At 45.4% G+C, this 144,179-nt stretch overlaps 1 protein-coding gene across 1 annotated transcript; it reads right to left on the bottom strand.

Moving 5' to 3' along the window:
* Nucleotides 1-69,657: 69,657 nt before the first annotated feature.
* NR2F6 (nuclear receptor subfamily 2 group F member 6) lies at nucleotides 69,658-137,110 on the bottom strand. The gene is made up of 5 exons (XM_073593133.1): nucleotides 137,003-137,110; nucleotides 136,004-136,322; nucleotides 97,469-97,563; nucleotides 72,204-72,731; nucleotides 69,658-72,007 (listed from the first exon to the last, which is right to left on the bottom strand). The coding sequence occupies exons 1-5, from the start codon at nucleotides 137,088-137,090 to the stop codon at nucleotides 71,721-71,723; spliced, it is 1,317 nt and encodes a 438-aa protein (XP_073449234.1). The 5' UTR covers nucleotides 137,091-137,110; the 3' UTR covers nucleotides 69,658-71,720.
* Between the last annotated feature and the right edge of the window lie 7,069 nt (nucleotides 137,111-144,179).

Raw genomic sequence — 144,179 nt, 5'->3', positions numbered from 1 at the left:
TATGGTGTTAAGTACCGTCTTAACATTATCTTGAGAGTTATCTCCCATAAATTGACGCTCTTAGTCGGAGTAAATGTGCTGCGCAGAGCATTTTGCCATTGTTCTTCGGTAAACATTGCACCCATGTCCCGTTCCCACGCTATGATATTATTGGTTTTGGTAAATACAGTTTTGTTATTCAAAAGGTTATAGAACAGCAAAATGCCCTTTATCATAGTGTGGGGGTTGTTGAGAAAAAGAAATACTCGCCATGGTATTTCAATGGAGGTTTTAGGCATTTTATGAAGGAGATGTACAACCTGGAGGTACCTATATTGGTCATTGTCGCCTAAACCATATTCTATTTGTAAAGCCTTGAATGTTTTGGGTGTTGTTGGGCCTGCCATGAGATCAGCTAGTGTACGTATTCTACTAGTCATCCAATGCGATATGTGTAAGTCTGGAATAACCAGTGTTAAACTAGATATGGTGATATGGATAGATTTGGTCACCTGGTTCAAGAAGTCTAAGGAGATGAGCATTTTCCAAGCTAGTAGTGTAGCTTCTATTGTAGGAGATACGTGTATTTGAATAATTGGCTGGATGTTGCTAGTCAATAGTTTGTCAGCTAGTTTTTTCCCAGGAACTTGTGCCTCCTCCAATTCCAACCATCTAGGGGCTTGGGTCTGGGAGAACCAAGTTTTAGCTTGTGAAAGGATTGCTGCGGTGTGGTAGTCTTTCAAAATTATATGTCCTATTCCTCCAGCATCTCTGGCTTTAGTTAGTTTCATAAAAGCACATCTAGCTTTTTTGCCCTGCCATAAAAACCTATTTATCAGAGACTGCGCTTTGGAAAAAAAAAGAGTATGGGACAGGGATTGGAAGCGTCCTAAATAGGTAGAGCAGCTGTGGGAGCACTATCATCTTGAACGCAGTCGACCTGACCATGTGAGTTCTACTTTGGCTATGTCCAGTAGTTTCTTGTGTAGTAAGTCCAGGAAGGGAGTGTAATTGGCTGCGACTAATGCCGCGTACACACGGTCGGACTTTCCGGCATACTTGGTCCGGCGGACCAGAGTGTGCCGGACAATCCGCCCGTGTGTGGGCGGCGGCGGACTTTTCCGGCGGACTTCTTCCCAAAAGCCCGCCGGACCTAGATTTTAAACATGTTTGAAATCTTTCCGTCGGACTCAGTTTCGGGCGGAAGGTCCGCTCGTGTGTGTGCTGGTCCGACGGAAAGCCCGCTCGTGTGTAGGCTGGTCCGACAGACCAAATACGACACGAGGGGATGGTATTGCATCTCGCGCTCGCTGCAATAGGAAAAACAAATCTTCCTATTGCGGCGAGCGCGGGGCATACCAGGCCCTTAGGTCTGGTATGGATTATAAAGGGGAACCCCGCTACGCCGAAAAAACGGCGTGGGGTCCCCCTAAAATCCATACCAGACCCCGATCCGAGCACGCAGCCTGGCCGGTCAGGAAAGGGGGTGGGGACGAGCGAGCGCCCCCCCCCCTCCTGAACCGTACCAGGCCGCATGCCCTCAACATGGGGGGTGGGTGCTTTGGGGGAGGGGGGCGCCCTGCGCCCCCCCCCCCAAAGCACCTTGTCCCCATGTTGATGAGGACAAGGGCCTCTTCCCGACAACCCTGGCCGTTGGTTGTCGGGGTCTGCGGGCGGGGGCTTATCGGAATCTGGGAGCCCCCTTTAATAAGGGGGCCCCCAGATCCCGGCCCCCCACCCTATGTAAATGAGTATGGGGTACATGGTACCCCTACCCATTTACCTAGGAAAAAAGTGTAAGTAATAAAACACACCACACAGGTTTTTAAAATATTTTATTAAACAGCTCCGGGGGGGGATCTTCCTCCGGCTTCGGGGGTCTTCTTCCGGCTTCGGGGGTCCCTCCGCTTCATCTTCTCCCGGCGTCCGGTTGGTTCTTCTCCGCTCTCCGGCCTCTTCTCCCGGTGTCGCAGGTCTTCGGCCGGCCCCTCCGCTCTCTTCATGTAGCTCTATTGCGAGCGGAGGTTCGGACTTCTGGGCTTCTGGGCTTCTTGGCTTCTCTTCTCTTCCCCCAGATGTTGACACGACGCTCTCTCCGGCTGGACTGGTCTCTGAGGGCTGCGTTGTGACTTATATAGGCGGAGACCCCGCCCCCATATGATGTCACAGTCCTTGGGCATGCTGGGACTGTGACGTTTTAGGGGGCGTGGTCGACCACGCCCCCTAAAACGTCACAGTCCCAGCATGCCCAAGGACTGTGACATCATATGGGGGCGGGGTCTCCGCCTATATAAGTCACAACGCAGCCCTCAGAGACCAGTCCAGCCGGAGAGAGCGTCGTGTCAACATCTGGGGGAAGAGAAGAGAAGCCAAGAAGCCCAGAAGCCCAGAAGTCCGGACCTCCGCTCGCAATAGAGCTACATGAAGAGAGCGGAGGGGCCGGCCGAAGACCTGCGACACCGGGAGAAGAGGCCGGAGAGCGGAGAAGAACCAACCGGACGCCGGGAGAAGATGAAGCGGAGGGACCCCCGAAGCCGGAAGAAGACCCCCGAAGCCGGAGGAAGATCCCCCCCCGGAGCTGTTTAATAAAATATTTTAAAAACCTGTGTGGTGTGTTTTATTACTTACACTTTTTTCCTAGGTAAATGGGTAGGGGTACCATGTACCCCATACTCATTTACATAGGGTGGGGGGCCGGGATCTGGGGGCCCCCTTATTAAAGGGGGCTCCCAGATTCCGATAAGCCCCCGCCCGCAGACCCCGACAACCAACGGCCAGGGTTGTCGGGAAGAGGCCCTTGTCCTCATCAACATGGGGACAAGGTGCTTTGGGGGGGGGGGCGCAGGGCGCCCCCCTCCCCCAAAGCACCCACCCCCCATGTTGAGGGCATGCGGCCTGGTACGGTTCAGGAGGGGGGGGGGCGCTCGCTCGTCCCCACCCCCTTTCCTGACCGGCCAGGCTGCGTGCTCGGATCGGGGTCTGGTATGGATTTTAGGGGGACCCCACGCCGTTTTTTCGGCGTAGCGGGGTTCCCCTTTATAATCCATACCAGACCTAAGGGCCTGGTATGCCCCGCGACGGGGCTCGCAAGGTGTCAATCTAGCCGATAAAAGCGGCAAGATTGACATCCTTTTCTAGTCCCGTCGCACCTGAGTCACGTTCAAAATGAACGGACTTGTCCGTGTGTGGGCAAGTCCGTTCATTCTGAAAGTCCGCCGGAACTCCGGCGAAAGTCCGTCGGAAAGACGGGCGGACTTAGCCCGCCGGAAAATCCCGGCGTGTGTGGGCAAGTCCGTTCGTTTTAAAGTCCGGCGCACCTGGCGGACAAAGTCCGTCGGAAAGTGTGCCGGACCAAGTAGGATAGAAAGTCCGCTCGTGTGTACGCGGCATTAGGTGCTTGTTGTACCCGTCAAAGTTATCCCAGATATTTTATCCCCTCATTCCTTCATGAGTATGGAAATTTTGAACTTAGTTTCATTTGTAGAGACAGGTCAACACCCATGCTCATGATATAAGATTTGCTCTTATTAACTTTATAATAAGATAACTTGTTAAACAATTCAAGAGCAGAGTGTACCGAAGCCAGGGAAGTTTCTACATTAGTGAGTATCATAATTATGTCGTCAGCAAATAAACTGATCTTATGTTTGTCGTTGGATACAGGGAAGCCTGTAAAATCAGGGTGTGAGCGGATATATATAGCCAAGGGTTCCATAAGTAGATTGAAAATTAAAGGGGACAGGGGGCATCCTTGTCTTGTGCCGTTTGTAATATTGAATGGTTTGAACAACACACCTGCTGTGAAAACCTGGGATTGCTGATTAAATGGGGCCTGAAAAGCCAAATCTCCTCAAGACCTGGGTAAGGTATTGCCAGTGGATGCGGTCAAAGGACTTCTCCGCGTCTAAGGCCAACAGCAGAGAAGGCCTTTTGTGCTTTTTTTAGCTAAATGTATAATATTTGTCAATCTGCGGGTGGCATTGAACGTCTGACGTCCCTTGGTGAATCCTGTTTGATCAGGGTGAATGAGGAGAGGGAGTATGTTTAGCAACCGGGAAACGATGATCTTGGCATAGACCTTCAGGTCAATATTAAGCAATGAAATGGGTCTAAAGTTTGGGGGTATGGTAGGCTCCTTCCCTGGCTTAGGCAAGGTCACAATGATTGCATTCAACATCTCTGGTGGGTAGGAGGTAGAGGCTGCAGCAGTGTTAAAAATGCGTTCCATATATGGGGTTAATAAGGGTTTAAAGGTTTTGTAGTAGTCCCCAGAAAAGCCGTCTGGACCAGGTGACTTGTTGCTCGGGAGAGAGTCAATAGCGTTATGTATTCTAAGGTGCTAAACGGTTGGTTCAGAGATTGTATTTGTTCTGGTGAAAGTGAAGGTATATTTAGCTGTTGTAAGAATAAATTAATTGCGTCTGTATTAGGTTGTGTAGTATCCTGATCATCTTTCAAGTTGTGCTATAGTAATGGCTGAAGGTGTCGGCTATATCCTGAGGGTTGTAAAGTTTCTTTTTAGTGAGGGGATGAATTATATAAGGAATCTTTGTTTTGTGTCTGAGTCCTTTTATTCTGTACGCTAGTGTCTTACCTGCCTTGTTGCCAGTGGCATAGTATGTCATTTTGAGTTTTTGTGAGGCTCTTTCAAAGTTTTCAAGTAATAATAGTCTTAAGTCATATCTCAATTGTGTAAGTTGTTGGGAGACTGTATGGGATGTCTTTTGTTTATTGTGAGTTTCTAATAGGGAAATTTTGTCTGTCAACTCTTTTATACGCTGCTGCCGCTGCCTCCTAGCACTTGATCCCAGTTGTATAAAGATACCACGGATATACGCTTTATGCGCATTCCACAGTATAAATTGATCCTGTACAGAGGGTTCATTAGTGCTGAATAATTCTGTCAAATGATTTTCAATGTTTTTTCTGAAACCTGATTTTTGGATTAGATACGAATTGGATCTCCACATATTATTCACATTACACGCCATATTATCCCTCAAGGAGAGGGTAATAGACGCGTGGTCCGACCACGTGATGGTGTTAATAGTTGCAGATGTCACGTGTGCTAAAGTATCTTGATCCACAAGAAATAAGTCAATTCATGAATAGAGGGGAAGAAAAAAAAGTGTAGTCCTGCTCTCCAGCATGTATACACCTCCAGGCGTCGTATAGATCTTGCGCATGGAGCGAAGGTAAAAGAGAAGGGCCTGAGCATTTAATACCAGAAGTGGAATCCATGGTGGGATCAGGTTCTGTATTCAAATCTCTGCACATAATTAACCTTCCCCTTTGGTGAGATTTAATCTTACATAGCAGTTTATGGAAGAAGCGTATTTGATGATAATTAGGTGCATAAACATTTACAATAGTGTATGTCGTTGAGTTGAGGTCGCATGCTAAGATTAGGTACCGGCCGTTGGGGTCTTTAATTGCGTCATGAAGTGTAAATGCCACTGTGTCTCTTATAGGTGTGAACACTCCTTTTGTTTTATTGTGGGCATTAGCGGAAAAGGAATACGGAAAAGTTCTGTGGGTGCAAGAGGGTAGGGCTGATGCTGAAAAATGTGTCTCTTGAACACAGACAATGTCAGATTTGTTAGAGAGGGCTTCCTTCCACATTGACCTTCTTTTTACTAGGGTGGTTGAGGCCTTTAGAATTAATTGAGAGGATTTTTATACCCATTTTTGAGGAAGTGTGATGCTAAAAGAATTTTGTGTTGAATGGCCCTTCTTGAGGCAATATTGTCCTTCTGTGGTGGTTTTTGGTACTGCATGTAAGAAGTATTACTTGGTGTGAAAGGCTGTTGTTCTGTGGAGAGAGAGAGCTTGTCTCTTCGCTGGTTGTAGGGTTCCGATTACTGCAGCTTGCAAGGATAAAAAAGGAAAACATAGAAGCAGAAAAAAACTGTTAAAGTAAAATACTCATTAAACTTGTTTAAGATCAGCATTCTCAGTTGCCAATCTCAAACCAAAACAGGGTAAAGGAAAACTGAGATACTTGTGTACAGCACTTTGCTGCTCAAAAGCTTATAGGCTCCTGTGTAGTCCTCCAGGGAATTGTAGGATATGATATACCCAACCTGGCTTAAGTATGTGATTTTGCATTTTTTTGAAGTGACCCTTTTCCACGCAGGTTCTACTGGTTGAGGTGACCTGCCAGTGGTCTGATCCCCTGACTGCTCAGGTAAAATTCCCCACTTTTCCAAAAGAGAAAGGCCTTTCTCCAGGGAATGCACCAAGTGGGTGCGTCCATCTTTTGTGATAGATAACTTAGTAGGGTAGCCCCATCTGTAAGTGATGTTGTGATTTCTCAACATTTTAGTAATGGTATTTAAGTTCATTCTTTTTTGTAGTGTGTACTGGGATAAATCTGCGTAAAACTGTAAGTGCTGGTATTGAGCAGGGATTTGATCCTTCTTGCGCATAATCAACATCAACTGTTCTTTGGCATGATAAAAGTGTAGGCGCAGGATTACGTCTCTGGGGATATGTTCTGACAAGTAAGATGGTTTGGGCAATCGGTGGATTCTGTCGATCGTGATCTCGAGGTCAGAGAGATCAGGAAGGAGAGCTTTAAACAATGAGGATGCATAGGAGCGTAAATCAGCTTGCAGAATTGTTTCAGGGATCCCTCTGATTTTCATATTGTTTCTCCTATTTCTGTCCTCAATGTCTACGATTTTAGCTTTAATCCAATCAGTATCCCCTTCTCTTTCCTCATGCAAATCTACTAGGTCATTGATAGTGGCAGCATATTCTCCCATGTTTTGCTCAATGTGCTCAACCCGTGATTCAATTGCCTGTATGTGAGTACTGAACTTGTGCATACAGTTCACCATATCAGATTGTAATGAGCTTCTTAATGATAAAAGCGTATCTTTCAGGACAGTGTCTACCACAGGCTGGTGCAGGGTAGGGAAAGACTCGATGGAGTCAGGGAGCTCATGTGTGTCATCCCCTTAATCAATGACAGGGCTGGCTTGGCCGGTAGATCCCTCTCCATCCATCCTAAATTTAGCCTTATATGTACACAATGATTCTGCGCTACCAAAAACAAAAAATGAGCAGCTAACACAACCAGCAAGTGTAAACAATGTCAAAAAACAAAATAAGTGTAGCGCTAACAAAAAAAGGTCAAATATAAAGTCTATAGACTGACAGTTCAAAATGCACGTGTCTAATGAAAAGACATCCTTGGAAAAAAGATGAAGAGTCCTCCGGAACAGATCTCATCAAGAGAGTAAACCATCTGGGGAGGAAGCCCACACACCACCACTAAAAGTGAAAAGGCTTACCGGACTTGGTGGACCCAACAAGGCATACGCCAGGTGGAGTCAGACAAGCTTGGGTGGTGCTGGACTACAGGTGGCCCGGAAGGGCAATGTTGGTGGAGTGGCTTCCACGTGGCTGTATTCCTCAAACGTTACCGGACCCGGAGGTGTAGGGTGAGGCACACATGGATCGTATCCCTCAAATCGGCGTTGGAACCAGCAATAACAGCAGCAAATGAAGGAAAAGAAGGAATGGCCAAATAGTGTAAATCCGTATAAATGGGAATTTATTAAAAGTAGTATACACTTACATGTAAAGGTATCTAAAAACAGTGCTGTGAAGAATTGGCGACAGTGGGGTCCTACCCGACGTTTTTCGTCTGCATAGACGTCATCTGGGGGGTTAGCCTTAGCAGGGCTGCCTGAGGGCGGGGAGGGAGAATACTGCTGTGGGCTTTCAGGGAAGATTCTGTGCTGGTGATGCTTGCCTGCTTTAGGCGGGTTGATATTGATTTTATCAGCCGGGGTGGATGATGACCCGGCACCATCTTGCCTACCGTCATGGTGCTTCATGGTGTAGAAGTCTGTCAGGCGTTGAGGCTTTCTCTGCTCCTTCCTCTTTCTGGACATTATACCTGGTATGGTCCTGTGTAAACTGCCTGCCTTGGAGGATGAAAATGGGACCCGGTGGGTTGTTTTGAGCCGCTGTGTCCCTGTTCTTCACCGGAGCTCCGAGCTTATGCTGCCATTCAGCTCGGTTGCAAGCCACGCCCCAATCCTAGGCTTTTTAACAGACAAGAAACAGGAAGTGGGCTGTAAAAGGTATTTACTGGGAGAAAAAAACGGGAAATTTATATCAAATACTTACCGTAATTTTCCTTTCCTGATAGGCTCCATGGCAGCATATGTGTGGGTTGACCCCGCCTCCATAACTACCCAATAGGACCCCTCTCCCATAAATTTCAGCTCTGGACTCCTAGCCGTGTTTCGTAACTAGCCTACTCCAAGCATTGGGAGGGACTCCTGCTACCATGGAGCCTATCAGGAAAGAAAAATTATGGTAAGTATTTGATATAAATTTTCTGTTTTCCTGACAGGCTCCATGGCAGCATACGTGTGGGAAATAACTTGCCAAACACACCCAGGTGGGAACAATGCTGAGCACAGAAAATACATTTATTTAACACCGTCAACTGACAGCACTTGCAAACCAAAATTAACAGATGACAAGGCGACTGGTTCAACACAATAGTGAGAAACAAAAGTATTAATAGATGACAAAGAAGCCGCTCTACATATAACTTCAGGCGCGACATGATGAGAAGCCGCCCAAGAGGTTGAGATACGAGTTGAGTGTGCAGTCACTGCCTCTGGAGGAGCCAAGCCCTTTGCTTTATAAGCCCTTTGAATGGTCTGTACTATCCAAGCAGAAATGGATCTAATTGAGGCCCATTTTCCTTTGTTTTTTCCATGTAGAACTGGGGTATTGAATTAAAATTTATGGAGGTCCAGTCACTTAAATTTTCTTCCAGCAGAGGTCCGAATCGCATGTTTGATTCCTAATGGCACCTTGAAGCATTGGGCAAATGCTGCACATTTTCATGACCGCCAAATTAGCTTGGTGTAGCGCAATTTAAAAAAAAGGGTTAGGGACTTCTTTTTCTGTGTTTCTGCATGTAAAACAGCCTACATGCAGAACACAAGTAGCAGTGATATAAACCTAGCCTCAGATCCTTCACATCAGAACAGTATTCTTAGCCCCCTTGCACATCACAGCCCCCCTCTACATCACAGCCCCCTTCACATCACCCCCTTTACAGCAGTGTCTTCGACCCACCTCACATGACTCCCCCATTAATACCACTACCCCATCACATTCCTGTTCTCTGCCCCCTTTATCAGCCCCCTCCTTCACATTACTGTCCTCAGCCCCCCTTCATATCACCCCCCTCACATCGCTGTCTTCACCCCCCCACTTTATATCACCCCCTTCCCCTTCCTGTCCTCACCCCCTTTACATTGCTACCTCATTCCCCCTTTATATTACCCCGCTCCTCCTTCACATTCCTTTCCTCAACTCCCCTCTACATTCCTGTCCTCACCCCCACTTTTAAATTTCTGTCCTCACGCCCCTTTTACATTCCTGTCCTCACCCCCTTTACAACTCCTGTCCTTATCCCCCCACCTTTAAAATCCCCTGCCCTTTCCTCCAGATTGATCCCTCTTCACATCATCCTCGGCTTCCCACACATCCTTCACAGTAGTGACAGCTCTCTTTGATGTCCTACCTACACAAGGCGGAAAGGACATCTATAGCTGACATCGGAGGCAGGTCAGCTCCACCTGGACGACAGGAGGGGGACATCGGCGGCAGGACAGTTCTGCATGGACCCGGGAGGCAGGAGGGGGACATCAGCGGCAGGACAGCTCTGCATGGACCCCAGGAGGCAGGAGGGAGACATCGGCGGCAGGACAGTTCTGCATGGACCCCGGGAGGCAGGAGGGGGACATCAGCGGCAGGACAGCTCTGCATGGACCCCGGGAGGCAGGAGGGAGACATCGGCGGCAGGACAGTTCTGCATGGACCCCAGGAGGCAGGAGGGAGACATCGGCGGCAGGACAGCTCTGCATGGACCCCGGGAGGCAGGAGGGGGGCATCAGCAGCAGGACAGCTCTGCATGGACCCCGGGAGGCAGGAGGAGGACATCGGCGGCAGGACAGCTCTGCATGGACCCCGGGAGGCAGGAAGGAGACACTGGCGGCAGGACAGTTCTGCATGGACCCGGGAGGCAGGAGGGGGACATCAGCAGCAGGACAGCTCTGCACGGACCCCGGGAGGCAGGAGGGAGACATCAGCGGCAGGACAGTTCTGCATGGACCCCGGGAGGCAGGAGGGGGACATCGGCGGCAGGATAGCTCTGCATGGACCCCGGGAGGCAGGAGGGAGACATCGGCGGCAGGACAGTTCTTTTTTTTTTTTTTTTTTTTCTCTTAAATATTCTTTATTAACATTTCTTATAATTTACAATTCATAAAATTTACATATCTTCCAACAGGCATGTGGAGATAACCTCCAATTCATATAGACAAAGTTCAATTAATCAATCCATGTCCAATTTTATCTACCCCTTCTGCCTAACCCCTCCCCCCCTCCCCCCTCCTCCCATCCCATCCAAGGTCCCACATTCTTTCATTTATTCCTTACAACCGATACTTATCAACCAGGGGTTCCACATCTTTTCATATTTCTTTATATTTCCTCTTCTAATATATAGGGCTCTCTCCTTCCAAATGATCTCATTTACTGTTTTTACCCATTCCTCCACCGTCGGGGGGGGCTACAGTTTGCCATCTTTGCATAATCAACTTCCGGGCTTGATACAGGCACCTCAAAACTGCTGTTTTTAGTGTTATCTCCTCCTGCCCCCATATTCTATCTCCAAGAATGCATAGTCCGGCCTGTTTCCAAGGGTATCCCCCACCTGCTACTAATGGCTTCTACTACCCCTGTCCAGTACCGAGCTAACTTGGGACATCTCCAGACCATATGTATCAGGTCTCCCTCCCCACCACATCTAGGGCATTTAGCATCTAATCTTAGTCCGCATCTAAATAGTTTTTTTGGTGTATAATATGCCCTATGTACCAGCATTAAGTGAGAAACTCTCTGCGCAGGGGATACTGAGACCAGCTGCCCGATCTCCAATATCTTCCTCCATTGTCCATCTGATAATTTCCCAACATCCACCTCCCATCCCTCCCTGCACCCAAGGTGTTCTGGCCTTACAATACTTTTACCGCACAGCTGTGCATATATTTCTGAAATAAATCCCTTTATTTTTCCAGGCTTAACCACTTTCTGAAGCAATGCAGCCTCGCTCCACACTAAAGGATGTATCCTAAACTGGGCAGCCAAAGCAGATCTCATTTGCAAGTATCTAAAGAAGGTTTGCTTTGGGATTCCGTTTTCAGTTTGAAGTTCCCCAAAAGATTTTAATACGTTCCCTTTGTATAGCTGGGATAGTCTGTTTATGCCCCATCTCTCCCACTCTTTAAACTCCCCCATGGCCACCACCTCCTGTAAGTTCCTATTGTGCCACAGGGGGGCATATTCTGTAAACCCAACATAGCCCATTAAGTTCTTTACTGCCTTCCAGACCTTTGTTAACATCCTAATTGTGGGGCCGCTCTCAGGAAAAGAGTCAGCCTCCAATGCCTCCACCACTGTCTTGTGTGGCGCCTCCAGGGTCAACAACCCTCCATCTACGCTTCTGCCGCTTATATGCTGCAGCTGTGCCGCGAGAAAATAACATCTTGGATGCGGGAGTGCCATTCCCCCTTCCTTGATTGGCAGCTGTAGACTCTGGAGGCTGATCCTAGCCTTACCCCTCTTCCACACCAACTCCCTAAATAGAGTATCAATTTTCTTAAACCATTTTTTATTCACCCACACCTGTGTGTTATGTAACAGATACAGTAACTGGGGCAGCCAGACCATCTTAATTAAGTTACCTCTCCCTGCCACTGATAGGGGTAGCCGGTTCCAGATATCTATTTTGCGCTTAAATTTAACCAGTAATGGAGCTAGGTTATCTTCTATATACTGCTTGGGATCCTTTGTCATGTCTATACCCAAGTATCGTATTGTTGCAACCACTTTCAACTGGGAAATTCCCGATGACACAGAAATATTAGGGATATCTATGGGTAGAAGTGCCGATTTCTTCCAGTTCACCACTAATCCTGACAAGTTACCGAACCTTTCCATTATATCCATTACCTGCCTAAGGGAGTCCTCAGTGTCTCCAAGAAACAGCAGGACATCGTCGGCATACAGGGCAATCTTCTCCTCTCCTGTTCTTCTTATAAACCCCCTCACCCTAGGACAAGACCTGATGTAGATTGCTAGTGGCTCCATAGCAAGAGCAAAGAGGAGAGGGGATAGAGGGCACCCCTGCCTCGTCCCTCTTTCTAAACAGATTTTTTGTGAATATTCATTGTTAACCTTAATCTTCGCACTCGGACCATTATACAGAATTTTTACCCATTTTATAAAAACGGGGCCTAGTCCGAATTCTTCCAGAACCCACCAGAGATAATTCCACTCCAGGCTGTCAAAGGCCTTAGTTATGTCTAGGGACGCCACGGCTCTTGACCCCATATTCTCTGTCGGGGTCTGGAGATTCATATATGCCCTCCTTATATTCATGCTAGTAGTCCTGTGAGGGATGAATCCCGTTTGGTCCGGGTGTATTAGTTTACAAATGATTTTGTTAAGTCTAGACGCCAGTACACTTGCCAGAATCTTGGCGTCCGTACACAACAGAGATATTGGCCTATATGCCGACGGCTCTAACGGGTCCCTCCCTTCTTTGTGGAGCAGGATAATGGTGGTTTCGGTCATAGAGTCGGGCAACCTCCCCGCCTTTAATGCCCAATTCAGAGTTTTAAGTAATTCTGGTAACAGGATTTTCCCGTATTGCTTATAGATCTCAACCGGGAGACCGTCTGGCCCCGGAGATTTATGATTTGCCATTCCATTCACCGCTTGCCCTAGTTCAGCTAAAGTTATTGGCGCGTCCAATCTCTCTTTATCCTCCTCTGTGACACTGGGGATTGGCATATTACTGAAGAATTTATCCATATCCTCCTCTCCTCCCATCCCTTGTGACCTGTACAGGTTTTCGTAATACTTCCCAAATGTGTCTGTGATCTCTGAACTATGAGAAGAGATCTCACCATTTAGGGTCCTAATTACAGGAATTGTCGAAGAGGAGGAATTGGTTTTTACTAGGTAGGCTAACATGCGTCCCACACTTTCTCCTTCCACAAAGACTCGTTGTCTCTGAAAAAGTAACTTATTCTCCCCCCTCCTTAATACTGCTATTCTGTAAGACTCTTGTTTGTCCTCCCACTGTTTCTGCCTCTCTGGGGATGGATCCTCCAGGAATTGTTTCTCTGCCATCTCCAAATCCCTCCTAATCCCTTCCTCCCATTCTCTTGATTTCTTCTTGATACCTGCCACCCCCTGGATCAGTATACCCCTGAGGAATGCCTTCAGGGTATCCCATTGTATACCCCCTGTGGTTGAACCTGCATTAAATCTTACAAATTCTTCTAGCTTTATTATTATCCTCTCCGGTTCTCCCATTAACTCCAACCAATATGGACTCAATTTCCAGGATCCCTGGGACTCCCTACCCCCTATATTCACTGAGACCACCATCAGGGAATGATCCGAGACCCCTCTCGGGAAGTATGCTACATCTTTTATTAACGGCAGCACTTCTGTATTCCCGAGGGTCAGATCTATCCTGGAAAGGGTGGAGTGGGAGGCCGAGAAGCAGGAGTATTGTCTTATTCCAGGATTCCGAAGCCTCCACACATCTATCAATCCTGCCTCTACCAAAAACTGGCCTAAACGGCCCTCTACTAGATTGTGTGTTTGAGCTCTTGGTGGGAATCTATCCAGTGCTATGTTCGTCACCTCGTTAAAGTCACCTACGACTATTACCGGGGTGTCCATTTTGTCTACCATAAATTCCATTAGCTTGTACAACACTTCGAGTTTAAAAGGTGGGGGGATGTAGATGTTAGCTAAGACATACATTCTATTTTCTATTAAACAATGCAGAAAAATATAGCGGCCCATATCGTCTATACTGGTCTGCCGACAGGAAAACACCACACCTCTTTTCACCAATATGCTCACCCCTCTGGAATACGAGGAGTAAGCCGAGTGAAATTGGGCCTGAAACCTCCTATTTTGCAGGTATTTTGCCGTGTCCTTTATAAAGTGGGTTTCCTGCAAGCAGACCAGGTCCACCCCCCTCATTTCCAACAGCGAGAAGATGGCCGATCTCTTGTTTGGGTTCCCCATCCCCCGTACATTCCAGGAGCCTATCTTAAAAACCTTAGACTGCATCAAAAGGGCGAGGAGCGGGAAACAGTTCTTATAGACCCCGTGGTACACATATCAGAAAAAAAAAAAAAAAACAGGGAGGATCCCAGCTTTAGACTTAGTACAATATATTGTGCAAAAATCCTCTGCATCCTCTGTGACTCCATACCCTTAAGGCTAATAACAAAGAAACCCACTGCTATTGCCGTGAAGTGCATTATATGAGAAAGAAAAAAAAAAAAAAAAAACACCCCATGCTTGTACTCTGTGCTTTAATGCCCGTATGACTTAACCTACTATTCTTACTATTACTATTATTCTGGTGACTGTTCCATGTGTTCCCCCTTATCTTCCATTTTCCTTTTTTATTTACCACACTTGATTTCAATCCTGGATCCCCTTCCCCTATCCCCTTAACTTCCCCCCAACTACTAAATGTGTTCTATTTTCACTCTGTCTTGGTTTTACAAACCCCCATTCACCCTGCCTCCCATCCGTCCCACCCCCCCCAAACCACCCACCCCAACCATCTCCCACCCCCGCCCTTCCCCCACCTTACCAGGTTCGCCCTAGGGGCTTTAATCGTGACCACCTCATCCATTCCCAGTGCCATACCCATTCCTACCATATTCCCCCCACCCACTGCTAATAATGTACTCATGTACCAAATTTTAAGTGTAATACCATCCCCTTCTCTCATTCCTACTTAACATACATATTCCTACTACCACCCTTTGCCAAGCCCATAGTTCTTCCCATCGTCCCAAATCTTCATATCAGGTATCTTAGCTCACTTGGCTCCTCTCCTTGAATTTCAGTCTCTGTTTGTTTCCTTCAAACCAGCGTGTTGCTCCTGTCGGGGAATCAAAAAAGAGAACCTCCTCAGCTGCCTCTACCCGTAGCCTAGCTGGGTACAATAGAGCGTATTTCACTTCGAATTTTTGTAAGATGCGTTTGATCTCCACAAACCCCTCCCTGCGTCTCTGCAACTCCGGTGAGAAGTCCGGAAAAAAAGAGATTTTAGCTCCTTTGTAAAAAATAGGCCCCTTTTCTCTGGCTTTACGCAGTAAAATTATTTTGTCATAGTGGTTCAGGAGCTTCATTAATAGAGACCTGGGGCGGCCTCCAGGAGGCGGGGCCCTGAAGGGGACTCGATGTGCCCGTTCAATCGCAAACTGTAGAGAAAATGTTTCTCTTCCAAATATTTCAATGAGCCAACCTTCCAAGAAGACAATAGAGTTATGCCCCTCGCACCCTTCTGGGAGCCCCACTACCCTTACATTGTCCCTTCTTAAACGGTTTTCCATGTCATCCATTTTTTCAGTAATTCTGCCCATTTGATCCTTCATAATTTTAACATCTTGCTGTAGTGGAAATACATCATCTTCCATTTGGCTCACCCTCCCCTCCAAAGCTGTTATCCTCTCCACTGCCTTTTGCAACTCTTGCTTTATTAATAATAGTTCCTCTTTAACCTCTTTAATTTGGCAGCTTAAACCCTCCAATGATGTTTTGCACATGTTAACCGCTTGTAGTAATTCCCGCAGGGTGGGTTCAGCATCTATAGTAGGAGCATTAGTAGGAGCATTAGTTGGTAATGGTATATAAGCATTTTCCCCCATCCCTGTGCTTTTGTTGTTATTCACATACTTAGGCCCCCCTCCCGCTGCGGTTGATGGAGCCTGTCCCTGGCTTTTCCTATCCCCAGATGCTTTAACTTGCATTGCTAACCCAGTTTTTGTGGGGGTCTGCTCAGGGGCATGCGCAAATTTCTCCAGCTTTGCTGCTGCTGCCGCTGCCTGATTTCCCTTTTCCCTTGCGGATCGCAGTGACTGCGTCCCCAGATTCTCCATGTTACCTGGTTCCTCCCCTCTTTTCCTTGACATTGCTGACTTTAAATGTCTAAATCACACAAAGAAAAATAGAGGGGTGCACAGCAAGCAGCAGGACCCAGAGTGGTCACAAATGGCAAAGTGTCACTAACAGCAGAGGCAAAATAAATGGCAATATGGCGTTTAACAGGCACTATTTGTGCTGTGCATTATTTCTTGATCCCGAGACTTTGAAACTTGTACCAAAGTCCTATTACAGCACAGCAAACAGCAGGTCCCAGAATAGTCACCAATGGCAAGTGTCGCTAGAAACAGAAGCGCTATAGTTGGCAGTGTGGCGTTTTAAACAGGCAATAATTATGCTGTATGCTATTACTTGATCCTGAAACTTTGAAGATTGTGCCACAGTTACCCGCACACCGTCTCTTAGTAACAGCAACAGCGAAGAGCGAACAGCGGGCTGTCAAGGCCTGTGCCCTATTTCAAAGTCCTGCTCACCTGCCTTCTCCAGACCGGATTTCAGCTGCACATCCGCTGGCTTCCACCCAGCCTCCGGGGGGTTCTTTAGGTGCCACCTGGCAGGGACCTCCGCACTGAAGCCGCCAGTCTTTCACCCTCCACTGCTTCTGAGCACTTTCAATTCCCGGGGCTCCGGTTGCACATGCGCAGTGGTGGCAGCAGCACCAGCGACGCTGCCACAGAGCGCTCTGGCTTTCAGCCTATAGGCGCCGATTCCTCCTCCGCCGGACCCCTCCTCCACACTCGCCCTCTACCGCTCAGATCACCGGGGACTGTCACACAGGGCGCAGAGCAGTCTAGTATTGCCGGGTACTTCAGCCGTGGCAATACGCTGAGGGGGAGCTCACAACACTGGCAGGACAGTTCTGCATGGACCCCAGGAGGCAGGAGGGGGACATTGGCGGCCAGACAGCTTCAGAAGGAGGGCGGGAGATGCACAACTTTTCCTGGTACCCAGCTTGTGATTGGTTGCTAGCTGATGTCATCCTCCTGCTGCCCATACAGAGCTGTCCTACCACAGATAACAACTCCATAAGGATGACAGCAGCAAGGGCAGCTGATCAGGCTTCTAAATGGCAGGACTGCGGCCGGGCCGGATGAAACTGTGACTGGGGCCGGATCCGGACCACGGTCCACCATTTAGTGATGTCTGATGTAGAAGAATGAAAAGAAAGTCCGTTTGTCTAAAAGATTCCGTAACTTCCAAATATTGACTCAAGGTATGTCCCACATCGAGGGGATGGACATCTTGACCCTCTGTTGTCCCAATGGTAGGCAACACAATTTCTTGATTTTCGTGAAAAATAGATGATACTTTAGATTTTGAGCCCAGCATGGGAATTAAGCTCTATCTGGAAAAAAGGTCAGGTAAGGCTCTTTTGAACCTAAGTTTCTGATTTCAGACACTCTTTTGGCTGAAGTTACTGCCACCAGAAAGACGGTCTTGAGTGTAAGGTCTTTGACTGATAGAGGTTTTTCAGGATCTGTTCTAAGCGTGGAAAGAAAATCTAGAACAAGAGGAAGATCCCACTTAGGAAACCTCGGTTTTCTTTGAGGTCTAAGTCTGATAGCACCCTTGAAGAACTGACTAACCAGGGAGTGATTAGCCAATGATTGGAGATTGGAAACGATTCTAGATTGGAAACGATTGTCTTATGCTTGTTCGACCCACTGCCGTCTGGCGTGTGTGTCCACGCTTTGGGGTAAGAGTATCCATTCCCTCTGTTGTTTTTTAATGCACATCTCTGATTGCTGTGTGGGGAGGTCGTTTCCCATATTTGTCATCATCAGAATAAATATCTTCTACTGCCTTCTCCAACAGACTATATATATCTCTATATAGAGGAGTTCATGGATGGGTTTTTGTTTATTACAGACTCATTGTCATCGTGATTAGCTTATGTTTACATGAATTCATTTATCATCATTTAAGCACTTGTCACTTTCAGTGTATTTTTGCACATTTGTATCTTTTTTTCACCACTTATGATTCACCAGTTGAATGCTTACCCCTAAGGTGACCCTGGAAGTGTTTGTATTCCTTAGACATAAATCTTAGCCTGGGAGTGCTGTTGAAGACCCAGGTGTGGCCTGAGGAGACCGTTTTGATGGTCCAGAAATCCCAAATTAAGGCCGCCCAAACATGCCGGAAGTGGAGAAGGAGCCCCCACCTGACATGTTTGAGCGGGCCCATTTTCAAAAGGACTTAGTGGAATTTTGGTTACCAGAGGAAGCCCCTTTTTTGGGCTTTTTTAAAAGAGGACTGCCTGGATTTCTAAGATCTTGTAAATTCATGACCAGTCCTGTAGCTGTGTGCTTCCCTTGCACGGTCGGTATTCTGTGCTCTCTGAAAGGTGCGTTTCTGGTTCTGTAGACGCCTATCCTGAGGGAGGAACCCTGACTTACCACCCGTGGCCCGGGTTATGGCGCTATCAAGCTTGTTGCCAAAGAGAGACGTGCCCTCAAAGGGAATACGGCACCAAGCCTGCTTAGATGCTGGATCCACCAACCAGGGATGGAGCCACAAGGCCCAACGAGCGGTGACCGCTGACAATATCACCCGGGCCACTAGGAGAACAACATCAATAGAGGCGGAGGCCAACTTGATTTCCTGAATAGGGGAGCTCTTGGCTACCTCTTTAGAGATACCTCTAAGAGACTCGTCCACATTGTCTTACCATGCTTCCAATGCTTTAGAGACTGTTGCTAAGACCAGAACAGGTTTGCAAACTGTGCCTGCTGTCAAACAAATCTTAGGTTGGAATCAATCCATCTCTCCAAAGGGTCTTTAAATGAGACTGTATCTTCCAAAGGAACATACCTCACAAGTCTCATTAATGCTGCATTCACCAAGGGAGCTGACTCAAGGTGTTTAACCTCTTCTTCCTTGAAAGGATATAGTTTAGAAATTTTAGATTGCATAGAATCTTTTCTATCCATCTTGCCCCATTCTTCAGAAATTATGGCTCCTACTTCAGTGAGAAAAGGAAAATACTTACTGAGCTGTTTGAAAAATTTTCTCTGTTAAGGAGGAGAAATTACTGGGTATTCCCAATTCAGAGCTTCTTTAACAGCTTTCACCAGAGAGGGAACCAAGGTGTATTCAAAGCCCATCCCAGGATCATCTGCTTCCCACCTGCTATCTGAAGGGGGAGCTGACTGGTGACTAGGTTGGGAAGACTCCCACGTCTCATGGACTTGTCCCTCTCCTGACAGGGGAATCAGTGGATCTAGAGGGGAATCACGAGGCTTTCCAGCGTCTTTCTCCTGTAGCGACTCTTTCACGACCCTCTTAATTAATGTTTCCAAGTGTTGGTCTGCACCTTCCCTCTTGTTAGCTGCTTTAGAGAAACAGCGGTCACAGAGAGACTTGCTGGCAGGGACCTGCATCCCCAACATGATCGCTCCGGCCCCTTACTGTGAGAAGGGGGGGGGGTGAGGAGAGCCTCTTCTGTGGTCTTTGGACTTAGAGGAGGATCCATGATGTCTAGAACCAGAGGAGGAGTGCCAGTGGTGTGATTTAGAAGACCCGCTCCTTCTCCAGGAACCGTGCCGTTGATCAGACCTAGAAGGGCTGAAAAGAGGAAAGAGAGAAAGAAGGATAGAGAAGATAGAGAAACATAGGGGTTGATTTACTAAAGGCAAATCCATTTTGCACTGAAATTGCACTTGGAGGTGCAGTCACTGTAGATCTGAGGGGGAGATCTGAAATGAGGGGAAGCTCTGCTGATTTTATCATCCAATCATGTACAAGCAAAAATGCTGTTTTTTATTTTTCTTGCATGTCCCCCTCAGATCTACAGCGACTGCACTTCTAAGTGCAAAGTGGATTTGCCTTTTGTAAATAAACCCCATAGAGTCACAATAATGCCCTATACTCCCCTCTCCTCATCCCCCCAGCAGGCAGAACATAGGAAAACCAAACAATGTCCCATATTCTTACCTGCTGCGAGAGGGCTGGCCACCAGGAGGCAGTGAAGAATCCATACTTCAGGCTATACACTGCAGGTGAAAATCACAGTCAGATACCAGCAAGGGAAAAAGCATAACCCTTCAGCACTAGTACTTACCTGGGGAAGACTCTGCAGATGCTCAGGGAAGTCGCCGCATAAGCCCACGATCATTCCCGAGGCTCTGCAGGCTTCCCCAGGATTTAAATGTGGTGCCGCATGACGTCACGGCGGCGTCAGGCCTGAGAGACTTGCGCGCATGCACAAACCAAGTCCCGCTTTCGTTGCGGGACTGCGCACGCGCAGAGCGACGGCGGAACCCGAAAGAAGAGATAGAGCGGAGGCTGGAACGCACAGGGAACCAGCTGCCATGTATAGGACAACAGAAGCAGGAAGTACATGAAATAAAAACAGAATAACATGTACAAACACTGCTGCCATGAAGGCGATACTTTCTTACCACCACCTACGATTGATTCGGCCGAGGATACCACATAGACTCACACACCGAACTTCAAGGCAGATAATGGCCACCTGCAAACTGCTAGGCAATCAGGTCTGTGCGCGCTTGTTTCAAATGGTAGACATGCATCCAGCTCTTCAGTGCTACTCTGCAAATACACTCCAACAGCCAAGGCTTATCGGAGGGACGTGACACCAAATCGTGCGGCCAATCTTGATCGTAGAAAAATCATCTTCAGGTAAGAGAACCAAACATATGGTCCTACGGAGGAGGACAAAAAAGGAACACGGCTAGGAGTCCAGAGATGAAATTTATGGGAGAGGGGTCCTATTGGGTAGTTATGGAGGCGGGGTCAACCCACACGTATGCTGCCATGGAGCCTGTCAGGAAAAATGTTTTACTATCCAAAGTTGAAACGACAAGGGCAGAAGATTTAATAGATCGAAAGTTGAAAAAATGACTGAAGGTCCGCTTTAAGCAGCTTTGTATACAGGAATGAGAAACACACCTCTAATCTGCTGTGCAGTTCTGATCAGTGACAATATAAATTGTTTATGTGCAGTTAATTATTGCTACTTACAGTAAATCTTTTAGAAGTAGCATGCCTAGAGTGGAACAGTTAGTGCACTCTACTCCAGGTACAGCCCTTGACAGAATTACCACAGTTCAGTCACCACAGGGTGGATCGATATCCTGCCTGATAGTGTCTGCATAGTTCCAGGGCAGACATCACTTGATAGAGCCTGTGGAACCAGTACATCAGACAGGAAAGTCTGTGCAGGTTAGTTATTTTCTTACTGACCACAAATGTAGACTAAGAAATGCCCATTGCATTGAAAGTTAAGGTGAAAAAATACCCCTTAAATTGATGTCAGCAAGTCAGCATTCTTTTTTCTAACCCCTAAATGAATTAGATCTCTTCCTGCCACTGACCACTATGTAAGAGGCCTTTTTTCTCTCTTTCACTTACTACAAACATAATTTACACTGGCAAGTGGTGGTAAGAAGAATTCCCCTTGTAATGGTGGTATGGGGAAGGAAGCATGCCCTTTACATCGGTGGGCAATAGGAAGAATGCAGAATTCTACATGTTGACCATGATTGTGAGGAAGACTCATAATAACAGCAGTGGTTTCCAAAGCAAGCAAAATCCTTTCTTGTATAAAAAGAGGTGTAGCGATTACCCCCGAAGGAGCGGCTGATTATTTGCTATATCTGTAATTCACGTTTACTACTCAACCCTCGCAGTCCATAGATTTAAAAGTCACAGTTCTTAATGCTTTTTCTTAATGCTTTATTCATCAACATAAACTGGGATGGGAGAAGGACTTCCTTTAAGATGCTCTTCGGTTACATTGTCATCTTTTAATAAATCATACAAGAAAATCTGAGTACAATTGCGGGTAGTCAAGAAATAATTTTCCAATGATCTCTTCAATCAGGGACGATGGAAGTAGATTTAATAGAGAATGCTTTGATAAAGAGTCACTCTGAATAACTTCTTCATCTGGATAACTTTAAAAGAACGATCCATATCTCTATGTGTGTGCTTGCAGCTTCACCGCTACCTCTTTACCACTACTTCCCACCGACATGGTACTTCCAGATTAAGCTAAAGGAGAGCAAAATCTGAATAACTCCTCCCGCATGACTGATTGGAATCCCAGGGCAATGCTGAACTCAAAGTCATAGGCCACCACTGCCCATCTCACTGACTTGTGCACCAACAGCCCTCAGTCTCTGGCAGTACCTTTCCCTTGGGCTTTCACTCACGTGATCGATAGTCCATGTGCCACTCATAAACGATCAATCGCCCAGTTTCCTTCCGCTTTGTTGCTATTTCTTCCGCAAGGATCCACAGCTTTCTCTATCTCTTTGTGGCCCGCTCCCCTCCCCGCAGGGGCGGCCTACAACATCCACGACTACACGCGGCAGGATGTCGTCTGTTCCTCCATGAGGACCGGATCTCCACCCTTTTCGCTAAGGTGAAGCGCCGTTGGCACCCCGGAGGGGAAAACCTCCAACTTCCCCTCCAGGAGCCAGGCTGGCTCTCACACTCCTCAGAGCAGGACTGGACTGGACCCCAAACCTCCCCGGACACCACGTGACCCCCTTTTTATATGAGAGTCCCGGGATTACCAAGCAAGTTAATGATTGGCCGAGACCAACACATAAACCACCTGTCACTCAAATATAGAAATCAAATGAAACAGGCCTGCTGCAATAGCATCAGCCTGTCTAAATTTACCTGCAACAGAAATTAACAAGAAAGGTCACCTGCTTAAAAGTAGGTGCCCGCTACATACACCCCCCACTTGAATCACAACTGTCCCCAGTTGTGGGGAATAAATTTCAAAGTGACTCCTTAGAATTTCAAAAGAAAGAGCATCTCATTACATCAATGGTAATGGGGAAAAAGGGAATAAACATTAAACAGGATTAACATCACCTGTCACAGTATACAATACAACATATAAAAGAAAAATATTCACATAGCCTGACTGTAGATCCCTACATTTAACACTTAATACAAGCGGAACCAAAGCACTGCTCCCGTGGGAGGAACACTCTGATTACCACAGGCTTTCTTCTGTGTAATGGACAGCTGTCACATCTCCAATATACCTAAAGGAAAACACCTAATAATTTCTAACTACTTACACAAACATTACCACGCAGAGGGGGTTATAAACCTCTACCAGGTAATTTGAACAAATATACATTTCTCTATGGCATTTATGTTCCCATTGAGATCATCGCTCCCTCAAAAGGAGTCCAGCAGTACTCCTGCAAAGCGCATCTCAATAGACATGCTTGGTAAATAAATCCGTCTGCCTCTTGGCAAAATAAACTTTCGGTATCACTCTTGAATAAGAGTCCTTAAAGAAGTACTTGTGCTACAAAGGGATTCAAGCAGGGACCGCACACGCTAGTGTCCTTAACTTTGTCCTTGTTAGGCACCATGAATGTGGGTCTCCTTCTTAACAGTTTACTTGGGGAAAACCCACCCTAACCCGTCTGCCATCCTGCAGTCAATCTGGGTAAGAGACATACACTTGTGAATATAATCCTTCTCACAAATAATATCTTGGGTCAGGCAACCTCTTTTGACTATCTCCCGATTCCTCTCACCGAGATTGAGTAACTGCGGGTATTTTGTCCAGCTTTTACCACCAATACTCTGTCCTTGTAGATCGCTCTTCAAAGCTTCCACTCTCGATGAATGTCTTTGAACCAAACCCAAACCTCACTGTCAGGTGTCCTTTTTGGCTTGGGAACATGAAGATAGTCCCACACAAGTTCACCCTCCCATGATTCCGGGGAACTTTCTACAATTTCCATAACTTGTTCCGAGACATATGGATAGTCAAAACCCCATTCTTGGGCCACCTTTCGCTGAACTTCTCTCTGAAATCTGGAGAGTCTAGGTAAATCCTTAGCCTTTCCTCGGCCAGGCAAGACACACGCGTCAGTAGCTCTACTGACCCATTTCTGAAATGTAGCTGGCCTGCTAGGAACAATGGTATTTGTCACATTAAATGGAGGTGCTGAAACTTTAACTGAACCGGACACTACTGTGGAAGCCTCCACTGAAGTTGAACTCTCAATAAAACATTCCTCCTCACTTGAATCAAATTCTTCCGGGGATGACCATTCAAATAGATAACTCATTTATCCGTATTTCTGCAAGATCTGTGGTGATCCCCAATCTACAACCCGATCTTCGCTCACCCTGTCTGGCTCACCCGAGGGATCCCCCTCCTGTGGTTTAGGCTCCTTCCGGACAGGCAAATCAAATGGCTCACTGCTAACTGGTTTCTCAGAGGTTCCCTCCGAAGACTGAACAACAACTTTAACAGTCCCCGGATCCCCAGCCAAGTCACAGGCTTTCTCACTAGATCCTACCTGATCTCCTGATGGCTCAGATTCAGCCGAATCAGACGGGAGCTCCTCTACTGCTTCTGCAGGTGACACACGACCCTCTCCGGCCTTCCGAATCACCCATTCCCGCGGCAGACAAAGTCCTGTTTTCTCTTTAACAAAATAACACTTGGCCTCCTGCTAGACGGGTCCCAATCTTGTTAACTGGATATCGCAATGTCAGCACTGAGCCCAGGCGACAACTCCAATTGTAGGCCTCCGACATCCAGGACATAGCATACAGAGTTCTCTACTTTGTCAATTACTCCCAACGCCAGTCCTCCTGTTAGCTCCAACCGAACACCGGTGTCAACCAGAACCCGGTCCTGCACATCAGACAGCAGCTGCATAGCAAACGTGTTCTCAACACCTTCCGCCAGCTTGCTCTGGCACGTGGCACGCTGAACACTGAAACTTTTTCCTCTGGGGCGTGGCTTCACCCCCCACTTGTTGGTTCAGTGCGCGAGCAACTGTAACTGTATATTTTCAAAGTCCTCCCCAGCGACCCCTGGTGGCAGATACTGTTATAATGTAGGCTATCTTGGCAACAATCACTGAAATGCAGGTTTTTGTTGCTATGGGAGATGGTCAGCGGCAAACGTGAAACAGATATCCTGGACGACGCCCCCACATGTAGCGCTTATCCCCGAAGGAGCGGCTGATTATTTGCTATATCTGTAATTCACGTTTACTACTCAATCCTCGCAGCCCATAGATTTAAAAGTCACAGTCCTTAATGCTTTTTCTTAATGCTTTATTCATCAACATAAACTGGGATGGGAGAAGGCCTTCCTTTGAGATGCTCTTCGGTTGCATTGTCATCTTTTAATAAATCATACAAGAAAATCTATGTACAATTGCGGGTAGTCAAGAAATCATTTTCCAATGATCTCTTCAATCAGGGACGATGGAAGTAGATTTAATAGAGAATGCTTTGATAAAGAGTCACTCTGAATAACTTCTTCATCTGGATAACTTTAAAAGAACATATCTCTATGTGTGTGTTTGCAGCTTCACCGCTACCTCTTTACCACTACTTCCCACCGACGTGGTACTTCCAGATTAAGCTAAAGGAGAGCAAAATCTGAATAACTCCTCCCGCATGACTGATTGGAATCCCGGGGCAATGCTGAACTCAAAGTCATTACTGCCCATCTCACTGACTTGTGCACCAACAACCCTCAGTCTCTGGCAGTGCCTTTACCTTGGGCTTTCACTCACGTGATCGATAGTCCATGTGCCACTCATAAACAATCTGGTTCTGGCCAGCTCAGTAGATTGTTTGAAAAAAGGCCTGGATTTTTCCTAACTGCACATAATATAACTGGATTATAATATTTTATAGGTAAAGTTGATCCAGGGAATATCCGATTGCCTTTTGGGGGATCAGGAAATATTTTTTTTTTCCCCGCTGGAGTAAACTGGATCATGCTTTATTAGGGTTTTTTTTTTGCCTTCCTCTGGATCAACTATGGGTATAGGATAGTGTATAAGGTGGTTTTCTATATGTGTGTTTGTGTGTGTGTTTTTTTTTCTTCTGTGTTGGTTGAACCGGATGGACTTTTTTTAACCAAAGTAGCTATGTAATGTAACACTCTTCCTTGAAATAACCCCCAATGTAAGGAGAAATTTAAATAATTCTTACTTTCGTTGGTCATTATCTTAGTGGCTAGCATGAGGAAGCATATCACTTACATTGGTGTTTGGTAAGAATAATACAAAATCCTTTTCAATATTCACTAGTGTGTAGAGGCATTCTTCCTACTTTCACCAGCATGCTTTTACCCACCACCAAAGTTAAAAGGAATTCTGCATTCCTCTTGGTAGTCATTGGGCAGAAGCAAGCCCCTTAGCACTGTGGTCTCCTAAATAAAGGCTGTCCTACTATATTGGTGGCAAGAATGAGTAAAGCTGGATACACACTATACAACTTTTGTTCGATTTCCTTTAGATTTACCTTAACAGACATCCCAACTTGCAAAAAACTCATTTCAGGGAGGTGGGCATGGCTTAAACCGTGCTACATATTGAGCATGGCTTAAATGGGGTGTGGTTTTATAGAAACTGAGATGACTTACATAGTGCAGAATGTAGTAATGTTAAATAGGCACTGTACAGTGCAAAGTGTATGGCGGTGGGTAGTATGTGCAGGAGAGGAGTGCGGCGTGTATGTAGGTGGGTATAATGTGCATGTGAGGAGTGTGGAGTGTACAGTGGTGAGTAGTATGTGCAGGATGGTGTCAGTAGGGCAGTGGATGGTGTCAGTAGTTCTTTATTTTTATTATTTTTTTACAATTGTATTTTTTCATTATTTTTTATAATTTATTTTTTGTTTTTCACAATAATTGGGGGTGGGGGTAGTGGACGCTGTCAGTAGAGCAGTGTGTCAGTAGTTTTTGGTTGTTATTATTTTCTCTATTATTTTTTACAAATTTGTTGTTTATTATTTTCTTTAAATATTTTTTTAAATATTTTTTTCACAGTGCTTCTGGGGAAGGGGTGGGGAGCAGGGGCGGACTGACCAGTCGGTCCATTCGGACGTGGACCGAGGGCCCGACCGCTGAAGGGGGCCCGTCAGCGCCACCTGCTGGAACCAGCTTGGGGTCCAGGGACAAAAAACTTGCGGCCGCGGGCCCCCCGCGACAATCTTTTGTGCTGCCTCGGAGGGTGAGGGGTGAGGGCGAGCGTCGCTGGGTCACAGAGCAGTGATTTCCTTTTTACCCAGCGTCCGCTGTCATCGAATGTCCCGCCTCCTGCACTGGCTCTTTTGATAGACATCACACAGGAAGCGGAACATCTGATGACAGCGGACGCTGGGTAAAAGGGAGATCCCCGCTCTGTGTTACCTGGTGGCTCTCCTCTCTAACCCCCATACACTGATCAGAGTAGACTGCATGGAGGGGACACTGTCTGTGAGGCTGCATGGAGGGGACACTGTCTGTGAGGCTGCATGGAGGGGACACTGTCTGTGAGGCTGCAAGGAGGGGACACTGTCTGTGAGGCTGCATGGAGGGGACACTGTCTGTGAGGCTGCATGGAGGGGACACTGTCTGTGAGGCTGCATGGAGGGGACACTGATCAGACTGCATGGAGGGGACACTGATCAGACTGCATGGAGGGGACACTGATCAGACTGCATGGAGGGGACACTGATCAGACTGCATGGAGGGGACACTGGTGAGGCTGCATGGAGGGGACACTGATCAGACTGCATGGAGGGGACACTGGTGAGGCTGCATGGAAGGGACACTGATCAGGCTGCATGGAGGTGACACTGGTGAGGCTGCATGGAGGGGACACTGGTGAGGCTGCATGGAGGGGACACTGGCAAGGCTGCATGGAGGGGACACTGATCAGGCTGCATGGAGGGGACACTGATCAGGCTGCATGGAGGGGACACTGATCAGGCTGCATGGAGGGGACACTGATCAGGCTGCATGGAGGGGACACTGATCAGGCTGCATGGAGGGGACACTGATCAGGCTGCATGGAGGGGACACTGACGAGGCTGCTTGGAGGGGACACTGACGAGGCTGCATGGAGGGGACACTGACGAGGCTGCATGGAGAGGACACTGGCAAGGCTGCATGGAGGGGACACTAGTGAGGCTGCACAGAGGGGCTACATGAAGGGGGACACTGGTGAGGCTGCCCTGAGATGACTCTGGGGAGGCTGCATTGAGGAGACACTGATCAGGCTGCATGGAGGGGACATTGGTGATGCTGCATGGAGGGGACTCTGGTGAGGCTGCCCTGAGGGGACACTGGTGAGGCTGCCCTGAGGGGACACTGGTGAGGCTGCCCTGAGGGGACACTGGTGAGGCTGCCCTGAGGGGACACTGGTGAGGCTGCATTGAGAGGACACTGACTAGGCTGCACGGAGGGGACACTGGTGAGGCTGCATTGAGGGGACACTGGCGAGGCTGCACAGAGGGGACACTGGCGAGGCTGCACAGAGGGGACACTGGCGAGGCTGCACAGAGGGGACACTGGCGAGGCTGCATTGAGGGGACACTGGTGAGGCTGCATTGAGGGGACACTGGTGAGGCTACACGGAGGGGACACTGGCGAGGCTGCACAGAGGGGACACTGGCGAGGCTGCACAGAGGGGACACTGGCGAGGCTGCACTGAGGGGACACTGGCGAGGCTGCATTGAGGGGACACTGGTGAGGCTGCATTGAGGGGACACTGGTGAGGCTACACGGAGGGGACACTGGCGAGGCTGCACGGAGGGGACACTGGTGAGGCTGCACAGAGGGGACACTGGTGAGGCTGCATGGAGGGGACACTGGTGAGGCTGCACAGAGGGGCCACTGGTGAGGCTGCACAGAGGGGCCACTGGTGAGACTGCACAGAGGGGCCACTGGTGAGGCTGCACAGAGGGGCCACTGGTGAGGCTACATGGAGGGGCCACTGGTGAGGCTGCATGGAGGAGGCACTGGTGAGGCTGCATGGAGGGGGCACTGGTGAGGCTGAACTGAGGGGACACTGGCGAGGCTGCATTGATGGACACTGATGAGGCTGCACTGATGGGCGCTATTTCTAACATAGACTCTCAAATGGACACAGAGTGGACACGCACACCACGTCATTAAGTGTTGCACCGCGCGCATCCGTGCACTGGGCCTGCTGCAAACCTCCTAGTTCTACTGTCCCGTATAGGGCAAAGGCGGCCGACTCCCTCCAAGTCTCTCCCTCGCCTCGGCAAACAGTGCCCGGTACGGTGGAACGAGGAGAGGACACATCAGCCAGCCACAGCAGGGCCAGGGCACCAGCCAACTGTAACCTACCCACCCACGGTGACGCACCCACACCAGGGAGCCAGCCAGCCACAGCAGGGTGCCAGCCACAGAGGACGCAGGAGCCAGCCAGCCACAGAGAACGCAGGAGCCAGCTACCGAGGACGATGGAGCCGGCCATCCACGGCAGGGTGCCAGCCACAGAGGAAGCGGGAGCCAGCCACAGAGGACGCAGGAGCCAGCCAGCCACAGAGGACGCGGGAACCAGCCACAGCTACAGTAGCCATAGTTAAGGTAAGAGGAGAGCTACTCGGTGCCAATTTTATTTCTACTTTGTGAGAGGTTGGGGCAGGGGTGAGAGTCATGGCACAAGGAGGGGGTCCAGTGAGGACCAGAGTAAATGAAGGTGTTCACTGTACACTCTGTTAGAAAGAGGCCCCCCTCCAGGTCCCATTATACTCCTTTGTAGTCTCTAATGGGTCCTGGAAGGGGATCTCTCTCTAACAGAGACTCTCTAATGGACACTGTTAGAGAGAGACCCCCCTTCAGGTCCCATTAGACTCTGTTGTAGACTCTAATGGGGCCTGGAGGGGACGTTTTCTAACAGACTGTCTAATGGACACTGTTAGAGAGAGACCTCCCTCCAGGTTCCATTTTAAAAAAGGCAGAAATTGTACTTTGTGCAAAATGTAGAGGCGGGATCAGGGGTGGGCCATGGGCGGGGTCAGGGGTGGGCCATGAGCTGGGCCTGACAGGGGGCCCTTGCTTTATTTGGTCCGGGGGCCCTGGGTGTTGTCAGTCCGCCCCTGGTGGGGAGTATGTGGCAGTGATGGTGTCAGTAGGGCAGTGAATGGTGTCAGTAGGTTGTTTTTTTGCATATTGTTTTTTTTTACAATTACATTTTTTTTTCTAATGCTTTTTGGGGGGAGGGGGTTTTCACAGGACACAGGAGTGATCTCGCTCACTGTGTCCAATTCAGAAAAGGCAGGGGCCGGTAAATGACCGGTCCATTCCTCCACTCTCCATCCTGACAGATCCCCACAGCTGGCGGGAGAGGAGGGAAGCCGGCTGTGGGGGACGAGGGGGGGCGGAGGAGGACAGGGATCTGGAGAAGAAGGGGGGGGAGGACACGGAGGGGGCTGGAGGAGGAGGATACAGGGAACGGCCGGGGATGATCGGTGCAGCAGGAGGGACAGCTGTGATCACCGATCTCCCTGTATAGCTTTTTAGCCGTCAGTCACGGGAGGGAGAGAAGGAGAAGCAGATGTCAGCTATACAGGGAGATCGGTGTTCACAGCTGTCCCCCCTGCTGTACATCCCCAACTGTGAACCTGTGAACAGCCCCGCAGCCAGGATATCGGGCAGCACTTGCGGGTGTCCGGGAGCCTTGCACCTCGCGGGAGACTTGAGATGTCTGCCTTCAACTATGTAATGCAAGGTCCTGCCTGATTACAAAATGAAAGTGTTTAGGTTTGACCTCATATTATATGGTTTTGGTAAATCTAAAGGAAAAAAATCTAAAGAGAGTTGTATAGTGTGTATCTAGCTTAATTCTTCTTTCCTGACACGGCATGACAGCATATACGTATGGGTAGGCTCCACCCCCGCCCTACTCCTGGACCGGTTATACTATATAAGTAAGTCTCCTCCCTGCAGGCAGCATTCTCTTTTTTTGCCTCACTTCTACAGCCGGTTATGCTGCTGTTGAAAGCAGTATTTTTCTTTTCCCTCACCCTGCCAGGTTCATTTGGCCAAGTCGCACAGGTTCAAGTCTCCCCTGTGACAAAGCTCCCCGCATTACAGGCTGTAAATCTTAAAAAGATGTAAAAAGACCTCCCCCTTCAGGATCCAGGATGAGGGGGGTGATGGCATCTATGGATTGCTCCTTCATCATGACTCCATGGATGGACATTCATTGGCCTTCCTGTTTGGCCATGAAGCATGCAGGTGGTAAGGCACCACATGGTGCACTAATCCATAATATTCAGTTACTGCTGCAAGTATGTTGTTAACCACTTGCCGACCAGCTGCTGCAGTTTTACTGTGGCAGAAAGGTACGGCTGGGCGAATCAACGTTATGCAACGTTGCTTCGCCCTGTGGCCACTAGGGGCGTGCACTTCTCCGTTGCTCGCGAGTGTCCGGCGATCACCACCGGGCTCCCGGGATCGCTGGTGACACACCGAGAACCGGAATCTGTGTGTGTAACCACACAGTTTCCAGTTCTCTGAGGAGAGAAGAGACTGATTGTCTGTTCATACAAAGTATGAACAGCGATCTGTCATCTCCCCTAGAAGGTCCCCTCCCCCCTTCAGTTAGAACACAGAGAGGGAACACAATTAACCCCTTGATCGCCCCCTAATGTTAACCCCTTCCCTGCCAGTGACATTTTTACAGTAATCAGTGCATTTTTATAGAACTGATCGCTGTATAAATGCCAATGGTCCCAAAAATGTGTTAAAAGTGTCCGATGTGTTCACCATAATGTCGCAGTCCCGATAAAAATCGCAGATCGCCGCCATTACTAGTAAAAAAAAAATTTATAATAAAAATGCCATAAAACTATCCCCTATTTTGCGCAAACCAATCAATATAAGCTTATTGCGATTTTTTTATCAAAAATATGTAGAAGAATACATATCGGCCTAAATTGAGGGAAAAAAATAGTTTTTTTATATATTTTTGGGGGATATTTATTATAGTAAAAAGTAAAAAATATTGCGTTTTTTTCAAAATTGTCGCTCTTTTTTTGTTTAAAGCGAAAAAAATAAAAACCACAGAGGTGATCAAATACCACCAAAAGAAAGCTCTATTTGTGGGAAAAAAAGGACGTCAATTTTGTTTGGGCGCAACGTCGCACGACCGCGCAATTGTCAGTTAAATCGACGCAGTGCCGAATCGCAAAAAGTGCTCTGGTCAGGAAGGGGGTAAAATCTTCCGGGACTGAAGGGGTTAACTTGCACCACTGAAAGCATGTCACACATGTGAGTTTTTCTGGCTTGTCCATAGTTTCAGTCTGTTCACTATTGCCTCACAGGTTGTGGTTTGTGTCTGCAATACTGCTAATCCTGTAAGCAGGTGTGCTGTGCTTGGCTGAAGCCTTCCTATTATCTCAGCAAGCCCTGGCCTTACAGGTTTGACTTATTGTCTGCAGGTATGCTGTTATCTTGCACCACTGAAAGCATATATATCACTCTGTTTACTAATGTTTCACAGGTTATGGTCTGTGTCTGCAGTATTGCTAACACAAACCTACCTGACACACTCTGACCTACCTGACATACACTGACCCACACTGACAAGACTTCAGGTGATGTGACCTCCTGCAACTCAGCCGTAGTGTGCGGCGCACCCATCACACAGTAGAGTAGACAGCAGGCACTCAAGGCAGCCAGAGCCATGATGATAGGACAGAAGAGGAGAGCCGCCCACCAGAGCGCCAAGTGGCGATCTTCTCACAGTGGCACAGCGGCCGCATTGTAACTCCCGCCTTCTGGAGCCTGCAACGCCTATGATGGACGTCACACATCCCGCGGTCCCGGCCTTGGACCAGTGGGACGTCCATCACAGGCACTACAGGCTCCAGAAGGCGGGACCTGCTATGTCACTCGGCCTCTCTCGGGATCAGATCGGTCCCCGCTCGGTGGTGGCGCTCGGGGCTAATAATAAAACCCAAGGCAGGGCTACGCACTTACGGCACTTCCGGTACGGAGTCAGGGAGCCTGGAATGCAGCTGGACCGCACGCTGCGAGACGGCTCTTCCTGGATACCGAACACACACATGGTGTAGCGTTGTTTGTAGCTTTTATTCTCGTATGGGAAGTACTTGTGTTTTATGGTTTTTTAAATAAAAGCATTTTTAATTAACATACTACACCATGGAAATAGGAGTATAGGCTAATTCGCCAGAAAGAGGGGGGAGAAGGGGGTTTTGCCCCCGGGACTTTTAAGGTGCTATTTAAATAAACAATATGATCAAAAATCAACAAATCTGTACAATCATATTATATAAAATCTATATTTTTATTGAATCATAGATTAAAATATCTATGCCCCAAAAAGATGAGACATCATCATAAAAAAGCTTGAACATAAATTATAAATCTACCAAAAAAAAAAAAATCACATTACAAGGTGCAACAGGATGAAACTACTTAATTGATTCCATGACAATCTGCCGCTCGACATGTTTCGCTCTAATACGAGCTTCTTCAGGAGTTTAAAGGCAATGATTGTAGTGGACTCTAAACAATAGGAGAATAACAATGATCAATACATATATCATCATGAAAAGTTTGTTAAACATGCTGGTTAGCAATGTACAGTATACATCTAATGATGTTTGATTCAAGTAATGAAATGAAGATTGTACAGAAAAATAATAACGCAAAATAAATATATATAGAGAAAAGAACCATACAAAAAAATATATACAAAAAGATTTTTTGGTTTACAAATCTTACCAGGCTGTAATACACCAACACTGCATAAGCAATTGAATTAACTGATAACCTGCTACCAATTTCCAACGGAGGGGCTCTCATACGTAAAGGCTTCCTTGTTTTGATGTGACCACAGGGGAATATAAAGTCTTAAAGTACTCCTTTAAATAATACAAAATAAACTAAAATTAGCCAAAAGAGAATGCAACCTGCATCCAATTTCGTTCCTATATTATGTGAAATATGATTACCTCAAATAGAACCAATTGGATACTGGCTTAAAACATAAAAGTTTCACAGCACATGCAAACCATAAAGACCAGGATGCATCGATAGTGTAGTGAGCTAATCACTGGTAAGGATTAAGGTTGATTGTGCAGAGGGAGCGATCCCTTTCCAGCAATACTATCTAGATAGAGATATAATTAAGAAAGCCATTAGAGATTTGTAAGTGCAGCTGACCGTCAAAAGTGACAGGACTGCAGATATGACACTTACTCAGCATATGACATCAATTCAGCATGTGGGCTTGAGAATACTCCATGCCCCCTCTATAGAGAAGCGCCGGTAGCAGAGCGGTGTGCGGTATGTAAACCGCCTTTATATACCCCCATCGCAGCGGCGTCTGATCTCACCACCGGGATGCGGACGCTCATTGAGGATGCCTGCGTCACGGCAGCGTGGGGGAACGCGGCGACGTCATTCTGACGTCAGCGGCGTTCGTAGTGCTCAATGCGCATGCTTACATTGATAAGAGCCTGTAGAGCGTATGGGCGCCGATGGCGCCATCTTAACTAAGGGAAAAAAAGAGGGCAAGCCGATCATTGTTCATCTTGAACCATCGTGCCTAGCTTCAGATGCTTTACTATGCAGACATTCTAAACAGACAATCTTTAGAGAGCTGTATTAAAGGCTCAGTATTAGCAGTTACTGCACATAAGCAACCCCATGTGACATAACCAGACTCAATTCTATAGGGCCACCACCTTAAGAGTGATTGGTTATTCACTTCCCAAGTGTGGGTGCCCCGGGCGTCCGTGTGGTCTAAATTGACAGGGATAGCCCAAAATAGAGAACACACCGAATTTAAGAATTAGAACATAAATGTACATGTGTGGTTGTATAATCAGCCTGTAAGATGAGTAGCAATAAATCAGTGGAAATTTACCGATATCAAAAACAGATAATCATGTTACAACAATTATATACAGTTAATGCATCCAAAAAATGCCAGCTAAATCTAAACACTGAAAATAATAAATATATTCAGCGACCTAAAGTAAAAGACAGGGAAAAAAAAAAAGAAAAAGAAAAAAGGGAAAAAGAGGCAGGACTAAAGCTAAGAATGCCCTAGTCCTTAGAGGAATGGTTTAAAACTAAATGCATCATTCATGCCTGGGTGTCTGAGGGCCGACAACTCATGTATCCAGCATGCTTCCTTTTGAAGGAGTAGCCTGTCATAATTTCCTCCTCTATCTCCAGGAGGAATATATTCTAAGGCAAAAAAGTGTAGACAGTTACTGTCAAAGTTATGCTGCAAGCCGACATGGCGGCTAATAGGGGTCTCCATTTTCTTTTTCTGTATTAGGGAGACATGATCCCTTATTCGACAGAAAAAGGGTCTCTTTGTCTTCCCAATATAGAACATTTTACATTCACATAACATAATATACACTATACCGATGGATTGACATGTTACTGCAAATTTTGTTTTGAATAGATGTCCATTGGGCAACAGTAAACTTCGAGTCGCCAGAATGTATCTACAGTAGTTACAATGGTGGCACGGTCTGCTGCCCTTGTCAGCTTCTCTAACTGTTCCGGTATGGCTTTCATAATGACTATGAACCAACGAATCCCTCAAAGAGTGGGATCGTCTAAATGTAATCTCCGGATACGGATTTAAATGTTTAGCCACCTTCTCATCCCCCATCAGCAGGTACCAATATTTTTTAAGGATCTCTCTTTGTTTATGTTGACTAGAGAAAGTAGTGATGAGTCTGACTCCAGGGTTAGCTTTAGATTTAGCTGGCATTTTTTGGATGCATTAACTGTATATAATTGTTGTAACATGATTATCTGTTTTTGATATCGGTAAATTTCCACTGATTTATTGCTACTCATCTTACAGGCTGATTATACAACCACACATGTACATTTATGTTCTAATTCTTAAATTCGGTGTGTTCTCTATTTTTGGCTATCCCTGTCAATTTAGACCACACGGACGCCCGGGGCACCTACACTTGGGAAGTGAATAACCAATCACTCTTAAGGTGGTGGCCCTATAGAATTGAGTCTGGTTATGTCACATGGGGTTGCTTATGTGAAGTAACTGCTAATACTGAGCCTTTAATACAGCTCTCTAAAGATTGTCTGTTTAGAACATCTGCATAGTAAAGCATCTGAAGCTAGGCACGATGGTTCAAGATGAACAATGATCGGCTTGCCCTCTTTTTTTCCCTTAGTTAAAATGGCGCCATCGGCGCCCATATGCTCTGCAGGCTCTTATCAATGTAAGCATGCGCATTGTGCACTACAAACGCCGCTGACGTCAGAATGACGTCGCCGCGTTCCCCCACGCTGCCGTGACGCAGGCATCCTCAATGAGCGTCTGCATCCCGGCGGTGAGATCAGACGCCGCTGCGATGGGGGTATATAAAGGCGGTTTACATACCGCACACCGCTCTGCTACCGGCGCTTCTCTATAGAGGGGGCATGGAGTATTCTCAAGCCCACATGCTGAATTGATGTCCTACAAGTAAGTGTCATATCTGCAGCCCTGTCACTTTTGACGGTCAGCTGCACTTACAAAGCTCTAATGGCTTTCTTAATTATATCTCTATCTAGATAGTATTGCTGGAAAGGGATCGCTCCCTCTGCACAATCAACCTTAATCCTTACCAGTGATTAGCTCACTACACTATCGATGCATCCTGGTCTTTATGGTTTGCATGTGCTGTGAAACTTTTATGTTTTAAGCCAGTATCCAATTGGTTCTATTTGAGGTAATCATATTTCACATAATATAGGAACGAAATTGGATGCAGGTTGCATTCTCTTTTGGCTAATTTTAGTTTATTTTGTATTATTTAAAGGAGTACTTTAAGACTTTATATTCCCCTGTGGTCACATCAAGACAAGGAAGCCCTTTACGTATGAGAGCCCCTCAGTTGGAAATTGGTAGCAGGTTATCAGCTAATTCAATTGCTTATGCAGTGTTGGTGTATTACAGCCTGGTAAGATTTGTAAACCAAAAAATCTTTTTGTATATATTTTTTTGTATGGTTCTTTTCTCTATATATATTTATTTTGCGTTATTATTTTTCTGTACAATCTTCATTTCATTACTTGAATCAAACATCATTAGATGTATACTGTACATTGCTAACCAGCATGTTTAACAAACTTTTCATGATGATATATGTATTGATCATTGTTATTCTCCTATTGTTTAGAGTCTACTACAATCATTGCCTTTAAACTCCTGAAGAAGCTCGTATTAGAGCGAAACATGTCGAGCGGCAGATTGTCATGGAATCAATTAAGTAGTTTCATCCTGTTGCACCTTGTAATGTGATTTTTTTTGGGTAGATTTATAATTTATGTTCAAGCTTTATTATGATGATGTCTCATCTTTTTGGGGCATAGATATTTTAATCTATGATTCAATACAAATATAGATTTTATATAATATGATTGTACAGATTTGTTGATTTTTGATCATATTGTTTATTTAAATAGCACCTTAAAAGTCCCGGGGGCAAAACCCCCTTCTCCCCCCTCTTTCTGGCGAATTAGCCTATACTCCTATTTACATTCAATCATGGGATGTGGTGCTTTCTGATGACTATCTCCGTCCTTTCCAGTTCATACTACACCATGGAGTGTTATCTCTTCATATGAGGACTCTGGAGATCCCCTTCCTGGATATGGTGGCAGAGACTGTGATGCACAGATAATTGATCTGAATGTCCTGGGCTAGTGGAATCAAGAGCCATTGCTATAGGGACTACAGGAAACCATCTATGAAGACTGCCTATGATATTCCATACTGCTTGTCACCCCTGTAGGGGTATAAGGAGCTGGTGAGTGGGGAGCCATAGGGGGAGCACAAGAGTCACCAGACTGTTTGGAACTTTTTTGAAACAAAACCATTTTTTTCCATATTTTTTTCTTTTTTTTTTTTTGTTATCACCAATTTTTTGGAGTATTGCAGACTTTTTCACCTTTTTTTATTGCACGCATTGCACATATGCTCAGCATTGTAGATCACCTCAGTTTACATGCTGGTGTCATGTTCTATTTATAATTGATGGTTTAACCTAGGGATGAACTTCGAGTTCGAGTCGAACTCATGTTCGACTCGAACATTGGCTGTTCGCAAGTTTGCCGAACAGCGAACAATTTGGGGTGTTCGCGGCAAATTCGAATGCCGCGGAACACCCTTTAAAAGTCTATGGGAGAAATCAAAAGTGCTAATTTTAAAGGCTAATATGCAAGTTATTGTCATAAAAAGTGTTTGGGGACCCAGGTCCTGCCCCAGGGGACATGGATCAATGCAAAAAAAAGTTTTAAAAACGGCCGTTTTTTCAGGAGCAGTGATTTTAATAATGCTTAAAGTCAAACAATAAAAGTGTAATATCCCTTTAAATTTCGTACCTGGGGGGTGTCTATAGTATGCCTGTAAAGGGGCGCATGTTTCCTGTGTTTAGAACAGTCTGATAGCAAAATGACATTTTGAAGGAAAAAACTCATTTAAAACTACCCGCGGCTATTGCATTGCCGACAATACACATAGAAGTTCATTGATAAAAATGGCATGGGAATTCCCCAAAGGGGAACCCCGAACCAAAATTTAAAAAAAAAAATGACGTGGGAGTCCCCCTAAATTCCATACCAGGCCCTTCAGGTCTGATATGGATATTAAGGGGAACCCCGGCCAAAATTTAAAAAAAAAAATGACGTGGGGTTCCCCCTAAATTCCATACCAGACCCTTCAGGTCTGGTATGGATTTTAAGGGGAACCCCGCGCCAAAAAAAAAAAAAAAAACGGCGTGGGGTCCCCCCAAAAATCCATACCAGACCCTTATCCGAGCACGCAACCTGGCAGGCCGCAGGAAAAGAGGGGGTGATGAGAGTGCGCCCCCCCCCTCCTGAACCGTACCAGGCCACATGCCCTCAACATTGGGAGGGTGCTTTGGGGTAGCCCCCCAAAACACCTTGTCCCCATGTTGATGAGGACAAGGGCCTCATCCCCACAACCCTGGCCGGTGGTTGTGGGGGTCTGTGGGCGGGGGGCTTATCGGAATCTGGAAGCCCCCTTTAACAAGGGGACCCCCAGATCCCGGCCCCCCCCGTGTGAAATGGTAAGGGGGTACTTACCCCTACCATTTCACTAAAAAACTGTCAAAAATGTTAAAAATGACAAGAGACAGTTTTTGACAATTCCTTTATTTAAATACTTCTTCTTTCTTCTATCTTCCTTCATCTTCTGGTTCTTCTGGTTCTTCTGGCTCTTCTGGTTCTTCCTCCGGCGTTCTCGTCCAGCATCTCCTCCGCGGCGTCTTCTATCTTCCTCTCCTCGGGCCGCTCCGCACCCATGGCATGGGGGGAGGCTCCCGCTCTTCTCTTCTTCTTCATCTTCTTCTCTTCTTCTTTTCTTCTCTTCTTCATTTTCTTCTCCGGGCCGCTCCGCACCCATGCTGGCATGGAGGGAGGCTCCCGCTGTGTGACGGCGTCTCCTCGTCTGACAGTTCTTAAATAAAGGGGGGCGGGGCCACCCGGTGACCCCGCCCCCCTCTGACACACGGTGACTTGACGGGACTTCCCTGTGACGTCACGGGGAATGCCACAGGGAAGTCCCGTCATGTCCCGTGCGTCAGAGGGGGGCGGGGTCACCGGGTGGCCCCGCTATTTAAGAACTGTCAGAAGAGGAGCGCCGTCACACAGCGGGAGCCTCCCTCCATGCCAGCATGGGTGCGGAGCGGCCCGGAGAAGAAAATGAAGAAGAGAAGAAGATGAAGAGAAGAGCGGGAGCCTCCCCCCATGCCATGGGTGCGGAGCGGCCCGAGGAGAAGAAGATAGAAGACGCCGCGGAGGAGATGCTGGACGAGAACGCCAGAGGAAGAACCAGAAGAGCCAGAAGAACCAGAAGATGAAGGAAGATAGAAGAAAGAAGTATTTAAATAAAGGAATTGTCAAAAACTGTCTCTTGTCATTTTTAACATTTTTGACAGTTTTTTAGTGAAATGGTAGGGGTACTTTTGTACCCCCTTACCATTTCATACAGGGGGGGGCCGGGATCTGGGGGTCCCCTTGTTAAAGGGGGCTTCCAGATTCCGATAAGCCCCCCGCCCGCAGACCCCCACAACCACCGGCCAGGGTTGTGGGGATGAGGCCCTTGTCCTCATCAACATGGGGACAAGGTGTTTTGGGGGGCTACCCCAAAGCACCCTCCCAATGTTGAGGGCATGTAGCCTGGTACGGTTCAGGAGGGGGGGCCGCACTCTCGTCCCCCCCTCTTTTCCTGCGGCCTGCCAGGTTGCGTGCTCGGATAAGGGTCTGGTATGGATTTTTGGGGGGACCCCACGTCATTTTTTTTTTTTAATTTTGGCCGGGGTTCCCCTTAATATCCATACCAGACCTGAAGGGCCTGGTATGGAATTTAGGGGGACTCCCACGTCATTTTTTTTTTTTAATTTTGGTTCAGGGTTCCCCTTTGGGGAATTCCCATGCCGTTTTTATCAATGAACTTCTATGTGTATTGTCGGCAATGCAATAGCCGCGGGTAGTTTTAAATGAGTTTTTTCCTTCAAAATGTCATTTTGCTGTCAGACTGTTCTAAACACAGGAAACATGCGCCCCTTTACAGGCATACTATAGACACCCCCCAGGTACGAAATTTAAAGGGATATTACACTTTTATTGTTTGACTTTAAGCATTATTAAAATCACTGCTCCTGAAAAAACGGCCGTTTTTAAAACTTTTTTTTGCATTGATTCATGTCCCCTGGGGCAGGACCCAGGTCCCCAAACACTTTTTATGACAATAACTTGCATATTAGCCTTTAAAATTAGCACTTTTGATTATTCATGTTCGTGTCCCATAGACTTTAACGGTGTTCGCGTGTTCGAACGAACTTTTTTCCTGTTCACATGTTCTGGTGCGAACCGAACAGGGGGGTGTTCGGCTCATCCCTAGTTTAACCTATCACCTTTATTCCTAATTTTAAACGGTTTGATTTAATTTTAACAGAGTTTCTCAATTGAATGATTCGTTTTTACATAGGTATATGTTTATAGGGGGTTGTGTTATGTCTTATTTTATATGGAGGATATCATCACAGTGGTTTTGGTAGCACTGGTGTTGCACATACAGTTTACATACCCCCTAAATAGGGAGCGCCATTCACCCCATTCTTTATTTATTTATACATATTAGCCCCCTCGTTGGTCTATTAGGGGAGGCTGCATACCTTCTTTTCCAGTCCTAAGCACGGATTTTCTGTGTTTTTTGTATAATGGATTGTAAATCTCTCCAGCCCTCAACACGAACACCACTTCTCAGGAAGAGGAGAGTCGACCTGCTTCTGTAACAGGGACAGGTCCTCTTTAGCCCTGAAGGAACCACTATGTATTTAACTGCCAGAAGAGGCAGACAAAGGAAATCTCTATAATAATCATCTGAGGCGATAGTGGACTGGTGGTAGCTGGTGTGCCGGCCAAAATGCATGCCAAGTTGCAGGCCAGAGGCAGCGGCAAATGAGACTGAGAAGGCAGTCACTAATGGTTCCATACCAAGCCTAATCAAACAGCTACGTTTATTTAAAGGCAACCTCTACCTCGGAAGCAGTTGGCCAGGGAGTCTTTATCAGAGTGGCCAGATTTGTCAGCCTTGGCTTGCTTCTAGGACGTTGCTATGGCAAGTTGGCATAACAGAAGCAAAAAGTGGATGTTATAACTCTGTCCAAACTGACTGTGTGGATCTCTATTGAAAAAAGCTTAGGAACTAAGCTAATCAAACAACTAAAGTTGTTTAAAGGGTAACTCTGCCTCAAAAGCAGCCAATTAAACCTTCTTCATCAGATTAGCCAGGGGTGCCATTCTGCCAGTAGAAAAGCAATATCCTTTGCAGAGGCCCTGGAACAGCGAATGGAATTGGAGATGAAGGTTCATACTATTAAATAGTGTTTTGAGACCTATGGTTGAGCTCACTTCGGTAGCCAGACTGTCAGGATCTCAGACAAGATGAAAGCAGAGTTCTGGCCAATGATAAACTCTCTATGATGGCTGATCCTAGAGTGAAAATGAAGTAACCAGTGATACAGTTCAGCCACTATGGCTACAAGACTGTATGCTGTTTCTCTAGTAGTCCGTTGTGGTCAGTTAACCCTTATGGCTCATCCCACAAGGAACACATACCGCTTTTAAGTCGGAGTGGTGACTGTTCAAGTCAGATCCAGTGATATCTAGGAGGATTAAACCCTTATATTAATCGCCAATGAGCAGAGGATAGCCAAAAGGCAAAGTAACAAAGATTGAATGACAAGTTAAACCTGAGAAAACTATAGAGGAGAATAAAGAAGCAATATTCATCCTTATTTGTCTGCCTAAAGCCGAGTCTACCCAAGTCGCCCAGTAGGGTTGGCCGACAGAATTATATGTAAATTTGAGATTTAGGATCCGTGGAGCTTTAAGGAAGCTACTGGAATTTTCGTTCCTCTCCTCCAACTCATTGTATTCCCGCTATGACGCATTAGAGCACAAGGGTTATGACTGCATTTTCTTTAGTCAAAAGTAAGACTTTATCAATAAGCAGAAGGATTAGGACCCAAAACTGCATATGGCATCATTGCAATCAATCTCTTCAGCCATCAGTAAGGCTGGGCTTCCACAAATCATACCCCATGATTTCCAAGGAGTACCATTCATAGCTGTGCGACTTCGAATCGCAGCAACTTCAAAGTAGTCCCTGCACTACGTTGATCCCACTTTTATGCGACTTGGGGCCCATCGACATCAAGAATACACAGGCATTGTTTCAAGTCTCATAAAAATCGCAGCAAAATCTCACGACTTTTAGGTTGCAATAGTGGAAACCCAGGCTAAGATTGTAGATCGTCTTTAGACCTAGCAGGTGTGTGTGTATACTGTATACACACTTCGAGACACCCATGCTTCTGCAAGTACCATTGCTTGGCCGTTCAAGAGTTCACTATGAGTTCATCTGGCAGACTTTGGCCTTTCCACAAACTTCGGGCATTTGCCAGGATATTAGGTCCAGTAGTGGTCGTCTTGCTTCAGAGCAACAGTATAAGTATCTCACTTTAACAAATTATAGCTCTTTCCCATTGGTTGCATCCCATGGTCGCAAAAGGGTAGAGAAGTAGCCTGTAGTAACCCCTGTGGTCCGAGGGGCCCAATGGAAGGTTGACAACTTTTATAAACTAGTTTTGTAGTAAGAGAAGACTTGCTTCCTGCACCAAGAACAGTGACCCCACAGAGGAGACAAATCCCCTTTGGGAGGTAGCTAAGCTAGCTAATCTTTCAGCTTATCAGTTACTAGGCATACCAATCATCGCAATCTATAACTTGTTGAGTATTCAAGCCAATGGAGGAGGACAAAGTGACCAAAGTCAGAGTTGCAATGGTGAAGTCCTTCTGAAAAAGCAACGAAGGGAGCCTCAGCTATGCTGCAAAGACTCAGCAAAAGGAGAAGGAGAAGGAAGGGGGAGCAGAAAGGACCAAGTTAGGAAGGTGGCAAAAGGGGGGATAAAGGAGGGGGGGGGAGGAACGGAAGGGACCGGAAAATCAAGGTGTGAGGGGGTAAATGTAGGCGTGAAGGAAAAGGAGGGGGGGGGAAGGAGAGGGGAAAAGAATGCAGGGCAGCCAAGGGGTGAAAAGAAGTGAGTGGTGTGGTGACTGTGTGGAAGGAAAGGGGGACAGATAGTGATGGAATAGTGATAGTGTAGGCAGAAACCCTATACAGGGGAAACAAGAAGGGGATAGGAAGGGGGTTAGGGGTATGTAAGTAGTGAAGGGGGGGAAACCAAGGGAGAAGGAAAAAAGGGGGGAATGGGGAAGGGGAGGAGGGAAGTGCCAACAGTGTGGACGGAAAACCACCTTGCCCACCACAGTAGCATATAATAAGCAACTCACCAGACTGTTAAACTGGCCATAGTAGAGTAATTGTATGGGCTGGATGGAATGTGGGGCAGTACAGGATAACGTTAGATGGGAGCACAATCAAAGGTAGCTCCAAAACAATGCAGAGGCCACTGTAACTGTATGGGCACAGATGACTAATCAGTCTATAAGTCCTTTAGTGGCAACCAAATCTGCAAAAGAAACACAGTAGCGGTACAAAAATGTCAGGAGGATTAGAAAAGGGGGAGTGGAATGGGAAAGGAAGAGAGGATAGGGGAACGGGGAGAGAGCACACTGAAGCAAAGCATATCCCCTGTGCAGCCCTCAACAAACTCACTTGTAATTGCAACCATCCATCGCATCAGCCCAGCATGGAGAGTCACTGCTACTCACATAGTGGTCCCGAAGGAACCACTATACAGTGGGGCAAAAAAGTATTTAGTCAGCCACCTATTGTTCAAGTTCTCCCACTTAAAAAGATGAGAGAGGCCTGTAAATTGTCATCATAGGTATACCTCAACTATGAGAGACAAAATGTGGAAACAAATCCAGACAATCACATTGTCTGATTTTTTAAAGAACTTATTTGCAAATTATGGTGGAAAATAAGTATTTGGTCAATATTAAAAGTTCATCTCAATACTTTGTTATATATCCTTTGTTGGCAATGACAGAGGTCAAACATTTTCTGTAAGTCTTCACAAGGTTGTCACACACTGTTGCTGGTATGTTGGCCCATTCCTCCATGCAGATCTCCTCTAGAGCAGTGATGTTTTGGGGCTGTCGCTGGGCAACACGGACTTTCAACTCCCTCCAAAGGTTTTCTAAGGGGTTGAGATCTGGAGACTGGCTAGGCTACTCCAGGACCTTGAAATGTTTCTTACGAAGCCACTCCTTCGTTGCCCGGGCGGCGTGTTTGGGATCATTGTCATGCTGAAAGACCCAGCCATGTTTCATCTTCAATCCCCCTGCTGATGGGAGGAGGTTTGCACTCAAAATCTCACGATACATGGCCCCATTCATTCTTTCATGTACACGGATCAGTCATCCTGTTCCCTTTGCAGAGAAGCAGCCCCAAAGTATGATGTTGCCACCCCCATGCTTCACAGTAGGTATGGTGTTCTTTGATTGCAACTCAGCACTCTCTTTCCTCCAAACACGGCGAATTGGGTTTCTACCAAACAGTTCTACTTTGGTTTCATCTGATCATATGACATTCTCCCAATCCTCTTCTGGATCATCCAAATGCTCTCTAGCAAACCTTAGACAGGCCCGGACATGTACTGGCTTAAGCAGGGGGACACGTCTGGCACTGCAGGATCTGAGTCCCTGGCGGCGTAGTGTGTTACTGATGGTAGCCTCTGTTACATTGGTGCCAGCTCTCTGCAGTTCATTCACTAGGTCCCCCGTGTGGTGCTGGGATTTTTGCTCACTGTTCTTGTGATCATTTTGACCCCACGCGGTGAGATCTTGCGTGGAGCCCCAGATCGAGGGAGATTATCAGTGGTCTTGTATGTCTTCCATTTTCTAATTATTGCTCCCACAGTTGATTTCTTCACACCAAGCTGCTTGCCTATTGCAGATTCAGTCTTCCCAGCCTGGTGCAGGTCTACAATTTTGTTTCTGGTGTCCTTCAATAGCTCTTTGGTCTTCACCATAGTGGAGTTTGGAGTGTGACTGTTTGGGGTTGTGGTCAGGTGTCTTTTATACTAATAACAAGTTCAAACAGGTGCCATTAATACAGGTAATGAGTAGAGGACAGAGGAGCCTCTTAAAGAAGAAGATACAGGTCTGTGAGAGCCAGAAATCTTGCTTGTTTGTAGGTGACCAAATACTTATTTTCCACCATAATTTGCAAATAAATTCTTTCAAAAATCGGATAATGTGATTGTCTGGATTTGTTTCCACATTTTGTCTCTCATAGTTGAGGTATACCTATGATGACAATTACAGGCCTCTCTCATCTTTTTAAGTGGGAGAACTTGCACAACTGGTGGCTGACTAAATACTTTTTTGCCCCACTGTATGAGCTCCCCAACCCTGCTGGCGTCAACACATGCCGCCAAACTGTGGCATCTGACATCACAGGGTCAGTTTACCCGCACTGCTCAGGTGCTCGAGTCCGTGCTACTGTGCAAGTGCGCCCTGGCCGAGCCCACAGGCCGGAAGGCCCAGGGTCTCTGTCTCTTCTCCCCTGACTGGATGTGGATCTGTGTGTTTACACACACAGATCCACGGTCCTGCTCTGTAATGAGTGATGGCCCAGTGGACATCGTGGCCGCCACGCACGTGCATCGGCTCCACGGTGACGCACGCCCCCAATACCGCTGGGAAGCCGAGAACGTCATCTGACGCCTGCCCAGGGTGGACGCTCCCATCTGCGGACTTCATATGTCTATGCGCTGGTAGGGAAGTGGTTAAAAGGTAGGTCAAAATTTCTCTTACCTTAATCATACAGTACAAGACACAGGCTGGATAGATGCCGGGATGCCCCCCAAACAATGAAGCTAGACCAAATAGCAGTTTGACATCTTAGAAGTTTTTGTCTCCTACTGCGTAGTGCTGGAAGCGCTGAGATGGGTAAATGGGATTAGGGGACAAGCATTTTGGATGTGTACTGATGCCAAGTATTGCCATTGTCCCAGAGAGGCAATAACTGACCTTGAGGATTCCATGCAAAACTTTGGAATGTGAAGATACTACTTTAGGGATTTTAGGTCCAGGATAGCACAAATATCCCTATTGGGTTTTGGCACCGTGAACAGGTTTGAATAGAAGCCTTTGAATCTGTCCTCCAGAGGGACCAGAACCACTCCCTGGGACAAGTGATGGCTTAGGGCATTCTGCAGGACTGGCGGTCTTTGCGAAAATTTCAGTTGGTTTAAAGAAAATGAGAGAGTTGAGCTTTGAATTCTATTTTGTGCCCCTTTAAAACCACTGATTGAACCCACAGGTATGGAATTTCTGTAATCCAGAGATAGGCAAACTGTAACTGACATCCGTCCCTCTCTTAGGAATGAGGGCATGTTTTGCTTTACATCTGTCAAGGTTCTTTGTGGTAAGCCCAAAGAAGCAATGAAACCTCTGTATTAACTACTTCCGGACCGCCGCACGCCGATATACGTCCTAAGTTTGAAGAGGAATATCATTGTTATAGCAGCAGCTAGCCAGAGGTCCGGTTTCCGATAATAGTGGTCTCTGAGGCAGATTCGCTGCAAGATCACTTTTATCATCAGTGGGAGAGGGCCCTCCTCCGCCGCTTACCGAAACCGTCAGCAGCGGCAGAGATGATCGGATGTTGTTCCATGCCGAGTATGGAGACGAGCATGGGGAAGATGGCCACCACCCATCTTCATACCATTGCAGGGCACAAAATTTGTTTTTGTTTTTTTTATTTATTGCATTTTAGTGTAAATATGAGATCTGAGGTCTTTTTGACCTCAGATCTCATATTTAAGAGGTCCTGTCATGCTTTTTTTCTATTACAAGGGATGTTTACATTACTTGTAATAGGAATAAAAGTGACACATTTTTTTTTTAAGAGACTAGTGTAAAAATAAAAAGGTAAAATAAATAAGAAAAAAAAAAGTTTAAACACGCCCAGTCCCGCCGAGCTTGCGTGCAGAAGCAAACACATACGTGAGTATCGCCCGCATATGAAAACGGTGTTCAAACCACACGTGAGGTATCGCAGCGATTGGTAGAGCGAGAGCAGTAATTATAGGCCTAGACCTCCTCTGTAACTCAAAACATGCAACCTGTGGAATTTTTTAAACGTCGCCTATGGAGATTTTTAAGGGTAAAAGTTTGTCGCCATTCCATGAGCGGGTGCAATTTTGAAGTGTGACATGTTGGGTATCAATTTACTCAGCGTAACATTATCTTTCACAATATCTTTCACAAAAAAAAATGGGCTAACTACTTTTGTCTAATTTGAATTAAAAAAGTGTATTTTTTTCCAAAAAAGGTGTGCTTGTAAGACCGCTGCGCAAATACGGTGTGACAGAAAGTATTGCAACGACCGCCATTTTATTCTCTAGGGTGTTAGAAAAAAAAATGTATAATGATGGGGGTTCTAAGTAATTTTCTAGAAAAAAAATAGGATTTTTATAACAGCTTACCTGTAAAATCCTTTTCTTGGAGTACATCATGGGACACAGAGCCTAAGTAATAACTTAATGGGTTATAGGCCACCTTTAGGTGATGGACACTGTTATACTCAATACAGGAAGTTCACTCCACTATAAAACCCCTCCTCCTTCCAGGAGTACCTCAGTTTTTGTAGCAAAGCAATATACTTAAGCCCAGGCCCGGACTGGGACAAAAAATAGGCCCAGGCATTTTAGACTGAGCAGCCAATTTTTCCATGGACCTAGGGGGGGATGGGGGGGGGTGAGGTCGGTCCTCCACGCTGTAATGTGCAGGAACACTGATATAAATATAAAGGGGACTGCACTGTAATGATTACAGTGCCCCTTACATCAGAGTCCGCACAGAGGTCCCTTACATCAGAGTCCTCACAGAGCCCCCTTACATCAGAGTCCTCACAGAGGTGTCTTACATCAGAGTCCGCACAGAGGTCCCTTACATCAGAGTCCGCACAGAGGTCCCTTACATCAGAGTCCGCACAGAGGCGTCTTACATCAGATTCTGTACAGAGCCCCTTTATATCAGAGTCTGCACAGAGGTCCTTTACATCAGAGTCCGCACAGAGGTCCCTTACATCAGAGTCCGCACTGAGCCCCTTTACATCAGAGTCCGCACTGAGCCCCCTTACATCAGAGTCCGCACAGAGCCCCCACTTACTGTAAGGGGGAGCTCTGTGGACTCTAATGTAAAGGGAAACACTGATTTAAGGGGGTCTCTGCTCACCAAAGCCCCCCTCTTGTATCAGACTCCACAAAACACCCCTTAAATTCGTTTTATATACACACTGGAAGGCAGGAGAGGGTGAGCTTACTCACCCCAGGATGAGGCTCAGGAGCAGGCTGCCTGCAGCTTTTAAATCTTCCTTCCTTCACATCTCCCCGGGGATGTGTGGGCGGGGCGGACACAGGGGGTGTGGGCGGGGCAGACAGAGTAGAGGAGCGGGAAGAGGAGGAGCAGTGGAACTGTCAGCATTGGCTGAGCTGTGTGTGAGAGAGACACACAACTCAGCCGCTCAGCCAATCAGCTGCTATTGTAGTTGTGCCGGAGCCTGGAAATGACACAGGCACGGCCGCATAGCGGTGGGTGAGCGGCGGCCGTGGCCTGTGTTGGCCCTGTCCAGGCCGTGGGCGCAGCTTATCTCCTGCTGTGCGGCCTGATCATCAACAGGCCACAGAGTGGGCGGCCCCGGCCCACCGGGCAAATGCTCGGTCTGCCCTATGGCCCGTCCGGGCCTGCTTAAACCCCATAAAAGAGGGGAGGGACCTCTGTGTCCTATGATGTACTCCAAGAAAGGGATTTTACAGGTAAGCTGTTATAAAAATCCTATTTTCTTTATCATACATCATGGGACACAGAGCCTAATAACTTAAAGGGACGTCCCATAGCAATGCTATTTGAGGGGAGGGAGAGATAACCCGTAGGGCACCCCCAGACCTGAGGACTGCTGCCTGCAGCACACTGCGTCCGAAGGCGATATCCTCATACCTCTTTACATCCACCTGATAACATTTTGTGAATGTATGTACGGAAGACCAAGTTGCGGCCTTACAGATCTGAGCCATGGAGGCCTGGTGATGCACTGCCCAAGAAGCACTAACCGACCTGGTCGAATCTGAGCAGTTGTCTTTAAATAGATTTTCACTGCTCTCACCACATCAAGACAATGTAGTGACTTCTCTTCACTGGAACGGATGGTTTTGGAAAAAACGATGGCAGGACAATATCTTGGTTCAGGTGAAAACCTGAGACTACTTTTGGTAAAAAGTCTGGACGAGGGTGTAACACCACTCTGTCCTCATAAATAATCAAATATGGCTCTTTACAAGAAAGAGCAGCCAATTCTGAAACCCTCTTTGCTGAGGATATAGCAACCAAGAACACCAGCTTCCTTGTCAGAAGGACTAAGGGAATATGCTGTGTCGGTTCAAATGACTGTTTTTGTAACACTGACAAAACTAAGTTCAAGTCCCAAGGGCTCAAAGGTGATTTAACTGGCGGATTAATCCGCATCACCCCTTGCATAAAACCCCGGACTAAAGACTGCGTAACAAGCGGTCTTTGAAATAAGATCGATAAGGCTGAGACTTGGCCCTTAATAGTACTCAAGGGCAATTTCATCTCTACGCCTAATTGTAGAACTCAAGAATTCTGCCTATGGTATATCTCCGAGGGTGCCAACCCTTGGATTCACACCAGGAAACATAAGCCTTCCAGACTCTATAATATATAGTTCTGGAAGCTGGCTTCCTAGCATTAATCAAAGTAGAGAGAACTGACCCGGAAAGCCCACGTTTCTTCAGAATGTGGGTTTCAATAGCCAGGCCATTAAATTTAGCGTTCGTAAAGTAGGGTGGAATATCGGCCCCTGTGAGAGCAGGTCTGGCCTTAGTGGAAGGGATCAAGGATCCTCCACTGCCATCTTTACGATTTCTGCATACCATGACCTTCTGGGCCATGCTGGTGCTACCAGAATTACCAGCTTTCTTTCCAGCTTGTTCCTGCAAAGTAGTCGTGGCAACAACTGAATAGGGGGTAATGCATAGATCAGTGAGAACTGATCCCACGGGGTCACCAACGCATCTGTTCCGCATGCGAGTGGATCCCTTGTCCTTGACACAAAGTTGACTAACTTCATGTTGAATCTGGACGCTAGAAGATCTATGTCCAGAGTCCCCCATCTTTGGCAAACAGCCCGAAAAATGTCGGGGTCAAGAGACCATTCCCCCGGGAATAACTGCTGGCGACTCAAGTAGTCCACCTGCCAATTCTCTACTCCCGGAATGAAGACTGCTGATAGGCATGGAACATTCCTTTCTGCCCGAGTTAGAATATGGTTCACCTCTCTCTGTGCTGAGACTCTTGGTGCCCCCTTGGCGATTGATATAGGCCACAGCTGTGGCATTGTCGGATTGGATCCTGACAAGACAATCCCTTAACCTGGAAGTCCAGGCCTTCAGAGCCAGACGCACTGCCGAATCTCTAGAATGTGGATGGGCAAGGCTCTTTCGCTTCTTGACCACTGTCCCTGGACAGTCGTCTTTTCTAGTACTGCTCCCCAGCCTGAAAGGCTGGCATTTGTCATTACCACTTTTCAGATAACTGGTCTGAAGGATCTTCCTTTCAGCAGATTCTGGGTTAGTAACCACCAACTGAGGCTTTGGGACACCCGCATTGGCAAGTCCAAAGCTTGGATCGTTTTGTTCCAAGCAGGCAGGATACTGTTTTGCAAAAGCCTTGAATGGAACTGGGTAAAGGGGACCGCTTCGAACTAAGCCACCATCTTTCCTAACAACCTCATGCAAAGGTGAACTGAGGGATTTCCCTTCGACCTGACCATCCGAACCAGCTCTCGTATGGAGTTGATTTTTGCCTTAGACAAGAACACCTTTTTCTGAGCTGTGTCTATGATCAGGCCCAAATACTCCAGCTTTCTTAGCGGTTTTAAAGAAGACTTCTCTAGGTTGAGAATCCAACCCAGACTTTCCAGGTAACTGGTTGTAATGCTACACTTTGCTCCAAACGAGCCATTGACTGGTCTATTAGCAATAGATCATCTAGGTATGCCAAGACTGTTATGCCCTGTTCCCCTTAACCTGGCTAGAGGTGGGGCCAGTACTTTTCTGGACACCTGGGTGCTGTAGCTAGCCCGAAGGGCAAGGCTACAAACTGAAAGTGCTGCTGTTCTACTTCAAAACTTTTGGTGAGCGGGAAATATAGGGACATGCATCCCTGTTGTTGATGGATGCCAGAAGTTCTCTTCCTTGTAGGATGGAAACCAATGACCTGATCGACTCCATGCGAAAGGAGCGTATCTTCAGGAACTGATTTAGATTCCTTAGATCTAGAATGGGCCTGACATCTCCAGTTGGTTTTGGTACTGTAAAAAGGTTTGAATAAAACCCCAAACCTTGCTCTTCTGTGGGGATCTGTATGATCACCCCCTGAGCCAGTAATCATTCCAATGCTTGAAACAGAGATTGCTTTTTCCCTGGATCTTTGGGAACATTTGATCTCAGAAAATGAGATGGTGGAAACTCCCGAAATTCCAGTTTGTATCCTAGAGACACTGTGGAGATGACCCATCTGTCCTGAATTTCCTTTTGCCAGACTTCTGAGTATTGCAGAAGTCTTCCCCCCACTCTGGCAAGGGTAGGCGCCTCTTCATGATGAGGCTTTAGTATTCTGCTTTGCAGATTTCTGGCCCCTGGTCTTCTTTTGAGCCTGGGCCTGACCCTGAGGTTTTCCTCTAGAGTCTGACAGCGGAGGCGGTCGCCACAGGCGGATGACCCTGGCGCAGGAGAAAAAGTCAGTTTAAATGAAGGACGTTTATACATTCTTTTGACCGGCAAAAGAGTACTCTTCCCACTAGAAATCGTTTGGATGTATTTATCCAAATCATCCTCGAATAGTCGCTCCCCATGAAAAGGGAACCTAGTCAGAAGCTAGGTGCTTCGGCTGACCAATTTTTTAACCAAAGGGTCCTATGCATGTGTACTAGCACAAGTGCAAGGCAGGATGCCTGGTGAATAGAGTCCTTCATAGCGTCTATGGCAAAACATAATGCCTTTGGTAGTTCGGCCAACTCACGGGCCTGTTGTGCAGGGACCTCCTTAAGAGCCTCTGTGAACTGGTCCTTTAGGGACTGACAGATGCCTATTGCAGTGACTGCAGGCTGAGCAACGGCCCCTGCCAAGGAAAAAGAGGATTTTAACAGGAATTCCAACTTTTTATCTGTTGGATCTGTAAGCATTTGTGCATTGTCTACTGGACAAGTTAAACTTTTATTCACACTGGAAATCGCAGCGTCAACTGCTGGTACTTTCCATTTTTTGGTAAATTTCTCCTCCATGGGATAGAGAACTGAGAATCTCTTTGGAGGGAGAAAATGCTTATCCGGGTGATCCCTTTCAGCATAAATAAGCTTCTTTAGTAATGCATGGACCGGAAACGCATGAAAAGGCTGTAAAGGTTTTAAAAAACCTAAGGAAGAAACTGGACTTTCAGCTGACTCTGTTAGGAGTAGCATAAAAGTGGAACGAACCATCTCCGTAAGAGTTTGTACCTCAGATTGCGAGGCTGAAAAAGGCTCATCAACTGCTGTTTCCTCTGCAGAATAATAATCGGCTTGGATCGCCTGAGGGTAATACCTCATCCTGTCCCCACGGTAAAGGATTTGAGGTGGGGGCGGGGGATCTAGCATGCTTCCTATCCACTTGGATGGAGGATGCGATTAATGCCGCTAACCTTCCTTCTAGGCTCTGCAGGGCAGAGGAAAATGCATCTTCACGTATACAGGGGCTGAAGTGTGAGAAGCAGTTGCACCACCAATTGGTTCCAATGACTCACCCCGGCTTGCCATGTCTGGTATCTCCAGAGAGGATGACAGTGTGTAGGCATGATTGGAGTTACCAGCGCCTGGGGATGGAAATTTTGGTACCTTTGTGGTAGCTCTGGAAGTCATAGTGCTAAGAACAAAAGCAGAGACACTTTAAGAAAAATATACTACTTGCTGAGCAATAGTTTAGCAAAACAATGCCACCATAAAGATCAGCTTTTGGTGCTGAGTAACAATTGTATTTCCTGTACTGGAAATGCCTGTATACAACCCTTACGTGCCCCAGCGCTCCTGTGTCCATTAGTGTGTCAGACTTCCTCTCTTCAGTTGCTCTTAGAGATTTCTGATAATGAGGGCGTCTGTCTTTAAAGCCTCAGGTGTGAGCCTGATTTGGCATCCTCAGCGTCTTCCGCCCTTCAGCGTGTGCTCCACGTGGACGCTATGTCCCGCACACACGGCGCCGCCTGCTTTTTAGACCACACCCCTTTCCAATGCCCACCCCCTCCTTGTTTCAAAAATGACACTAGTCTGCGCACGCAGACGGCATTCGGGTCTGCAGACCCGATGAGGAGGAGGCTGCAAACGCTGTCTGGCACCTTGCCAGAGTGAACGTACTGCCTTGTACAAGGGCAAGGGTGCAACAATCTCCTCTATGGGATAGTGCTTATATAAAAGGCAAGTTTGATCTATAAATGTAATATCTGGGAAGCCACCACTGCACTTCTTCAGGAGGGGAGGGGGGAAGTTTTATCAGCAGTAGTGTTTGGCTCCTTAGTTTGCAAAATAATGTTTTAGTAGGGGCCGTCTAAACATGAAAATATGTCATTATGAACTACTGTTGTACCCCCACTTAGTTCAGAAGAGGAAACGCCATCTGTTCAATTAAGAATCCCCCTCTGGCTGCTGGGACCACACACGCTGTTATAGCTGGACACAGAGCTGCTGAGAAGCAACGTACCAAGGTATGTGTAATTTACTCCTTCTAGTGGAGATTTTAAGGCATTACAATGTTTTTCATCTGGAAGAAAAAAAGGCATAGGTGGACTTTTTACAGTTCCTAGGCTTCTTCCCTTACAGCAGTATCCTGCAGCGAGGATAAGGTAACAGACAGATCCAAACTTCACCCATCACGGCGGGTTGCATTAGTAAACTTTTAAAGACCGGGTCCTTATAATAGGGGTTCCACTCCTGTGGACCTGTATAGCACCCCTCAGGAGCAACTTTAGGTAATGTAGCAAGACCAAAAAGAGTCCTGGTTCCTGGGATCCAGCCCTCAAAGAGAGGCGTTACAGGCAAAACCTCGTTCTTCTATGCGAGGCCTGTGGCCTCAGTGGCTTGGATGGATCCGGTTGTGGAGGTTATTTAAATCCAGCATGGATCCCTCCTGGAGCTCCTCAAGAGCACATCTTCACTCATGACCAACACCTTAGACACTGGCGAAAAAAGGTTACATAGGGGAGTGAACTTCCTGTATTGGGTATACCAGTGTCCAAGGTGGCCTATAACCCATTAAGTTATTACTTAGTGCCAGAGGAACATTCCTTCCTATCATTCCGGCCATGTCCTTGCGCGCATGCATGGCGGAACGGCGTTCTGGCGCTCGCACATGCGCACACCCAGCGTGACCCTTTGGGCAGCCTATAAAAGGCGCTCTGATGATCAGACAAATTGCTGGTTTGTCTCAGCTTCCTGTGTAAACTTGATCCTGTCTCCTGTACCCGTGCCTGATTACCTGTTGTAACCCGGATTGCTACTCGACTCCTCTACTCTTCTCCTGGACCTGACCTCGGCTTGTTTAATCGGATTTCCACCTGTCTCCTGTGTTTGACCCCCAGCCTGTTACTTGGACTGTCTCCTGTCTCCTTGCCTGACCACCTGTCTGTACCTGGACTTACCCGTGTCTTCTAGACACCATCCTACAGCTTAACTATTGATCCTGGTGTTTGACCATCAGCCTGGTTCTGGACTTTCTATTATTTGTTCCAGCCTGTACTCCTGTTTACCAGCCTCTGCACAGCGGCTCTTCTCTACAAGGACCTTCACGCAAGTCTTCAACGGTCCATTGGGGTAGCCTGTGCCTCTTTGTGCCATTCACTCCCTGTACCACCTCCAGGGGGCGGACTGCGCTTAGTTGCAAGGGTGAACCGCTCTCGGCATCTCGGCCTCAGTGAATACTTTCCTGACAGTACAAACCAGCCATGTCAGAGGCCGACAGAGCGCATTGGAAATCCTGTGTCAGCAAGTCTCGGCACTCACCGATGCAGTCCAAAAGTTGCAAGATGGCTTCACCCAAATTGACAGTCACCTTCAACAACTCTCCGGGGCACCTCCATCAGCAGCTGCAGCCTCTGTACCGCCCAGTGGAGCCTCCTCCCCTCAGATATCAACCAACCCTACAGTGATCATGGCCTCCCCGGAGCCCAGGGTTCCCACACCAGAGCGATTCTCTGGCAATCGCAAGAAGTTCAGAGCTTTTAAAAATGCCTGTTCTCTGTATTTAGCTCTGCAACCCAGGACTTTTTCTTCCGAAGTAGTAAAGGTCGGCTTCATCATCTCTCTCCTGGCCGATGAACCCCAAGCTTGGGCCCATAGCCTAATGGAACAGAGGAGCCCCATGCTGAATTCAGTGGATACCTTTTTCGAAGGTATGGCACAATTATATGATGACCCCCAACGCACGGCCATGGCTGAAGCTACATTGCATAACTTATGCCAAGGGCGAAGGCCGGTAGAGGACTATATTGTTGAGTTCCGGAAATGGTCGGCTGATACTAGCTGGAATGAACCTGCCCTCAAGTACCAGTTCCATCAGGGGCTGTCTGAAGCTCTGAAAGATGAGCTTGCCAGGATAGAGACCCCCGATTCTCTGGAGGACCTAATCCAAGTAACTACCAAACTGGATCGACGCATGCGTGAGCGGGGTTCAGAACGCTTCCAGGTTCCTCGTCCCAGTTGGATGCTTCCTAAGCCGACTCCTGTCCATCCAGCCTGCTCGGCTCCTCCAGTCTCCACCATTCCTGAGGTTGAGCCGATGCAATTAGGACTGGTTCGTGCTCGTCTTACCCAGGAGGAAAGATTACGTAGGCGTCAGGCCAATCTGTGCCTTTACTGTGGGGGTTCAGGATATTTCCTCTGGTCCTGCCCTGTGAGACCTAGTAAGTTCTACCCTCAATCTGCCATTAATTATCAAGTCTCCAGCTTTTCACAGACTTATGTTACTCTCTTTGTCTCCTTACAGCTACCGGAAACGGAAACTCGCCTACCAGCCATAGTTGATTCCGGTGCATGTAGTTGCTTCTTGGATGCTTCACTAGCTGCAAGTTTACACATCCCTCTGTTAATTAAAGATCAAAGCTTCCAGGTACACCTAGCTGATCGGTCTCTTCCCTGCTCTGGACTTATTACTCAGGAAACCAGACCCATCCTTACCACCATGACTCCGGCCATCAGGAGTTCCTATGCATCGACATTATCTCTTCTCCTATGTTCCCTATCATCTTGGGACTCCCCTGGCTGCAAGCTCATGAACCTCAAATTGATTGGAACAAAAAAGAAGTCCTCTTCTCATCCCAATATTGTTCCCAACACTGCCTCCTTCCAGCTCCAGCCTCTTGCTCAACCATTGCATCAATATCTGATGTCTTCAACATGTACCCTCAGTTTACCTGGAATTTAAAGATGTTTTCGACAAACAGGCTGACCGCCTACCACCTCATCGCTCCTATGACTGCCCTATAGACCTTTTGCCCGGCTCTGAAATCCCTTTTGGCCGCATCTTTCCCTTGTCCGAGATGGAACTAAAGGCCCTCAAGTCATACATTGACGAAAATCTTGAGAAAGGTTTTATCCGTACCTCCTAATCACCGGCTGGAACAGGTATTTTCTTCGTAGAGAAAAAGGATGGCTCTCTCAGACCCTGCATTGATTACAGGGAACTAAATAAAATCACCATTAAAAACCGGTACCCGCTTCCTCTCATCCCGGAACTATTTCAACGTTTCCGATCCGCCCGAATCTTTTCCAAGCTAGACCTTCGCAGTGCCTACAATCTTATCCGAATTCGAGCGGGCGATGAATGGAAAACCGCTTTCAGATCCAGGTTTGGGCATTACGAGTACCTCGTAATGCCCTTTGGGCTCTGCAACGCCCTGACCACTTTTCAACACTTAGTAAACAACATTTTCCGTGAATACCTTGACAACTTTCTAGTTGTTTACCTGGATGACATCCTCATTTTTTCTGCCACCATGGAACTTCATCGGGTACACGTCAAACAGGTCCTTTCAATTCTCAGGAGACACAAATTATACATTAAAGCGGAAAAATGCGAATTTGAAAAGACAACTGTGCAGTTCTTAGGGTTCATTATCTCCACCAACGGGGTCGCAATGGACCCATAGAAGGTTAAGGCAATTCAGGAGTGGCCGGCTCCTGTGGATAAAAGAGGGGTACAATGATTTTTAGGATTCTCAAACTTTTACCGGAGGTTTATCGCTGGCTTCTCAGCTATTGTAGCTCCCTATCACCCAACTTACACGCCAGCATAATCGGTTTCAGTGGTCCGCAAAAGCCCAGGAAGCTTTCTTGAAGTTAAAGGCACTATTCTTGTCTGCACCAGTCTTACGACACCCTGATCCAGCCTTAGCATTTATACTAGAAGTTGATGCTTCGGAAACAGCTACTGGGGCCATCCTCTCTCAAAGACAGGGTCCCAAGGCCCTCCTGCACCCCGTAGTTTTCGCATCCCGGAAATTAAGTTCACCTGAGAAAAATTATGACGTAGGTGATAGGGAGTTATTGGCCATCAAGTTTGCCTTGGAGGAGTGGAGATATCTACTTGAAGGGGCATCTCACCCTGTCATGATCTTCACCGATCATAAAAATCTGGAATATCTTAGGACAGCAAAACATCTAAAACCCAGACAAGCCCGATGGGCCCTCTTCTTTTCCAGATTAAATTTTCATATTTCTTATAGACCTGGTTCTAAAAATGGAAAAGCGGATGCACTCTCCCGGATGTTCCATGAAACCTCTCAGGTAACTGAACCCAGTACCATCTTGTCTCCGCAAAATTTCCTTCTGGTCACTCAGGTTGACCTAGTAACCGCCATTAAATCAGCATCCAGTCAATGTTCTGATCCTGACATGTCCTCATTGGAGAAACACAATGACCTATTCTGGTCCCAAGGAAAAAATGTTGTCCCGCTAGAATCAAGACTCCTAACTTTAAAGACTTTCCACGACCACAAGTTGGCAGGCCACTTTGGGTCACAAAAGACTATGGAACTGATCTCACATTCCTTTTGGTGGCCGGGCTGGAGACAGGACTGTAAAAATTACGTTTCCTCCTGCATCCCATGCCAATGCAGTAAGGGTCCAAACACAAGATCTTGGGGTCTACTAAAACCTTTGTCCATTCCTGATTGGCCATGGGCAGAAATCTCCATGGATTTTATCGTGGACCTACCTCCCTCGGGGGGTTCACTACCATCCTTGTCATCATTGATCGACATTCCAAAATGGCACATTTCCTGCCCATGGTGGGTACTCCCTCTGCCACAGCTAATGTGTTCTTCAAGGAAATCATCAGGCTTCATGGTACATCTGTGAGCATCACCTCAGATAGAGGTGTCCAATTTACTTCCAAGTTTTGGAGAGAGTTATGTAAATCCTTGGAAATAAAGATCTGTCTCTCCTCTGCTTATCACCCCCAGAGCAACGGCCAGACGGAGAGAATGAACCAAACTCTGGAACAATATCTCCGCTGTTTCTATTCTGACTCCCAAGATGATTGGTCCACTCTCCTGCCATATGCTGAATTTGCATATAACTCCATCCATTCCGCCACCAACCAAACACCTTTTTGGTCTAACTTTGGTTTCCATCCCTCTTTCCTTCCAGTTTCCATCCCGGAGTTGTCTGTCCCTGCTGTACAGGACCGGGTAGCTTCCATCCAGCTGAATTCTCGGAAGATCCAAGAGGCTATGCAAAGAGCTCAGGAGGATTACCAAAAACACTATAAGGGAAGGAAGGAGAATCCAGCCTTTAAGGTAGGCGAAGAAGTTTGGTTATAAGCCATCAATCTCAGATTGCCAATTCCCTCACGGAAATTAGGGCCAAAGTTCATAGGTCCCTTCAAAATCAAGAGGGTAATCAATCCTGTGGCCTTTGAACTAGCCCTACCTAACACTTACAAAGTGCATCCAGTTTTTCATGTGTCTCTCTTGAAACCTGTTGTTCCCAGCCCTTTTTCTGACAGGGAGGAACCACCTCCTCCACCAGTTATGATAGATGAAGAAAGTGAATTTGAGGTGGAAAAAATTCTAAGTTACAGGAAAAAGGATAGACAGCTCCAATACCTAATCAAATGGAAGGGGTACCCCCCTGAAGATAATTCCTGGGAACCATCCGGAAATCTACATGCCCCACATTTGATCCAGGCATTTCACAGAGAACACCCGGAATTGATGTCTACTTTGGGTGCCAAGAGGCCACCCCTTGGGGGGGGGGGGCACTGTCAGAGGAACATTCCTTCCTATCATTCCGGCCGTGTCCTTGCGCGCATGCGCATTCGCAGTCCGGCGCTCGCACATGCGCACACCCAGCGTGACCCTTTGGGCGGCCTATAAAAGGCAATAGGCACCAAGGCCACAGGCTTATTCTACAAGTGATTGCAAGAAATCAGGTGCTATCATCCTCAGGAGTAGCTTCTTTGGTCCTGTGAAGTTTCCTCTGGCACAGATCTTCCTTGTTATCTCATTATGGAGCCCCCCTGTCAGTTTATCCTGCTGTCCTTTTATTTGGAAAGTTTGGGTAGACAATCCCAAATGGGTATATCCTATTTCTGCCTTAGTTTGCATGAATATTTCCCAAATCAACTTCTAGATGACACTGTTGTATCATACATGCCATAGGTCATATACATCAAAAGGTCACACTATTGTTTACCTCAGTTACAGAATTCCTGTAACACAATGGAAGCATCTAACTGCCAACTGACATTTACCCAACATACAATAGTATCTGTCTTTATTGTATTAGAGCAGTGGCCATCAACCCTGCCCTCAGGGCCCACTAACAGGCCAGGTTTTATGTATTACCTTTGGGGAGATGCAGACTAGAATACTGCAATCACTGAGCAGCAAATGATATCACCTGTGATGTATTTCAGTTATCTTGCAAACCTGGCCTGTTAGTGGGCCCTGAGGACAGGGTTGATGACCATTGTATTAGGAGGACAACTTGTGCAAACGTTTCCAATAGCATTCATTTGAGAAATGTTCATTTAAACAATCCAAGAAACCAGATGTCTGCTTCTAAAACAGAGAAAACCAGAAAAAAAAAAAAGCACATATATCTCTCAAACGCAACACAGGGTGTCCCTTCATTGTGAAGAGAGTTTTGGAGTGGACTTGGTTTTGTGTTCCAAGTCTTGCCTCCAAAAGGATGGACAGAGTTTGGCTTTAAAGCAGAACTTCACCCAAAAGGGAAAGTTCTGCTTGTCTCCACAGTTTATCTGTTTTTTTTTGGGTGAGGGAGTGGGTACCCTGTTTTGAGAGGTACCCGCTTTCACTTCTGGTGGGACCGCTGTGGTGATCCAAGCGCCAGTTCCCCAACCCCCCTCCCCTGAAAAGGGCTGTGGGACCATTCACAAAGTGCAACTCGGCTTGCGTATGTGCACTAGGAAGCCAGCTGTGAAGCCGCAAACAGTCACAACCAGATTCCCAAATTAAACATGCCGGCGCCTGGACCCAAAGACAGTCAAAGATCTGGCTCGGGTGAGGGCCTCGCTGGATCCCTGGACAGGTAAGTGCCCTATTATTAAAAGTCAGCAGCTACATTTATTTGTAGATTCTGACTTTTCATTTTTTACTTCTAGGTTGAACTGCTTTAAAGTGGTTGTTAACCCACTATGCATAAGTCACATAATCCTCTCTATTAATGTAAAGTGCTCCAGTGTCCGTTTTATAAAAAAAAAAAAAAAAAAATGCAGCTACATACCTGTTTACGTGACCCGCTGCCTCTCTCGGCCTGACAGCTGCAGCGGGCAAGGCTGGGGATCCCCCGCTGACATCAGTCAGGAGGAGAGAGGCAGCGAGTAACGTGAGCGCCAATTGGCACTCAGTAAACAGGTATATAGCTGCATTATTTTTTATAAAACACAGACACTGGAGCACTTTACATTAACAGAGGATGGAGTGAAAAAGCAACAGTAATTTCAGCAGCAGGATAGGAGGTGGGCACGGACACAGAGCTGACAGACGGGGAGGGGGGAAGAGGACAAGAAAGCTGCGGATGAAGAAGGAGGCATGTAAACTGACCACAGTGTCAGGGTTCAGCAGGCATGATGAACCGTGGTCAGTTTACAGAGGGGAGGGCAGAAACTGGCAGGATCAGCCAAGTATGTCAGGTGAAACGGGGGGTCAAATTACACAGCACAAGCACTATGCTGTATAAAATGCTTTAAAAAGGGACAGGATCCTTTCTTAGGCTAACAAACACTTTAAAGATGAAGCCTGAGGAGAGTGATAGGTTAGTCTTCTTTATGAGGAGGTAAAGCGCCCAAGGAAGAGGGTTTAGAAACCATCCATAGTGGAAGTCCTTTTCTTCCTGTGACATCTTTAATGAATTGGTCAAGTGTTTTGCTAAATAGATATCTTCCTTCAAAAGGACATTTGTGTTGGGCAACATTTGCAGTCAAATTTTAGCCATCGGATTCTGTGCATAAAAATGAGAGCTATTCTGGAGATCTATGTCACAAATTGTTCTAGGGCACCAACAAAGACCATCAAAGGAGTAAGGCAGAGGGCAGTGTTTGCAAGTGCTTAGGTAAGGTTTGGTCCTGGAAGACAGGATCCTTCTGGTTGTTTATTGCCTCAGATTAGTGTCAGTCTGGCAAACAGAAAATTGTAGCAACATCTGGTTGCAGAACTGGGCTTGCAAGGTTAAACAGCCTCGCAAAGTAGCATCTCAACATTTCTGCCATTAGAATCATGAAATGAAGGGACATCATCTATAGTAAACTTCTACAGTAAAATGAGACCAAGACCGCAGGATCTGCTGCTGGTATAGACCACTTTTTTCCACTTCCATAAAGATTCTCAGATGGGTGAAAATCTTTTTAGCGTTAACACAATCATCCTAAAATTATGTGTTTACTGTATGAAATGAGGTCCGTTAGCATGGACCATAGGGTAAGTACATGGATTGAAAACTGGCTACAAGGGCGAGTTCAGAGGGTGGTGATAAATGGGGAGTACTCAGAATGGTCAGGGGGTGGGTAGTGGGGTCCCCCAGGGTTCTGTGCTGGGACCAATCCTATTTAATTTGTTCATAAACGACCTGGAGGATGGGGTAAACAGTTCAATCTCTGTATTTGCGAATGATACTAAGCTAAGCAGGGCAATAACTTCTCCGCAGGATGTGGAAAGCTTGCAAAAAGATCTGAACAAATTCATGGGGTGGGAAACTACACGGCAAATGAGGTTCAATGTAGAAAAAATGTAAAATAATGCATTTGGGTGGCAAAAATATGAATGCAATCTATACATTTGGGGGGAGAACCTCTTGGGGAATCTAGAATGGAAAAGGACCTGGGGTCCTAGTAGATGATAGGCACAGCAATGGCATGCAATGCCAAGCTGCTGCTAACAAAGCAAACAGTCAACTCCAGAGATAAAACGATAATTCTCCTGCTCTACAAGACTCTGGTCCAGCCGCACCTAGAGTATGCTGTCCAGTTCTGGGCACCAGTCCCCAGGAAGGATGTACTGGAAATGGAGCGAGTACAAAGAAGGGCAACAAAGCTAATAAAGGGTCTGGAGGATATTAGTTATGAGCAAAGGTTGCAAGCACTGAACTTATCTCTGGAGAAGAGACGCTTGAGAGGGGATATGATTACAATATACAAATACCATACTGGTGACCCCACAATAGGGATAAAACTTTTTCCCATAAGGGAGTTTAACAAGACTCGTGGCCACTCATTAAAATTAGAAGAAAAGAGGTTTAACCTTAAACTACCTAGAGGGTTCTTTACTGTAAAAGCAGCAAGGATGTGGAATTCCCTTCCACAGGCAGTGGTCTCAGCAGGGAGCATCAATAGTTTCAAGAAACTATTAGATAAGCACCTGAACGACCGCAACATACAGGGATATACAATGTAATACTGACATATAATCACACACATGGGTTGGACTTGATGGACGTGTGCCTTTTTTCAACCTCACCTACTATGTAACTTTGCATTTTATATTTGCTCACAAATGGGGCATATCTACACCGGCAAGCATATTTCGTTAAGTCATAACATTAGGCGGATGAGATGCTGAGGGTGGGAAATCTTCTGCCACCTCCTCTAACACTGCTTCCTGGGTCCTCTTCATTCCCCTCAGAGTCTGCATCCTCTAGAGGGATAGCTGTTTCACGCTCTTAGCTGCCCAAGAAAGTCTGACATAATTACAGATAATAGGCCTTGGTCAAATAGGCCACGTGTTGCATGAGATAGAGCTAGAACCGGATGCAGTGACCAGTGTTAAAATAGGGTGTAATAAGTGAGGATACAGTATTAGTCCAGTACATGGTAAACTTTTCTTACCTGTTCATGTTGCTGGTCCCAACTTGGAGTCTGGGCTTTAACAATCACAGTGTGCTTACCTCAGGAATGGTCTTAAAATTGTAAAGTCTCATTTTTTTTTTCTCTAAAAGTCACAAACATGTTATACTTACCTGCCCTGTACAGTGGTTTTGCACAGAGCAGCCTGGATCCACCGCTTCGGCTCTCCTGGCCCCTCCCTCGAGTGTCCCCACATTAAACAGCTTACTATGGGGGCACCCCAGCTGAGTCACAGCTCCCTGTGTCCATTCAGACACAGAGCCTCCGTTGAGCCCCACCCCCTCTCCTGATTGGCTGACTTTTATTGACAGCAGTGGAGCCAATGGCATCACTGCTGTCTCTCAGCCAAATCAGGAGGAGAGTCCCGGAGGCAAAGGTACTCCTAGACATCGCTGGAGAGAGATGGGGCTCAGGTAAGTGTTAGGGGGGCTGCTGCACACAGAAGGTTTTTTTATCTTAATGCATAAAGATAAAACACCTTCTGAATTTACAAGCAATTTAAGTGCCTGGGTTTCATAGGGATGGCCACAGCATTCTGCAGCAAAACTACACACATTGGACTAAGTGCCAAAATGAACACTCAAACAGGAAGTGCCAAAAGCAACAGGATAGGATGTCCCCACAGGATGGGGGCCATGTTTGGCTCCCCATCTTGCACTGCTTCTTTTGTTGATTGAAGATTTGACTGAAGAATAAAAAGTACAATTATAAACTAGCAAAAAACTGAAGTTGCACAAAGTGGAGTATGGTATGCCCAGAGGGGGTGTGTCCAGCAAAGCTTTGCCAGTGTCTAATCACTTGAAGGTACAAGCCTACAACCCAGGGTAAATGAATATCCAGCCTATGTTCTGTACTGTACACTTAAGATATCTTTGTCAACATTGTTTCCATGATGAAGTTTCAATTCATCCTTATTACTAAATTATTTTTATGTATGAGAAGGAGAGAGTGCGCGCTATAAAATCATCTGCTGGTGTGACAAATAGGTATTTAGGAGTTTACATGCTTTTTCTCACAACTGTTACTTCTATTCCAATTATATCTGCTGCATATAAAGCTGCGATAAATTAACTGTATATTCTTCACCTCAGAAAAATGCAGACAACACAAAAAGTCAGGCTCACACTGTGCTGAATCTATTTTTATTTAGACATTCCTTCTTTGGCAATATTCCCTTACACCCAATTTTGGCATTAGCAGAATGTTTATACATACAAAATTAAAAGTAGAAACACACACAAAAAGAACAACAGCTTTGCAAAAGCAAAAAATACTTTGCCTGTCAATACAAACTGAAGTTCATTGGTTCAAACAACAAAAATTTTATTTGTCACCTTGCATTCACGGTCTTTGGTGCCAAAGGGCCAAGTCAAGTTGTTAAAGCAGAACTCTAGTCAAAAATAAGATAATGAATAGATTAAATAAAACCTGTTTCTGCTGCAATAATCGACCTTCAATTTAGAAATGCCCCCACAGTATCTGTTCTGTTATTAGGCATCCTGAGTCTGAAGACAAGCATCATTCAACTCCCATCCTCTGAGCCCAGGTCATCCTGGATCCACCCCCAGCCCGTGTCTAGACTGTGAAAGGAGAAGTAGAACAATGATCTAGGTCACTGCTCTCTCTTCCTATCAACGACGTTTGTTAGCGCATGTACCAGATTTCTCTCATACGCCAACCCTGCATTTGGCTAATACAGAGTCGAATTCAGCTACTTACAGTGCCTGCATTTAAAAAAAAAAAAAAAAATTTAACAACGTATTAGGCCTCTTTCACACGAGGGATCCGTATGTCCGTTTTTCATCCTTCCGTTTTCGGATGAAAAACGGACATACATGTACCCCTATGGAGCGTCGGATGTCAGCAGTGACATGTCCGCTGACATCCGACCCGCTCCGATCCGAAAAGTGTAACGGAGGAAAACCCTACTTTTCCATCCGTTTTCGGATCGGATGACGACGGACACTATGGTCCGTCATCACCCGATCCCCCATGGGGGAGAGCGGCGCTCTGACAGGTGTAGCGATGGACAGTGTGCAGCGATGGACCTGTCATCTTCCTGCTCAGCGGGGATCGGCGGAGCGATCCCCGCTGAGCAAGCGGGTGTTCACGGGGCGGATCATCACTGACCCGCCCGTGTGAAAGAGCCCTTAAGGATAACAGAGCTGCATTCATTTCTGTCTTTTATATCTGCCTAGAGCTCCATTTTAAGAGCTGAAACAAGTGATTGAGTTCATAGAATATCCATATAAGAGTTAAAAAGGGAACTATAAAATAAAAAAATAGCACAATGGTCATTAACCACCTCCCTACCCACCCATTGTCATATGACGTCCGCAGATGGGATCTCACATCTTGGGTGGGCGTCATGTGACATCCTCGGCTTCCTGGCAGTATAGGGGGTGTAAACACACAGATCCACATCCTGTCAAGGGAGGAAACAGATTGTGTGTTCCTAGTACATAGGAACACGGATCGGTCTCCTCCCCTAGTCAGTCCCATCTCCCATAGTGAGAATCACTCCCTAGGTAACATTTAACCCCTTGATTCCCCCTTAGCGTTAACTCCTTCCCTGCCAGAGACACATTTATACAATAATCAGTGCATATTTATAGCACTGATCGCTGTATAAAATGTCAATGGTCCCAAAATAGTGTCAAAAGTGTCCGATATGTCTGCTGCAATGGCACAGTCATGATAAAAATCACAGATTGCTGCCATTACTAGTTAAAAAAAAAAAAAATTGCCATAAATCTATCCCCTCTTTTGTAGGCACTATACTATAACTTTTGCGCAAACCAATCAATTATTATAAACTTATTGCGACTTTTTTTTTTTTTTTACCAAAAATATGTAGAAGAATACATATCGGCCTAAACTGAGGAAAAAAATAGTTTGTGTTTTGTTTTTTTTTTTAATCTGGGATATTTATCATAGCAAAAAGTAAAAGTGTTTTTTTTTTCTTTAAACTTCTTGTTTATAGCGGCACAAAAAAAAAAAAAAAATCGTAGAGGTGATCAAACACCACAAAAAGAAAGCTCTATTTGTGGGCAAATAAAAATTATCAAAATTTCATATGGGTACAGTGTTGCATGCCCGCACAATTGTCATTCAAAACGTTACAGCAATGAAAACTGAAATTGGCCTGGGCAGGAAGGGGGTGAAAACACCCTGTATTGAAGTGGTTAATGCAGTATTTGCTGTTAACAGTACTTGGAGTATGAAATATTTTATCACAATGGGGATGGTAGACTATACCATCTCTAGAAAAAACATTTTTTACCCATGTATCCATAATAAATGAATCGCATCATATTTTTTAAACTTTTGACAAAAAACCCTGATCACCACCCAGATATAGTCAAACAGACATAGATTTGCATTAGGTGATCAAAGTAAAATTTAGAGACAAAAAAATTTGCATGGACTGTGCCTTAAAAGGATCTCACAGACATTATATAGGGTGGTCTGACATAAGAGATTGCATGGTGACATACAAATGCTACAAGAATGTATGTTTTCTGACCCCCTGCTACAGTGTTAGTGAGGGCTCTTTACAGGCAAAGCAAGGGTGTACTGGCTGAAAACATCCATTTGTTTATAGAAGTTTCACCCAATAGAAGCCTGACAGGATTACTTGCTCTGACAGTATGTACTTTATACAAAGACCAATAGTAATCTTAAGGTGTTGAAAATGGAGAGAACAGGATACTAATGTCAATGGGCGCTTTTAGAGTACATGCAAACAAGTGCCCCTGTTGCGTTCACAGAACCTTTACATTTCACAAGATATAAAAATTGCAAGTGAATTACTGAAAAATAAGGGCTTGTCTTTGTTCTGATTGTGTCATGCTCTTTCCAACAGCAGCCCCTCATGATCAGGCCCTCTGGGCAAAACGGACACAGGAAATGTACAGATAAAAGAAGCAGTCAACATACTAGTTTAGTCAGAAATATTCAAAACAACATGGAACTTGGACTTTATAGGCACAACAGTAAACAACGTAGAAAAATATAATCTTTAATTAAAAAGAAAAATAGAACAATACAGTTTAAAATTCACATTAATGGAGTAGCCCATACATAACATAATATAATTCAGCTCTACCATCAACCTAACACTACATAGAAATGAGAATAATTTCTCTAATACTATCGATCCAAGAGTGCTGGTTAAGACGGAGAGTTGTGTCCTTGCTTGCTCTTGATGTTACGCGACAAGCGCTTCTTCAGGAGTTTTGGCAACTATTATGCGTGAAAAGGAAAAGGAAGGCATAAAAAAAATCCTTAATCATGTATATAATACAAAAATTAGTTACACATAGAAAAAGAAACAAAAAAAAATTCTGAATTGTCTAACCCCCGGGGAAGGTCACAGAGTCAGCACCCAAACAAAGTGGAACAAGCAAACCAACAACTATGGGGGTGTAAGTAACATAGTACTACTAAGTTAATATTAAATGTGGTCAAAAACCAACCCCTGGTGTGGCGTTGCTACTAACCAAAAATACAGAAGAAACCCACCCCCTCAACAAGGGGGGGCAAGTGAGAGCAATACACTGTATGTATACAATATAAAATTTATATCAAAGGTAAAAAACTTACTGTACGGTCAAAATGTCGACAATACGGCTAAAAACATAGGCTGGGCGGCTGCTTGGGGATCAAAGAAACTCCTCAAAAGTGTATATATGATGGTATACAGATCTAAAAAAGATTTATAATCATAAGCGAAGAAAGGTGTAATATATAACAGCTATTAAAGTAATAGAAATGATCTGTGAAAGTCAAGCAGAATGGGACTTGCCTAGCTAAACAGTTTGTAGCATTTATAAAGGAAAAACATATCAGAAATCACAGCGCATCCACATAGTAACCAAGGGAACCCATCCCACAGCCTTCACATAAAGATAGTAATGGCAGGCAAGAAAGCATTGGGGCTAACAAAGTAATTTCCAATCACTAATAAAAGACCAGGTTATCTAGAGAAAGAGATAGAGAAAAATATTAACACAAAGGCTGGTATGCAGCCAAGAAGAGCACAAGCAGCCATGGAAGGTTCAAAGATAGTATAATATACCCGACAGGGGTTCCCCTGTCAGGTATAATACTATCTTTGAACCTTCCATGGCTGATTGCGCTCTTGTTTGCTATAGACCGGCCTTTGTGTTAATATTTTTCTCTCTCTAGATAACCCAGTTTTTTTTTATTAGTGATTGGAAATTACTTTAATAGCTATTATACATTACACCTTTCTTCAATTATGATTATAAATCTTTTTTAGATCTGTATACCATCATATATACACCTTGAGGGTGTTGTTTTTAGCCGCATCGTCGACATTTGGAACGTACAGTAAGTTTATCTTTGATATAAATCTATATTATATACATACAGTATATTGCTCCCACTTGCCCCCTTTGTTGAGGGTGTGGGTTTTTTTTTTGGTTAGTAGCAACGCCACTTCAGTGGTTGGTTTTTGACCACATATACATATATATTATGTTACCTTATTAATACTATGTTAGATACGCCCCCATAGTTGTTGGTTTGCTTGTTCCACTGTGTTTGGGTGCTGACTCTGTGACCCTCTCGGGGGTTAGACAATCAGAATTTTTTTTATATGTTTTTCTATGTTCAATTTTTGTATTATATACATGAATAAGATAGTTATGTCTTTTATGTTGCTTGTTTAGTTGCCTAAAGCTCCTGAAGAAGCGCTTGTCGCGTAACATGTAGAGCAAGAGCAGGCTACAACACAATTCTACATCTTATGCCAGCACTCTTGGATCGATTGTATTATAGAAATTATTCTCATTTCTATGTAGTGCGTTAGGTTGATGGTAGAGCTGTATTATATTAAGTTATTTATAGGCTACTCCATTAGCTTGAATTTTAAACTGTATTGTTTTATTTTTAGTTTTTTATTAAAGATGTTATATTTTTCTACATTGTGTACTGTGGTGCCTATAAACTCCAAGTTCCATGTTCTCTTGTATAATTCCAATTAATTGGGACATGGCACATTTATTATCTCTAGTATCCACAGTACCACTCTGTGGTGATACAGAATTCTGATACTAGTTTATTCGTTTGCCTAGTAGATGGGGATAGATTAAGTCACCTAGAATATGCGGTTCTTTGTGCATGTCTGCTCTAGTTTCTTTTGATCCAGATGGGGTTCATTTATTAAAAACCAAACAAGAAAATGGAACTAAAAAGGACAAGCCTTAAACCAGCAACATAATCAAAGGAATACAGACAAAAGATTTACAAATGGTTCAGAAACCATTGCTATGTTGAAGCATACGTTCATCTTTGTAACATAAATAAATGCATGGTTTTTTCAGGTAACAAAATGTGCAATTATTTTTTATGAGGAGCCTGTAAAGCATTGCACCTGTGATCAGAGCAGATAGTGGGTGCAATCTCAAGTTCCTGCAGACTGTCAGTGTAGCTGTCTGCCCATACAGGCAGTTAGTTACTGAATGACAGGAAGCATTAATAAACTACAAGAGCGCTCTTCAGTGCCCTGGTAGTCCACTGAGCACTACAAGCCGTTAGCTGCAATGGCTGACGGTAGTTGTTGTCCCCCATTTACAGAACTTTGTGAATGAATGATGCGGCCAAGTGGGCAGAACCCCATATGGCTGCTATTTAAAACATTGTGACAGTGGGTGCAGGGAGAAGATTCCCGGCCTGCTGTCACAATGGGGACTCAGGGGGGATCTGGGCTGCTGCATTAGTAACATGTTACATCCTGAATATGGGTGTAACATGTTAGGAAAGGTGAACTTATCCTTTAAGCCCATTTATATGATGCATTTGAAAATAATCTTTATTATGCAATATTTCACTCACAGCTTAATATCTTAGCATTCTATTTGAAATTAAGCAAAGGTATTTTTTATTTTATTACAGAACTCTTTTTAAGCCAACCACTGAGTTGTTTACCATGCCTAACAGAATATAAGGCATTAAAGAAGGTTTAGAAAATCCTGTCAATAGGTCATTCTGATCAAAAGAATAAAAGTAAAAATAAAGAAAAAACTCTTTTATACCATGTCATTAGAAGAAATGCAACTACAACAAGGGTCATCACGTCCCAGTAACTGAGAATTACCTTCACCAAATAAAATATTCACAGGAAAAAAGCAATTTCGCCCATGACCGGTAGATAACCCATTTGTTCTTAAAAGTCAAATGGAAGAAAAGAAACAAGCAAAAATCACATTTATGATAAAATGTGCACTTGAATTTACATTTGAATAGCCCAAACATGTATCATATAAGCAACTGAGCTACAAAAAAAAAATAGAATAAAAAAAAAAAAAAAATAATAATAATAATAATAAAAAGACGTTAACATGACTTAATGGAGAGCAGTGGAGTAAAGAACATAAATTAGATTTTTTAAAATGTTACCAATGTAATGTGATCTTGTGAAGTCCTACTTTCAAAATACAAGGCAATGACCAAGTTTCCGCTACACAACAGAATCCAACAAGCTGCCGTTTATATGGCAAACAGAAAAAATAAATCATCACAGCAGCTTTCTTCTAGGACATTAAAAGTATATATTCTGGAGGTAGAGATCACAGTCTATGCTATATACCATAAACAAGTGAATCGTATAGTATCTTCATTGGAACGGTTAGTGATATGAGTGTGTTCTAGAACACCATGTGGAGCAGCTAGATACCCAATTAGTGCTTTCATTATTATTGATATCAGTCCATGAATTAGGGAGGCTGGCTTCCTGAAAAGTTCCTAAGACCAGAGAGTACTCAGTGATCCATAGGTTTTAAGAATAAAATAGCCTCTGGAAATTGCAAATTCTTTTCACAATGAGTTCTGGAAGTGCCTTTGTCATCTACAGCTGAAAAAGGGACAGTTTGAAGTACAGAGAACTGCCCCTAATGTAGTGTAAAACATGCTACAAGAGATAGTAGCAACTACTGCAGGTTATTCTGACTGGCTGAGTATGGCCAATTGAAACTGCTTCCTGAAAGGAGCATGTCCCTAATAAGTGTCTCTATAGGTGTTTTTCCCACTAGCCTCATGAAAAATAGTTGGGAAATAAGGGATGCAGGCACAGCTCTGAGGGCAGGTAGACGCAATAGGAGGCGGCCAAAACGTTGAGGCTGAGAGGGATACTGAGCTCGCACATATTCCGTAAGAGCCACTTGCGCTTTTTCTTGTAAACTCTCCACATGAGCTGGGTCAGTGAGGCCACAGGCATCTGAAATGAAAAATTGTTTACAGGTGTAAAAACATGTTAGAAAATTATCCAAGAGACTTAATAAGCTAAAAGCAAGCAGAAATGCAGAATGAATGAAAAGTAAAAAAAAAAAAAAAAAAAAAAAAAGAAAATGAAACAGGGAAACAAAAATGGCAGGAAACATTTAAGACACTTTCAAATCTACAAAAACATATACCTGAAGTAAAAAGGGCAATTGCTTTCAGGCAGGCATACTCTGCTGAGTCCACTTGAAGTCTGTTAAGCTTCTCTACTTGGTCCTGGAAGACCCTTATCTGGTCCATAAAGGAGACCACCCTGTCTGCAGACATTGGAGAAGCATGGAAACCAGCAGCAGCCAACAGGGGGGCCATGTGTAGCGGGAGGGCTGACTGTGCTGCATTTAACACAAACAGTTCACTCCAGCTCAGCCGCAAGAGAGAGACCTGGTCTGCCATAGCAAGCTCTGGAAAATAAGGGATGCTCCTGGACCATTCCACAGTGCTAAAAAGAAGTCTTGCAGCCAATTCACAGATGTTGTCGATGCCCATAACACTGCCCTGCTGAGTATACTGTGATCCATAACGTGATGTTGGGTAAGGTTCAGCCCGAAGGAGCTGAGAAATTAGTTCAGAAACAGGCTGTCCATTAAAATATTCGCCACCCCCTGGAGCAGTAGTAGGGCTTGCACTTGAGTGAGCAGGAGGAATGCGCCCCCTCTGGACCGCTAAATGTAAAGAATAAAATAAATATTGGATTAAAAAAAAGGTGCACTAAAATAAATCATAGATGCACACAATATGTTAGACACAGTAATGCAGTCACCAATTTGAGTTACTGGTATAAGGAACTATATATATATTTTTTTAAAATGTAGATAAAGTCAATGAAATAAAATTAAACACTAAGGTGTGTATGTATAAACTATTTGCAACGCAGTTCGCTCACTGAGAGTGCATGTACATTGCTCTGTGTGATTGGGGCAAAAAAATATGTTTTTGGTCTCTTGGGCTAGACCAGGGGTAGGCAAACTTAAAGAGGTGAAGATCTACCTGAACAACATGGGAGAAGTCAAAGATCACTGGGCACAGTGTCGCCTCCTAACACCCGTTTTAAAACATCCAATTACCGTACTACGGCTTCACAATCATATGGTAATCATGGGTTTAAATCAGGTGGTGAGGAGGTCACATATCGCCTCCTCACCACCTGTCAAAAACACTCAGATCGCTTTTCACGGGAGCAGCAGTGCCTGCTGCAATTGTGAATGAGCCCTTGGGGCCCAGTGCGGCTGGGGTGGGGGTGATAAAAACATGTCCTAACTAAGGGGTTTTGCCACCCCCCAGACTACAAATGTAAATGAACCCTTACTGTTCTGAGCCCCCTAAAAGGCTTTCACACCGATGTGCTGCGGTCTACCTGCAACTTTCCTGCGCTTTGCCATAGACATCTATTATAACCTGCAGGTGTTGTGTGCTTTGAGAAAGTGCACCAAACCCGCAGGAAATAATAGAAGTCTATGACTAAGCATAGCAAACCTGCAGGAAAGCTGCAGGTACACTGCATTGCACCCATCATGTGGGTAAACCACAGCACATCAGTGTGAAAGCAGCCCTATACTATTTTGCCCAGTGTATTGTATCACACTGACCTGAAGATCTCTTCTTTCCTGCTGCTGGTACCACTCTGGAGACTGCTTGCTGGGATAAGAGGTGGAGTGCAGTTGGCATCACTCCACATGGGACAGGAGCCAGCACTACAGAGGAGCCATTGGCTTATGTGTCTCTTGCTCCCTACTACAGCTCCAACATTACATGTAGTCCCTCTGCAGTGCACGCTAATGTTCTGGAATGGTGGGTCAGCAAGACCAGACCATGATCTACCAGTCACCTGTCCGCCATCTACTGGTTGCTGACCCCTGGGCAAGACAAATGTTTCTCATTAATTGGAACTGGGAAATACAGCATCTGACCACTAGATGGCAATATGCAGCATAAGAACTTCCTATTTTAACACATCCCCAAATCTATCAAAACTGTTGGGAAAAAAAAAACAAAAAAAAAAAACAACACACCACACACACAAGCAGAACTTTAACCGAAAATTATACCTACACAATTTTCTCTTTCTTCCCCAGCCTCTACCAATGTTAAATGACACAGCTTTTTTTACTGTTTGTATTTCTCTCTGTGGTTATTAATCAATTAATTTGAATAGTACTGAAAATAATTTTGTATGGGGGTATTAAAAATTATCTACCACAATTGTCGAATAAGCCCATAGGTATAATGCCATTTATTTTAAATGGCACAATACAACAGCTTTGGCAGCCCATTCAGAATGCATACTGTGATGCATGTTAACATATATGGTAATACACTGCAACACAGCAAATCACTGTGAATGAAACATGAAAGCACATTGCTTGTATTTCTAACATTTAGTTTCACACATTTTTCAAAGCCTTCACTTACAGCCAAAACGAATATACTATTTTACAAGAGATCTCTCCTGAAGAGTTAGAGCTCAATATAACATGTGTTTTGCTCATTGGGCCAAAGCACCAGATGAGGAAAACTGGCCTTAACAGTAGTGTTTATTGTGCTACAGCAGCTGCAGAAGAGCCAATGGTAACACTAACTATGCATGCCTTTCAATTATAAATAAAAAAAAGTTATATAAATGAAACCTAGAGATTGGCTATAAGCAACAGGTGTTCTCTTACATTAACAGAAAAATAATGCCAGTATTATGTAAAGTGGTTTTCCTGTATTAAGGTAAAAATGTTTAGGTAGCAGAATTGCCCCCTCACTCCCCTTATACTTACCCTCTGTCCTCACCTGATCCAGCACTGTGCCCAGCTGTAGTCTTCTCTCCACCTTCACACAGGGACAGACCGGCAGCAGCGGGAGCCATTGACTCCTGTTGCCGTCAGTGAAACTCAGTGAGGAGGAAGCATGGGGGTGGGGCTGAGCCACACTGTGTGTAAATAGACACATGCAGTGCAGGTTGGGATCGAGCCCGCACAAGTGCCCCTATAGCAAAAGGCTTGCTATGGGGAGCACTCGCAGAACAAGAGGAGCCAGGAGTGCTGGCGAGGGACCCGAGAAGAGGGGGGTTTGGGGCTGCTTAGTGCAATGGAATAAGTGTATTTTGAAAAGAAAAACAAAAAAACAACGAAAAAAAAAAAATAAACACATAACTTTAAAGCACTTAAACTTTGTTAAAAAAAAAAAAAAGTAAGAGGGCTTAACCTATATTTACAGCTATCTTTTGTCAACATCTATGGATAGCTTCAGGGGGAAAGAATTTAAAAAATGTATTTACATATTTGTTCAAATCTACAAATTAAATGACATGTTTCCTCAGTCCCAGCTGCAGCCTTTACTACCTCTAATATACTACACACACACACACCAGTGACCTTCTACCCCCTTTTCTCTGGGCGAGCAGTGTTGATGTCTTCAATTCCCTCTTCTCAGATATAAACATGCTGAATGCAGGCTCATTGCTTAGTCTGTATAGAAAACGATATCCCCCATCCACAATACACTGCTTGTGGGCAGCCTCTGAACAAAGTATTGTTGTTCTCATTCTAAACGTATGCAAACTGTACTCAATTCTTAGATTCCATCTATGCACAGTTTAGTGACACTGACCTCTCCCCTTCTTTCTGTACACACAGAAGCTATGCTGATGTGCCCCCCCCCCCTCCTCTACAACATATAGGAGCTGACCCCTTCTTCCTTTTCTTCTGTGCAGACAAAAGCAGAGCTGATCTATGGACCTTACATGCACAGTTAACCATCTCATCCTTTTCTCTGCACGGACGCTACCAATCTGCCTCACTTCTGTGTCCACTACATACAAATCTTTCTTGTTCAGTAAGAATATAAAATGGATAAATCTCCCTAGATTAGATACATTTAGCCACCCTTTCTTTAAAATGGCCACATAAAAATGTTACAGCCAAGTAAAATGCTACTGTGGTTATACCGTACACGTACTGTATTAGGGCTATCTGGGTTTAAACCTTGTATAACAAATGGTATGCATAATGCTAACCTACATGCTGCTTGAATATATTGTAACTGCTGTAGTGCTGGGTTGCTACACAACATGCAAATATAGGACTCCTTTCTCAGCTCTAGGTACAGTGAAAAAAATGTCAAATACAGTTGGTCTTGATGTCAAAAGCACATGCTGTTTCCTTTTTTTCAGAAGGTACTGATCCCCTTTATGTTATTTACAGTTACTCAAGTATACCAAGATTGCACTTTCATCCCCATCAGTAAGTCTGTTCCCCATATTTTATGGTCATTAAGGTCAGTGGTTCTCCCCCACCCCCCCTAGCTCTGTACTTGGTTCGCTCCATGTTTGCTGAGCCCTGGCTGGAATGTGCTGAACTGAGGAAGTGGCTGCAGAAAGAGGGAGGTGAGGGGGAAAGAAAGAGCTTTTATTTACTTTCTGATGCCTGAATGGGCGCTTAGGATTCACTCAAGCAAGCAAAGGGCACAGAGCTTAAAGCTCATCAAAAGATGAGTGGAATGAAGGGAAAGAGAAAAGGAGAGAGACAATAAGAAAATGGAAGAGAGAGGGAAGATAAGAAGCCCTGAACAGAGCAAAGGTTCAGAGATTGAGGGAAAGACCAACAAGAAAAAGAGAATGAAAAAAAAAAAAAGGAAGATCTTCCCGTTACAAAAACAAAGTTGCAAAGGCACTTTCAAATATCAATGCATCACAACTGATATGAGACAAAAGAAAGATGCACAAGGTAGAGGTAGCAACAACACAGCTGTACTGCAATTTATTCAATATGGATTAAAGTGGCTGTAAACCCTTACAGATCACTTTTACCTACAGGTAAACCTAGATTAAGGCCTTGCACCTGGAGGTGCAAGAATAATCTCCTAAACCTACACGATTTAGGTGATATTTCCAAAAGACAGGCACCGATGTCTACAGCGCATGCGCCGTAGACAATGGTGAGCAGGTGCACTGAGTGCGCCGTCTCTAACGGCGATCATGCCGTTAGTGGCAGCACCAGCGCGCATGCGTGGGAGTGCCATCACCGCGGCTCCGGCCACTCACAGCGCCGGAGCCACGATAACCGTAAAGAAGATGGACGCTTTGTAGGAGAAGGGACAGCGGTGACATCGTAGGCTCCCTTGTCAGGTAAGTGACACATAATGGGCTACTATGTGATGCATAGTAGCCCATTATGCTTTACCTTTGCAGGGAAACAAAGAGGAAGTAAACTCATCAGGGTTTACTTCCTCTTTAAAAGCACATTCTACAGCTATATCCGTTTCCAAAATATCCCCAGCTGTCAACCAGATTATCATCACAGAATGTTTATATTTTCTATCATTATTTCTACAGGGGCTTTACACATATATTGTGGATTCACATCAGTCCTTGCCCTCAAGGAGCTTACAATCAAAGGTCCCCATTTCACATTCATACGTACACATACTAGGGCTGATTTAGACCCCCTTTCACTCTGAGGCGTTTTTCAGGCACTAAAGGGCTAAAAATAGCGCCTGAAAAACGCCTCCCCTGCCACCCCAATGTGAAAGCCCGAGTGCTCTCCCACTGGGGCGCTGCACTGGCAGGACGTTAAAAAAAAGTCCTGCAAACAGCATCTTTGGGGCAGTCAATACACGGCTCCTAAACCACCCCTGCCCATTGACATGAATGGGCCGAATAGCAGTGCTTTACCGCTAGTGCTGCATGCGGCTCAGTGTGAAAGGGCTCTTAGAGAGGAGACAATTAACCTACCAGCATATCTTTGGAGTGTGGGAGGAAACTGGAGTACTTGGAGGAAACCCACATAGGCACAGGGAGAACATGTGAACATGAAAATCCCAACCATGGCACTACCTGCCTGGAGTTTGCATGTTCTCCCTGTGTCTGAGTGGGTTTTCTCCAGGTACTCTGGTTTCTTCCCACACTCCAAAGACATGCTGGTAGGTTAAATTGGCTCCTGTCTAAATTGGCCCTAGTATGTATGTATGAATGTGAGTTGAGGGCAGGGACTGATGTGAATGTACAACGTATATGTAAAGCACTGCGTAAATTGACAACACTCTACAAGTACCTGTAATAAAATAATAAAGATAGGTAGTGCCGTGGCTGGGATTCCGGCTGATGACTCTAGTGCTGCCAAGCAGAAGTGCTAACCCACTTACCCCCTTTGTTTCTGTTATGAAAAAAAAAACTCCATTATTTGTTTTTCTAGTAAAAAAAAAAAAACTTAAGAAAATTATGTATTTCTAAAGTCATAGTCAACACCCGATTCAATCTGTTCCCTGCTATATGTTACTCAAGTCTAGCGATGTCTAACTCAGTTCTCTCTAATGTTCATTTTCAGAATAAAGTGCAAATTGAGGGTTAAAGGTTACGTTCACCTTTTGGAACATGTAGCACCCATATTAAGGGTGGAATATGTAACATGTTCTAGCCCCTGCCGCCAGTTTCCCCAATCCTCCTCGGTGTGACAGCGGGCAGGGGATCTTCTCCTTAGACCTGCCCCCATGGCCGCATCCTTCATTCAGTTTCCTGTGAATGAATGAACTACAACTACCGTCTTCCACTGCAGCTGACAGCTTGTAGTTTTGAATGAACTCCAAAGGCGCTGATTAGTGCTTTTGTAGTTCATTCACAAGCCCTGCAGCTTTTTAACAGACAGGCTACATGAAGGTATGGGAAGAAAGCAGCAGGGCTTGTCTGCAGAAGTCTAACGTTGCACCCCTAATCCTCTGATCACGGGTCCAATGTTTTCCAGGGACCTGCACATTTTTTTCCCCCTGCAAAAATGCATTTATTATTTTTTCTTGAAAAGGTGGAACTTATCCTTTAAAAGGGGGGGGGGATCCCTCTAACCTATGCCTAGTTTTTAACCTGACCCAAACAAAATTTAAGACTTGCTGAACCTAACCCATAAAATGTACCCATAACTTGAAGAGTTCCAACACTTAAACCTCAAATTTTTTTTTCCCCCTGAAAATCAACCTGTCTTAGCCCCCTATTCACGCCGGTGTGACTTGTCATGCGATTTGACAGGTAAACCGCGTTGCAACCTATTGACGTTCAAATCGATGCGACTAACTTTGCGGTGCTGCACCAATTTGAGAGAAAAAGGTTCCTGATCATTTTTTTGCAATTTCAGGTTCCACTTGAATAGGCATCAGTCGTACAGATGTCAGCCAAGATGCACCGACCTGCCGCTTTGAAATTGTGCGACTTCAAGTGAAATCGCATGATTTCAAAGCCGGATCAGTGTGAACGGGGACTTAATTTAAAAAAAACGCTAACTCTGAATTTAACCCAGATCTTTAACCCTGTAATCATTGTACCCAAGTCTAACTTAAACCTTAAAGAGGGACTACAGCCATTGTTACAAAAAAAAAAAAAAAAAAAAAATGATAATAAAAAAGTTAGCAGCTACAAATACTGTAGCTGCTGACCTTAGACACTCACCAGGGACCCAGTGCTGTCTTTACCCAGGCTGGTTTATCACCAGTCTTCGGGTCCCCAGCACTGCAATCAATGGTGGTGCATCCATAAGGGCGCACAGGCACCGCCCCCTCTCTCCAGACACCCCCTCTATCACCAATAGATAGATTCATGCATTGCATGAATCTATCCAATGCTGCCGCTGCCACCCCCTATTCAGGCACCCAGCCCCTTTTCGGGCGACTGAATTACAGCGGCGGGGGGGTGTTTTTGAAGCACCTGATTAGAGCCATAGGCTCTAATAGGCGTAAAAAAATGTAAACAGCGAGTGCCATACTTGGCGCTCGCAGTTCACACAGCTGTGTTGTGTGAACCGTCACTCCGCCAATCAGGTGCTCGGGTCTGTTACCTGTCACCTGATTGGCTGAAACGACAGGCGCTGTTATTGGACGCCTATAACGGCGTCCAATCATAGGAGAGGATGGGAGGAGAGGACGAGAGAAGAAGACATCGAGGACATCGCTCGCCGCCATCACCTTCTGCCCCGAGACAGGGTAAGTCCCGGGCAGACGGGGGGGCGCTTTTGATGGGGCACAGCGGCGGCTTACACCGCCCATTTGCCACACTGACAGAAATTAGGTATGTGCCCCTTGTGCCTGCCAGGACTGATAGAGTCCCACAGAGTCTCCACCATGTGTACACTTCCATTTAGAACAAAAACTCATGTGCAGCTGTTCCAGACAGGGACAAGGAACCAAACCCACAGTGACTCAGGAACCAATGTCAATTACTGTTGTGGAGGAGAAGAGGAGTGGCTTTGGCTCTGTGTACCGCTCGCTCTGCAAATGTCTGGTGGTAAGGGAATTCTAAATGGGAGCGTACACGAACTGGGAGACTCTGGCGGGACAACATAGGTCCCAGCAAACAAAGGGGGAACCCCCAAACCTGGAGGGGGGGGGGGGGGTTGGGTAAGGAAATAGTATAAGGAAGCTCAAATTGTAAAAACAAGACTATGATACGTTCTGTTATTGGCAGCTCTTTTAGCTTAAAAAAAAAAAGTTTATCATCACTTTAATCCAATTCCTAAATGATTACACTTAACTTTTTCAAAAGTCTCAATTCAAAAATGCACTGATCCTGGGTTTTCCTTATGCTACCTATTAGCAAACCAAGTAAGCTCTAATAAAGCCACTTTTTATAATAAATGCAACACTTAGAAACAGTTTTTATCTATTCTATAAATATAATCTGCAATTATAGAATATTTGCAAACGCACAAATGCAGGTAATGAATTTTCAATGGTACTCTTCCTGCTGAGCATTTATAGAAAAATAATTCTGTGTGTCAAGGGGCAGATTAGAAATTTTTAACATTGCTAAACGCATGTAAATGCAGCTAACCCAGTGACATCTAAAAACATAGGAAAAAAAAGTGATTCGGGAGGCATAAAAATGTTTTAACTTTTCTAAACTCTGAAGATATAAAAAAAAAAGTATAAACGGAAGAGTGCCAGTAGGAATGAAGAAAGTTGCAAGCAATATTCTACTTGGTCACAGGTTATCTTTAACCTCTCTACAGGCAACTATTCTCCTACACATGCAAAATAATCACATGTGATTCACAGCTCTGACCTTTATCTGAAAGGAGGTCATATGTCATGTGATAAAAATGCTGTTGCTGGTTGTCACCTGCCCTTTACTCACACTCCCTGCCCCTGGCTGTTTATCCATAGTCACAGCTTAACCCCTTCACTTAACCAGAAGAAAAAAAAAAAAGTCAAGTTTCAAGATAAAAGGCAATAGTCTTGAAATCAATGCAAGTTAAAGCAAAATCTTTATGCAAAAAAAAAAAAAAACGCTTTTGTAACAACTATGCTCCCTTCTACAAATAAATACTAAGACTGCAAAAAAAAAAAAAAAAAAAAATCACTCTAAAGAGTAGGACCCCTGTTCATGCATGTGCATCTTTTGGATAATAGGGAAGGGTTAAAATATGTCCCAAAGACAACTGGGAAATATCTCCCCAACTTTTGTTCTGGTGACAAATTAAAAATTTTGAATTTTCTTTCCACCACTGTCCTGGTGACAATGGTCACCAGGTCAAACAAAAAAGTGAATTTTCACATTGGGAACAGAGAGGTTCTAATTCTTTCTACCATAATCTAGAACTAAATCTCTCTGATCATGGTTTCTCCCTTGGGCATAGAGTACATGCCCAACTGCTTTGTGATCAGCAACCTCTGCATTCCTCTTGCCACGGTTTGTCTAAGGAAAGTGCTCATAGCCAAGACAACCAGCAGCTATGAACCAGATGCCTCTATAGCGGTTATCGGATCGCAATGGACCTCATAAATAGGGTTAAGTCTAGTACACACTAGTTGTTTTTTCTCGTTAAACCCAGCAGGGCTGAACAAAAAAGACTGACAGCTCAGACGGAGCCGCTGTATTAACCATGCAATGTTAGTATGGCCATTGGCTGAGAGCCCTGATCAGGAGCTGATCGGCAGACCTTTTTCTGTCATGCTCCATCAACAGAAGCTGGCTGAATGGCTGGCATCTGTCCAATTGGCTGCAGTACACATGGACCGAATGTCAGACAGTTTCTATTGAACTGGCCGATGCCACCCGACATTCAGCCCGTGGGTACTAGGCTTTAAAGTGGTTGTTACCTCAGTACAATAAAATCCCCCCATCCTCTGTAAAATTGTAACATAACAATAAATGTCCCTGTGTTATTAAAAAAAAAAAAAAAAAAAAAGCTTCAGATCTGTACCTGTATCAGAGCGTCACCCGGCGCTCATGTGACTCCACGGCTCTCTCCTCTGCCCGGCTGACATCAGCCGGGGAGGAGAGAGAGCCGGAGTCATGTGAGCGAAATTTGTCTGGTTCAACAGGAACTGGCTGAATTATCCATGTGTACCCAGCTTTAGAAAGCGCATGGGACAAAGTACTACATGTCCTTGACATGTAGGAGACAGAACTGTAAAATAATTCGATTTTTGTACTCACCGTAAAAGTAGTTAATCAACGGACGGACACAGTGCCCCCTTAATCTTGACCATTGGGTTATATCGCCTCTGCAGGAGTAGGACTAGGCAGAACAAAAAAAAAATACACCTGGCTACGCCCATGGCTGTCCTCAGTCAATATATAACCCCCTCCCTGCTCTAGGTATTCAGTTTAGTAGCCAGCAGTAATAGAAGTATCATAAACTCCATAGAGGGGTGGGTGCTGTGTCTGTCAAACTCAGAGAAATGGATTTTACGGTAAGTACAAAAATCCCATTTTCTCTTTCGTTCATCAACGCACACAGTGCCTCCTTAATCTTGACCATTGGGACGTCCAAAAGCAGTGCCAAAGAAAAATAAGGGGTGGGCAAATTAACCCAAGGCTAACCACAAGAGCCCTAACCACAGGAGCCTTAACTGAAAAAAAACACCCCTCAAGAGGGAACCCCCCCTTTTAAACAGCAGCCTGCAAAACCTTGTGGCCAAAAGAAGGATCCACAAATGCCAAAATATCTACTTCATAGAATTTAGTGAAGGTATGCACTGACAACCAAGTGGCCGCCTTGCAAACCTGTGATATTGACGCTTGATGACGGAAGGCCCAAGAAGCGGCCGAGTAGAATGCGCCGTGACAGGGAAAGGAGGAACCCAACCCTTAATAGAATAGGCCCGAGTCAGAGTCTGTCTGATCCATGGGGAGATGGTAGCAGAAGAAGCGGACAGCCCTTTCCTTGGTTCCTGTGTAACCAAAAAAAGGGAGTCTGACCTCTGGAAGGACTCAGTGGCTGCCAAACACACTCGAATCGCACGAACCGCATCCAAGGTATGCAAAGAAAATTCCTTGAGATGAGCTGGCTTGGGACACAAGGACGGCAACACAATATCCTCATTCAAATGGAAGTCAGAGACTACCTTGGGCAGAAATTATGGGCAGGGACAAAGAACCACTTTAACCCTATGGAGTACTAAATAGGAATTACGACAGGATAATGCCGGTAACTCCGAAACCCTGCAGGCCGAGGTAATAGCGAACAAGAATGCCACCTTCTGGGATAACTTAGATAAGGGAGGTTTCTGGAGAACCGATAGCACCAAGTTTAAATCCCATGGCGGCAAGAGAGACCGTACAGGCGGAGCCACAAGCCGGACTCCTTAAATGAAGGTAAGAACTAAAGACTGAGTGGCTAGGGTTCGCTGAACGAAGACTGCTAAGGCAGACACCTGGCCCTTGATGGTGCTCAAAGCCAACTTCTGCCCAACGCCCTGTTGAAGAAAAGCCAAGATCCGAGCCACAGAAAAGGATCGAGGATGAACGCCAATTGCCTCACACAAAGAAATGTATGCTTTCCACTTACGATGGTATATTGGATCGACTAGGAAGTCGACTTCACCATAGAAGGAATCACTGATCCGGACAGACCTCTAGCTCTCAGTACCTGGCTTTCAATGGCTAGGCTATTAAAACCAGTTACTGTAAAGCAGGATGGAAACTCAGCCCTCGGTACAACTGGTTCTCTTTTCCAAGGGACGTTTACGACCACCAGAAGACTTTCACCCTCGGTCCTTTCCAAGCACCGCAGAAAAGGAAGGTGTTGGCCCTGCAGTGGCACTGGGACGACTGCGGTGTCTACCAGAGGAACAAGATTGCCATGAGCCTCAGTTACTTCCTGTTGAACCAAACCTGCTGAAGGGACCGGCGTTTGAGAATAAAAACTACTAACCTGGTCAGCATTCACTCCAGAGTCAGACCCAGGTAACCCAATTTCCTGGACTGGGCTAGAGGTGACCTTGGGTAGTTCGGACGTCACCCCAACCTTTACAGGAATTATACCCACACAAGCAAACACAGGTCCCCCCCGAAGTGGACAAATTCTGTCCTTCTTTGGTACCCTCAAAATGGTCAATTCATGGACCCCCTTGATGCTCATGAAGGAGGTCCATGAATCTGGAAACCAGCAAAGGTGTCTCCCCGCCGCAGCAATCTGTGATGTTAGACCTTCATGCTGAAGGAGTCTTGTCAGTGAATCCAGAGAAACCTGCTCTAGGCTTACCGGACCAAGATTGCTTGGAACTTCCCAGGTAAGACTTGAGAGATCTTTTTCCTTTATCTGCAGTCCCGGGAGCCCGAAAGAATATCTTATGGGCTGAGCATGAAGGCCCCGTCTGCGACGAGGCTCCTTCCTTTTTCTAGATTGAGGCAGGAAGGTACTCTTCCCCCCTGTGACACCCTTAATGATGTCAACCAGGGTAGCCCCAAACAGGCGGTCGTCTTGAAAAGGGCAGATCAACTAGAGCTTTTTTAAAGGCTTGGTCGGACGATCAATTCTTAAGCCACAGCACACATCTAAAAACACATCTGAAACAGAAAGCTTGGACAGCATAGGAGCTGCATCACAAATATACTGCAGCCCATTGACCAACTGGTCCGCTAAGTCAACATAAGCAGCGGGAACCTGCTCACTACCCAGACCCTGGCGCAAAAGCTTGGCCCATTCATAGTAAAACATGCTGGGTGCCACAGCCTCTGCTTTCCTGTCAACCGGGTCCTTAAAGGACGGGAAATCCTCTACTGGATTCATGGTTGCTTTATTCAAGCTGGAAACAGGAGGGTCCACCACTGGTGGGGTAGTCCACTTTTCTAAAAGTGATTCTTCAAAGGGGTAGCGTACTGAGAAAAGTTTGGGGACCACAAAGGGCGACTTAGGTTTACCTATACGGAATGGGAACAACCAATCAAAATAAAGCAGATGAGGAAAAACCTTTGTGAGATGTGACTCTGAGGCTCCATAGGAAAGAAGACCCTGTAGTACAAAAGGAATCTTTGGCACCACCAAGGGACACTCCAATGGCCAGGGTACCTACCAGCAGAGAGGGAGATACACAAGGACCCCTAAAGACTTACCCTCCCAGCCGGAGGAGTGCCGTAATTCAGACCCAGCAAACACCCATGGTCGGCATCTATTTAATCTATCCCGTGCCGGAATGAGGAGGAAAGGAGGAAGAGGAAGGGGAAGGGGAGGAGCCCCGGCATCTACACAAGGCTGCAGCCGTCTCCAGCTTCTCCTTAGACTAAGAAAAAATGGCTGCCGTGATGTCATCGGCTACACAAAAATGGCTGTCAGCTGTAGACTAGCCAAACCAAGGGAAAATGGCCACCATGATGTCATCAGACCTCCAAACATGGCCGCCGGTCGTTTGACATGCTAAAGCATGCTGCCAGGATCCTCTCTGTACCTTCAACATCGCTGCACCCTCTGCAAGGGGACCCCCATCCAAAAGGTACTGTACTCCACCAGGCTGGGTGAACATTTAAGGGGACACTGCTGTGCACTCTGCACCGCTGCAATCTCAGCACTGGGACCCCCAAACTACACACTACCTCACACTGCACACACAGTAGGGCATGCACCTAGGGCTCTCCGCTGTACCCTCTGCACTGGAACCCCCCTCCATACCGCCAAGGTACACACCCCTAAGAAAGGGAATGGCGGGGGAGACCCCCAGGGGTCCCCCTGGCCCTGGGACTCCCACCAATCCGTGGGGGGAGGGGGAGTCCCAGCTTAACCAAGGGACTTTAGGATGGGAGGAGGGATCCTGCAGGCAGGTCCAACCATCCCTGGAGGGTACTCATGTCCACCCCAAACCGCACAAAAGAGGAGAGGGGGGACTGTACTTACCAATCCATGGTGCGGGTGACCCTCCAGACAGAACTCCTAGCCACCGAAGGGGGGGGGCTGTCGGCCAAGGGACCGTGCGACTCGGACCAGAACCCGTTCGTATACGACCCTGCAAAACATTTAACTCGCGGGCCAGCCTCTGTCTGTTGAGGCTATGTGGCAGCCGACCTAGCACGTAGCTGCGATCTGCACGCACCCGCTGGCTGGACTGGGGAGACCACTGGATCTAGATTATCCAGCCGGTTGGATCAAAATATCCCAGCAAGGAGCTACCCACACTGCTCCCACATATGGTCCATTTATTTAATGGATTCATGGGCAAAGATGGAATCCCACAAGACATGCAGACCTCACACCTCACGCTCATACCGAAACCTGATAAAGACCACACACTGTCTGGGAATTACAGACCCATAGCTTTATTAAATTCGACCTGAAAATTTTTACAAAATTATTATCCCTCTGAATGAATGAGATCCTCCCCTCCCTGATCCATAAGGACCAGGTGGGCTTTGTCCCAGGGCGCCAAGCTGGGGACAACACCAGAAGAGTCATCAACTTAATTGATATCATTAACCACTTCAGCCCCGGAAGAATTTACCCCCTTCCTGACCAGAGCACTTTTTGCGATTCGGCACTGCGTCGCTTTAACTGACAATTGCGCGGACATGCGACGTGGCTCCCAAACAAATAGAGCTTTCTTTTGGTGGTATTTGATCACCTCTGTGGTTTTTATTTTTTGCGCTATAAACAAAAAAATAGCGACAATTTTGAAAAAAAAACGCATTATTTTTTACTTTATGCTATAATAAATATCCCCCAAAAATATATAAAACTTTTTTTTCCTCAGTTTAGGCCGATACGTATTCTTCGACATATTTTTTGGAAAAAAAAAAAAATCGCAATAAGCGTTTATTGATTGGTTTGTGCAAAAGTTATAGTGTCTGCAAAATAGGGGATAGTTTTATGGCATTTTTATTAATAATTTTTTTTTTTTTTTTACTAGTAATGGCGGCGATCAGCGTTTTTTATCGTGACTGCGACATTATTGCAGAGACACATCAGACAATTTTGACACATTTTTTGGACCATTGGCATTAATACAGCGATCAATGCTATAAAATTGCATTGATTACTGTAAAAATGTCACTGGCAGTGAAGAGGTTAACCACTAGGGGGCGGGGTGGGGTTAAGTGTGTCCTGGGCAGTGATTGTAACTGTGGGGGGGATGGGCTAGCAGTGACATGACACTGATCGCTGCTCCCGATGACAGGGAGCAGACGATCAGTGTCCTCTCACTAGGCAGAATGTGGAGATGCTGTTTACATCGGCATCTCCCCGTTCTTTAGCTACGTGACACGATCGCGGGTATCCCAGCGGCGATCGAGTCCGCGGGTCCGGCGGTCACGGAGCTCGCGGCAGGCCGCGTGCACGGTGGGAAATTCAAAGTAACGTACAGGTACGTTACTTTGCCCAGCCGTGCCATTCTGCCAACGTATATGTGCTGACAGCGGTCAGCAAGTGGTTAATAGACAAAAAGACGAGGTGCTGTTGCTCAGTTTAGATGCTGAGAAAGCCTTTGATAGGCTTAGCTGGCCTTTTATGTTTTCCACCCTCGAATATCTGGGCTTCCGGGGGGCGTTCCTTAGGGCGATTGGGCACCTATACACAACTCCATCTGCCTCCATCAAAACACCCTTTGTGGCATCTACTTCCTTTTCCATCTCAAATGGAACTAGGCAAGGATGTCCGCTCTCCCCGTTGCTTTTCGCCCTGTGTATCGAACCCCTGGCGGCCCAGATCCGACGGGACCCCAACATCAGTGGCGTAATGGTTAGAGGTCACGAATTTAAAATCTCATTGTTTGCGGATGACGTTCTTCTGACCCTAATACGCCCGCATATCACCCTCCCCAGCCTTCATAAACTCCTTGAGGAATACGGGTCCAGCTAACCCAGCTAAATCAGAACCCCCCCCCTCTACAAACTTTTCATACATGTGGAATTCCCACGCCATCAAATATCTAAGGGTATACCTCTTTCCTCAATACAAATCTCTATACGATGCAAACTTCAGACCCTTGTTTGCGTCTATACGATCCCTATTGACCAAATGGAGACATTACCCAATGTCTTGGTTTGGACGCATTCCCTTGGTCAAGATGAACATATTACCTAAACTCTTGTACCACGTTATGACCCTCCCGGTGCCCATCCCATCTGCCTAGCTTAGGAAACTCCAGCATGACCTCCTAAATTTTACGTGGAATTATAAACAGCACCGAATAGCCCGCTCCATAATGTATGCCTCCTGAAAGGATGGGGGTTTGGCCTTCCCGCACCTCCAGCGTTACTATTATGTGGCCCAACTGAGGGCTATAGCTTCCTGGGTTACCATTCCGGCCTATAAATCGCTGGACCCAAATAGACAAAATATGGCTAGCCCCCCATCCACCCAAACAATTTACTGTGGAATACGAATGCCGATGTCCCCTCCACCGCCCTACTACATACCATGAACCTCCTACGCACTGTTTGGAGACAACTAAATCGCAACACACTCCTACAATCTGAGGCCTCCTTGGTAATAGCTTTCCTTTACAACCCTAAACTACCCGACAGCTTAACCTCCCAGATGATTTCCCCCTGGTTGAGAAGGAATCTCTTTCAATATGGACATCTGGTGAACCCAGTTTCTAGGATTTTGTTGCCCTTTGAGGAACTCAGAACTAAAACACGAACTCCCCACATCGCCTTTTTTGGTTAACCCCAAATCAGGCACTACACACTCACCATCACCCCAATCCCCCAATTCTCTAAGCCATCCCCATTGGAATGCTTAATGTTATCAAGCCCTACATAGAAAGGGCTGACTTCGGACATATATACAGTGGGGCAAAAAAGTATTTAGTCAGCCACCAATTGTGCAAGTTCTCCCACTTAAAAAGATGAGAGAGGACTGTAATTGTCATCATAGGTATACCTCAACTATGAGGAGTAAAAATGTGGAAACAAATCCAGACAATCACATTGTTTGATCTTTGAAAGAATTTATTTGCAAATTATGGTGGAAAATAAGTATTTGGTCAATATCAAAAGTTCATCTCAATACTTTGTTATATATCCTTTGTTGACAATGACCGAGGTCAAACGTTTTCTGTAAGTCTTCACAAGGTTGTCACACACTGTTGCTGGTATGTTGGCCCATTCCTCCATGCAGATCTCCTCTAGAGCAGTGATGTTTTGGGGCTGTCGCTGGGCAACACGGACTTTCAACTCCCTCCAAAGGTTTTCTATGGGGTTGAGATCAGGAGACTGGCTAGGCCACTTCAGGACCTTGAAATGCTTCTTACGAAGCCACTCCTTCATTGCCCGGGCGGTGTGTTTGGGATCACTGTCATGCTGAAAGACAGAGCCATGTTTCATCTTCAATGCCCTTGCTGATGGGAGGAGGTTTGCACTCAAAATCTCACGATACATGGCCCCATTCATTATTTCATGTACACGGATCAGTCACCCTATTCCCTTTGCAGAGAAAGAGCCCCAAAGCACGATGTTGCCACCCCCATGCTTCACAGTAGGTATGGTGTTCTTTGGTTGCAACTCAGCATTCTCTCTCCTCCAAACACGACGAGTTGTGTTTCTACCAAACAGTTCTACTTTGGTTTCATCTGACCATATGACATTCTCCCAATCCTCTTCTGGATCATCAAAATGCTCTCTAGCAAACCTCAGATGGGTACTGGCTTAAGCAGCGGGACACGTCTGGCACTGCAGGATCTGAGTCCCTGGCGACGTAGTGTGTTACTGATGGTAGCCTTTGTTACGTTGGTACCAGCTCTCTGCAGGTCATTCACTAGGTACCCCCGTGTGGTTCTGGGATTTTCGCTCACCATTCTTGTGATCATTTTGACCCCACAGGGTGAGATCTTGAGTGGAGCCCCAGATCGAGGGAGATTGCTCCCACAGTTGATTTCTTCACACCAAGCTGCTTGCCTATTGCAGATTCAGTCTTCCCAGCCTGGTGCAGGTCTACAATTTTGTTTCTGGTGTCCTTCAACAGCTCTTTGGTCTTCACCATAGTGGAGTTTGGAGTGTGACTGTTTGAGGTTATGGACAGGTGTCTTTTATACTGATAACAAGTTCAAACAGGTGCCATTAATACAGGTAATGAGTGGAGGACAGAGGAGCCTCTTAAAGAAGATACAGGTCTGTAAGAGCCAGAAATCTTGCTTGTTTGTAGGTGACCAAATACTTATTTTCCACCATAATTTGCAAATAAATTCTTTCAAAAATCAGACAATGTGATTGTCTGGATTTGTTTCCACATTTTGTCTCTCATAGTTGAGGTATACCTATGATGACAATTACAGGCCTCTCTCATCTTTTGGGTGGGAGTACTTGCACAATTGGTGGCTGACTAAATATTTTTTTTGCCTCACTGTAAGCTTTTAAACTCCTATGATGTGGGGTCTCGGGGGAAACAGCTATATGCGTAGATGTGAGGAACAACTTGGAGAGGAGCTAACCCTTGAACAATGGGCCATCATATGGTCTTGGGCGGCCAAGAGTTCTATGTGTACTCTTTACAAAGAGAACACATACAAGGTACTCTTCCACTGGTACCCAACTCCGTCACACCTGCATGCTATATATCCATCGGCCTCGGATCGCTGCTGGAGGTGTCTCCAGGACCGGGGCACGCTACTTCATATTTACTGGAGCTGCCCATCCCTCCAGCCCTATTGACATTTGGTCCAGGGACTGCTCCATTGGCTGTTCGAGGTAAATATCACTCTCCTGCTTAAGTTTTTTTTTTACTGGCGCCCCCCCCCCAAACTTTACACTAGCCAAAAAGTTGGCCACACGAATTTTAACAGCAGCCAGATGTCTAGTAGCCCTCTACTGGAAACAACAAGACCCTCCGTCTCTACCCGATCTTTATTCCAGAATTGAGTATGTGGAGGTCATGGAGTGCATGACGGCTAGGCTAGCGGACCGGGTGGACCAACATACAGCAACATGGGAACCATGGCATCAAAGAATAGACCCCCCCATGATCTCATGAGAAACCCCCCCCCCCCCATTCTGTACAATACGATTGCTCGAAGCCCAGGAGACGCGCACCCTTCAGATTGGGACTTTTATACTTTTTCTTTCCTCACCCCTCTCCTCTCACCCCCCCCCCCTTTTCTTCTCGCTCCTTCTTTCTATTATTCTTCTCTTCCTCCTCTTCTTTTTCTTCTCTGGAACAGCGGGCCACGCAAAAATAAATCACGGACCCTACTGATAGTCTGTTTGTTAGAGAAGCCTGCACTGTAATTACTTCAGTGCTACCTCTCCCTGTTACATAGTGCTGTTCCTTGTTGACCTATGTCTGTGGATTGTGTGTTAATTTTGTCATACGTAGACCTGCATGCCCACTCCAGAGCAGTTTGTGACTACTATTTCCCTTTTATTACTTTATTCTCCTTTGTTTATGTTTTAAACCACTGTATTGCATATGCTGAAACCTAATAAAAATTGTCAATTATAAAAGAAAATTGACAGTTACTTACCGATAACTGTTTTTCTAGGATATCTTCCAGGACGGCATAACCTGAGAGATGACTGGTCCACCTGACAGGAAACACAATCAACATACAAGGTTAAAAGGCCCCTCCCTTCCCCCCTGCACCTCAGTTCTCCCAAAGTAATAGGTTATCCGGGTGACAGAGAGAAACTCTTCCCGTAGTACTTATATTAAAACATGGGTGGGAAGTAGGCCTGCCGTCCTGGAAGATATCCTAGAAAAACAGTTATCGGTAAGTAACTGTCAATTTTCTCCAGTCATCTTCCAGGACGGCATAACCTGAGAGGATGGACAAGGAGTTCAAGGCCTACCTCAGGGCGGGACCACCGCTTGTAGCACCTTCCTTCCAAATGTCAGATCCTGGGGCGACAGCAGTTCCACTCTATAGTGTTTCAAAAAGGTATCCTGCTTCGCCCAAGTGGCTGTGCGACAGACCTGTTCTATCGAGGCCCCAGCTCTCTCTGCCCAAGAGGCCGCCAAGGATCTTGTTGAATGGGCCTTAAGGTTTCCTGGTACTGGGGAACCGGTCTGCTCATAGGCCAATGTTATTGTCTGCCTAATCCATCTAGCCACAGTAGATTTAGACGCCTGCCCTCCCTTTCTAGGGCCGCTAAATAAAACTAAAAGATTCGACTTTCTGTAGTCCTTTACTCTATCTAGATATGTCAATAAACATTTCCTGACATCTAATAAATTAAATTTCCTCTCCTTCTCATTTTTAGGATTATCACAGAAGGAGGGTAAAGTGATCTCCTGAGATCTATTAAACTTAGATGCGACCTTGGGAAGATATAGTGGGTCCTGTCTAAGAACCACTCTATCCTCCAGAATCAACAGAAAAGGCTCCTTAACTGACAGGGCCTGTAGGTCGCTCACCCTTCTGGCCGTGGTTATGGCCAACAGAAACGCTAACTTAAGAGTCAAAAACTTAACTGAAATCTCTTGCGCTGGTTCGAAGGGCGCTTTCGTCAGTGCCTCCAAAACCAGAGATAAATTCCATGGAGGAAATACATTCATTCTGACAGGGGTTACCCTCTCCCTTGCCAGAAGAAATCTCTTAATCAGAGGTTCTAGTGCGAGCCTCTGATCCAAAAATACAGATAACGCTGCTATCTGTATTCTCAAGGTGTTCGGGGAAATCCCCTGATCCACCCCTGCTTGCAAAAATTCCAGTACCACTGGTACTGAAGGGTAAGACACCTCCTTATCACGGCACCACTGTGAGAAGCAATTCCACACCTTGGAGTAGATCCTCCTGGTGACCAGCTTCCTGCTGCCCAAGAGGGTCTCAATTACCCTATCAGAGCACCCCTTACCCCTAAGGATCTCCTCCTCAAGAACCATGCCGTCAGTTTGAGGAATCCCGGGTCGGGGTGGAGGACTGGCCCCTGTAGGAGAAGATCTCGTCTGATTGGAAGACGGAGCGGAGGAGAAATTGACCACTTTTTCAGAGTGGCAAACCAGGTCCTTTTTGGCCACCATGGGGCTATAAGGATCAGTCCGCAATCTGAGCGGGCCAATTTTTGTAAGACCCGTGGTATTAAGACTAGTGGGGGAAAGCGTATGCTAGATGGAAGTCCCAGTCCTGAGACAGAGCGTCCACTCCCTGGGATCCCCCTTCTCTGTTGAGAGAGAAAAAACGATCCACTTTTTTGTTCCCTCTGTGGGCAAAAAGATCTATATCCGGAGTCCCGAACATCTGACTTATCTGGAGAAAGACCTCCTGATTTAACTCCCATTCCCCTTGAAGGATGGGTTGCCGGCTTAAGAAGTCTGCTACCACATTGGCGGTTCCTCTTATGTGAACCGCCGATATGGACTGAAGATTCTCTTCGGCCCAGTTTAGGATGTTCAGGGCTAGACTCAGTAGTTTCCTGGATCTGGTGCCCCCCTGACGATTCAGGTAAGAGACCGTTGTCACATTGTCTGACAGGACTTGGATCTCCAAGCCCTGAATCCTGTCTCCAAAGGATACCAACGCCTGGCCCACCGCCAAGAGTTCTCTGTGGTTGGAGGATGCCCCTGCCTGAGAAGGCGTCCAGGCCCCCTGTGCCTGGATGTCCCCCAGGTGAGCGCCCCAACCCCAAGCGCTTGCATCGGTAGTGATTCTTGTGGGATTCCACTGGTCCCAGGGTAAGCCCACCCTGAGCTTGTCCTGATCCAGCCACCAATCTAGGGAGGTCCTTACTCTTGTTGGAATAGACACCCTTGCATCCAATGACTCTCTCCTTTTGTCCCAGGAGGACAAAAGGAAGAACTGCAGCTCCCTGGAGTGGAGCTGAGCCCAAGGAACCGCTGGAATACACGAGGTCATTAGACCTAGGACCCTCATGATATGCCTGCGAGAGCACTCCCTGGTTTCTTTTAAAGAGGATACTGCTGTAACCACCTTTAATCGTTTTTCCTCTGGAAGAAACAGTTTCTGAACCTCTGTATCCACCAGATATCCCAGGAACACTTTTATTTGGGACGGTGCCAGAGAAGATTTCTCTCGGTTTACTATCCAGCCCAAGGACTCCAGAGTGAAAATCACTCTGCCTACGTCTATCTCCACCTGCTCTAGGGATTGCCCGTATACCAAAAGGTCGTCTAGGTAGGGTATAAGGGACACCCCCTGTAGGTGTAGGTAAGCTACAACCTCTGCCAGGACCTTTGTGAAGATCCTTGGGCTTGCAGCTAATCCAAAGGGAAGAGCTCGGAATTGCCAATGCTGAATCCCTTCGCTCGTAAGGACTGCGAATCTCAGCAGGGACTGGTGTTCCCTGGTGATCGGGATATGAAGGTAAGCATCCCTTAGATCTATCGTGGCTAAGAACGCACATCTTAATAGGTGCCTGCGCACCGTGTATATACTCTCCATCCGGAAGCTCTTTTGTCGCAAAAACCTGTTCAACTTCCTGAGATTTAATATCAGGCGAAATTTCCCTGACGGTTTTTGAACGACAAATACATGGGAATAAAACCCTTGGTAAAGCTCTTCCGGTGGAACGGGGATGATCACCTCCTGGAACACCAATCCCTGCAAGCTGTCCAACAGCCCTGCAGCTTTTGAAGTTTCCTTGGGGAGACGGGTCAGAAAAAAGTTTTGAGGGGGAGGGGACAGAAACTCCAAACGATATCCCTCTGTTACAATCTGCAAGATATAGGGGCTTTCGGAGATTCTCTTCCACTGAGGGACAAAGTGGGACAATCTCCCCCCTACCCTGATGCTGGCGTCACTTAGACTGCTTGGTGGCGTCTTTAGGTCCAGAAAAGAGCAGACTACCTTTTTGTGCGCTCTTTCCCTTTCCCCACCTCCTATTCGCATCCTTTTTTCCTTTGAATTGACCCTGGTTAACGGAGGGACGAAAAAACTTCCTGCCCCTTGCTCCTTTAGCTTTGACCGGGAACTTTTTTCCCTTTTCTGCTGACCTTGACAGCACCTGATCCAGGCCAGGTCCAAAGAGTTGTGAACCTTCAAAGGGCAAACCACATAGCCTTGATCTAGACATATGGTCCCCTTCCCATGATTTGACCCAGACTGCCCTTCTTGCGGAGTTAAGGAGGGCCGCAGATTTGGCTGTGTTCCTGACAGACTCCACAGCCGCATCTGCCAAATATGCCACAGCCTTACCTATTATTTCTAAGGAGTCTGTGATTTCTTTGGAATCACTGCCTTTAGAAACATGGTTAGAAAGTCTGCCTAACCATGCGTCCACGTTTCTTGCCACGCATGCTGATGCCAAAGCAGGAGCCATGGCAGCCGCATTGGAATCCCATGCTCTGCGCAAAAGCGCCTCCGCCCTTCTGTCCATTTGGTCTTTTAGGTTCCCCGAATCCTCAAAAGACAAGTCAGATTTTTTAGAAACCTGCGACAGGGCTGCGTCCAACTTAGGGGTTTTAAAGAATTTCTGCTCTTCTTCCTCCCCAAAAGGAAACCTTCTCTTCCAAGTTTTGAGTCTAAGAACCTTTCTTTCCGGGTCTTTCCACTCTCTCAAAATCACCTCCTTTAGAGCCTGATGAACTGGGAACACCCTGGACTGAGGCTTTCCCAAACCCCTGTACATCTTGTCCCGGGCCGACGCCTGAACCAGAGGTTCTGGGATATCCTCAGAGGCATAGATCGCCCTAAGTAACTGCCCCATGTCTTCCACAGGAAAGAGGTGGCTACTAGCTCTAGGACTGTCACTATCCTGGCTGTCAGCGTCTGTGTCTACACCTTCCTCTAATGAGTCCTCCTCTGGGTCCTCAAACTCCTCAACTCCTGAAGTGACAGAGGAAGGGGGTCCTTGCAAGGTTTTCTGACCCCTGTCTGAAAAACCTCCCTGAGAGGAAGTGCCTTCTCTAGAGGACAGGATTTCTCTATCCTCCGCTTTAGGTGCTATAGCAGTCTTAATAGACTGGAGGGTAGAAAGCATCTCCGACTGTACCGCAAGGAAGTCCCTCATAACCTGTGAGGTTTCCTTACTAGACAGTTTTTGTATGCACCTATAGCAAAAAGGTTTCCCATGGTCCTGTGGGAGCTTATCATTACAATTCCCACATCTTTTTGACCTGGGAGGGGGGGGATTTTTGCCCTTCATCTTGTGAGCCCCTTGAGCAGAGCTGCCAGGATCTAGGGAGACAAAAAAGACAAAGTCCAAACTTTAACCAGTTTACTAAGACTTTCTGTGTCTCTCTCTCTCTCTCACTCCCCCCCTATGGTGTAGGTAAGACCCCTCTTACTTCACCACAGAAAAACGGAAGAGGACTCACCACCACTGGCCTCTTCCTGGGCTAAGGTTGCAGCTGTTACCTCCTCTCCATCCATATCTGCTGCTTTGTGAGGTTTTCCGACCTCAAGAGAGGAGTATCGTGAGGCCTCCTGCTTTTCCTTGGAGCGCTGAGTGTCTTCTCCTATACACCGATGATCGGCGCCATTTTGTTGGAGAGCCACTGTCTGAGGGAGGATTTTGGCCTCTAGTGTCTGAATCCACCATTTTGGCATAGACCGGAAGTCGGAAGTTACAGCGCCCGGAACCGGAAATGCCGCCATCTTACTCCACCCTGGGAAGCCTGCTCCAAACACAGGAGCTTCAGCATTCCCTATGAAGTCCAGGACCTCCACCAGCCCTACAAGGCACCGACCTGGCTGGCGTCCTCTACCCCCTCTGTGGCCTAGACACCAGCCTGAGCTCCAGTTCCTTCATCACCTCCGTACCTGACTGGGTGGAAGGAAAAAGCATGAGGTATGTGCTCACAGGAGTTCCGGGCTACCCCTCTGTACCCGGGAGACTCCTTGCCGGGGAAGACTCTCTCCCCCGGCCATTGGGGGGACCCCCTGAGAAGGACAGGGCCATGGCTGGACCCGCCACCCTCCCCGGCTTTGGCGTCCAGCCCTCAGGGGGGGACCATCCGCTCCTAGCTTCAGGTCTGAGAAAAAACAACAAACGTTTCGCTGCCGGGAAACACAATCAAGAACTGAGGTGCAGGGGGAAGGGAGGGGCCTTTTAACCTTGTATGTTGATTGTGTTTCCTGTCAGGTGGACCAGTCATCTCTCAGGTTATGCCGTCCTGGAAGATGACTGGAGAAAAATTGTTGGCAAAACCTTCATACTAAAGCCTTTAAATGTCCTAAAGAACCCAATGTTTCCTTTCTATCTACACTAGAAAATGGCAGCTGAATTATTTCTGATTGCTATGGGTACGGAATTTAATTTTTTTTTAATAATGAAGACCCAATATAGATAAAACTTCCCAATTTTCTTGTCTCATGGACATGTGTACTGTACCTTCTTTCCTCATGCCCACACGGAAGCACTTCTTCAGTCGGCAGTACTGACATTGGTTTCGGTGATGCTGGTCAATCTGACAGTCCCGATTTGACCTGTGTGTGGAGACAAATGCAAGACTGAAAATAGGGAACCTATTCAATCACTAAGAGCTAAAGATATCAACAAAACAAACTTGCATATATAGGGTGCAGATCCTTCACAGCTGCCAGGTAATAAATAAATTACTTTGTTGCTTATTAAAATTTCATAACAGTCACTTGCACATAAATGTCCCAATTTTACACTAGAGTACTCATTTCTTGCACAAACATGGATGCATTGGAATCAATCAAGATTTGGCATAAAAAAATAAATTTCTTCTCGAAAGCTGTAGAACCACAGACACCCCTCCCCTCCTGGTAACAGTCAGTCTTTTTTTCCACTTTAAAATGATTGTAAACATGCCATTTATTTTCCTTTTTTAACTTCAATACCAGGCATTTTCGCCCCTTCCTGCCCAGGACAATTTTCAGCTTTCAGTGCTGTCGCACCTGGAATGACAATTGCGCTGTCACGCAACACTGTACCCAAACTAAAATTTTATCATTTTCTTCCCACAAATAGCTTTCTTTTGGTGGTATTTGATCACCACTGGGGTTTTTATTCTTTGCTTAAAATGGATGTAAACCCGAAATGTATTTATTTTATATATATATATATATATATATATATATATATATATATATATATATATATATATATATAATAAAATACTGTAGAGTATAAGATTTCCTATCATTTGAGCCCAGTCTTGCCACACAGAGTTAATCCATCTCTGAGCAATCCTCTTTTATTGTTCAGTGAGAGAAGTCTTGACAAACTGACAAAAACTTTGTCAAATACTCCCCCTTGCTATGAGTAACAGCCTAAGACACAGGCATGATTTTTTAATTCCCTCCATCACTCCTTTCTTCAGCAGCTCTGCAAGGATTGGCTGTTCCACACCTCAGCATGATTTGGCGTCATGTGGTTACTTTCCTGTCTTTTCACTGGATGTTAGAGATCATAGCAGAAGTTCAGTGTAAGAAATACACAGGAGAAAATGCATATTGACAAGGGGAGTGTAGAGGTGGGCGGGGAGTCTACTGACATCACGACTCCACCCACCGAGCTCCAGACAACAGACCCACCCACAGAATCTGCAGTTTTTCGGGTCTAATAACAGACAGAGGGGAGACATTTGACAGGTAAAGATACATGCAGGAGGCATGTATATCCTTATAGATAACCCCTATGGCAGTAGTTTAGAAAGGATGACATTGGGTTTACATCCACTTTAACGAAAAAAGACCAACATTTTTGAAAAAAAAAAAAAAAAAAGTTTTTCTTCGTTTCGGTTATAAAATGTTGTCTCCTTCACTGATGAGTACTGATATGTAGAATTGATGGGCACTGATAGGCGGCATTAACAGGCGGCCGTGATGGGCACTGACAGGCAGCTGTGATGGGCAGCACTGATGAGGTTCTGACAGGTGTTATTGTAAGGCACCGATTGGCACTGTGGTGGGCACCTACAGCTGTTTCTGATGGAGCACTGACTTGCAGCTGATGGGCACCTTTTGATGGGGCTGTGCTGATAATCAATGTGCCGATTATCAGCACAGACCCCCCTCCAATAGTGAGAGCCGCCGATTGGCTCTCCCTGTCAGCACGAACCGAGGAATGCCGTTTACCGGCACTTCCTGGTTCACGCGATGATCAGCTGTGATTGTCAGCTCTGTCAGAGGCTTCTTACCACAAATCGGACACACGGCATGTCAGACTGACACGCTGCACGTTGGCATGTTATCCTGCTGGACGTCATATGACACCCATTCAGGATAACAACCACTTCCTGGCCGTCAATCTGCTATAGGCCGGGCGGGAAGTGGTTAAATAACATACCTACTCTGGTTTTGCACCGAGCAGCCCCGATCCTCCTCTTCTCAGATCCCCCTACTGGCACTCTTTGCTATGGGGATACTTGTGCCGGCTCGATCCAATGCCGCATTGTGTGTATCTATTTGACATATACAGTGTGACTTGGACCCACCCCTCCCCATAATCTCCTCACAGGCTGTGATTGACAGAAGCAGGAGCCAATGTTTCCCACTGCTGCATCTGAGTCCTGTGAGGAGGGAGAGTGGGAGCAGCACTGGATCGAGATTGGGTTCAGTTAAGTATACAGAGGGGGCTGGTCATAGAAGGTCAACTTAAGGTGATACTAAAGTCTTATTTCTTTTCATTTAAAAATAGCAAACATGTTATTGATCCAGGGAAAAACCGTTTGTCTCTCGGGGGATCAGGAAGGAATTTTTTCCCCTGCTATAGCAAATTGAATAATGCTTTGCTGGAGGTTTTTTTTTCGCCTTCCTCTGGATCAATTGTGGGCATAGGATTGTGTACATGGGATTGTATTTTTTTTTTTTTTTTTTATGGTTGGTTGAACTGGATGGACTTGTGTCTTTTTTCAATCTGACTATGTAACTATGTTATACTCATCTGCTCTGTGCAGTGGATTTGCACAGAGCAGCCCAGATCCTCCTCTTCTCAGGTCCCTCTTTGGTGCTCCTGCCCCCTCCCTCCTGCTGAGGGCCTCCACAGCAAGCAGCTTGTTATGGGGGCACCATTCAAAGAACCATGGCGCGGCCCTGCCCCCTCTCTCCTCTGAATGGCTCACTGACTTTGACAGCAGCGGGAGCCAATCAGGAGGGAGAGTCCTGGACAACAGAGTCTCTCCTGCAATATCGCTCGATTGAGATGGGGCTCAGGTATTATAGAATGCATGAAGATAAAAAACCTTCTGCCTTTACAATCACTTTAATGCATGGATGCAGTAAGGTAAAAAAACCTGCCTTTAGAACCACTTTTAGGCCTCATGCACACGAGACGCTGTTAAACGCGCATTCAGAGGCAGTTGGACACTTTTTTCAACTGCCCCTGAACCCATTCAATGTTAACCTATGTGTCCATGTACACAGTCACGTTTTTTGGCATTTTTAGGCTGTTGCGTTTAACCTCGTTTTTCCAGAAGCAAAAAAATGGGTTCAGACGCAAAAAAGTTTTCCACGTTTCAGATGCCAAATGCGGCTAAACGCCGGGACTGCGTTTAGCCGCGTTTGCGTTTATAAGTGTTTTTAAAGGAACATTTTACGACCCGACTTTGGGGCCCCTAAACTAAGTGGCCCCGAGATATGGGGCCCCAAAGTCGGGTCACAAAATGTCATTCTCTGCTGTAGAAAAGTGTTTGAAATTTTGGGGCCCCATATCTCTGGGCTACTTGGTGCTAGGAACCCCAATTTGGACATGTTGTAGCATTAGTTCCACTGTGTTAGCACACCAAATTTGGGGATCCTAGCACCGCGTGGACCTGAGATATGGGGCCCCAAAGTTGGGTCGCAAAATGTCATTCTCTGCTCTGCTGACGCTTCTAGACGCAAACGCGGTAAAACGCGGCATGCAAACACGGCAAAACGGGCGTTTCTAAACGCCGGTTTCAGCTTTTAAAAACATGTGTTCAGCAGAGTTTGCACCGGCGTCTCATGTGCATGAGGCCTTACAGGTCAAGCTGTTCAGAATAACTTTCAGTTACAGGGGACGAACCAAGTAACATTGACACGGGTGCTTATAAGGCTTCATGTACGTTGCTGCTGCTAAATGGACATTTAGGAGCAGTTGGGCATTTTTTTCAACTGCTCCTGAACTTTCCTCTGTTATATTATCAGTAGATGTACACAGGGTCGTTTACAGTCATTTCTAGGCAATTGAGTTTAGAGGCTTTTTTTTGGAATGCAAAAAAATGGGTTCAGAAGCTGAGTTTAGAGGCATTTCAAGTGCCAAATGCTTCTAAACGCAGCTAAACGCAGTAACTCGCGTTTATTATTATTATTATTATTATACAGGATTTATATAGCGCCAACAGTTTACGCAGCGCTTTACAACATTAGGGCAGACAGTACAAGTACAATACAATTCAATACAGGAGGAATCAGAGGGCCCTGCTCGTTAGAGCTTACAATCTAGGAGAGTTTAGCCACATTTCGTTCAGTTCGTTCATTTTTCATTTTTGGCTATTTTGAAAAAAAATGTTTTCTTTTAAACGTAAACGTGGAAAAACACCGCATGTAAACGCGACAAAACAGACGTTTTAAACGTGGGTTACCATCTGTCACGTTAAATCGTTCAGGAGAGGTTGTAAAAACGTCCCGTGTAAATGAAGCCTAATGGTCATTTTAAAACCATTTTTTCCAAAATAAAACATTTTGTAACTGCTAAAAAAATTTTGAATGATGTTGGGCTTAAATTTGTTTCTCTTACTTAAAAACAACTGTAGCTTTAGTGCAAGTTGTTCTGTAAGGCACAGATCTAACTCCTTGAGTGCAGTCTAAAAAGCTAACAGAGAATGCATCTAGCGGCTTGAGGCGATTCAGTTCGCATTTGCAGCGCTTTACAAATCATTCATTCATTCATTCAGTATACCTAGTCTGACACTTCTGCAAACTTAAAGTGGAACTTTATGTAAAAAATAAAATAATGGCAGAACATGCAGGACTTTTAATGCAGAGGAGACATGCTATGCCTCTTTTGCATTAAAAGTTACTTACCTGCCTGTCCACCCCTGTGCAGTTCATTGTACAAGTTCAGCAATGCCAAGATGACCAATCTCATCTATAAAGGAGGGACGTCATCTCGGACCAGCCAATGGAAATGACCGGCGATCGATAACCTGAAGCCGGCCAACCAAAGATATCCCGTGGCAGGCAGAGAGCTCTAGGATGTTGCATTGCTATACATAAATAAAAGTTTAAAAAAAAAAAAACAACACACAACTTAAAATTCAACTCAAATGCATTTCTGCATTTTTGGGCTGTGTAGGAAACATTAAACACAAATGAGTCTCAATGGTTGCATTTCAACCTAGGACCCAGCACTGTAAAGCAGTATATACACAGTATATTTTGTAGTCAGGATGGAGCATAAACTGCAGTTTTTTTCAGCTTTGCACTATACATAAAACTTTATAAATGAACAGGGTTCTTCTTAAATTCGCTCTTGTGCATGTGTCTACAGCTGTACAGACAAAAAGACTATAAACAGCACAAAGAAAGGACTTTTCTAAATGACTGTGCATGAAGTGCAGCAAAATATGCTACCAACAATCCTAGCTGTCCTTGTGGTTTGGGTACATTTTTAATACTTCTTTTCCCTTCCTCACCTATATTTGCAAAGCTGTTGAGTAGAATGAGTCACAAACTATGATGTCAGTATTATTGCTGCTACCTTATCGCTGGTAATTAGTGTCACAATAAACTTTAGTGCTGTACAAACTACTAAGCACCAAATGGATATGTATTATATTATTCAGGTATGCAATGAGAAGCATTGTATCTTCTGTATATTTTTGAATGTTTATCCTGCATTCCTCTAGAAGGTGTATGTTATTTAATACCTAGATTATAGAAAATACAGACAATCAATATTGAGATAAATACCGGTAAGTACCTTGCCATTGTTGAATTCCCCTTCAGAAAACATAAGCTGATCGACAGGAAAACTCATCCATTCCTTTAAAATACAGAGTTACTGATACCAAACATACAGATCAAAAATTCTAATATCACTCATTGGCTTAGCAGCCTAATGTAACAGGACCTCCTCACACCTCAGTGTTGTGGTACACTGCATTCATGAGTGAAAAATGAGTTGCTGGTCCTGGTTTTCTTGCAATACACAGCAGGTCTATCAGCCCCTACTGTATTTGTGGGCTAGGGCTCCATTCTGAATGAACACTGGACTGCACCACAAAGGAGGTGTGAAATCAGGCAAACAGTATTTTTAGGAGCAGTACAGCAAAATTCCAACTTCTGCCAAAATGGTTTTGCATAAATTTGAGAAGAGCAACATTATGTTCCTATTAGAGCTGGGTGATTTTCTCCAAAAAAAAAAAAAAAAAAATCTGCAATTTTTTTTTTAAAATAACTCGATTCACGATTCGAAACAAGTTTTTTTTTTTTTTTTTGATGGACACCGCGCCGGTCCCCAGGAGCTGTGGGCAGGAGTTTTTAAGCAAGCCGCGGCTTCGGCCTAGTCCGCGAAGCCGCGGCCTCACCTAAAGACTCCTGCCCGCAGCTCCTCAGGACCGGCACGGTGTCAGCGCCAGTCCTGGTGAAAAAGAAAATCTAAAAAAATCGATTTGCTGAAAATTTGAATCGATTTGAACTCTCTACTCGATTCAAGATTCAAACCAATTTTTTTCCCCAGCCCTAGTTCCTATTATTTCACCTGACTTCCTGTCAGGGAAATGACTATCAGAACAGATAGCAATAGTAACCTGTCAGGGGTTCTAACATTTCACTGATAAATAGGTAACATTTTGTAGGAGAGGACACAGACTGCAACAAAACATATAACCGTCTATACCAAAAGGAATTGGGGAAAATCTGTCCAATGGGTTCACACACACACCACATTACAACAATAAAAACCTGAGAAAGGGATAAAAAAAAAAAAAAAAAAACCCTTTCACTCTGTTCAAAAGTAAAAGAAGATCTAAAGTGCATCTAAACCCAAAAACAAAAATGGAATATTTTCCATCTTACATTCATTCACCCCATTTGTGTGGCTTGAGAAGTCTGTTAATTAACCTCTTCCCACCAATGGTTCACATATGCGGCCTCTCAGCAGGTGGGCTTTAACGCAGAGAGGCCACATACATGCAGCCCTATGGGAACATATTTCTGTACTGGGAGCAGGGCTCTGCATGCTCCCAACACAATCACAGGTAGGTACCAGAAAGCTCCTGATGCATACTAAGGGAGCTTTCCAATCACTTAACCGTTGTGACAGTCTATGGCCAGCTAAAAGCCTCTTGCACACTGTAATGATGTATGAGCATCAGACATCCCTGGCAGAAAAAACGTGAAGATGGGCTATATATCACTGCCATATTTGTGCGTATTTGCGAGCATGCACACGAGCAGAAAAGGGTGGCATTTTTGTGTATTTGTGAGCATACATACAAAAATACTAACTGACAATTTCGTTTTTTGTCTTTTTTTTTTAAAGGATCAATACGTAACACATGTTTTTTTTATTATTTTAAATTTAACTGTCTATAATAAAAGTTACAAACGTATAAAAATTCAACATTCAGAACAACAAAGTGTCAACAACAGTGAACAATGCAGCTCCCATACAATAATACGTGACCGGTTTCATCTAACGGAGTGAACATAAAGTACATATTCAAGCACATAAGGTTTCAAATCTTTACACCCCAAAAATACCAATAGTGCTTTTACCAGGTGTTCATCAAGGCCCAGCCCACAACATGTGTTAACCTATAATCAATTAGGCTACTCTCACACTGGATGGTAAAGTGCCGCCATTTTTAGCAGCGTTTTACCGTAATTTTTGTGGAGGTTTTCAGCCGCTAGCGGGGTGCTTTTAACCCCCGCTAGCAGCTGAAAAGGGGTTAAAACCGCTGAGAAAGGGCCTCTGCAGCGACGCTATGCCGGCGGCGCTGCCCCATTGATTTCAATGGGCAGGGGAGTTTTAGGAGCGGTGTATACACTGCTCCTACAGTGCTGCAAAGATGCAGCCTGCAGGACTTTTTTTGGCGTCCTGCCAGCGCACCGCTCCAGTGTGAAAGCACTCGGCTTTCACACTGGAGTGACAGGAGAGGTTCTTTACAGGCGCTATTTTTAGCGCCTGTAAAGCGCCTCAGTGTGAAAGCAGCCTTAATAAATCTGAAGCCATAGAATTGTCATTAATCCAACCACCCCACACCTTATCAAATTTAGACGGTATCGCTCTATTAGGGTTGCCACGTCATCCCTTTGAACATGAACACGTTAAACAGGTTCTGAGGCTAATTTATTGCAGATAAGGTACCAAGTTTAATTATCATCTTAATCAGCCACAGAACCTGTGTAATATGTGTTCAGTTTTTAAAGGGATGAGGTGGCAACCCTACCCTCTACTCAGATATGTAGCTTTGTACAATGCTTGTGTATTATTCACTAACGCCTTTCAGGCCATAATGGCAGGGGCCACTGGTTTATTCCATGACAGGATTATTATTTTACATGCATAGAACAGAAGCAGGGTAAGTAGTGTATGGATTACCTGTTTGGGTGCCAACGGATTTACTAGGCCCAATAAACAAACTTCTATTAAAGGTCTAATAGTGATGGTCATGACCGATTTACCACAATCCATAACCTCAGATCAGAACAGTTGAACGTGTGCACAATACCAAAAAACATGGAGAAAATCCGCTCCAGGAGAAGCACACCTCCAACAGTTCGCAGAGTATACGGGAAAAATTCTCGCAAGTTTAGCTCAAGTGTAATACATTTTATGGAGACATTTAAATTATATCAGGTGGTCCCATGCGGACACTAACCTGGAGAAGGTACGTCATCACTATTGAGTTGCGGGAAGTCCGCCAATACGTAGCGTATGTTTACTCATCTTTGTGTACAGGCACATTGAAAACAATAGGATGCATTTACAACAGTAAAAAAATAAAAAAGGCCAGTATGCCTGAAAACGGAGTGTTTTCAGACAGCAGTTTGCAAGAGGTCCAACAGTGATCCTCACTGTTTCACAAAAAAGTTTGAGAAACACTGGTCTAACACTACCCTCACACCAGATTAACAATGCTACTACTGTCCAAAAAGGTGCCTCCGTCGCTCTTACATTCTGAGTGGAAACACTCTAAGAAAGGAAGTGTGTTACTGGCCAGATCAGTAAAAATACAGTAAAAGGAAGAAAAAAAAAAAAAAAAAGAAGCGGAAAAAGAAAAATGTAGCCCAAATGACTGGGAATTGGTAAACTGCAACAAAATACATTTTTGTTTTTTGCATTTTAAACCACCCATCATGTATTTTATCTGGTTGCCCAGGGAGTTAAGCAGGCCATACACGGTCGAATTTCAAACTAATTTTCTTTTCAAAATCAGAAAGTTTGGTTTTTTTTTGTGATCCGATGATGCCATTGATTTTCGAAATTCGGCCGACCAAACCTTCAAATTCACCTCATGTTGCTACAGAAAATAATTTTCGTGGCTGGGAATCTTTTCTCTCCGTAAATTTTCTTTTCTTATTACATTTCTCGCACGATTCTCCCATCATTGATTAGAAAATCGTTCGTTTTTCTAAAAATTTCCAACATGTCCGATTCCTCAAATTTGATTGCCGCACAAAAATCAGCCGTTGCTGCAGCCCACTAATGGTGCGAAATTCGTACGAAAATTCTTGGATACGATTTTCAAAATTCGAACCGTGTATGGCCGGCATAAGGCCCCTTTCACCCAGGCGTTCTGATCAGGTCCACCTGTTAAATTTTTGAGCGGACCTGATCGAAAGATCTATTCATCCCTAAAGACAGGCAGGTGTAAACAAATAAAAGAACTAAAATATGGCATTGGAAACCATATATCCTACTTTCCATGCCTTTTTAATGAAGAAAAAAATGCAGTGGACTGCAAAAAAAAAAAAAAAAAAAGACAATCATATAGCGTTCACAATCACACCTAAATCCCTCACTTTTTTTCCCCCTGATGGCTAGAGATGGCGTGTGCCCGTTTGTTTTGTATCTGTTACAAGTTGAAAGAGCATGCTGGTATGTGAAGCACAGCAGGAGGAGGACCCCTGCTTCCAAGCTTACTCCAGACAAAACATGTTTGTGTTCTGGCATGCCAAGTAAAACCAGATGCATACACACCGTATACATTCGGATCCACAGTATCCTTCAGAAACATTACACAGCTGCTGTTTGGGGACACTCCAGGAAAGTGTTAATCCTGCAGTCCAAGTGGGTTAAGGTAAATAAAATTGTGCAGGAGATGCAGGATGGTTCTACACCTTAAATAAACACATTGCAAAGGTCAAGAGTAATAAATGTTTCTCTTAACTGGGGCCAGGCCTCCACACTAATTGCACACGCAAGTGCTTGCTTTCTTATGTACCCTCCTGACAAAGGTTCCTGAGACATTCTATGTTGAATTTTAGAATGAAAAAAAAAAAAAATACAATAAAAAGTTTGCTTCAAAGCTGCATACCCTTAAAGAGAACCTGACAAAAGCATACTGAACCACCCTAACCCCAATATAAGAGACATTAGGTAATGCTCATATTTGTAAAAAAAAAAAAAAAAAATTATAAAAAAAGGCAGTAAACTGATGCTGTCAGAACTCACCACCTTCATGAGATTAACTTTCCTTTCTGAGTTGTCTTAAAATTTATATACTTCCAATGGCTCATGAAAACTGGAAGTTTTGTCCAGCTCTCCTAAACACCTTTCCTCCTGGCAGCAGCGTTTTGGGAAAAAAAAAAAAAAAAAACCCACACATGACGCATGTAACACATCTAACCACATTTAGGTGTGTCAAGTGCTCGAGTGTTAATGCATTTAATTGGCCAGAATAATAATTTATTTTGGTCTTTGAAATTAACGTTCAAGCGCTTGCTGCAACTAGCGTTAATGCACGTTCATACGCATTAAGCGTTTTGCTGCCTCTAAACACCTATGTGTGCATTGAACACACTAATAGTCGAAACCATTGGAAAACTGAAAAAAAAAAAAAAAGTGTGGACTTTATAGGCACACTTTAAAAGCTTTACAATGTTTATTTATGAAAATTAACCACTTGCTACCCAGGCCAATTCTGACATTTCTCTCCTACATGTAAAAATCATAATTTTTTTGCTAGAAAAATTATAAGAACCCCCAGACATTATATATAAATTTTTTTTTTTTTTTTAAGCAGAGACCCTACAGAATAAGTTGGCGATCATTGCAACTTTTTATCTTGCACGGTATTTGCGCAGCAATTTTTCATGCATTAAAAAACAAAAACAGTAAATTTTGCCCAGTTTTTTGTATATTGTGAAAGATGATGTTACACCAAGTAAATAGATACCAAACATGTCACGCTTCAAAATTGCACACGCTTGTGGAATGGCACCAGACTTCGGTACTTAAAAATCCCCATAGGCGGTGCTTTACATTTTTTTTATGGGTTACATGTTTTGAGTTACAGAGGAGGTCTAGTGCTAAAATTATTGCTCTCACTCTAACGTTCGCGACGATACCTCACGTGTGGTTTTAATGCCGGTTACATATGTGGGTGCGACTTACGTATGCGTTCGCTTCTGCGAGCACGCGGGGACGCTTTAAATTATTATTTTTTTCTTTCATTGTTAATTTTACTTTTCTATTTTTGACACTTTCTTTTTTTTTTTAATCGCTTGTAAACATCCCTTGTAATAGGAATAGTGCTTGACAGGTCCTCTTTACAGTGAGATATGGGGTCAATAAGTCCCCAGATCTCACGTCTAGGCTGGGAAGCCTGAAATCAAAAAAAATGAAGATCTCTGCTTCCCAGCCAAGGCGGCGGCATTATTTCAAATGCAGAGGCCAAGCGTGACGTCATAACATCATGCCCAGCCTCTGAACGAACATAGAGACTCCGGGGATCATCTGGCCCGCTGGAAGTCTCTATGGTCAGCATCCGAGGCCGGTCGCGTCCCCTCCCGCTGCCTTTAAGAACGATCAAGCAGCTGAACAGCAGGGAATTGCCGGATCTAAAAGACGATATCTGAATGATGCCTGTAGCTGCAACGTTATATGGCTTTGCGTGGGCGGCAAACGGTTAAAGACAAATTAAAAAAACATGTAAATCTGTGAAAGTGACTAAAACGTGTCTCACTCCAACTGGACTCAATAGTAGGGATTGACGGATTATCGGTAAGGCTGATTATTGCAGGCCAATGTCAGCATTTTCCGGGAAAAAAAAAAAAAAAAAAAAAAAAATCGAAAAATCGGTCGCAAACTAGACCGATACTGCTTCAAGGGGTTTTACCGGGTTGATGCCTGCAGCTGCAGGCATCACCCCTGTACCGTTCTTTGGAGCAGATGGTCGGCTACATTGTAATAACAACCGATGAGGCTCAGCAGCCGCTCGGCTGTTATTACAAGATGCGGGAGGGGACCCCCCCCCCCCAGCCGTCTTCTGCCACTCGCCCGGGCCCTCCTGTCCCACCGCCAGTTTTAAAAAAAAAGAAAGTATTCAAAAACGCCGATCTTGACGTTTTAAATACTTTCCAGTACAGAGGAGGGGTTTGGGATCTTATAGACTCCTGATCCATAAAGAGTACCTGTTACTGCCTATTACTGTCACAATGACGTTTACATTCCTTGTGACAGCAATAACAGCGATAAAAAAAAAAGTGTAAAAATTTTAAATGTACAGAATAAATCGGCACATAATATCGGCTATCGGCCTGAGAGGTGGACGAAATGTCGGTATGTATCGGCACCGAAAAAACGATATCGGTCGATCCCTACTTAATATACTACGCTGATAGGCCAGAAAGAAACCTGAATATATCAATACCCCAATGGAATAACATATATAGTAACCTGAAGGGGTAAACCCTGTGTAAGATGTACCTATAGGTAAGCCTAGAATAAGGCTTACCTATAGGTACTGTAAATATCTCCTAAATGTGCACCGTTTAGGAGACATTTACTGTATACTTCGCCAATGACATCATCGGCGCATGACCTCTGAAGGACCGGTGGCTCCTGCGCGCATGTGCGGGAGTGACATCATGCGGCCCTGGCCAGTCACACAGCCAGAGTCTGCGGCCCCGGAAGGAAGACAGGCAAAGATGGATGTGGCCTGCAGTGGAGACGACACGGGCTTTGTTTGCAGGCAAGTGTCACATAATGTGCCAGTATGCTGCACATTAGGCCTTTATTTTACAGGAAGAAGAAAGGAAGAAAAACCCACCAGGATTTACTTTCTCTTTATTAGAGCCGGTTCAGAAATTGTCGATTATGCTTTTCAAAGGTTCAGAAGACTTGCTCGACTAGTTTCGTGCTTAAAAAATGCTTCTTCTGCAGCTAAATAAGTAAAGGTATCATACATAATATACATCACTGAGGCAGAGCAGATAACTGGACAGAAGCTTCAAGGGGACCACCACATCAAAGAGGGCAGTGACGGGGTGCATAAACAAAAGGCGCCAGTGAAGCAGAAAGGCCAAGTCATCATATGGTACAGCGCAGCATGCCCCTGGATGAGTGTCCCTACAGATAGAAGAGTAGGCTAATAGGCAGGGGTGTTCAGAGCCAGAAAACAAAACAAACAAAAAAAAAACAACGCCAGCAGTGGTAAAAATAAAATGCCCTTTGTGCAAGAGGAGTGTTTGTTACCCCAACGTTTCATATTCCCGATATGTGGCTGCTGTACCATGTACTTGTATGGGAAAGTATCCTGTTCTAGTTGCATTGCTTCCTTTGTGTGAAATCCCTGGTGTTCCTGCTAGTCACTCTGCTTTCCTATTAACAAACTGACCACACTAAGCATGAGAGCACAGCGTGGTCAGTTCTCTAGCTGTGCTGGGAACTCAGCCTGCTCTCCAACAATGATCAGACTTGTCCTAAACACCCCCTGACCTCCTGAAGCACAACTTGTCACTCTCTCAGCTATCTGTTACAATTTTTACTTTTGCTTTTTCATACTTGCTACAAGTTCACTTTAAGGCTCCATGTAATCTAGCGTATTTGTAAACTCCTAGAACCTATTATGAGCATTTTTTTTCCTACTCCTAGAAGCCAAATAGTGTTGTCCTATGCGTCATGCACACTACTTTAGGCCATTAGCATTTTTGGAGCTAGTAGAAAAAAAAAAACACTAAACACTCCTAAACACAACTGAAACGCTCTTGAAAGCTTTTTTCAAGCATTTTTTTCCCCTTCATTTACTGTAAAAGTGCTAATAAATGCTAACGTTCCTAAAAGCTACTAAAACACTACTACAAATCGGCACAAAAATGCCATTATCAGCATTTTTCTCAATATCGTTTTTTTGAGCTTATTAAAAAAATATGCTAGTGTGCACGGAGCCTCAAACCATTTAGGCTTTTTTGTGTGCCTGGGGAGTTCCTGAACAGTAGCCTAGACTTATTGTAATTACTGGTGCACCGAAATTTCGGCCACCGAAATATATCAGCCGAAAGAAAAAAAAAGTGCAGATAATGGAGCCGAAAAGGGGGCGCGGCCGCCCCGCCAGGTGCCGCACATGTGTCATTCTGGCTTGCCCCTGTCAGAGTCCCCCCCCCCTCCACGTGAGCGTCATAAGACACAGCCTGCCAGTACCTGGTAGCGCGAATCACCGCAGCAACTATGTCCCGCCTCCTAGACCGCCTCTTGTGATAGACGGCACACTGATCAAATGCTGGGAATCATTGTGCCATGTGTCATAGGAGGCATGACATCGTTACAGCGGCTGCACAGCGATTCAGATCCAGCTCTGTGACAGTGCGAGATTGCGCTACCAGGCTGCACCCCATGGGCACTAATGAGGCTGCATTGATCTCCTGTACTATGTCCACAGTCTCTGACCATCTCCTGTACTATGTCCCCAGAGCACCCAATAAGGAGATAGTATGCGACCGCCCTAAACTACGTGGCATGTTCACCAATTCCAGGAGCCTGGCGGACAAGATGGGAGAACTAGAGCTACTGTTGTACGAGGAGGATTTCGATTTTTAAGGAATTACAGAAACTTGGTTCGACAGCTCTCATGATTGGCTGGCAACCATTCAAGGATATTCCCTATATCACAGGGATAGAGAGGGTAAAAAGGGGGGAGGGGTATGCCTGTATATAAAAAATGATGTACAAGTGAATGTGAGAGATGACATCACTAAGGGAGCAAGGGAGGAAGTGGAATCCTTATGGGTAGCGCTACAAAAAGGGAGGAAAGTAAAGGGAAAGTTTAACTGGGAGTATACTAAAGGCCCCCTAACCTGAGGGAGGAGGCAGAGGCGGACTTCCTATCACAATTTAGATTAACGGCAAGAATGGGAAGTGTCATTATAATGGGGGAAATTAATTATCCAGACAGACTGGGTGGAAGGAACAGCGTGCATTCATCTAAGGCACGCCAGTTCCTAAATGTCTTGCAGGACAATTTCATGGTTCAGATGATATAGACACACCAACTAGAAACAAAGCATTACTAGACCTACTGATTACCAACAATACAGACCTGATCACAGATGTGGAAATAGGGGGCAATTTAGGAAACAGCGATCACAGGTCAATTAGTTTTAGTATAAAGCACACAAATAGGAAACACAAGGGGAATACAAAGACACCGAATTTCAAAAGAGCCAACTTCCCTAAACTACGATCCTTGCTAGAAAATAATAGTTGGGATAAAATCTCAGGAACAAAGAACACAGAGGAAAAATGGGTATGCTTTTAAATAGATTAAATAAGGGCATTAGCCAGTGCATCCCAATGGGAAATAAATTTAAAAGAGCTAACAAAAGTCCTGGGTAGCTTAACTCCAACGTAAAAATGCAAATAAAACGCAAAAGAGAAGGTCTTCAAAAAATACAAGTCTGAGGGTTCATCATCAGCATTCCAACTTTACAAAGAATGCAACAAGAATTGTAAGGGTGCAATCAGGGCAGCTAATAGAACTCTAAAGACACATAGTGGAGGAGAGTAAAAAAAAAATCCCAAGAAATACAGAAGTACATAAATAGTAAGAAAGGGAGGTCAAATCATATTGGTCCCATAAAGAATGATGAAGTGAATCTGGTTACCAAGGATAGAGAGATGGCGAAGTTATTAAATTTATTCTCCTCTTCAGTCTTCACGAGGGAAACGGGGGGGGGGGGGGGGGGTTTGGCTTTGGTAACCAAAACTGCAATGTTTATCCTCATGACACATCACAGTAAGCACCCTCATGGCTAACAGAGGATAGAAATAGACTAGAAAAACTTAACATTAATAAGTCACCGGGACCGGATGGCTTCCACCCGAGGGTCCTTAAGGAACTCAGTCAAGTAATTGCCAGACCATTGTTCCTAATTTTTACGAACAGTCTACTGACTGGAATGGTACCAGCTGATTGGAGAAAGGCCAATGTAGAACCAATATTTAAAAAAGGGCCAAGATACATGGGATTACAGACTGGGAATTACAGACCAGTTAGCCTAACATCAATTGTATGCAAGCTCCTGGAGGGGATGATAAGTGACTATATACAAGATTTTAGTCAATGACAATGGTATCATTAGCAGTAATCAGCATGGCTTCATGGAGAATCGTTCTTGCCAAACCAATCCTATTAACCTTCTATGAGGAGGTGAGCTGCCATCTAGATAAAGGAAGGCCCATAGACATGGTGTATCTGTATTTTGCAAAAGCATTTGCTACAGTTCCCCATAAACGTTTACTGTACAAAATAAGGTCCATTAGCTTGGACCATGGGATGAGTACAGGGATTGAAAACTGGCTACAGAGGCGAGTTCAGAGGGTGGGGATAAATGGAGAGTACTCAGTGGTCCGGGGTGGAAAGTGAGGTCCCCCAGGGTTCTGTTCTGGGACCAATCCTATTTAATTTATTCATAAACGACCTGGAGGATGGGATAAACAGCCCAATCTCTGTATTTACAGACGATACCAAGCTAAGCAGGGAAAGAACTTCTCCGCAGAATGTGGAAACCTTGCAAGAAGATTTGAACAAATGATTGGGTTGGGCAACTACATGACAAATGAGGTTTAATGTAGAAAAATGTAAAATAATTAGGGGTGCACCGAATGGAAATTTTGGTGCTAAAACCGAAAACGAAGGATGCACTAGGCCAAAAACCGATACCGAAAATTACAGATTTTAAAAAACATTTATATTTTTATATAGAATTGTATTATGTTCAACTTTTTAATTAATATCAATTTAAATTATTATGAATTTATTGTTGGCACCTTTAGTGCAAGAAAGGTCAAGAAAAATGCAGTCTCTAACCATCTCTTGTATTATGTCCGCAGTCTCTAACTTAAACAAATTGCTAATATTATTAGCAAAATTTCCATTTGGTGCACCTCTAATAGATATGATACAAGAGATGGTCAGAGACTGCGGACATAGTACAGGAGATGGTCAGGGACTGCAGATATGATACAAGAGATCAATGCAGCCTCACCAGTGCCCGTCAGATGCAGCCTGCCTGTGCCCAGCAGCCTCACCAGTGCACGTCATATGCAGCCTACCTGTGCCCAGCAGCCTCACTAGTGCTTGTCATATGCAGCCTACCTGTACCCAGCATATGCAGCCTACCTGTGCCCAGTAGCCTCACCAGTGCCCGCCATATGCAGCCTCACCAGTGCCCAGCAGCCTCAGTGCGCGTCATACGCAGCCTACCAGTGGCCAGCAGCCTAACCTGTGCCCATCATATGCAGCCTGCTTGTGTCCGGATCAGATCGGCGATCTCCGTGTGTCACGGAGCTGGATTTGAATTGCCCAGGGCTGCAGTAAAAATGTCCCGCCTCCTGTGATGATGTCACATTGATTCTATGTCCGGCATTGGATCAGCGTGCCATCTATCACAGTAGGCACAATTCAGCTCCGTGACCCAGAGATTGCAGCAAGAGGAGGGGAGGGGAGGATTGGACACACCAGTGTGACACTCCGGCAATGGGCAGCACACGGGGCGGACCCCGCCCCCTTTCAGTATCGGCTTTTTTTTTTTCTTTCGGACGAATGAAAAAAAAAAAACACACAGTTTTCAGCCGATAATTTTTGGTGCACCTCTAAAAATAATGCATTTGGGTGGCAAAAATATGAATGCAATCTACTCACTAGGGGGAGAACCTATGGGGGAATCTAGGATGGAAAAGGACCTGGGGGTCCCTAGTAGATGACAGTCTCAGCAATGGCATGCAATGCCAAGCTGCTGCAAGCAAAGCAAACAGAATATTGGCATGCATTAAAAAGGGTATTAACTGCAGAGATAAAATGATAATTCTCCCACTCTACAAGACTCTGGTCCGGCCGCACCTGGAGTATGCTGTCCAGTTCTGGGCACCAGTCTTCAGGAAGGATGTGCTGGAACTGGAGAGAGTCCAGAGTCCCCGAGGGCTTTCACACTGGAGCGGTGCACTAGCAGGACAGGAAAAAAAAAAGTCCTGCTAGCAGCATCTTCGGAGCGGTGTATACAAAGCTCCTGCCCATTGAAATCAATGGGACCGAGAGGCTACACCGCTGGCAAAGCGCCTCTGCAGAGGCGCTTCACGGTGGTGGAGCATAGTAACCAGTCAGCTTCCAACTTCTGCTTGTTCAGTAAGGACCCCTTTCCGATCAGGTACGCCTGTCAGTTTTTCAGGCGGACCCGATCGGACGCTCCATTCACCCCTATGGAGCAGCAGATGTCAGCGGTAACACATCCGCCGACACTCGCTGCTATCTGATCCCTTCAGCCAAATCAAGATGGATTGTGAACTTATTTTTCGTCCCTCTGGTGTATCAGATAGGATGAGAACAGACAGGCTTTCCATTTTCATCCAATCTCCCCACAGAGGTGAGCGGGACTCTGACAGGTCTGTCTCCGCACAGTGTCATCCGCCTGCTCAGCAAAGATAAACAGATCGATCCCCTGCTGAGCAAGCGGACTTCGTTAAATGGACATGCCCGTGTGAAAAGAGCCTTAGGCTTTAAAAATTAAAAGAAAAAAAAAAAAAAAAAAAAAAAAGGCTCAACGGTTGCCATGCACAGCTGCTCTAGAATCTCTTTGCTCCAGTCTTAGTAATTTTTCCTTGTATTATACAGTGCTGTGATTTGGCCGCAAGATGAGGACTTCGGAAATAAAATGGAAGAGTCAGCCATTAACAGGAAACTTTGTATTTTCTGAATAAGTACAAAGTACGTGGTGACAGCATGGGCTACGCGGATTCTGATTGCTCGGTGCCGCCCATGTGACGGCTCAGACAAATTAGAATGCTCCTAAACGTACCCTATGACGAGGTACGTTCTGGAGATTAAGCCAAGGGGATTTCTAAGCCCCGGACCGGTGAGACGGTGTCCCAGTGTGGCAGTGCAAGTCATCTCCGTGCTCCAGGTCAGCAGGAGCTGAGGGGATGGGGTCCTGTGTATGTTCACCTTACAGATTTTCCTGTAAAGGTGAACTTACCCTTTCAAAAAGGCACCAGATTTTAAAAAAGGCGACAGTATTCAAAACTGTCAAATTTGGTGTTTTGAATGCTTTTAAGTGCAAAGGAGGGATTTGGGGTCTTATAGACCCCAGATCCCTCTATAAAAGGAGTACCTGTCAGCACCTATTACTGTCACAAGGGACGTTTACATTCTTTTGTGACAGCAAAAAAAGTGATTAAAAAAAATATATATATATTTAAAGCGTCCCCATCCCTCAGTGCTCGTGTGCAGAAGTGGACGCAGACAAATGTGAGGTATCGCCAAGATCGTTAGAGCGAAAGCACTAATTCTATAACACTAGACCTCCTCTGTAACTCTAAACTAGTAACCGTTAATTTTTTAAGTGTCACCCATGGAGATTTTTAAGCCCTGTAGTTTCTTGCCATTCTACAAGCATGACATATTATGTACCCATTTACTTGGCATAACATCTTTCACATTATACAAAAAAAAAAAAAAAATTGAGCTAACCTTACTGGGTTTTTTTTTTTTTATTCATGAAAGTGTATTTCTTCGAAAAAAACTGCATTTGAAAGACCGCTGCGCAAACACAGTGTTAAATAAAATATTGCAAAGATTGCCATTTTATTCTCTAGGGTCTCTCATAAAATATATATATATACACTACCGTTCAAAAGTTTGGGGTCACCCAAACAATTTTGTGTTTTCCATGAAAAGTCACACTTATTCACCACCATACGTTGTGAAATGAATAGAAAATAGAGTCAAGACATTGACAAGGTTAGAAATAATGATTTGTATTTGAAATAACATTGTTTTTACATCAAACTTTGCTTTCATCAAAGAATCCTCCTTTTGCAGCAATTACAGCATTGCACACCTTTGGCATTCTAGCTGTTAATTTATTGAGGTAAGCTGGAGAAATTGCACCCCACGCTTCTAGAAGCAGCTCCCACAAGTTGGATTGGTTGGATGGGCACTTCTGGCGTACCATACGGTCAAGCTGCTCCCACAACAGCTCAATGGGGTTCAGATCTGGTGACTGTGCTGGCCACTCCATTACCGATAGAATACCAGCTGCCTGCTTCTGGTGTAAATAGTTCTTGCACAATTTGGAGGTGTGTTTAGGGTCATTGTCCTGTTGTAGGATGAAATTGGCTCCAATCAAGCGCTGTCCACTGGGTATGGCATGGCGTTGCAAAATGGAGTGATAGCCTTCCTTATTCAGAATCCCTTTTACCCCGTACAAAGCTCCCACCTTACCAGCACCAAAGCAACCCCAGACCATCACATTACCTCCACCATGCTTAACAGATGGCGTCAGGCATTCTTCCAGCATCTTTTCATTTGTTCTGCGTCTCACAAACGTTCTTCTTTGTGATCCAAACACCTCAAACTTGGATTCATCCGTCCACAACACTTTTTTCCAGTCTTCCTCTGTCCAATGTCTGTGTTCTTTTGCCCATCTTAATCTTTTTCTTTTATTGGCCAGTCTCAGATATGGCTTTTTCTTTGCCACTCTGCCCTGAAGCCCAAAATCCCGCAGCCGCCTCTTCACTGTAGATCTTGACACTGGTGTTTTGCGGGTACTATTTAATGAAGATGCCAGTTGGGGACCTGTGAGGCGTCTGTTTCTCAAACTAGAGACTCTAATGTGCTTATCTTCTTGTTTAGTTGTGCAACGCGGCCTCCCACTTCTTTTTCTACTCTGGTTAGAGCCTGTTTGTGCTGTCCTCTGAAGGGAGTAGTACACACCGTTGTAGGAAATCTTCAATTTCTTTGCAATTTCTCGCATGGAATAGCCTTAATTTCTAAGAACAAGAATAGACTGTCGAGTTTCAGATGAAAGTTCTCTTTTTCTGGCCATTTTGAGCGTTTAATTGACCCCACAAATGTGATGCTCCAGAAACTCAATCTGCTCACAGGAAGGTCAGTTTTGTAGCTTCTGGAAGGAGCTAGACTGTTTTTAGATGTGTGAACATGATTGCACAAGGGTTTGCTAATCATCAATTAGCCTTCTGAGCCAATGAGCAAACACATTGTACCATTAGAACACTGGAGTGATAGTTGCTGGAAATGGGCCTCTATACACCTATGTAGATATTGCACCAAAAACTAGACATTTGCAGTTAGAATAGTCATTTACCACATTAGCAATGTATAGAGTATATTTGTTTAAAGTTAGGACTAGTTTAAAGTTAGCTTCATTTAAAAGTACAGTGCTTTTCCTTCAAAAATAAGGACATTTCAATGTGACCCCAAACTTTTGAGATATATATATATATATATATATATATATATATATATATATATATATATATATATATAATGTTTGGGGGTTCTAAAAATTTTCTAACAGAAAATACTGATTTTAACAAGTGTCAGAAAACAGAGTTAGGTACCTGGTAACTCTTTTTCTAAGAAGTCTTCCAGGGCAGCATCCGAGAGATAGGCTCCTCCTCCCTAAAACAGGAAACACATTAGTCCACCATTATAAATTTCACACTCTTACCTGTGTGCCTCAGTTATGTTAAAGCACCGAAGGAATTCCCTGTAAGCTGCAAGCTCCCCCTCTGTACCTGGTTTTTGTTGTTTCAAGGGTGGGAACTAGTGCTGCCCTGGAAGACTTCTTAGAAAAAGAGTTACCAGGTACCTAACTCTGTTTTCTCGAATCGTCTTCCAGGGCAGCATCCGAGAGGATATATCAAGCAATACTTACTAGGGTGGGGTTAGAGACTGGAGCACTTTACGACCAAATGCTTGGTCTTGGTCAGACAGCTGGTCTATGCGGTAGTGCTTAGCGAAAGTACTGAAGCTCGACCATGTCGCTGCCCTGCAGATCTGCTCCGGAGTTGCCCCTGCTTTCTCTGCGGCCGAGGTTGCCCAGGCTCTAGTTGAGTGCGCTCTGATTTCACTAGGTGGAGTGAGATTCTGTGTCTTATAGGTAATCTGTATGGCCATCCTTATCCATCTGCTGATGGTGCTTTTTGAAGCTTGTTTCCCTCTGTTGATTCCTGCATAGAGGATGAAGAGGGAGGTCGTTCTACGCCATTCTTTTGTTCTTTCGAGATACGCTATGAGCGTGTTCCTTACATCAAGTTTGCTGTAAATGTTTCTTTTCCTACTATCCATGGTTGTTGGAAGTGAGGGTATGACGATGTTTTGGGTTCTGTGAAATGTAGAAGAGACCTTGGGTAGAAAGGCCGGATCTGGAGAGAGAATTATCTTGTCCAGATGTATTAGACAGTATGGTTCTATTGAAGATAGAGCTTGGATCTCACTCACTCTTCTGGCGGATACTAAGGCCAGAAGGAGCGCAGTTTTAACGTGAGGTTTTTGTCTGAGCTGTCCTCGATAGGTTCAAACGGAGGGGAAAGAAAGCCCTTAAGTACTGTGCCCATGTCCCAGGTGGGAGTTTTGTACAATTTGGCTGGTTTGGATCTTTTAAGAGCTATGAGGAATCGTCTTATCAGCGGGTCTTCCGCTAGTCTAGTATCCATGACCGAGGAAAGTGCTGCAACTTGTACTTTCAGGGTACTTGGTGATATGTTTTTGTCTGCACCATCTTGTAGGAAGTCCAAAACTATTGGAATTATCCCACCGTTGGAGATTGGTCTGTCTTCGTACCAAGAAACAAATTTTTTCCTTATTTTCTCATAGATGGCTCTCGTTACCGGCTTTCTGCTGTTTAAGATGGTGTTGATTACTCTGTCTGACAGGCCTTTGTTCTGGAGTTTTACCCTCTCAGTAACCAAGCCGAGAGCTTCAAGATTTTGTGGTTCGGATGGTTGACTGGGCCTTGTGACCGTAGATCCGGGCGGTCCGTCAGTGTCAGCTGAGGTTGTATGCTGAGATTTTTTAAATGACTGAACCATGCTCTCTGGGGCCAGTGTGGTGCTATTAGTATCACTGTTGTTTTCTCTGCCTTGATTTTTTGGATTACTTTTGGGATTATGGCAGTTGGAGGGAATGCATAGCACAGATGCCATTTCCAGTTTTGGTTGAAAGCATTCACCCCGCTGTTGCCATCTGTAGGGTCCAGGGAGAAAAATATCGGAGATTTTGCGTTCGCCCTGGAAGCAAATAGGTCTACTTCGGGTATTCCCCACTTCTGGGTGATTTGAGTGAAGGTTGTTTGGTTTAGCGACCATTCAGTGTGTTTTATCGTTTTCCGGCTCAGGAAATCTGCCACTGTATTGTCTGTTCCTTTTAGATGAATACCGGATATCGATCTTATGTTCACTTCTGTCCACAGTAGGATAGATTGTGTCAGTCTCATCAGTTTTTGGGATTTTGTGCCCCCTTGTCTGTTTAGGTATGCGACTGTCGTTGCGTTGTCTGATTGTATCTTTACATCCTTCCCCTGTAATGCTGGCTTGAAGGTTTTTAGCGCTTCCCCCACAGCTTTCAGCTCTCTCAAGTTTGAGGAGGCACGTGCCCATTTGGGTGTCCATTTCCCTTGCGAGAACCGCCCTTCCATGTGGGCTCCCCATCCTAGGGCGCTTGCATCGGTGGTGATGCTGACTGGATTGACTTGAGCCCATCTGCGCCCCTCGATGACCCGAAGTGGGTTGAGCCACCAGTAGAGTGTTTGTTTGACTGTGGCGGGGACGGGAATGGATTTTTCTAGGGATGCTTGCCTGCCATCCCATTGGGACAGAATGTAGTTCTGTAAGGGTCGCATGTGAATTTGTGCCCAGGTGATGGCTGGAATGGAAGACGTCATCAGTCCTAGTACGGACATTCCGTGCCTGATCGTTGTGGAATGGTTCCTTAGCAGGGACGTAATTGCTTGTGTCATTTTTACGTCTTTTTCCTTTGTTAGGAAAATTTTTGACAGTCTGGAGTCCAGCACGTATCCCAGGTACACTACTCTCTGGCTTGGGATCATTTGCGATTTCTCTGCGTTTATTAACCATCCCAGGTTTTGCAGATAGATCATACTCTTGCGCAGGTTGTTTTCTAGGATTGCTGCTGAGTCCGCAAAGAACAGGAGGTCGTCTAAGTATGGTATTATTCCAATACCCTCCTGTCTTAGACCTTTTAGCGCTTCCGCCATTATTTTTGAGAATATTCTTGGAGCTGAGGAGATTCCGAAGGGGAGAGCTGTGTACTGTAGGTGCAGCGTAGCTGCTGGCCCCTGGATTGCGAACCTTAGAAACCTTTGGTGATCCTTCCTTATGGGGACATGTAGGTAGGCATCCTGTAAGTCTAGTGTTGCCATGAATGTCTCCTGCGGTAGGATGTTCCTGATTGAATAGATAGATTCCATTCTGAATCTCTTGTATCTTATTCCTCGGTTGAGTGGTTTGAGGTTTAGTATCAGCCTTAGTTTGCCTGATGGTTTTCTTTTTGCGAAGATGTGTGAGTAGAAGCCCTTCTGTTCCTCCTCTTGGGGAACGTGACAAATCACCTTCTGATCTAATAGTTTCTGTAGGGATTCTAGAAACACCTTTGCTTGATTGCTGTCCTTGGGTAGCATGGTCGCTAAGTATTTGGTTGGGGGGCGGTTGGAGAATTCTATTGCGTAACCGTCCGCTATGGTGCGCAGTATGAATTTGTTTTCTGTTATCTCCTCCCATTGGTGGGAGAAAGCCGCCAATCTGCCCCCCACCTGAAGGCAGTCATTGTTTTTTGTTCTTTTGGGTATTAGGCTTGAGGATGAATTCACCTTTGCCTTTCTTGTTTTGTTGACCCCAGTGCTTTTTTGCCCCTGGCTTATTGAATTTCTTGAAATGCCGAAAGGGCGCCTTCCCTTGTCTCTTCTTGGTTTGAGGGAACCCCTTATTTTTTGCTGCAGTCCTATCCAGGACTGTTTCTAGTTCGGGACCAAACAGTAGGTCTCCAGTGAATGGTATGCCACATAAACGGTTCTTGGAAGGTGCATCCCCCCCCCAGGATTTTAACCACAGGGCTCTGCGGGCCGAGTTTAGTAGTGCCGTGGTCCTAGAGGATATTCTGACAGTTTCTGCTGAAGCATCTGCCAAGAAAGCTGCCGCTCTAGTTAGTGTGGGGATGGTTTTAATTAGTTCCTCCCTGGGTGTGTCGTTCTCCAATAGATCTTGCAGCTGGGTTAGCCAGATTAGCAAGGTTCGGGCTGTGCAGGTGGAAGCAATAGCCGGATTTAGGTTTGCCGCCCCTGCTTCCCATGCCCTTTTCAGGAGAGCTTCTATTTTCTTGTCCATGGGGTCGCTGAGGGTACCTGCGTCATCAAAAGCCAAGTCCGATTTGTTCGTGATTTTTGCCAGAGAGGCATCCACCTTGGGGCATTTAGCCCAGGTTTTGGTGTCTGCTTCCGCAAACGGGTATCTGCGTTTGATTGTGGCGGGGATGAAAAGCTTTTTCTCTGGGTCTTCCCATTCCTTTTTGACTATGTCTTTAAGTGTTTGGTGTACCGGGAACGTTCTTGGCTTCTTGGGCTGGAGCCCTTTGTACATTCTGTCATGCATAGTGAGTTCTGCGGTTTTCTGTTCTTTAATGCCTAGAGTGTCAGTGATGGCTTTGAGAAGACTGTCTGTGTCCTCAGAAGGAAACAGGTTGCAGTCTGTCGTGTCATCTTCCTCCTCTGAGTCTGAACAGATACCGTCTTCTGATTCAGATTGTTCAGATTCATCTGAATCCACCTCTTGTTCTGCCTGTACCTTGTTCTCCCTTGGAATGTGTGTTCCGCTGGTAGATGGGATACTGGCCTGAGCGACACTTGCTGGCGTTTCTAATTTCTCTATAGCTGAGCGTAGTGGTGCCATGGTGCTCTGAATTTCTTTCTTAAAAGAATTGAGCAGGTCTTTCAAAAATCCCTGTGATTCTTTTGCCACCATTTTGTCTAAGCATTTCTGACACAGGGGCTTTTTCCAATCTGGGGAAAGCCTGTGGCTGCATGAGGCACATGTTTTGCCTTTAGCCTTCCTTTCCTCAGGGGTCTTTGCCTGCAAGCGAGCATAGAGAACAAAAAAAAAAAAAAAACCCCGTGAGTTCAGGTGGTCAAAGGAACTGCCTGTAGATAGGCAGTAAACAGGTTAAGACAGAGATAATTCAAGAATATTCTGGCTTACCTTGGAGCTGTCCTGATTTGCAGGATCTGCAGGGCAGGGTGGGGAAGCGTCAGACATGATCAGCCACCAGGATCCTCTGCTTAGAGGCCTTTTTATCTGCTTCCTGCATAAGCTCCGGCCCCGCCCCCGGCTGACCCCGTGCAGGTTGGTGGACACACCTGCACATGCCGCTGTATTGTAGAGTAACTGTGCTGGTAGTGAGGGGTAGCATTGAACAAATTTGCTATTTGTATTCTGTTTTCTCTTTTTTTTTTTTTTTTTTTAAAACTTCCCGCCCCTAGGTGTCCCTGCTCTATCTCCGTAGTAGATAGACTACGGGAAAATGGCCGCCAACCCGGAAGCGGAACTTCCTCGGCGCCATCTTGGTACACCCCCGACTTCCTGTAGCGGCCTGTGGCGGTGAGGACGCTGCTGCGCCGCCCGGAGAGCGGTGGATTCGTTTGGGGGGACAGCCGCAGCCACCAAGGACCTAATTTAGAAGGTGCAAAACCCTCCCTGCTAGACCCTCTGCTGCTGAGGTTTTCGGCAGCGGTCGGCGGCGGCGGCGGGGGGGGGGCGCCCATCTATGCATGTATCCATCCCCCCTGGCGGGCTCCAGATTCTGCGGAAAGCCAGAGGGGGGTGCTTGCGGAAGCATACACAGGCCTAACAGCGGCATGGGGTGGGGATGACAGAGTCCTCCTGCAGCCTGGGGGGATGATTGCAGACCCCTCAGTAGGGGCGAAATCTCAGGCTTTGAGCAATGTTGCCCAGTGCTGCGCCTGCTCGCCCTCCCAAAGCCCCTTGGGCTGTATGGGATGCTGGCAGGGGGTCTCCTGCAACAAGCACAGAGACAGGTGAAAATAAAATAACAAACGTTCTTGCAGCTCCTGTGGGTCCGGAGGAAACACAAACAACTGAGGCACACAGGTAAGAGTGTGAAATTTATAATGGTGGACTAATGTGTTTCCTGTTTTAGGGAGGAGGAGCCTATCTCTCGGATGCTGCCCTGGAAGACGATTCGAGAAAAAGACTTAGGCATGAAGGGGTTAAATGGCAATTGCTTAGTCATGCAACATTGTATACAAATATATTTTTTTAATCATTTTTTGTACACAAATAGAGCTTTCTTTTGATAGTATTTGATCACCACTGAGTTTTTGTCTTGTTTTTTCTTTAATAAAAAAAAAAAAACACGACTTGTCTATTTTCTGTTATAAAACATATCCAATAAAAATCAAATTTCTTCATACTGTATATTTAGGACAAAATGTATTCTGCCACATATCACAAGTGCAGGCAGTGATTGGGGGCTGATCCTGCTAACACTGTTTTTGAGGACACTAGAATAGTTCCGATCGTGATCAAGATACTGATCCCTACAGATACTATACTAGTAATGGCGGCGAGCAGCAACTTATAGTGTGACTGATAGTGTAGCGGGCAATCTGCCGCTGACACTGGCTGGGAGGGACACTAACTCACAATGATGTTGCTAGTGTCAATAATACAGTAATCAGTGATAATACTGTACACTGACACTAGCTGGGTGACAGGGGTGATCAGGAGGGCAAACAAGGGGTTAACGGCGTGCCTAACATGTGTATGTGTGCTGCTTTTACTCACAATTCTGCCCGCGTTTCTCTCCTTGCTTTCAGTTCTGAAAGGCAGGGAGAAATCCAGCAAGAGCCTGTGTTTGACCAGAGCTGATCAGCAGGTATACAGTCAAAAATGATTGGATGAAAGCTGCTGAAAAATTTGTGCTACAACCACAGCAGAGGTCAGCAGGGAGCACGCCTAAACCAGGAAGTACACCACAACATACAGGTACGTTGCAGTGCCTGGCTGTGCCGTCCGCTAGCAGTAAATGTACTGTTATCATGTAGCAGGTGGTTAATGTACTTTATGAATCAAAAGATCACCTGTGACCCAGGTAGTGGTCAGCAAAAAAGTGACATCCTCTTCCAAGCAAGCATGGAAAGACATGTCCCACAAGCACCTCATCAACCTAGTACATGCCAATCCCGGGTCTGTGGGCCACCTCATGCCGTAACTAAAAGGACAGAGTGAAAAATAAACAGCTCTGGACAGAGGCGTTTCATGCAGTGATACCCAATTGGTCATCGCTAAGTTACAAGCAGCAGGAGAAGCGTGGTAAGAGTCTTCTTTATGCCTAGACTCACACTAGTGCGAGTTGATAATAGAGTTTAATAATTTCAACTTTGTGTAGCTTTTTATGATTCAGTGCATGTTCTCCTGTGTTTGCTTTATTGTACATGTTAAGTTTGCCTCAATTTATTTTTTTTTTTAGAAAGAAGCTATATCAAATGTATTAACCAAGAAGCGGTTTATGAAACCAAAGCGTCTTACAGCCACGTAAACTTTGAACTGAATTGGTTGGTCAAAAGCTTGCTACCCTTCAAGAGGATTAATGCCTTATCTGCTCTGAAATCTTTTGCTACCTTTTAAGCCCCTTTCACACTGGGGAGATTTGCAGGCGCTATTGTGCTAAAAAATAGCACTTGCAAACAGACCTGAAAGTGCTGCTGCTTTGTCTCCAATGTGAAAGCCCCGAGGGCTTTCACATTGGAGCAGTGCGCTGGCAGGACGGTAAAAAAAGTCCTGCTGGCAGCATCTTTGGAGCGGTGAAGGAACGGTGTGTATACCGCTCCTACACCGCTTCTGCCCATTGAAATAAATGGGACACCGCGGCAATACCACCGGCAAAGTGTGCAAGGTGTAAAACCGCTAGTGCCCGAATACCGACAGTAGAGCGCCGCTAACAATAGCTGCGTTTTACCGTCGACGCCGCCCCAGTGTGAAAGGGGCCTAAGTAAAACATACGACACACATAGGGCTGAAACAACTAAAGCGGCATAATCGATTAGTTGGTCAGCCAATTAATTGGCCTGCATACAGAATGCATTATTTGTTTACAGATCAGGAAATAAAGTGCAGCACACAGTCCATACATGTTAGTATACACAGTGCAGCACGCATACAGCTCAGTATATACAGTGGATATAAAAAGTCTACACACCCCTGTTAAAATGTCAGGTTTCTGTGATGTAAAAAAAAATGACAAATATAAAACATTTCAGAACTGATAAAAACAAACTTAAATCTTTTAGGGGGTAGGATGAGTAAAAATACTTTCACACAGACATCGCATGTGATTCGCACCGCACCGTCTCGCAGGTCAGTGTGAGCTGGCAGCGATTCAGGTGCAATGCAAGAACCCACACAGAATTTGCAGGGTTTCCCGCAATGCATCACTGTGAACCCTGCCTCAGTCTTTTTGGGTATGAGTCTATCAGCATGGCACATCTTGACTTGGCAATATTTGCCCACTCTTCTTTGCAAAAACACTCCAAATCTGTCAGATTGCGAGGGCATCTCCTGTGCACAGCCCTCTTCAGATCACCCCACAGATTTTCAATCAGATTTAGGTCTGGGCTCTGGCTGGGCCATTCCAAAACTTGAATCTTCTTCTGGTGAAGCCATTCCTTTGTGGATTTGGATGTATGCTTTGGATCAATGGCATGCTGAAGAATTAAGTTCCTCTTCATGTTCAGCTTTCTAGCAGAAGCCTGAAGGTTTTGTGCCAATATTGACAGGAGATGATTGTCGCATGCACCACACAGGCAGTACTTACCAGATATTCCTGCAGCTCCTTTAATGTTGCTGTAGGCCTCTTGGCAGCCTCCATGACCAGTTTTCTTCTCGTCTTTTCATCAATTTTGGAGGGACGTCCAGTTCTTGGTAACTGTTCTGCCATATTTTCTCCACTTGATGTATTCACTGTGTTCCATGGTATATCTAATGCCCTGGAAATTCTTTTGTACCCTTCTCCTGACTGATACCTTTTAACAATGAGAGCCCTCTCGTGCTTTTGAAGCTCTCTGGAGAGCATGGAAGTGCCTTTTGCAAAGGCACTTTAAATGATGGAAGGTGTGTACTGACTCCTATTTAACATGAGTTTGAAAGTGATTGCTTAATTCCGAACACAGCTACATCCCCGGATATAAGAGGGTGTGCACACACTTATGCAACCATATTATTTAAGATTTTTACTTCCCCCCAAAAGATTTCAGTTTGTTTTTTAAATTTGAGTTGTACAATTTATAGGTCACATTAAAAGGTGGGAAAAGTTCTGAAATGATTTATCTTTGTCTCGTTTTTTACATCACAGAAACCTGACATTTTAACAGGGATGTGTAGACTTTATATCCACTGTACATAGAAGTAAGTGCCTGAGAACTTATGAATGTGAATGTGTGAAGAGCAATGCCTCATGGGACATGTAATACTGCGCAGGAGAAGGAAGTGAGTGATTCTAAGGGAAGCTTTTTTTTTTTTTACCTAGCTATAGGGGCACTCTATACTATACCTTGTGGCTTGCTATTGGGGCCCCTCTGAAGGCAGAAGGAGCAAGAAGTATTGGCAGGGGACCCCAGAAGAGGAGAATCAGGGATACTCTGTGCAAAACCATTACACAGAGCAGGTATGACAAGTTTGTTGTTTAAAAGAAAAAAATTCAACTCTAAAGGCTCTGTGCAGGGAAGATCAGCATCTGAACCCTGAGAAGCCAGAGGCTGATAGACTGGGAGATAATTAGGCGATTGAATTACATGTAAAAAGTAAAAGTTTACTAGTATTGTACATTATATTTAAAATGATTATATCCAAGCAAAAAAGTTCACAACCTTCAGTACTGCTTTAACCACTAGAGGACCAGCCGCCGCAGTTATAATGCGGCAGGTTGGCTCCCCTGGGCAAATCGCCGTAGCTATACGTCGGCCACTTTAAAGACCACTAGGGGGCGATGATGAAGGCTATGCGTGTGCCCGGCGGCTGCAATGTCCGTCGGGCACCCGAGATCACTCCTGAGACAGAATGGAGAACTGTCAGTGTAAACAGACAGATCTCCGTTCTGTCAGGAGAGAGGAGACTGATTTGTTGTTCATACTAAGTATGAACAACGATCGGTCTCCTCCTCCAGGCAGTCCCATCCTACAGTTAGAATCACTCCCTAGGATAAACATTTAACCCCTTAATCGCTTAGCTTCACCGAGCGGGCTCACTGTTTCTAACAGCATGTCAAACAACAAGTCCTGCACTCTTAACCCCCGTGGCGTTGCACACTGATAATGCTCCTCCCGCTGATCATACTGACAAGACGCTCCTTATCGCGATGTGCTGAGAGCTTTCCTCCATAGAGCACTGTTTTGCTTTCTGCCTTTCAGCCGCTTCGTCGAGGAGGGAGGGAGGGGAGGGGAGAGGACTGGACGGGGGCGCTCCAGAACGACACCCCCATACTGGGCGGCACAAGGGGTGGGGCCCAGTCCAGGCCCCGTCCCATTTTCGGCTCTATTATCGGAATGTTTTCTCTTTCGGCACACTGCCGAAAACGTCATTTTCGGACGATATGTTTTGGCGGCCGAAATTTCGGTGCATCCCTAGTTAAAAGTATATCTAAAACCAAGAATTACTATTATGTATGTTGTAGAGCTGCACGATTCTAGCCAAAATGAGAATCGCAATTTTTTTGCTTAGAATAAAGATCACGATTCTCGCGGCGTAACATCTTTCATATAATAAAAAAAAGAAAAAAAAAAGGCTAACTTTAATTCATTAAAGTGTATTTTTTCCCAAAAAAATTGCATTTGAAACACCGCTGCGCAAATACAGTGCGACATAAAATATTGCAACAACCACCATTTTATTCTCCAGGGTATCTGCTAAAATAAATATATAATTTTTGGGGGTTTGAAGTAATTTTCTAGCAAAAAATTATGATTTAAACTTGAAACCAACAAATGTCAGAAAAAGGTTTTGTCTTTAAGTGGTTAAACTTCCCTCATTTACACACCAAAGTTCATTCCTTTGATCTAAAAGGACAAAAACACAATGTTTACAGTTAGTTCCCCAGCTGAGGAATGTTGCTATTCTTGGCAGACTGCCTGTTTTTTTGGGGGTTTTTTTGACAGCTGTCAGCTTCAGCAGAGAATTCTCTGCATAGGAAAAAATAAAATCGGGAAAATGCTTTGTCAAGATCTCAAGAGAGAAAAAAAAAAAAAAAAATTGCGTTAACGATTCTTAACGTTTAATCGCGCAGCTCTAGTATGTTGTCTTCCCTAGACGTGGTGGTTGCATTGGTTTTTTTACTTCCCCCTGGTGATCCAGCCAATGCCCCGCTTCCTGAGCCTTCATGTCTACAATAATTTTTTCGTATTTATGGAGGGCACTATGGTTGTTACTAGCTCTGGACTTGTCTGTGTAAAGCTTTGTACACACAATGAGATTATCGGAGGAATGATAGTCTTTTTTTTTTTGCATGCTAGTCTCATATTGAAAATTAAGAGGTTACTAAAGTTACAAAAATTCTCGTACGAGAGAATACAACTTCAGAAGTGATGTAATGTATTGCAATGTATTCTGTAGTTTGGGCATGCGTGGTTTTGTTCTTCCAATTTATTTTTGACAAACACTGTACTGATTAAACAAAAATCGTACTAACTGGTATGAAACGAGAAAAGAAATTCATGTTATGTCCCTTAGAATAATTTCGGATGAACTGTCCTGAACGGCACTTGAAAGCGGTGTACGATCAGAAACGCTTTTTTGTGTCTGATTTTCTGATCGCTACTAGGCATTAAAGTGGTTCTAAAGGCTGAAGGTTTTTACCTTCATGCATTAAGCTAAAAAAACCTTCTGTGTGCAGCGCCCCCCCCCCCCCCCAAATCCAGCAATGTTCACGATAGCCTCTGTCCCGGATGAAACAGTAGCTGGGACCATTGGAGCTGCAGCTCTGTGTGTCTTATGGATGCACAAAGCAGTGGCTCAAGAGCAAGCATACAGCTGTGCCCCCAGGGCAAGCATCCACCTCTGGTGGCACTACTCGAGGGGAAGGAGCACCAGCGGGGGACCCAAAAAGAAGAAGATCGGAGCTCCTCTGTGTAAAACCACAACACAGAGTAGGCAAGTAGGACATGTTTGTTATTTAAAAAAAAAAAAAAAGCTTTAATTTACATTACATGGTGGATGATAGACTAGCGGTTTACACAATATAGATAAGGTTGTTAGTGTTTTCTTTTTAGCTTCCAGGAAGGGACAAGGACATTGCAGTTGGGCAAGATCAATAGGTATTTTCTGTACCTATGTTCTCGGCCAGAAAAGAGAACAAATGAAGACTTTACATCTAGGCAAGCTGCAAAAGAATACATTTTTGTTTTTAGGTCTCGACTGGAGTGACCCTTTAAGCCTCTTGTGGGGGAAAAAAAAAATAAAAAACGTAATATAGCATATACAATTGCTACATAAGCCACATGGTAATAAAATTGTATTAAAAATTACCTTTCCTATTTGATCTGCAGCTCTGTAATTTTCTATAACATTCAATGCAATATGGCTACCTAGGGGTATTCTGTACACCACTGGAGGACAGAACACCCCCAGAAATGTCATTTCCTGCTTGGGTGATGGTCTCACTTATTTTCCCAGAAGTCTGCACTAAGATACAAGTCCGATTTTAGACACCCTCTGCAACAAAAACGTCATTGTTTGTGTGATGCTTCCAAAGCATTAAATCTAAAGGCAAGCAGACCCTGCAACTTTGCTCATTAGAACAATGCAAGTGCATCAGCTGATTGAGGCCTCGTTCATACTACGGGAAGTGAGAACTTGCATTTCTGTTGGCGATTTTTGTTAGCTCAACTCTCACGCAGTGTGTGCCACACATAGGGCAGCTAATTCACTTGAATGGGCTGCCCTATGCACGATCCTCACACCAAGAAGTTCAGGTAATATCTGCAATCTGCGTTTTTTATCATGACTGCGACATTGCGGCGGACAGATCGGACACTTTTGACACTATTTTGGGACCAATTTCATTTATACAGCGATCAGAGCTAAAAATAGCCACTGATTACTGTATAAATGTCACGGGCAGGGAAGGAGTTAAATACTAGGGGGCGATCAAGGAGGTAAGTGTGTTCCCTAGGTGTGTTCTAACTGTAGCGGGGGAGGGGGGTGGGCTCACTACAACAGAGATCACTGCTCCCGATGACAGGGAGCAGTAGATCCCTGTCATGTTGCTTGTTTACATAGGCATCTCCCCATTCTGCCTCTCCTCCCCACAATCGCGGGCCGCTGGCGAACATTGAGTTTGCGGCACCCACAGGCGCACGTCCGCTAGGCGGGAATTTCAAAGGGCCGTATGGGTACGCCCTTTTGCCTGCCCGTGCCATTCTGCGACTGTAAATCGGCATGCGGCGGTCAGCATGTGGTTAAACTCCACGAGTCTTGTTAAACTCCCTTCCACAAAAAAGTTTTATCCCTATTGTGGGGTCAACAGTACGGAATTTGCAAATTGAAATTATATCCCCTCTCAAGCGTCTCTTCTCCAGAGAGAATAAGTTCAGTGCTCGCAACCTTTCCTCATAACTAAGATCCTCCAGACCCTTTATTAACTTTGTTGCCCTTCTTTGTACTCACTCCATTTCCAGTACATCCTTCCTGAGGACTGGTGCCCAGAACTTGACAGCATACTCCAGTTGTAGCCAGACTAGAGTCTTGTAGAGTGGGAGAATTATCGTTTTATCTCTGGAATTAAAGGGGTTGTAAAGGTAAAAATTTTTTCACCTTAATGCATTCTATGCATTAAGGTGAAAAAACTTCTGACAGAACCGCCGCCCCCAGCCCCCCCGTTTTACTTACCTGACGCCTCGAAAGTCAGCTTCGCGTTCCCGACATCTGTTCCTCCGCTCACCCTGGCCGCTGATTGGCTGCAGTGGATGGATTGAAAGCAGCGCAGCCATTGGCTCGCGCTGCTGTCAATCACATCCGATGACGCGGCGCGCCGGGGGGCGGGGCCGAGTGATACAGCGAGCGGCTATAGCCGCCGGCTGTATCACGGGAGCGCGCCCGCAAGCACTCACCACCGTGCGAGGGAGCTCGCATTAAGGTGGTGAATGCTTGCGGGGAGGAGCTGAAACAGCCGCCGAGGGACCCCAGAAGACGAGGTTCGGGGCCACTCTGTGCAGAACGAGCTGCACAGTGAAGGTAAGTATAACATGTTTGTTATTTTAAAAAAAAAAAAAAAACACCTTTACAAACGCTTTAATCCCCTTTTTAATGCATGCCAATATTCTGTTTGCTTTGTTAGCAGCAGCTTGGCACTGCATGCCATTGCTGAGCCTGTCATCTACTAGGACCCCCAGGTCCTTTTCCATCCTAGATTCCCCCCAGAGGTTCTCCCCCTAGTGAGTAGATTACATTCATATTTATGCCACCCAAATACATTATTTTACATTTTTCTACATTAAACCTCATTTGCCATATAGTTGCCCACCCCATTAATTTGTTCAGATCTTCTTGCAAGGTATCCACATCATGTGGAGAAGTTAAGGCCCTGCTTAGCTTAGTATTGTCTGCCAATACCGAGATTGAACTGTTTACCCCATCCTCCGGGTCGTTTATGAACAAATTAAATAGGATTGGTCAGAGCAGAGAACCCTAGGGTACCCCTCTACCCACCCCTGACTATTCCGAGTACTCCCCATTTATCACCACCTTCTGAACTCACCCCTGTAGCCAGTTTTCAATCCATGTACTCACCCTATGGTCCATGCCAACAGGCCTTTTTTGTACAGTAAACATTTTTGGGAAACTGTGTCAAATGCTTTTGCAAAATCCAGATACACCACGCCTACGGGCCTCCCTTTATCTAGATAGTAGCTCACCTCTTCATAGAAGGTTAATAGATTGGTTTGGCAAGAACGATTCTTCATGAATCCATGCTGATTACTTCTAATGATACCGTTTTAATTACTAAAATCTAGTTCATTATCATCCCCTCCAAGAGCTTGCATACTATTGATGTTAGGCTAACTGGTCTGTAATTCCCAGGGATGTATTTTGGGCCCCTTTTAAATATTAGTGTTATATTGGCTTTTCTCCAATCACCTGATACCATTCCAGTCAGTAAACTGTCAGTAAAAATTAGGAACAATGGTCTGGCAATTACTTGACCGAGTTCCCTAAGAACCCTCGGGTGCAAGCCATCCAGTCCCAGTGATTTATTAATATTAAGTATCCCAATTAATCCTGGCATCTGTTAGCCATGAGGGTGCTTCCTGTGCTGCGTCATGAGGATGCTTCCTGTGATGTGTCATGAGGATAAACACTGCAGTTTGGTTACTGAAGCCCCCCCGATTCCCTCGTGAAAACTGAGGAGAAGAATAAATATAATACCTTCACCATCTCCCCATCCTTTATAACCAGATGTCCTTTCTCATTCTCTATGGGGCCAATATGGTCTGTCCTCCTTTTATTATTATTGGTACTTATATAGCGCTGTCAAATTACGCAGCACTTTACATATTCATTGTACATTCACATTTTTACTGTTTACATACTTGAAGAATTTCTTAGGATTTTTTTTTTTGCTCTCTTCCGCTATGTTTCTTTTTCGTGTTCTATCTTAGCCGCCCTAATTGCACCCTTACATTTCTTGTTGCATTCTTTATAAAGTCTGAATCCTGATGATGATCCTTCAACCTTGCATTTTTTGAAGGACTACTCTTTTGCTTTTATATGCTCTTCTTCTGCAGTCCCCCAACGGCGCTCGCGGCTTCTCCCAGCATCGGGAAACCACCTAGGAGAAGTGCTCTCCCTGGGAGTATTCGTGCGGGAGCGCTCCCGAGTCCAGCATTTGCGTCGATAGACACAGAATGCCGAATTTGGCCCCGGCGCCATTAGATTTGATTGACAGCAGCGGGAGCCATTGGCTGCGCTGCTATCAATCTATCCAATCAAGAGCCGAGACAACAGGCAGAGAGGGTGAATGCATCTCCAGCGTTGGAATTACGGGGCTCAGGTGAGCAAAACGGGGGGGCTGGTCGGTGACAGAAGTTTTTTCACCTTAATGCATCAAACATGAGGGTTTACAACTCCTTTAAAGACCCCTGATGGCTTAGTTCTCAGGTCTTCAGTGAGTCTACGATACTCAGTGGCTCTCTGCTCTGTCCCTCCAGCACTCACTGGAGCACTGAGCTGTGGACGCGGCCAGTGCAGCTAGATCGCTGGGAGGCTGAGCCAGCTGCTGATCCAGGCATCAGGGTGAATCCTGACATTAAACTCGGGATCTCTCCAGAGCCTCAACCGGCTGAGTAACATCAGCCAAGAGAAGGCTTTAGCTCACTGTCAGTTGAATACACATCTCAGGTGCAGAATGAAGTGCACTCTTGTCACCTACAGAAGAAGTAGGACCAAAAGAGTTGGGTCCTACTTCTCTTTTAAGTTCCAGATTGAATGTTTTGAGGTTTAATATCTCAAGCCTAGGTTCACATTGGAGCGATTTGACATGTCAAATCGCATGCCAAATCAGTGGCAAAGGCACAGTCCGAATCAGTGCAACGCCGCACCGTTTCCCAAAAGTAGTTTCTGTACTACTTTTGGCAACTCCGTGGTGCAATTTCAATACACATCTGTGCAGCAACCCGCGCAGATGTCTCTGAAATCGCCCCCGAAGTCGGGACTGACGTGCGGGAATGAAATGGTGCGAGTTCAGCTGAACTCGCACCATTTCATTCCCGCTGTCAGTGTGAACTTGGGCTCAAGATTTGAAAATGAAAGCTAGAAGCTGATTGGTGGCCATGCACAGCGATTCCAGATTCTGGCTGCTCCAGGCTTAATCAATTGCCCTTTCTCTACTATTTGGCTTCTTGCGCTAACACCACATTTATTCCTGATCTGAATGCTGTCTTTGGAACAAAGCACACAGCTCAGTAAAGATCAGTGATACACCAATGTATACAGTTGTAAAACAACAATAGAAATGTTTACGTTTGAGTGTGGCAATTTCCACGCATATAATCCAACATCGGCAATGAAGAATTATATGTATACTCATACGTGCATTTATGCAAGGTCTTTACAGAACATTTTACTTATGTCAACAAGATCCTGAGTATAAACATCAGTAAAATATCACGTCCGTGCCAAACTGTCCTTCAAGTTGTCAAGGCTTAAGGGGGTTATAAAGGTAAGTGTTTTTTCAACTTAATGCATCCTATGCATTAAGATGAAAAAACACCTGGCAGTCACCACCATCCGTTTTACTTACCTGAACCCCTTCATTCAGTTGGCGGGGACACGCTCTCTCTCCACGGCTCCCGGCTCTTGATTGGATAGATAGCAGCGCGGCCATTGGCTCCCGCTGCTGTCATTCAAATCCAATGACGTGGGGTCGAGTCCTGCATTTGGCCTCTATGGATGCCGAATGCTGGACTCCGGAGCGCACCCGCAAGGTAATCCCTCGGGAGAGTGGTTATCTGCTGCGCGGAGGAGCCGCCAAGGGACCCCAGAAGAGCAGGTTCAAGGCCAATCTGTGCAAAGCGAGCTGCACAGTGGAGATAAGTATGAGAGGTTTGTTATTTAAAGAAAAAAAAAAAAAAAAAATTACCCTTACAATCACTTTAAAATCAAACAGGCACTCACCTGCAAGTGTAACTGAGGTTTCTACGAATGCTCCTCTTAAAGAAACTCTTGCAACCTTCGCAAGTGAAAACGCCGTAATGCTTGCCGCTGGACTTATCGCCGCAGACCACGCAATCCACCTGAATGCCAGGCCTCTCCTCGTCCCCCTGCTCAGGGTCACTGATTCCTCCGGGAGGCGAAGCTTCATCCTCTTCCGAGTTTCTGGGGTACCCCTTCCCCATTCCATTTGTGTCTCCGTTGGGGTCTCCCCAGCCCCCAGACACCATGGCCATACCAGCGCCTCCAGTCAAAAACACCAAGAATCGAGCGCTCGGAAGCCCTTTAAAAAAAAAAAAGAAGTTGGGACGGGCTCTGGATCTCTAGCTCCCTACGGGGAACTATTCACAGCGGCATTTTGTTCCCGGGAGAGGCGAAATCCTGGGAAAAAAGAAAGCAGGGCTTGTCCGGAGCTGAGGTGGTGGATGTGTTGCTGTGACTTGTGCTCTCCTAGGGCTGTATGGGGGAGGTAACAGAGGTCAGACATGTGGCACCACTTTTTGCCCTCCTTGTTTGGACTGCCTGGGTGATTAGAGAAGAAAACAGGACAGACCAGTTTGTAGGAGAACAGGTAACAGGATGGAATAGAAGAGAGCTGCCCTCAGGGAGCTTAGGAGGGGGGGAAGACTAGCTGCTGCAATAACACACGGCTAGGGCAAAGTATGTGACAATATGGCCAGGGGGTGACTTCCAAGTCCTCCCTATAAACCTTGTGTCCAGTCACGGTGACTGCGAGAAGAGAGTTGGAGAAGTTTCCCCGCTCTTGGTATTACCCTATCAGCCCGGGATGGTAGTCCTGTGCGTGTATGTGTGTGGAGGGCTATGAGCACTGAGGAGACAGGCTAGCCGTGTTCTGTGTGGGTTAGCCGCCGTGTGTTGCTCTAATAGCTCTCTACGGCTGAGGTGAAGTCTGTGTGACCCGGATTAGGTGTATACTAGCTCCCCCCCGCGGGGTACAATTACCCAGAGAAGCCCTTGTGCGCTCGCCCCATGCCCCGGTCCGGAGTGCGGCCGATGGGAGCGGAGAGGGCGGAGAGCTGGGGCTTACCATGTGACCCTGGAGAGGAGGGTCCTCCTGACCAGAGGAGGGAGCCGGAGGAGGCTGATATCCTGTCTATGTGAGGAGAGCTGATTGATGGCTGAGTCCGTACGGCTAGGCGCCAACTCATAGTGCTATGGAGTGAGGGCGCAGGCTGTTGCTCCTCACGCTGTACAAGGGATGTTGGTATTCACAACGTGCGTTCATGTTTTACACAAATAGTAGTTTCTTCAGGGACCTGCTTTCACATTGAACTACTCAAGGACCTGACACTTTTTTATTTACGTGTAACAATCAGTTTTTTATTTTTTTTTTTGTTGCCAGAAAATTATGTAGAACCCCACCAAACAATATATATATATATATTTTTAAAAGCAGAGGCCCTAGAGAATAAATTGGTGGGTTTTGCCATATTTTATGTCACGCGGTATTTGCACAGCGATTTTTCAAATGTCATTTTTTTAGGGAATTTTAACCGCTTGACAACCATATCTCTAGAGTCGCCACCTCATCCCTTTAAAACTGAACACATATTAATTACACAGGTTCTGTGGCTGATTAAGGTGGTAATTAAACTCACTTGGTGCCTTATGTACATTAAAGCAGAGTTCCACAGCGGGTATCTATTTTTGACAGGTACCCTTCCCCACTTCTGTCGGACCCTGCCTTGCTTATAGATAGGGAAGGAGATGTGTGATCCCACACGCCTCATTTAAAGTCCCAAACCCAGTGGCAGCTGGTGAAGTTTTAGGATGGAGGGGTGCCAGACCCGCCCTTCCTTTTTGACCCCTCCCACTTGGTGAAAATGGGTGTGACTTAAAGGGGTGTGGCTCTAAGGGGTTGTGGTTAGCATCTGAGATAAACGAGGGAGAAGGAGAGAAAGATGGAGGGACAGCAGGCCCAGATCCGACACAACAATAGAAATATGTGTATTCCAGAAAGTTTAACAATCAGCAGATAAAGATACTCCAAACACCTATTTTAGCACTTCATCAGGGCAACATGGTTGTGATGGTGTCCGGATGATTGAAGCGCATTATTTTTATTATTACATTGTAATATAAAATGAAATCATTCAACTCACCATAATGCAGAATCAGTGGGAGCCCTGAGTTTGTCACCTGCCACCAGATGCCATCAGGTGCCCCCAGCAGAGACTGTCCTTACACCAGGTGCCCACAGCAGAGTCCGTTCTTACATCAGGTGCCCCCAGCGGAGTCCGTCCTTACATCAGGTGGGATATTTATTATATCAAAAAGTTAAAAAAAAACGTTTTTTTTTTCAAAATTGTTTTTTTTTATTTATAGCACAAAAAATAAAAAACGCAGAGGTGATCAAATACCACCAAAAAGAAAGCTATATTTGTGGGGAATAAAGGACGTCAATTTTTTTGGGGTACAGCATCACACGACCGCGCAATTGTCAGTTAAAGCGACGCACTGGCGTATCGCAAAAAATAGCCTGGTCATTAAGGGAGAAAATCTTCTGGGGCTGAAGTGATTAAGGTGGCAATTAATCTCATGTGGTGCCTTATCTGCATTAAATATGCCTCAGAACCTGTGTAATTCATATGTGTTAAGGTTTAAAGGGATGAGGTAGCAACCCTCACTAACATGTTCAGCGGCTCTGCTGTGCCACATCCTGTACTAGGTATGTGATCCAGCACTTCCGGGTGGGGGTGCCATAGGCAACGGGGCTGGGCTTATACACAGCGGGTGCTGGCCAATGAATGTCCGCTGGCACCCGCCGAACAAGAGAAAGACACACAGAACAGAGCCCTACCTATGTAAACAAGGCAGAGCCCTGCCCTGTCAGCAGGGAAGTGCTGGATTTTCATCAATATACGCTTATTGGGATTTTTTACCAAAAAAAATATGTAGCAGAATACATATTGGCCTAAATTTTTGAAGAAATTCTAATTTTTATTGGATATGTTTTTTATGGCAAAAAATAAAAAATATTGTTTTTTTTTCAAAATTGTCGGTCTTTTTTTGTTTATAGTGCAAAATGGCGGGTGTAGGGGAGGGAGAAGAGCGGACACATGTCCGCTCTCCTTTCCTTCTTGCTGTGACCTGGAAAGCGATGTGTATAAAGTCACTTCTGGGTCAGCCTCTCAGTGTCCCCAGCTAGCATAGCTGGGAAGGGATGTATTGCAATGCAACCTGCATTGCAACACATTTTGTGAAGCCCAGAGCAGACATGCAGGGTCCTTTGTCTCATTAAAGAGAAAAGGCCAAACCAACCTACTAACCTTCCATGAGGAGGTGAGCTGCCATGGTGCATCTGGATTTTGCAAAGGCATTTGAAACAGTTCCCCATAAACGTTTACTGTACAACCTAAGGTCTGTTGGCATGGACCAAAGGGGGAGTACATGGATTAAAAACTGGCTACAGGGGTGAGTTCAGAGGGTAGTGATAAATGGGGAGTACTCAGAATGGTCCGGTGTGGAAAGCAAGGTCCCCCGGGGTTCTGTCCTGGGACCAATCCTATTTAATTTATTCATAAATGACCTGGAGGATGGGATAAACAGCTCAATCTCTGTATTTGCGGACAATACTAAGCTAAGTAGGGCAATAATTTCTCCGCAGGATGTGGAAACCTTGCCAGAAGATCTGAACAAATTAATGTGGTTGGCAACTACATGGCAAATGAGGTTTAATGTAGAGAAATATAAAATAATGCATTTGGGCGGCAAAAATATGAATGCAATCTACTCTCTAGGGGGGGAACCGCTGATGGATGGAATATAGGATGGAAAAGGACCTGGGGGTTCTAGTAGATGACAGGCTCAGCAATGGCATGCAATGCCAAGTTGCTGCAAGCAAAGCCAACAGCATATTGGCATGCATTAAAAAGTGGATCAACTCCAGAGATAAAACAATAATTCTCCCACTCTACAAGACTCTGGTCCGGCCACACCTGGAGTATGCCATCCAGTTCTGGACACCAGTGCTCAGGAAGGATGTGCTGGAACTGGAGAGAGTCCAGAGAAGGGCAACAAAGCTAATAAAGGGACTGGAGGACCTTAGTTATGAGGAAAGGTTGCAAGCACTGAACTTATTCTCTCTGGAGAAGAGACGCTTGAGAGGGGATATGATTTTAATGTACAAATACCATACTGGTGACCCCACAATAGGGATAAAACGTATCCGTGAAAGGGAATTTAAAAAGACACATAGCCATTCACTAAAGTTAGAAGAGAAACGGTTTAACCTTAAATTGCATAGAGGGTTCTTTACTGTAAGAGCGGTAAGGATGTGGAATTATCTTCCACAGGCAGTGGTTTCAGCGGGGAGCATCGATAATTTCAAAAAAACTAGTAGATAGGCACCTGAATGACCACAACAATGTAATACTGACATAAAAGTACACACACACAGGTTGGACTTGATGGACTTGTGTAATTTTTCAACCTCACTAACTATGTAACCTGTCACCTAAAAATGATCACATAGGGGACTATTTGTCCCCTATGTGATGAAAAAAAAAAAAAAAAGCACAGACGTACAAAAATTTAAGGTTTGATATGTTGGGTAGCTATTTACCTAGTGCAACCTCGTCTTTTATATTTTACCAAAAATGTGGGTAGTTTGTTGCATTTGTTTGCCCTATTACCTTTGTGATAATATCAAGTGACATAAAAAATTGTAACTACCACTATTTTATTCTCTGCTTTCAGAAAATATATAATGTTTGGGGGTTTTATATAATCTTCAGGCCTAAAATGTTTTTTTTTTAAAGTGGAGTTCTTCCTTGGGGAGAAAAATTAAAAGTCAGCAGCTACAAATACGGTAAGTGTCTATATACTTACTATATAGAAACTTACATGTCCAGGGAGCCCACGATGTCAGCACCCCAGCCGATCTTCAGGTCGACTGTCGGGTGCAGCTGCCGCCATTTAAGGTAAGGGAACCTGGCAGTGAAGCCCTTCACGCCCGGTTTCCTACTCCAAATGCGCGAAGCACGCTGCGCTATCTGATTGGCCCGGTGGTGGAGAAAGGAGAAGGGGGCCACACGTCTGTCAAAAACAGGTCCCTGTTCCCTCCTCCCCCCTGAAAGGTGCCAAATGTGACACTGGAGGGCGGGAGGAAGCACTTAAACGGAAGTTCCACTTTTGGGTAAACATATGCAAAAATGGCTCTGACAGTGAAATAGCAGAGCCAGGGAGCGATGCGATCAACAGCGGCACTGCACAGAGAGGAACTGAGGTGGTTTCTCCCTTTCTTATCTATATTCCCATCACACACATTCCTGGAAACATGGCTCATCAATAGTGGGTGCTGTAGTGACTACCAGCTGGATACTGAAAACATCACAGATAAATGCACATATTCGCCAGCACACCAAGGATCCTCAAATATCATCCAAAGGCTTTTATTTTTTTGCAAAAAGATCACATCACAAGAACAAGTACAATGTTTCGGAGCTGCGTAGGACCCCTTCGTCAGGCATGTGTTTCTCCCCCTCTGTGACCCCGGAAGTTGGTTTTGTCTTTTTGTGTTACCTGGGGCTATTAAACTAGGTGTTGGGGGGGGTTAGAGGTAGCGATAACCAGCAGTGAGCATAGGACAGAGGGGAAGAGTGGAGACACTAGTGATATTATATCCATGACATCTAATCCTGGAGGTTAATAAGTTACCAAATCAAAAACGAAGCCTGGGAAATCATATGGAAAAAAAAAATATGCAGAAATACAAAACTCAAATACTCACAAATGCCAGGAGCCTAGTCAATAAAATGGAGGAACTAGAGCTGCTATTATTCAAGGAAGATGTGGACTTCATGGGAGTAACAGAAACTTGGTTTAACAGCTCACATGACTGGCTGGCAAACATCCAGGGGTATTTCCTGTATCGGAGGGACAGAAAGGGTAGGAGAGGGGTGTGTCTATATATCAGGAATGATTTATGGGTAGAAGAGCGGAATGATAGCAGTGATGGGGCAAGGGGGGGTGGAGTCCGTATGGGTGGAACCCCAAAGGGTGGAAGTAAGCGGGAAATTACTAGTGGGAGTATGTTTCAGGCCCCCTAACCTGAGGGAAAAGGTGAAGTTGGACTTCCTTTTACAGTTAGAAATGGCAGCAAGACAGGGAAATGTCATCATAATGGGGGACTTCAACTATCCCGACATTGACTGGGCAGAAGGGACAGCCCATTAAAGGCCCTCCATTTCTTAAATGTTCTACAGGAGAACTTCATGTCCCAATTAGTGGATTCCCTGACTAGAAGTAATGCATCGCTATATCTTTTAATTACAAATGATACAGATCTGATTGCAGATGTGGAAATATGGTACAACTTGGGAACTAGCGACCACAGAATTTTTATATTCCATATAAATCACAGGTAAGGGAGGCACAAGGGGAGTACAAAAACACTAAATTTCAAAAGAGCCAACCTTTTTAAACTGCGCTCAATGCTGCAGGATATTAACTGCTTGTCGACCGCCGGCCGTCAATTGACAGCCAGGCGGCGCGGCTCTCGTTGTGGGAGGGTGTCATATGACGGCCTCCCATTTAAACAGGGAATGCGCGCGATCGTGCGCGCGCATCCCTGTTCCTTCGGTGGCGGCGTGTCACAGAGACACCGCTCGCCACCGAGGGGGGTGAACAGCCATTGGACATGGCTGTTTACCACGTGATCGGGCGTGATGAAGTCACGGCCGATCACAGATAGGTCCACCCCATTGTGCACGGCGCGTGCGCGCGATCGCGAGCGCGCTGCGCGTGCACGTCGGTGGCGGAGTGTTCCCGGGAACACTACTCGTCACCGACGCCGGTAAACAGCCATTGGCTGGCTGTTTACCCATGTGATCGGCTGTGATCCATTCACAGCTGATCATAAATGTAAACACAGAGCGGTAACTAGCTGTTACCAGCTCTTCTCTCCTCACACACCGTTTCCAGTGTGAGGAGAGAACAGCCAGAAGCAATGAGTTACCGATCTGTGTTCTGTAGTGTTTGCACCAACACCACACCTGTCCCATCCCCCCCCCCCAATTGTCATCTGTCACCCAACAGTCACCAGTGTCACCCAATAAAGTGCACCTGTCACATAAGGGACTGCCATTAGTGACCGTCAGCGGTGCACCTGTCACCCGTCACAAATCAGTGACCATCAGCGGTGCACCTGTCACCCGTCACAAATCAGTGACCATCAGCGGTGCACCTGTCACCCGTCAGCCATCACCCGTCACCTATCAGTACCGCCAGCCATCACCTGTCACCCATCAGTGACCGCCAGCCGTCACCCGTCACCCATCAGTGACCGCCAGCCGTCACTCGTCACCCATCAGTGACCGCCAGCCGTCACCCGTCACCCATCAGTGACCGCCAGCCATCACCCATCAGTGACCGCCAGCCGTCACCCGTCACCCATCAGTGACCGCCAGCCATCACCCGTCACCCATCAGTGACCGCCAGCCGTCACCCATCAGTGACCGCCAGCCGTCACCCATCAGTGACCACCAGCCGTCACCCATCAGTGACCGCCAGCCATCACCCATCAGTGACCGCCAGCCATCACCCGTCACCCATCAGTGACCGCCAGCGGTGCATCTGTCACCAGTCACAAATAAGTGACCATCAGCGGTGCACCTGTCACCCGTCAGCCATCACCCATCAGTGACCACCAGCCGTCACCCATCAGTGACCGCCAGCCATCACCCATCAGTGACCGCCAGCCATCACCCGTCACCCATCAGTGACCGCCAGCCATCACCCGTTACCCATCACCTGTCACCCATCAGTGACCGTCAGCCATCACCGATCACCTGTCACCTTTTAGTGACCGTCACCCATCACCAGTAACTGTCCGTGGCCTGTCACCCATCAGTGACCATCGCCTGTCACACCGTCATCACTGATCAGTGAACGTCAGCTGCCACCCATTGCACAGCCCATCAGTGACCGTCACCTGCCACCTGTCACACCGCGTCATGTCCAAAAGAGTATACAACAGTGAGGAGGCGTTCCAGATCCTCTCCATGACCAATGAGAGCAACGGGGAGTTCTCATCAGATTCCAATTTGGATTCTGATTCAAGTTCGGCATTTGAACCAAATAGTGAATCAGGAAATGATTCGGAGGAATAATGGGTCCC

This window comes from Aquarana catesbeiana, linkage group LG01 (assembly GCF_042186555.1).
Source record: "Aquarana catesbeiana isolate 2022-GZ linkage group LG01, ASM4218655v1, whole genome shotgun sequence".
Taxonomy (NCBI): domain Eukaryota; kingdom Metazoa; phylum Chordata; class Amphibia; order Anura; family Ranidae; genus Aquarana; species Aquarana catesbeiana.
Note: the sequence above shows the minus strand (reverse complement) of the source record. Positions and strands in the feature narration are given on the sequence as shown.

Excerpts from the sequence above, each read along its gene's own strand:
- NR2F6 (XM_073593133.1), bottom strand. The coding sequence starts at position 137,090 with ATGGTAAGCCCCAGCTCTCCGCCCTCTCCGCTCCCATCGGCCGCACTC. Across the intron at positions 97,564-136,003 it reads AACCTCAGTTACACTTGCAG|GTCAAATCGGGACTGTCAGA; the intron begins GTGAGTGCCTGT and ends CTCCACACACAG. Across the intron at positions 72,008-72,203 it reads AATTGCCCTTTTTACTTCAG|ATGCCTGTGGCCTCACTGAC; the intron begins GTATATGTTTTT and ends TTTTCATTTCAG.